The sequence below is a fragment of the Sturnira hondurensis genome, unplaced genomic scaffold (assembly GCF_014824575.4).
Source record: "Sturnira hondurensis isolate 20B ecotype Veracruz unplaced genomic scaffold, ASM1482457v3 Scaffold0022017, whole genome shotgun sequence".
Lineage (NCBI taxonomy): Eukaryota > Metazoa > Chordata > Mammalia > Chiroptera > Phyllostomidae > Sturnira > Sturnira hondurensis.
The window spans coordinates 9,577,620-9,721,798 of record NW_028094648.1 but is presented as its reverse complement, the minus strand read 5'-3'; the positions used below and the strand labels follow the sequence as shown (position 1 = coordinate 9,721,798).

The 144,179-nt window shown below is 37.1% G+C and overlaps 1 protein-coding gene across 1 annotated transcript; it reads right to left on the bottom strand.

Annotated features, from left to right (window-relative positions):
- Positions 1-41,691: 41,691 nt before the first annotated feature.
- Positions 41,692-108,186, bottom strand: GABRA4 (gamma-aminobutyric acid type A receptor subunit alpha4). Its single transcript, XM_037034228.1, has 9 exons — positions 108,003-108,186; positions 107,515-107,633; positions 92,975-93,042; positions 91,784-92,004; positions 91,541-91,623; positions 88,835-88,978; positions 86,930-87,082; positions 80,424-80,683; positions 41,692-42,323 (listed from the first exon to the last, which is right to left on the bottom strand). Exons 1-9 carry the CDS (start codon positions 108,086-108,088, stop codon positions 41,790-41,792), a joined length of 1,668 nt encoding a protein of 555 aa, XP_036890123.1. The 5' UTR covers positions 108,089-108,186; the 3' UTR covers positions 41,692-41,789.
- Positions 108,187-144,179: the final 35,993 nt, after the last annotated feature.

Genomic DNA, 144,179 nt, shown 5'->3' with positions numbered 1-144,179 from the left:
ATTTATAGGGTTTAAACACTAAAGTATTTAGGGATAATAGGAAATCAAACCAGTAACTTACAAATGGTGGAGGAGAAAATCATTATTTGTACTGGGCTTCCAATTATTCTGTAAGTTTGGTGTTCTGTGAGCAAATTATTAACAATCAATACTTTGAGTCCTTACTAACCAGAAGAGTCATAACATTTTCAAAAAAATAAATAAAACACTACCATAAAAATGTACATATTTTTAACTGTTCACATTCCATTATATTTCTTCCCAGGTTTTGATTCTAAACATATGTATGTGATTTTTAATAGTTTATTTTTATTGCACTTTTTCAAGTACCATTTATCTCCCTTTATACCCACTTCCACCGTAAAAATACACATTCTTGATGTAAAAAGAATTAGAAAAGGTGGAGCACTTCACAAAGCTGGGCCAGCAACCAGACGCAACTTTTAACAGCAATTCCACTCCTACTATATAGAAAAATGCTCTTTCTCTTTCTAGTGTTATGGGCACTATTAATCAAGACAAGTTCTGAAAAATGATTGGTACAAATAACTGAAAGCCATACAGAAAAAAATTTATTGAAAGTCCCAAAATAGTAGATGCAAAAAGATCTCTTTGACAACCAAAGCTCTCTTCTTTTAAACTTTGTATGAGAGTTTGGATAAGATCGCTTATCCCAAATTTCATGCACAGTTTAAAAGAAGAGAGCTTTGGTTGTCAATCTTATCCTGAATCTCTTTAAAAGAAAGAATATAGCCCTGACCAGTGCACCTCAGTTGGTTGGAGCATCATCCTGTAAATGAAAGGTTGCAGGTTTGATTCCCCACCAGGGCACATACCTGTGTTGCAGGTTCAATCCCCTGTCCAGGTGCGAGGGCCTGTGTGCAACACCTCCCCAACCCAGTCCCAAGCTTAGGATACTCAGGTCTGGGCTCACATAGGAGGCAAGCAATCGATGCTTCTCTCTCACATAGAAGTTTCTATCTCTCCCTTCCTGTCGCTTTAAAAGCAATGAAAAAAAATGTCCTTGGGTGATGAAAATAGGAAAGAAGGAAGGAAGGAAATATATATCTGATAAATTACCCTAAACCATAAACCATTTTAATGGGTCCAATTGAACCTGGGCTATAATTAAACTTTTAACTAGGAAACTTTTACAGTATCTCAAAAAGAGTCCTAACAAAGACAGTGCCTGGGGCTACTACTTCCTCTGTTTTTACAGTACAGTTTGAACAAAATATCTTGTGAGCTTAGCTTTTTGTAGTGTAACATGAAGATTTGCAAAGGCCCAAAAGATATTAGGTAGAGCCTCAAATAAAGCAACCCTTGGCATGCCATTTGATATAGCAGCCTGCAGATTAGGATGAGAATCAAATAGTAAATCTTGGTCATTTTCTTAAATAGTATTATAGCCATGGGTCTTAACACTACTTCTGTCTTCAACCATCATTATTAGTTTATCTGTACTATTCTTCATTACTGTGATGAATTTTGCAACAAGAAAGAGACATTTCATAAGCAGAATATTGATTAAGTGGGCTCTTGGGTAACTTATTTTGAAGCGTATAATTTTATATAAAATAAGGTAAGGTTCCTCTTATTTTCGATAAGCACTGAAAAAATAAAATTTCTAACCTTAAACTTCTGATTAAAAAATCAATATGCATTATATTTTCGTCCTCAAGGTTGAATCCTCAGTAAAGCCAGTACCAATCCTGAGTATAATTAAATCAACATCACATCTGCATTAAATTTTTTAATTCTAGAAAAAGTGTTTAACCATTTGAAGAACATTACTAACTGCTTTAAACTTCTTTAACAACTTCAGTCATTTATTTTCTCCATGCTTACTAAAAATTATTTCATAGATTTGATTTTGGTATATATCTAGGTCATTTAATTTAATTTTAAAATAATCTCTCTGATTTGGTCCTTTCAAAATCTGTTATCTTTACATATTATTTGTGTGCTGATTTTTGTCTCTAATATTAATTCTTATTTATTAACTGATACAGTATTAAACATCTAATTACATTGCCTTCAATTTTTAAATTATTTTCTGTGTCTGCCTTAGTTTTTTTGAGCTGTTACAACAGAACAACATTATCTGAGTGGCTTGTAAGCCACAAATATTTATTTCTCCCTGTTCTGAAAGCTGGTAGTCCCTGGGCGGGGTGGCAGCATAACGGGGTGAGGGATGTCTTCTGGAGTGCAGACTTGCTGTAGCCTTATATGGTGGAAGGGGCTAGAATCTCTGGATTCTCTTTCATAAAAGGATCAATCTTATTCATAAAGGCCCCACCCCCAAATACCTTCACATCATCATTAGGATTTCAACAAATGGATTTGGAAGGGACACAAACATCAAGACAGTTAAATGTGCTTTCAGAAGGAACTTTCCTGCATTATCTCTTTTCCTTTCCCTATTTCACCCTGGAACTGGATCATCACAACTAGTATGGAGTTTTCTTACCCTTGCCTTTACTCTGTGAGTACCTAAAGTAAAGAATGACAATTTCAGTGTTACACAGTAAAAATCAGTAAAGCTGGATGTGCGTCTTCATTTTGTGTAACTTAATATTAGATAAATGATATAATGTCTTGTCCTTAATTGTTGCCATGTATTGATATTCCCATCTCAGTAACTGAGAAATATGAAGCTTCAAAAAGGTTCAATAACTGGCCCAAGGTCAGACAGGTAATAAAAAGAGTCATGATTCAAAACTATATCTGCCTATCCTAAATATGTATGTTCATGTTTTATAATTTTCTGTTCTGTAATGACATCCTTAATCCTTTTGCTTAATAGAATGTTCTAATTCTAGTTATCTCAATTTTCAAAGTGATAAAATACATTCTGTTTAGCTATGCCTCATGATGGACCTTAGATATCAGGATAAATATAAAGATGAATATGACACAACCATTTCCTTCAAGAAATTTACTGTCTAGAATAAAAACTGCAAAATTGGGCTTGATAATACAGGAAAGAGATTGTGCTCCCCTACCTCCCTTTATCTCAGCATTGAATTCTTCCACTGTAGGTGGACCATGCAATATATACGAACAGGGGATATATTGTTAGAAAAATCTGGTTTCGGGTCACATGCTGTCATCATTGGTCTGGTCACAGAAACATAGCACAAAAAGGCTACCTAAATGAGGCTTTTTCAAAATTGGGCTTCCAAGTCAAGAGATTTCTTTTTCATATTGGAATAAATGTATTAAATCCACCACTAGAAACTTCGCCATTCAGACATCTCAGTGTCTACAAGCCATGATGAGATGGAATTTTCAGAGAACTGGAATGAAAGGTAAGGATTCAGGGACAAAAGAAGACTGATTCATTCTCTAGAAAGAGAATCTACAATTGTCCCAGTGGCCACAGAGAAATCGTCAAAACCAACTGCAAGTGACCCGAGGGATATAACTAGTGTCAGTTGTAGGGACAAGCTTAAAAACTACTCTGCCTTAAAAATGACTGATGTGTCACATTCTTTGTTAAAATATGTATTATAAAAAATCACTGCAGAACTATAGGAATAAAAAATTCATAGAGACTATCAACATATTTATTTTCACAACATAATAATTATTAGTCCTTGATGGTCAATATATAATTATACTCATTATAATTATTCACATAATTGCATACCTTGATGAGCATAAGCTCAGAAATTCAGTTTATTTTAAAAGGATCCAATGCAGAATGTAAGTTTAGTTACTGTAAAGGAGTGCTGATTTATAAATAAAAATGTTACGACAGAAACTAAGACAAAAATGAAATAAAACAGCAAAAAAAATTAACTAAAGTTACTTCTCAAACTGGAACAGGCAGTATCCCAGAATCTATTTTCAGCTCTTTGGAAAATAAATAGGTGAAACCAAAAGTTCAATATGAGGAAATCCCTTTTCACAGATTTAAGGAACACTCGATTGAAGAAAAAAGAAAACCCCTATGTGTACATAAAGGAGTCCACCTACTGGACAGTACTGCAAATTGGTGCTGAAAAAATTATCACAAACATGTGTTTTATACTCTAGGCAAAATTCTTCTGTGCAACTAGAAATTTAATAGGCTTTAAAAAATCACTTAGCATTACAATCCTAACAACAGGCAGGAACCATGAAGTCTTTTTAAGAGTGTTTCAAATCTAGGACTAAGTACGAATCAAACCTAATGAAAAAAAGAAGGAAGAAAAGGAACGAGTAGGAAAATTAACCCCATGTTCATTTTTCCCCTTAGAACAATTTTAGGAAAGTAATTAATTTTAACATTTTCCATAGAAAAATATTATGTACTCATTATTTAAGGGTATCAGAAAAAAGTAACACAGTAACTTGAGAAGCAAGACTTCATTCTAGTCTTAGCCAATTAGACATCAATGACAAAAGAGAAAAAGGACAAGACCACTTATATCCTTCATCTGCATACAACCTGCTACCCTACTACCCAGGGCTCAGAGGTTTCATCTAAGATCATGTGCACAAAACTACTTTACAAATATCCCATACAGATATAAGACAATCAAGTCTTATCTGGTAATCATAAGGAGCAGGCTAGCAGTCTTCTCCCCTGTCTCTTCCCTATTCACCTCACCCTAGCAGAGTTAATCTCTGCCCCTGCAAGCAGTTTAGAGAATAAAAACAAAGGCAGGACTTGGCCCAATGCAGAGCTTTCTTTGCCACCCCCTGGACTCGGCTCACTTGTATTTGGAGCTATCAATCAGGTCCAAACCAGTAGGCTGCCAACTCCTGCTGATGGCACTGATGCCCAAAACGGAGGGCCTGCTTGCTGTGCTGACATCACTCTAATGACTCAAACACCTGGAAAACAACATTTCACAGTGATGATCAGAGGTTCCCTGATCAGAGATAACTCACACGCTGCATACTGTGCATTAGCAGTTCCGGAGTAGCAAAGCGGTGTTCCACCAAAGCTTAGTGCTTTCCCCTGAGACAAAGACTTTGGTATCGTAGAGAGAAGGCATTCAAGTAACAGACCGAATTCCACTAAGAATTCAATGCATTTTTCTGGGATTACGGGAAATAAACCATACTTAAATCCTGGTCTATTTCCAGCTTGTTAATACTAATTTAAGGATATAGGTAATTAAAAAAATAGATTTGTTTCAAATCACAAAAGTAATACATTGCAACTCAAGTAACAGTGATGGAGAGGTTACTGTATTTCTAAAGATGACAGACAACTACTTTCTTCTTGAATGATTATACTGAAATGTTATTATTTTCCCTTATTTATACTTCCTCTAATTCCTACTGCTATCTCTTCCGCTAATTCCTCTGTAGCAGGAAGTTAGGACAGGCATGATGAGCAGAGTAGGAAAGAAGAGGCAAGGCAAGGAAGGTCACCAGGGCAGAAAGCCCCAGGTGACTAGCAAAGGACAAATGTAGGGTGGGGCCTTGCCCCCAGGGTGACCTTTCCTCCCCTAGCATATGTCTGGTCACAGGGTTTAGATCCCCTGACCTTTCATATTGCTGGTGATGCTGTTCAGATCTTTTCTTGACCTTTCTTCCCCTAGCATGCTGCTAGTTTTATGGCAGACCCCCTTAGAGAAGAAACAATGGGGCCCAAAAAGAGCTTCAAAGGGCTCGTGTACAAGCCCATGAACCACCCACCACTCCCTTAAGAATTAAGCCCTCAAGACAATGAGGTTCTGACCCACACCAAATAATCTCAGGAACAAAGCCTTGGGTCTGCTGACCAAAGAGACAGTGTTTTGGTCAAACTAGAGAGAACATCTAGGCCTCAGTTGTGTTTCAGCTCCAGCCCAGAAAAAGCAGCAAAACCAGACATAGCAATGTCATGGATGGTATAAGGACCAGATGCAATGACTAATGACTTCCTCCCCTAGTGCCCACCAATCAGTAGAGACCACAACCCTGGAAGGACACACCTGGAAAAGCTGATGACTACTCTACTGAGGTCCTCCCCTGGAACCTCTCCTAAGATCCCCACCTTTAGAAAGAGGATAAAAGACCCTCAGGATGGAGGACCCAGTGCAGCACTCTCTGTAAAGCATACCAGTGCCCCCCCCGCCCCTTTTTCCCCTCCTCTTTCCCTCAGGTGTGTATATCCTTGCCTTTCTTTTCCCTAAGCTCCAAGGGCCCCTCTTTTGCCTCTGTAATTATTTCCTGAGCACATGCCCCAGCTGGCTCACTTCCTCCACTGCTCACTTCTTCGACCTTTGTGATTTGCTAACATAAACTCTTGCTGGTATTTAAATCTTGGCTCTGAATTCTTTCTTGGCCAGAACTCAAATACTGAAGTTGCTGAACCAAGGTCTAACATCTGGTGCAATTTTGCCACCAACTTCCCCACCAAAACCAAAAAGCAAGCACCAAAAGATAATCTTTAAGGTAAAGGTAAGAAAAGATGTATCTGTACTTTCTGGTATGCCTACAATGATCATGTATTAATTAATCAAACAAACCCAGGGAGTAAGATCCATCTGGGAGAACTAGTTTAACCACTCATAAAAGTTTCCCCATGTCCATTACCTGCTCTGCTTATTTTCTGCATTCTCTCTGGCTGGGATTTGACATTCTTCTTCGTGGGATCTGGCCTTAGACCTGGAAGCGACCTGCTACCTGCTCCCTGGATTTAGATCCCACCACTAACAGTCTTAGCCATAGACTCCGTCCCCATATCCATTAAGCTTGGCACAACAGTACTACTTCGCTTCTTCAAGTCAGGGATAATTCTCACAATTTAACTCTCGTTTTCAAAGACTGAATTCTGTTTTCCAATGTTACTCTGGTGTGTCAGAGCAGGCTTCTCTTCTCCTAGAGAAACTACATAGGTATGACAAAACGCTCAAATGGACATCCAAGCACATGGTAGTAGTAACAAAGAAAGACTGGAGCTTAATTTCATGTAAAAGGATGCCTTTCAAGGAGCAGTTCACAACGAGGGCTACAAGTCATATCCCCTTATCTTTTATATTAAGGATATTTAAGACAGGAATAAAGGGGCTCTGAACACAAGTAGTGCTCAATAAATATTATTGACTTACCCAAATTCTGTAAACACACACACAAAACAAGAAATACATCAAAATGTTAACAATGTTTAATTCTGAGGACTGGAAATTTGAATAATCACTTTTCTGCTTTTTTCTACTAAGGTTTTTTCCATTATTTCCTCATTAATCTAGTCTGTGTTACTTTTATTATGAAAGAAAAAATGATTTGTACAAACAAATAAATGCCAGAAGCTTGAATGCTAAGAATTTCACCTAAGCACCAAAACCTCTAACCCACAGCCCACCGAGCTCCCCTCCAGAAATAATGGATCTAGCTGAAGGCAGTAGGACAGCAGACTTAAGCCCAATGAGACCTGAAATGAGTCCTGAAGCTTCATGTTACTCTGTGTGTCTGAGTAAAAAGTAGCCTAAGTCTAGGCCTTCCTTAGCATAACACATATGTTTTCATAATCACAAGGATTTGGTTTCTGTTCTAGTACAGATTAGCTACTAAAGGCTGTGTCTGACAACTGGCTGAGAGCTGAAGTGTATTTGACTACGAGTATACTCCCTTTACCTATCCCAACAAAAAGGATGCTGCTCTAAAGCAAATGGGACCCCTAGAACATTAATGATGCCTCAGTCATTCATTTCCTAGATATTCATTCAATGGGCTATCTTAGACTCTGGATACACAGAACAAAGTCAGACCACCCTGCTTGCCACAGGGTTCTTGCATTCTGGGAGATGGAGGCAATAAACGAAGGTATAAAGAAAAATAAAGCAGGGGCACTGTTACCTTGAGTAGTAGAGGCAGTGCAATTTTCTCTGACAACCTGACTTAAACAGAGACTAAATGAGGAAAAAGAGCAAACTACGTGGACCTCTGGATGAAAATCATTCTGAACAGAAGGAACGGCAAGTGCAAAGACTCTGAGGTAGAGTCTTCCCAGCAGTAAGTAGCAGAGCAGCTGGAGAATAGTGAGTAAAGATAAAAACTAGTTAGTCTGGGGTCAGATAATGTCAGGCCTCTGGGTCATATAAGGTTTTTTGATTTTACGAGTGTAACAGAAAATCATTAAAGGGTTTCTATTCAGAGAGTAGCAGCATATTTACATGTTAAATGGCTTTTTCAGGCCATCGGTGAATGAATATAAGTAAATGGAGATGAGAGCAGACACAGGGGGTAGAAGGATACAGTAAGAGTCTAGGCTAGGGGTGATGATGGGTTGGGTGAAAGGGGCAACAATGAGATGAAGAGAGGTTGTAAGATTCCAAATAAATTTCAGAAGTCTAGAACCAGCAGTTTTCCTGATGTGAGATATGAAATGAAGATGACATTAGGGGCAATGCCCAAGTTTCTGAGCTCAACAACTGGATGTCACCATTTATTTGAAAGGGAAAACTATGGGAAAGACAGATTTGGTTGACAAAAATCTAGAATTCAAGTTTGGATATGTTAGGTTTAGGCAGACAATTAGATATAGATCTCAAGTTCAGGAGAAATAATCAGGCCAAATACAGAACCTGGGGGGTCTTCAGAATAAGGATGGTAATTAAAAGGTCACCAAGGGATTTTTAGAATGTATGTAAAGGTTCAGGAACAGAGTCCTGGGGATACTTTGATTGTAAGGTCAGAATGAGGAAGAGGATCCAACAGATAGGACTGAAAGGGAACAGCAATGACACAGGAGAAGTTGAGAAGAAACATGTCCCAAAGACAAATGAACAAAGTATCTAAAAGAATGAACTGTGAATAACACACCTATGTAAAGTTTCCTGGTCTTATCTCTGACGTTGAAGTCCTAGAACAAAGAACAAAGTTTGTTCTAGAACAAAGTCCTAGAACATCATCTTCCATTAAATTTAAGTTTTGTCCATCACTTTGAATTCTATGTAGCAGACTGGTGGATACTATACCATCCCATTGTGGGTTAATTTGTTTAGCCCCGAGCCCACTCTTTCTTCTTTCCCTTCTCCTTCTGCTTGTGTCACCAGGGAATGACATTAGATTCAGCACCAGCTGAGGAGACCACAGATTTTTCAGGGTAACATATCCTGAAAGCCAAGCTGGATTGTGAGCACTGGGAAACCAAATTAAATTGCAGGTGTATTATTCTAATGCAGTGAAGGGAAATGCAGTTCAGATGGAAGTAGGCTTCTTTTGTTCCTGCTCTGTGCAATAGATCTCTTATGTATTTGTTTATTTCCTTACTCTTTCACCCTATTCAGTTAAATTTATTTTTAGCTATTGTTGGGCATCCTTTAAGAGAGGCAAATACTAAGGACTATAATGAACACATCCAAAGGTTCCAAAAAATTGCTTACTTAACACATCAATGTCAATACCTTTCCTCCCAAGAAAGTCAAGGACTCCCTCTTGCTAGCTCTGTAGTATAAACTAAAAATGAAAAAAAAAGTAATGTCCCACAAGTTGTCAAATGTCACTGATATTTTCAACAATGTTAGTGGGATAAGGTTCTCAGAAATGTCACAGGAGTTAATATATAAGTAGACACTGTAAAGTACATTTCTAAAACCACTGGCGTGTACCTTTGTTTATTATCCGTGATGGAATTTTCAATACATCTTATAGGAAGTGTTTACCAGTTAGGCCATCATACAAGAACTGAAGCACCCAAGTGTTAACATAGGTAGCTAGATATTAATAAATAAGGGAGCAAAGAGAGTAAGACATTATTAAGCATAACAACTAGGGAATATAATCCTGCTTCATTAGGAAGTTAAAGCTTCACATACTCAGGGGATCACAGGAGGAAGAGGAGAAGAAATTCTTTTTTTAAAATTTTTATTTATTTATCTTTAGAGGGGAAGGGAAGGAGAGAAGTATCAATGTATGGTTGCCTCTCATGAGTCCCCTGCTGGGAACTGGCCTGCAACCCAGGCATGTGCCCTCACTGGGAATCGAACCTCAATCCTTTGGTTCACAGGCCCATGTTCAATCCACTGACCTACACCAGCCAGGGCCTGAGAAGAAATTCTTATGTTGGGCATACACCCAGTAGAAGTCAAAATGGCACAGGCAGAGATGCTTCTACAGTAAGGCATGCATAATAGAAGCCAAGATGGCTACCATAAAGGCCTATTTTTCTAGCCTGAAAAAGGATCAGATTAGACAAGGGGCACAGAACCCCCAGATCTATAAAATAGATTGGTTAGGGAGAGGATCTAGTGAAAGCTTGGGAAGTTGATTGGTTAGTTTGAAGAGGGCCTGGTCTATCCCAAGTCTGAGATAATACAACCCAAGTTTAACAAAAAGGCTCTCTCACTCAGTAACAATCCCTTGTCCTGTTCACTCGCATGTTTTCTCCATAGTTCCTATGTGGTCCTAGCAGCCACCTGAGGCCCGCAGAAGACCACTTGGGTCTAAGAACAATGTCGCCCAAAAAAACACTGCCAGAAAGAGTAAGAAAAGCAGATTGGGACAGAAAAATGGGCTGGACCAATGGAACAAAAAGTCTGGACACTGACCCTATTCCTGGGCCTGATGAAGACAAGACTGGACTTTTTCTGTTGTGAGACAGACAGAGATAAAACACCGGGAACACGGGGCAGCTTTCTAGTTCTACCCAAATAAATCTTACAAGTAGAACCACATCCTCCCACATGTGGGTCTCTTGAAATGCTTTCCTTGTGACTCTGTGAAAGAACCCCATTTCCACCAGTAAGACGAGGACATTCATTCCTTGCACAGGAATTACTTTGGGACCTGCTATCCGTTTATATGGTACGCAGAGCTTAGAGCACATGTCGAGGTGATTTACTCAGTGGTGCTTGACTCTTTCACCCCAAAATCTTTGCCTTCTTCCGCATATGAACTTTTATTGTTAAAAAATCAACTCATTACAAGGGAGAAAATCAAAGTAGCCTCTATATCTTTGGAAAAATAGGACAAGAACAGGTCATTGTTATCCCCAGACCACTAACTATTTTTATGTTTTGTTGTTTGTTGTTGCAGAAATAATCTTTTAAGTTTAAATGAGGATAGATAATGCCAATTAAAATATTTTGGTGGGATTTTGTTGTATTTATACTTTTTAATATGTAATTTTAAATATTCATTGCCTTATCTACATTTATACACATAGACTTTTTAAAATTAGAGACCCCAAAATGTTATGAGCTTCAGGCTGCACCAAACCCACATCTTTCTGAGATAAAATCACAGCACTGGGGAAAAAAAATGATTAAAACTGGGCTTAAAACTAGGGCTATTTGGTCTCAAAGAGTTCTTTCTACAGTACTATCACCATTTTAATCAATCAAATCTCAGTGTGAGTGAATTCTACCTCCTCTTGAGAATAAGTAACTTGGAAGGAAGACAAGGATCTATGAGGCTTCTGGAGAAGAGGATATTATAAGGCACACAAAAAGGAGGTTAGAGATACTAAAGATAAACTATTCCTACTTCATGATTTGCCTAATCCTGTGCCACTGGTCTCCTGTTATAGGGCTGGCTATAAAAAATTATTTATTGAGTCTACATGAATATGAACTCTTATTTTGTCCTTACTCTTGCATTTCTATAAACTGACTACGATTTCACAATCAGCCTGCCCATGAGAGTATCCAACCGGGAAAAAATATCTGTAATATGTTCTTTGTTTGTGGAAATCTCTACTCAGAGGTACCAACCTACTTTTATTTTTAGATGCCTTGTACTACTGCGGTGACTGTGCTACTGGTAAACATACTCAGTGACAACTTCATGACTTGCATACCCAATAAATGCAGTAAATAATTAAACCTATTATTAAGCATGCTAATTACTAAGTCTACAGAATTGTTTGATAAAACAATTACACAAGTAATGTAAAAAGGTTACAACAGGCAGGTACGCAGGCTAATCACACTTGAGATTTGATCATTTTTCCGAAAGACTCACAGTTGCTTTGCTACTAAAGCTAGTGGGAAAAACTTCCTCAGGGGACTGTTCCCCTGGTTCATTTTGTACTGTGCAACTGCCACTAACAAAAAAATGGACTGAAAACCCAAGGTTCTATAATAGGAATAAACCTCAACACACCTAATATGTTCTGAGCAACTGAATTATTTATTTTTTGCCCATAGCAAGCAACAGGCAGCTTTTGTTTTTATTAATTCAGCTCAGCTGATATGAGTAGACAGAACTGAAAGAGGAGAATGTACTTTATCATCTGTAGACAAATTTCAATTTTCTCTTTCAAGTATAGTTGAATGTATTCTCTTTGCACCCCAAAGACAGAAGATCTTGATTACTGTTGCAGAAATAGTCTTGGCCTTTGTGTGAAGAAGATAGGGAAAATAAATAGTCTCTCTGGATGACATGTCAGCTTGTGAAATTACAAACAAGATATATTCTTGGAGGTAGGGAAATTAAATTAAGGTAAAATGGTAGAACCATTAAAATGACAATTGAAGGCCTATTTTGTAGGCTATGGCTGGCTTCCCAATTGTCCTTTGTCCTTAGCCTCACCCCAGGGGCACAGACAACAGAACCAGAAACAAACAAGGTCAAGACAGGGGCAACTGTCTGGAAACACAGGTCACTCTGGCTGCGGGCCCTGTCATGTACTGCCAGCTCTTTTGTAAAATTAAGGTTCCAATTCCCTTCTCCCCTTCGCCTCCAACCACTCTTGCTTCAGTGGGGTGTCCAATCTTTTGGTGTCTCTGGGCCACACGGGATAAAGAGTTGTCTTGGGTCACACATTAGATACACAAACACTAATGAAAACTAACACGCAAAACAAAAGGTTTTAAGTAAATTTACGATTTTGTGTTGGGCCACAGTTTGGACATATGTTTAGACAAAAAAAGATCTGATAATTCTTCAGCTTTCTTCTCAGTTTTACCAATCTAAAAAAAGATCAATCCAACACCAGTTCAGTTGGAGTCTTTCTTTCTGTTAACAGGAGTTTGCTAAACATTCACCCCCTTGAGTATTAGGAAAAGTTATTTTTCTGTCACTTGTACTTCATCCCCATTCAAAGGACAAATATCACCCAAGCTTCAGTTAAGACACCAAGTAGTAATCTGCCCCCAGTTTAGGAAGCAGCCCATTCACTGTTGCCCTTTGTCACGCGTTCTGTTTTCTCGGGAACCCTCAACATAGCCCTGCTGGCTGCCGCTCTCCCAGCACCACCCACAGGCTATCCCTCCTCTTCCTCCACTGCTCAGTTTAAACAGCTCACTCAGCTCACTCACTCACCTGATAAATCATTTTGCAATAATAGGTGACAGTAGTTTAATGTGCAAATTTACATTAAAAAAGAGTTCAAGCCTCCCATTTCACAACCCACTCCACTTGGGTACTAAACCATACCCAAACCGTAAGATCAGTGAAGATTTCCCAGGCCTCTTTTTCTTATACCACACATCAAAATCTGACACAGCTGACCACATGCAGTGTAAGCCCTGATAGCTGTGTTTTCTCTCTTTTTTAATGCAAGTGCCTGATCTACGCTCCGATTGACAAGGCATCCACTTCAAAGATGGCTATCTGGAGTAAACACAGTACATCCCACAGAACTACATAAAGAGCTAGGACCACACCTCGGCTTCTTTTGTGTTAAAGATATTGATTTAGATAACTGACATTTGGGCTACTTACTTCCTCTCCAAGCTTTAAATGCCCATTCTTAAGTTTTAAATTCACCAACAGAGTAAGTCCTCAAAACCTTAGGCCCCCATGCTTGACCCCAATAAAGGCGGAACCCCAGGCTTAAAGGGAGAACCTCTCATCTCAACCCCAAGAACAAGGGGTGAAGAAGGGGCCCTCACTTTCTCTCTGTCGATTCAACAATCACGTAACTCCCTGAACTACTCAGGCAAAAATTAGGTTGAAAGGCCAGACATATTTTGAAAATGGATCTTATAAATAAAACGAAACATCAGAAGTGGGGAGGAAGTGTTCTATAATCCCTTACCTACAATATTCTCCAGGATTCTCTTCTATTAAACCACTGGGCTTAATTATTAAGCTTCAGCAGCTCAGAGAGGGGCGTGGCTTCCCTTTCCCCCAGAAATGAATCATTAGCGGCAGTCTATCATGAATTTCCTGCTCCCCCCTTTCCGTCCCTCTCCTGCCTATAACTTTCGTTATCTCTGGGACTATTTTAGGAATTCTAATTTTTCAGCCCAGAATCATCCAAAGTACGTCAAAAATCACATTAATTTAAAAATTTTGTTATCATTCTGTATCTAAAGTCGAAAATTTATTTCCAATTCTACTTTTATGCCAAATTATGAGCACATATTATCTAGCATTTCTATCAGAGGTCCTGTAATAAATCAAACAGCTTAAATCCTAATAATAAAATGTTAATATTCTAGAGATATGCCAAACTTGAAAATAACTTCCTTAAAGTTTTAAATTCCACCCCAAAATTAAAGTCCAAATATTAAATCACCATTAAAGTCCAACTACAAAAGAAAACACATTTGGATTCAGAGCAATTAAAATCTGTAGCTAAATTCTCATGCTCTTGTGTGCTGCAGCTCAAAGACCTTAAAATCAGACTGTTTAAGTGAAAGTCCAAAACTCATCCTAATGAATTTCTTCTTTTACTTGCTCTCTGTCAAAGGCATTCTCAATGCCTGGGATGGGGATAGTCCCTTTGTAGATGCAAAAATTATATAATGTCAAAGACAACTTTTTACTAACTACATTTTAAAGAATCTAAAAAATATGGAAAAAGATAAAGAGTTGAATCTATATCATAATCCATGACATTAATAAACTAAAAAAATGGTTTAAATGTAAAAAGGAAAGAAAAAGGAAACCATGAGAAATGCATTTTGCCTACCGATGGTATCAATTCAATGCCAATGGGAAACACCAATTTGGACCAGGAACCCTTCTTAGTTGGTATTTTCCTTCTCAGGGTCAACACTTTACAAACTTGGAGTGAGAAAGACATTTCTAACTATGATTCAAACCCCCTAAAAGAAAATGCAGTGCTGAATCTAGAGAACAAAATAAATAAAACTGAAACAGATTCATAGACACACAGAACAGACTGATGGTTAACTGAGGAGAGAGCTGGTTGGGGAACTCAGTAAAAAGTTGAAGGGATTAAGCAGTACAATTTGGAAGTTACAAAATAGTCATGGGAACGTAAAGTACAGCATAGGAAATATAGTCAATAAAATTACAATACTCATGTATGGGGCCAGCCAGTTGGGTATGGAAAATACGACAGAGAATACTTTGTAAAGTACATGATTACCTAACTGCAATGCTGTACACCTGAAACTAATACATAACAAGATGAATGGAAACTAAAACTAAAAAAGAAAATTAAAAAAAGAAAATACAATACTGATATATTTTACTACATTAAAAAGTAAGCACAAAAAAATAAATGACTAGGGGAAAATATCTGAAACTAACATCACAGGCAAAAGGTCTATCTCCCTCTGAAAAGAGCAGCTACATATTGAACAGAAATAAATCTCTAAAATCACCCTATAAAATGGCAAAGAACATGAACACCAATTTACAAAAAAAGAAATTCAGCCCTGGCTGTTGTAGCTCAGTGGACTGAGCACGGGCCTGTGAAGCAGAAGGTCACCAGTTCGATTCTCAGTCAGGGCACATGCCTGGGTTGCAGGCCAGGTCCCTGGTAGGGGACACATGACAGACAACCACACATTGATGTTTCTCTCCCTCTCTTTCTCCTTCCCATCCCCTCTCTCCAAAAATAAATAAAATAAAATATTTTTTAAAAAGAAATTCAAATAGCCCTTATACAAATGAAAAATATTCATCTCATTCACATATTATTAAATAATAAAACAAAATAAAACAACACAACAATAACATCTACCCATGAGATTGGCAGAAATCTAAACATTCCATAATACTCTGTGGATGAGGCTATGATGAAGCAGAAATCTCATGTTGTAAGAAAAAATGCAAAATGGTAAAAGATGTATGGAATTTGGCAGTGTATGAACAATACCACAGGGATTTATCTTTTGATGCAATTCAACTTCTAAAAATTTATACTACAGATATACCTGTTAAAAATGACAAGTATGTAAGTTTACTCTTTACCACACTATTTGTAATTGCAAAAGAATGGAAATTGCTCGACTGACCATCAACAGGGGACTGTTTAAATAAACTTTGATACATTTACATAACAAAATACTAATACTGTGCAGTTGTAAACAAGAATGAGAAGCTCTCTACATGCCAATGTGGGCATATTTCCAGAAAACGTGGTTAAGTAAAAACAAACAACAACAACAACAAAAACAAGGTGAAGAACAGTGTACAATGTGCTTTCTTTTCTGGAGGAATGGAAAAAATTAAGAATATATATTCATATTTGCATACATCTGTATTTAAGGAAACAATACACGAGGCATACATAGTATATAGGACCTACTAAATTACCAGTCATCTGACTGCCTGGGTCTTTCTCTGTCACTTAAAATTATTTGATCTCTGTGATCCTATCTATAAAATGGGAATTGTATGAATTCTTACCTCATAGGGTTGACACATGAAATAAATGAGAATATCTGCAAAGTACATTGGATAGTACTAGACACTTAATAAGTATTATGCAAGCATTCATTAAACAATGAAATAAGTAAAACTTGTATGGGATAGAACAAGAAGCAAGACTTGTCAATGTATACTTTTTAAATACCATTTTAGTTTTTAACTATTTCTAAGTTTTGGATGTGTGGTTCAAAAACAATAGCAAATGCGAATATACACTTAAAAAACTGGCCCACACCCATGAAATTTAAATCCAAGTCATTCCCAAAACCTAGAATGATTACCACTTTCGGTCAGGTTTTCCTAGCCAAAGCCCCTCCAAGCTTGCCTTTGGTTACAGCCCAGGGCACGCAGACTTCCTCCACAGGCTTGAGTGTCTGACTGTATGAAAACAGCCAGGTTCACGTGCGCACAACCGTCCGAAGCTGCAGCTGCAACAGCGCACTAGGGCTGGCGACACGTGGTCAATGCTTAGTCTGATACTGTCCAAGTTTGACACCTCCCACTTTAGCCCCGCCAAAACCGTATCAGAAATTTTACTCCACAAACCCTCGACCGCACAGAATTCCTCTACTTTTAGTTTTCTCTTTAGTCCCACGCTGTTTTAGATGTTGGGAAGGGAGGAGGATCTGATAGTTAACGTCACTCTATTTCTCTGAGAAATAAAAAAAAAAGTAAAGCAGCAGTAAAAGAAAATATTTACTCGTAACTGCTGGAGATGTCGAAGGCTGTGGCTTATAAATTACAGAGCCCCAGAATCAGACTTACCAACAACGTCACCAACAGAATCCAACGGAAGATGGCGCAGGGGTAAACCCGGTCAACTTCACGGCCTGGAAGGACGGGCTAAAAGGGGCACTTCCGGTGGGCAGCTCTCCTTAACGAAGGGGCGGGCCGTACAAGCCAACGTTCTCTCCAAATTGACCAATCGGGTAACTCATGGCCACTTCCGTTGGAAGAGGTAAGAGAAGCATTAAGGGTTATTGTTCTTATATATGTTCTTTTTCCTTCCCATAGTGAAAGAAACTGCAACCAAAAAATAGGTGTTCCCACTCCTCAACGTATTGAATAGTATCTTTTGTTGGGATCTTTCCCTTCCATTTTGCAGCATCCATTTTTCAAGTTCACTGACTGTTTCTCTTAGTTGCATCTTCATCCCAGTTGGACACAGGGAACTTTGAGGTTGGCTGTACCTGCAAGATGAGCTGCAAGTCTCTCATAGTGTATAAGACCGCTACTAAAAATGCCAGATTGCTAATTATGCTAACCATATTAAGAGAATATTTCCCAAATTAGGACCCCTGAAAGCAAAAGGGGCCAATACAATTAATTAAAATTATGAAAATGTTTGAGACGCTATATTGGTGAATTTATAGAAAGTGCAATTCAAAATTTATTTTGTTAAGTTGTCTCTAAAAATAACTATATTCAAGCAAAAACTTTAAAAAATGTTTTTAAACATTAAAAGTAACATAGAATGAAAAATTTTGGCATATGCTAATGTATTTCAAATAGTGTTTCCAGCTTTAATTGTCTGTAATACTAGAAGAATTTTTCCAGTATAGAAAAATAATAATAGAAGAGTTTTTCTGAAGAATGCATTTTAAATATGGTATTATTATTTTTAGTCTTTTTTTAAACTGCCTTTTTGTATTCTCAGATATCCACATTTGATGATTGATATCTGGGAAATTAAACACCTCAATTTAACCTTCGCTGTAGATAATAATGTTTTAAATTATGAATATAAGCTTGAGCAAATTATACTAAAGACAAAATATCATTCTCATTTTTCAAATATGTATATTTTGCAGCCCAAGTATTTTCCTAAGTACCATCTTCTTGTCTCTCTTCAGAGCACAGATCTTCAGCAAGCACTTGTATGAAACAAACTTCCTAACGAGTTTTCCATTTTTTTATGATTCTTTTGAAAGTTTTGACAAACTTGAAGCACTTTACACATTCAAAGCACTTTAAATTTCATTTTATTTCTCTAAGAATGGGAATTTATTCAGTTATAACAGGAGTTCCATCAAAAGAGTCTTCATATATGTTAATATGTTCCAAGGTACAATTACAGAATTTCAAAATGCAATCTTATACATCATTCAAAATCCAGTTGAATTTCTTTAAATAATTCCTGATTTTGGAGGGGTCTCTTTGAATGTTTTCCACTATCACAAGGTTTTATTTCAATTACAGCAATCTGCAAAATCTTTAAAATATGAATTTTATTTGCACAACAGTTTTTGAATTGTATTAAAAAGTTCAATTGATTTTTCACACAGTGCAATAACATTTTATACATTTTATTTATAAAAAGTGCAGTATCTTTGTAACATTTTAAATTTGTCTTCAAAATATTTTCAAAGAATCAAATATTTGTAAAATCCGATTGAGGAGCAACAAAGAGAGGAAACACATTCTATCATTATATTGAGGATTTTCTGGGTACTCGTTTTCTAGTTTTATCACCAACAATGTCATAGTTTTGTTACCGACGTCGGTCCAGCTGCCTGCCACAATGAAAGCCAGACTCGTGACCCAGGTACTGATGGAACAGGAAAGCAGTTTTATTCAAGTGGAGCAGTTTTATTTTCTTCTGATGCGGAGGCACATCAGACGATGGGGGGACTCTGGTCTGAAAGCCCATTTTAACATCTTCGTGCAGGCAGTGTGTTTTATACAGAGAAAGAAGGAAAGCAGAACAAAGAGATCGGGGGAGGGGATTGAAAAGCTCTCTATATGCAGACGAGCACAGGCATTCTGAGAAGGATCTCGAAACTGGTCAAGCAATGGTCTGGTGCGCAGCACCCTGGTTTTAAGGTTGAAGGTCAGCAAATCTCACAAAGCTGAAGGTCTAAGTCTGTATCTTTTGAAGTTAGTTCCTGGGATTCTTATATAAACATGCTGTTTACCTACAAGCTACATATTGGTCAGTCAGCATTTATAGAAACATCAAAAAAGAATGGTGGGGTGGGTTACAATTTCCCACTGTTACAGTTTTAGTCATCAAATTTTTACACATAACAATATTTGTAAATTTTGACCACTGGGGCTTATATGTCAATTATACTTTGGGTGCATTTAGGAATTATGTTTACACCATCGTTAGTACCAAAGAGCTAGTTATTTCAAAGATTTCTCAATAATAATTTTTTATTTTTTTACCATGTTCTTGTACTCTGCCCAATAAATATTTACACCATACTGAGAGTAATTTTATTTTAAATATAATCCTTTAACACAATATAAAATAACGTCCACAATATGTCACAAAGTTTACTTTTGGAGAATGAGTTTTTAAGTTTTGATTTGATTTCATAAATGGAAAAGAAAAAATTGATAGGGCTATAGAAGTAACTGAGGAATGTGGGGAAATGGACGGTGCACAAACAGGATTTTAAGATGTGTTCATTGACATTATCTGTGCACACCTCCTGGTGTTTCCAATGTCCAGGTAAATAAATTAATTCACTTGAGAATTGATGTTTGATTGCTGTGCTATGTGTCTGTGACTGTCACACTGTAATTGTATTATTTCAATAGGATGACAATATAGTATAACCAATGGAATTTAGGAGAAAACTTCAAAAGTAGTATGTCTTGATCAAGAAATTTTTCAAGTCTAAAATAACTATTTACCATAGCTATAGTAGCACTTACAAATGTGTTTAATCTATGACACTTACTAGGACTCACTGCCTACAGCCTGACCAGGCATGTGATTTTATGACAGGCTCTACTTCAAGCTTCCCAGTAAACTTTTTTATTAGCTTTTAAATGGATAGTTTTCAGGTTATTTGACAGAACTGACAATTCCATCAATTTAGATCATATGAACTGCTTGTTTACATAGATGGCCTAAATTTCTAAATCTGCCCCTCAAAACTAATTTAAAATTTTACTTGTTTCAAAATGCCACATAAGTGGCTCAGTTGCCAGCCCACCATTAGGTCTGAAGTCAGTAAGCTAAATAAAAGAACATTCAAGGGGATGGTATAATAGCAGAAGGATATAATATCTTCAACGTCACAATCCCAAAACTCAGAGTCCTTGAACTAAATTGTGCTGCTATTTTTAGCTAAGGCTGAAGAAGTCACTCTGTCCTGGTAATTCTTTTTCCTGGAACCTGAATGGCCTCTAATTTTTACACCCTGCTGGGGGAAGTACGAGACCTATTTTTTTTCAGTCTTGTTTCATATGTTATAAATGTAAAGATATGCATCCTGTATGGATTTTATTGAAGGAAACATGATTCTTCCTCTATAACCTCTTTTCTAGGTTGGTGTCATGGGTCAAAGGGAAATAATAGCTTTGGTTATTTGTCATAAGCTGAAGTTCTGTACCAATTATGAACCTAAATACTCAAAGACCATTTTATGTTTAATATATCAATGTGAAGAGTCCAGGGAGAACATATCTAAATTCTACAGAGGTTTTGTTTGTTTGTTTTGTTGGTTTTTTCAGTGAATGTCAGCATTCATTAAATAGGCTACTGAATAATATTAATGTATATGACAGATGGAAGAGGGTTACAATTCACTGGCAATCCTCCAAGGCCTGTGACTTCTTTCCTTGCACCTGAGAGGACTCTGTAACTACTCTTAGCTGTAGAATATGGCATGAGTGTCATATTGGTGCCAGTTTGTAAAATGGGCCTTAATTGGCTTGCTGTTTCCACTTCCTGTCTCTTAGAATGCTTGCTCTGGGGAAAGCTAGCTGCCCTGTAAGAAATCTGATTCATGAGATTGCCGTGCTCCAAGAAAGCCCAAGGTAGCCACATAAAGGGAGAAACGTTCAAACAGCCACCATGGTTGTAGCCCTCCCAGTACAGGCATCAGGGCTGTGAGTGGAAACACACTGCAGTGACTCCATCATCACCTGGCATGACTGTACCTGTGTGAGCGACTCCCAGGGAGAACCACGCAGGGGAGCCAACAGGACTACGAAAAAGAGTAAACTGTTGTAAGTCACGAACTTTTGGGCAAGTTTGTTAAACAGCAATAGGTAAATGGATAGCAGACAGTATTTACTGAGCACTTACTTTGTGCCAGGTACTTTTCAAAATATATTCACATGAATCAACTTATTTAAACATCAAAACCACTCCTGAGATAAGTAATTATCCTTACATGACTGATGAGAAAACTGAGCAGCGGCAAGATTTAATAGTATGCTTAACATCACACACTATTAAGTGAAACAGGAATCTAGAGTTCTAAGCTGACCTATCTCCAGGCAGTGAGTGAAGCACCATAATGCCACCTTACATATCTCAGTTTATAGTACGCCATTTACCCCATATAGTACCCCAATGTTGCGCCTGATTGCCTGACTAATAACTTATGCCAACATTCATTAAACTCATCAAAAATATTTTCAGCTTCATTATATCAAATGGTATATAAAGTCTGATAACAGTATAAAGATAAAATTTGAAAGTAAAATTAATACCATTGATATAAAAATAAATCTATATCATGAACATTTAATTACTTATACAGTGCAAGCCATTCTTCTTCCTTCAAAAGAGAAAAACAAAGAAATACTATCTCTTGAATAAGAGCCACTTGTATATCATTTTTTATCCATACACTATTGCCAGCATGTATGAGGTAGTCTTAAGAGTAGCATTGAAAGTAAAATACAATACTAGATCATAGGTAGTCAGTTTTTGAAGTGTTTCTAGCCAGGAGTGGTAAGACATTCCCAACTGCATGTTAATACAATAGATACAACAAATCAATTCTTAAATTAAAAGTGTTATTTTTCCTTTCACATATCTTGTATCCTCAGTATATTTCTGAAATCAGTTTTTATTTCACACCATTCTATCTATCTTTACATTATTCTTACAGGACAATGTAAAAAGCAATTTATATTCCAAAGAAGTCATTTCTTGCCAATTAACTAGGAGAAATGGATGATTTAGTTCATTTTGTTTTACAGCCTCAAACCAAACAATACAATATGAAATAAGCAACAATTTACTGTGTCCAGAGCAGTATGATACTAAGCATCTATGTGTGTGTGCAAATGAGTCAGAAATAAGAATAAAGACAAGTTTAAATCACATCATATTATATTAAGTAAAAAAGACTCTTCTCATGTTGCCCTCTTCATTATCTAAACTTGTTTGCTGTGTCTCAAAGTTAACTTTTAATTGTATAAGTTTTGAAAATTGATAGAAATAGTGGAGTGGTATCTCTGCCTTGAAGAATACCAAATGACCTCACCTTAACAGGAACCTAATCAACAAAACAAACAAACAAGCAAAATATATCAAAGACACTAATATAGAGAACAGGCTGACAGTGACCAGAAAGGAGAGGGGAGGGCATTTCAGGGAAAAGGGGAAGGGTTTGCAGTAACAAGTATAAAAGACACCTGGACAAAAACAAGGCAGTGGGGGGGAATGGGAGGGAGGTAGGGAGGGCTGGGGCGGGGGCTGGGATGGGAGTAAAAGGCAGAAAACTGTACAACAATTAAAAGGGAAAAAAAGAAAAAAAGAATTTCATTTCATTCTATTCCTGGCCAACTTTAAAAAATGTTGTGGAACATTTCCCAAAACACTCATCACAATTTTTCTCACCCATTTACATTCTTGATACTATCTTTTTCTTTCTGCTTGCACAATAGGAAGGAGTTGGGTACATGTTAGCATGCTATAAGCAATGCACTAATATACTATTACTAAAATAAGATTTTCATAGAACAACAATGGAATATCAATGTCCTACTGCTGAAACCAGTGGAACTGAACCAATTCTATCCTACAATTACTTATCAGAACATTTATTTCAAAACAATTTGTATTGTCAGAATAAGATACATTTTGTAATTCAAAGTTTGAATATTTTCAGAAATCATAAATTTATTTGAATGCTTAAATGACAAAAATTCTCAGGATGGGTATAAAGAGAAGAGGAGTTTTCAACTGTGATAAGAGTATGAAGTTGATCCTTCTAGTTTTCTATGTATATTTTCTTATTAAGTGGCAAGTAAGGAAAGGCAGTCAAAAACAAAAAAGTTGTATTATTATTCAAAAATATACAATTTTACAACATATTGGAAATATATACATCTGAATCTCCCTCTAATTGCTATCAAGTAAATGTCAGAATTATTATCATAGATCCATGGTTTAGTTGAGAGCATTAAACATGGTTGCTTTATTCATAGTACACAATTGTATGAAATTGTATGAAGTTATTTGTTTTGTCATCTCTTAAATAATTAAGTGTTTTTTTAAATCAAATCACATAACTAAAGTGAAAGATACTACATGAAAATGGCAATGGAGTAGGACAGAGAGACTCCAGTTCTCGTACCCCTGAGAGAAAATCCAGCAGATCTACTGAGGAACAGCGCAATCAATTCCCCAACCAACAATTCCCCAGCATTTATGAAAATAAGAGACCAGAGATAGTGACGGACCAGACAGCTACAAGTCAGTGGGGTCTCAGGGACATGAGTAAGGACGGCGGCCAGGCCGGGGCATAACGGCCCTAAGCCATGGCTGCTACAGTGGTCGGGGCCCAGAGGCTTCGTCTGCGCCCAGCAACAGGGGTGTCTGCCACAGAGGACTCATCAGGAGCCCGGCACCTGTGAGTAAAGACAAAAGCAGCAGCAGCAGGGCCAGCTGCCCTCGGCCAGCCCGTAACACCTCGGAGCCGCTGCATTAGGGGTGTAGAGGCTTCCGTCTGAGGCCAGTGCTGCGGAGGACTCATAGGGAGCCCAGCACCCAGTGGAGCCTTGGGCTGGCGGCAGGGTCCTTGGAACAGAGCTGGCTCTGTCCCTCCCCATCTAGGCAGGGCTGCATGGCAGAGACCTGTCTGCCTAGGTTTGCAGGGGGGGTGGCAAGGACAGGGGGCCGTGTTCAGTTGCGATCTCTGTGGTCACCAGCCTACCAGCCCTCCAGCCCAAGAAATTTGAGAGGAGCATTGTCCTAACCAGTCAGGTTGGGGATTGGGCTGGGCTGAGAGGCAGGCTTTCTGGAGAAGTTTTTACTGGAAAATGGACTGAGGTGTTCTCCTGTGAAGGCAGCACTTGCTTCTCACCCAGCCACAGGACTGGGAAGGACCAGTACCAGATCCCGTGGGACCCAGGCAGCCTGTTGGGTGGGTGGGTGCCCGCACCCCAGTCTGGTAGCCTGGCTGGCATGTGGGAGTGGGCCTGGGCCTACAACCCAGCCCACAGAGAAGTCCTGCTGAAACCAGAAAAACCAGATTGGACAGTTTGAAACCAACAAGGGAGGGGTTTTTTTGTGTGTGGTTTTTTTTTAAGTTTTTTTTTAGCTATTTTTTTCAGTAATCGTATATTTTTTAATTTTATTGTTGCTGTATCTTTCAGTACTTTGTTCCTCTCCTTTCTTTTTTCCTGTTTTAGTCCTTCTTCCTTTCATTCCAAACTTATTGCTTTTTCCTCACTTTTCCTGCCCTTTTTGTGTGTGTGTTTGTTTCTTTATTTGTTTGTTGCTTTCTATACCACTGTAAATACTTCACAACACATCTCTTGGGTCTTAGCCCACTTTATAGGTTCCTGAATTCTATTACTGTAGTGATTAACTCCACTTGCTCACATGCTACCCCTATTTACTCTTCTTTACTCTCACCTTACCTCAAAATCTGACCACCCGCACCCTCACTGCTTTCTAGATACAACTCACAAGCCTTCCCTCCCCAACAAGAGACTTATCTTTGGTCTATCCTTTCTTAAAAGTGGCAAATTGGGTTGAAGATTACAGTTAACATTATATAGAGCCTAAAGATCTTCTATCTCTTCTCTATCGGCTGTGACTGTAAATATCATAAAATACTCTTCTGCTGTCATAAACCATTTTGCCTCCCCCTCCAACTGATCACACACACACAAAGAAAGGAGTAGGTAGAAGTGGAGAACATCAAGATACCTGCAGGAAACTGCACCACTGAATTTCACAGGTATTCTACCACAGAAGTTCACACTATAAACCCAGGGAGTCAGAACAGATCAATGTAAGAAGCTGAAGCTAACAAGAAGAGTCTCATAAACAATGGGAAGACAAAGAAACAATGCCCAAATGAAAGAAAAGGTGGAAGTCTCAGAAATAATGTTAGATGAAAGAGAGGCAAGTCAGCTATCAGATATTGAATTCAAAGCACTAGTTATCAGGAAATTCAAAGAGCTCACAATGAGCTACCAGAAACTAGAGGGGAGCTACCATGAGCTCTCCGCAAACTATATCAACATGAAAAAGGAAATAGAAACTATCACCAAAGGACAAGAGGAAATGAAGAATACAATTTCGGAACTGAAGAACACAGTAGAAGGAATGAAAAGCAGGATCGATGAGGCAGAAGATCGGATCAGTGAGTTGGAGGACACAGTAGAAAGAATCTCCCAGAAAGAGCAAGAAAGGGAAAAGAGGCTCAAAAAGAATGAAGATGGGCTAAGAGAAATGCAAGATAATATGAAACGTAATAATATCCGAATAATAGGAATACCAGAAGGAGAAGAAGAAGAACAAGGGATAGAAAACCTATTTGAAAGAGTAATGATGGAAAATTTTCCTAATTTGATGAGAGAAAAAGTTACACGAATCCAGGAATCACAGAGAGTCCCATTCAAGAGGAACCCAAAGAGGCCCACTTCAAGACACATCATCATTAAAATGGCAAAATTTCAAGACAAAGAGAGAATCCTAAAGGCAGCAAGGGAGAAAAAGGAAGTAACATACAAGGGAGCCCCAATAAGGTTAGCTACTGACTTCTCAATGGAAACACTCCAAGCAAGAAGAGAATGGCAAGAAATATTTCAAGTAATGAGAACCAGAGGCCTACAACCAAGGCTACTTTACCCAGCAAGGCTCTCAATCAAGATAGAAGGCCAAATAAAGAGCTTCCAAGACAAAAGAAGTCTAAAAGAATATGCCTCCACCAAACCAGCTCTACAAGAAATACTAAAAGGGCTGCTTTAAGGAAAGGAAGGAAAAGAGAGAGACAGAGAGGAACTGTGGTACAAAAATGGCAATGAATAAGTCCCTATCAATAATAACCTTGAATGTAAATGGATTAAATGCTCCAATCAAAAGACATAGAATAGCTGAATGGATAAGAAAGCATGACCCACACATATGCTGCCTACAGGAGACCCACCTCAGGACAAAAGACCATCACAGACTAAAAGTGAAAGGCTGGAAACAAATTTTCCAAGCAAATGGACAAGAAAAAAAAGCCGGGGTAGCAATTCTAATATCAGACAAAATAGACTTCAAAAAAAGGGCCATAAAGAGAGACCCAGAAGGTCACTTCATATTGCTCAAGGGAAGAATCCAGCACGAAGACATTAACATCATAAATATATATGCACCCAACATAGGAGCACCCAAATATATAAGAAAAATCCTAGAAGACTTCAAGAAAGATATTGACAGCAACACAATTATAGTAGGGGATTTTAACACCCCACTGTCAAAAATGGACAGATCTTCCAAACAAAATATCAACAAAGATATAGCAGCATTAAATGAAACTCTAGAAGAAATGGACTTGACTGATATATATAGAGCGCTTCATCCCAAAGAAGCTAAATACACATTCTTTTCAAATGCACATGGAACATTTTCAAAGATAGACCACATGATAGGACACAAAATGAGCCTCAACAAATTCAAGAAAATTGAAATCATACCAAGCATTTTCTCTGACCACAAGGGACTGAAATTAGAAACCAACCCCAAAGGAAAAAACCCAAAACACCCAAAATCATGGAGACTGAATGGTATGCTATTAAACAACGAATGGGTCAAGATTGAAATTAGGGAAGAAATCAAAAAGTTTCTGGAAACAAATGAAAATGAACTCACAACAACCCAAAACTTATGGGACACGGCCAAGGCAGTCCTGAGAGGGAAGTTCATAGCAATACAGGCTTACCTAAAGAAAATAGAAACATTTCAAACAAACAACCTAACCCGACGCCTGCAAGAACTCGAAGAACAACAACAAAGACAGCCCAGAGCAAGTACAAGGAAGGAAATAACCAAGATCAGAGCAGAATTAAATGACATAGAGACCAAAAGCACAATTATAAGGATCAATGAATCCAAGAGTTGGTTTTTTGAAAAGATAAACAAAATAGACAAGCCTTTAAGTAGGCTCATTAAGAAAAGAAGAGAGAGGACACAAATAAACACAATCAGAAATGAAAGAGGAGAGATTACAACTGATACCACAGAAATAGAAGGGATTGTAAGGAATTACTATGAAGAACTGTATGCCAAGAAATTTGAAAACCTAGGTGAAATGGACAAATTTCTAGAAAAATATAATCTTCCAAAACTCAATGAAGAAGAAGTAGAAAGCCTGAACAGACCAATAACAGCAAATGAAATTGAAGCAGTAATCAAAAAACTCCCATCACACAAAAGCCCCGGACCAGATGGTTTCACAGGAGAATTCTACAAAGCGTTTAAGGAAGAGCTAACCCCTATTCTTCACAGACTATTCCAAAAAATCCAAAATGATGGGAAACTCCCAAACTCTTTTTATGAAGCGAGCATTATCCTAATTCCAAAACCAGAGAGAGACACAACAAAGAAAGAAAATTACAGGCCAATATCACTGATGAACATAGATGCTAAAATCCTCAACAAAATATTGGCAAATCGCATCCAACAATACATCAAAAAGATCATACACCATGACCAAGTGGGATTCATCCCAGGGATGCAAGGATGGTTCAATATCCGCAAATCAGTAAATGTAATACACCACATAAACAAAAGCAAGGACAAAAACCACATGGTCATATCAATAGACGCGGAAAAAGCTTTTGATAAGGTACAACACCCATTTATGATAAAGGTACTCAGCAAAGTGGGAATAGAGGGAGCATTCCTCAATATAATAAAGGCCATATATGAAAGACCTACAGCCAACATCATACTGAATGGGCAAAAACTGAAAGCTTTTCCACTAAGATCAGGAACAAGACAAGGTTGTCCACTTTCACCACTTCTATTTAATATAGTATTGGAAGTTCTAGCCACAGCAATCAGACAAGAAAAGGAAATAAAAGGCATCCAAATCGGAAAGGAGGAAACAAAACTGTCACTGTTTGCAGATGACATGATAGTGTACATGGAAAATCCTATAGACTCTACCAAAAAACTGCTGGAACTAATAAATGAATTTGGCAAAACAGCGGGATACAAAGTCAATATCCAGAAATCAAAGGCATTTCTGTATACTAACAATGAATCAGCAGAAGCAGAAATCAAGAAAAAAATCCCATTCGATATAGCAAAAAGAAAAATAAAATATCTGGGAATAAATCTAACCAAGGAGGTTAAAGACCTGTATGCAGAAAATTACACAACACTGAAGACAGAAATCAAGGAAGACACAAACAAATGGAGACGTATACCGTGTTCATGGATTGGAAGAATTAACATCATCAAAATGTCCATACTACCCAAAGCAATTTACAGATTCAATGCAATACCTATTAAAGTACCAATGGCATATTTCACAGACATAGAACAAACACTTCAAAAATTTATATGGAACCATAAAAGACCCCGAATAGCAGCTGCAATGTTAAGAAAGAAGAACAAAGTAGGAGGGATCACAATACCTGATATCAAACTGTATTACAAGGCCACTGTAATCAAAACAGCCTGGTACTGGCATAAAAACAGGCACATAGACCAATGGAACAGAATAGAGAACCCAGAAATAAACCCAACTCTCTACAGTCAATTAATATTCGACAAAGGGGGCAGTATCATAAAATGGGGTAAAGATAGCCTCTTCAACAAATGGTGTTGGGAGAACTGGACAGCTACATGCAAAAAAATGAAACTCGAGCACCAACTTACATCATACACCAAAATAAATTCAAGGTGGATAAAAGACTTAAATATAAGCCATGACACCATTAAAGTCCTAGAGGAGAACATTGGCAGGAAAATCTCAGATATTTCACGCAGCAACATTTTTACTGATATGTCCCCTAGAGCAAGGACTATAAAGGAAAGAATAAACAAATGGGATCTCATCAAAATAAAAAGCTTCTGCGCAGCTAAAGAAAACAGCATTAAAATAAAAAGACAACCAACTGTATGGGAAAACATATTTGCCAATGATACCTCAGACAAAGGTTTAATCTCCAAAATATACAAAGAACTCACACGACTTCACTCTAAGAAGACAACTAACCCAATTAAAAAATGGGGAAAGGACTTGAACAGACACTTCTGCAAGGAGGACATACAGAGGATCCAGAGACACATGAAAAGATGCTCAATATCACTAGCTATCAGAGAGATGCAAATTAAAACTACAATGAGATACCACTTTACACCGGTGAGAATGGCTATCATAAACAAAGCAATAAACAACAATTGTTGGAGAGGGTGTGGGGAAAAGGGGACTCTGGTCCACTGTTGGTGGGATTGCAGTCTGGTACAACCATTATGAAAAACAGTATGGAATTTTATCAGAAAACTAAAATTGGACCTGCCTTTTGACCCAGCAATTCCACTGCTAGGATTGTATCCTAAGAACCCTAAAACACCAATCCCAAAGAACATATGCACCCCAACGTTCATAGCAGCACGATTTACAATAGCCAAGAGTTGGAAGCAACCTAGGTCCCTGTCAGTAAATGAATGGATCAAAAAACTATGGTACCTATACACAATGGAATTCTACGCCGCAGAAAGAAAGAAGGAGCTCCTACCTTTTGCAACAACGTGATGGAACTGGAAAGCATTATGCTGAGTGAAATAAGCCAGGTGTTGAAGGACAAATACCATATGATCTCACCTTTAACAGGAAGCTAAACAACAAAAGAAACAAGCAAGCAAAATATAACCAAAGACACTGAAATAGAGAACAGGCTGACAGTGACCAGAGGGAAGAGGGGAGGGAATTTCAGGGGAAATAGGGGAGGAATTTAGAGGAACATATATAAAGGATACATGGACAACAACTGAGAAGGGTGGAAATGGGAGGGACGGGGGAGCACAGGGGTGGGAGGGGATGGGAGTAATAGACAGAAAACTGTACTTGAGAAATAATTAAATAAAAAAAGAAAGATACTGGCATGCTGCTCTTTTTGGCAATCAACTCACTTTAAATTATGTAATAAACTAAACCTACAAATTGCCAACTACTATGCTAGGATCTTCAGTTTATCATCAGACAGTGAACATATTGCTTTTAATCTTCTTAAATTCACAAAATAAAACTGTGAATTTGTGATCAGGGAGCATAGTCTATTGTAAAATATAGTCATTTTACAAATAAAAGATATGTTACCAAATAGTCATAATTTCATATGAAAGATACAAGAGAGATGTCAGAACCATGGGAAAATGCCTTGAATTAATTTGACTAAGGAGAATCAGATACAGTATCAGTGAATGAAGAGATAGGCGCTGTAATTTATAGGAAGTCATCAACAATACAAGAGTAGGAAAAAGGCAATTGAGGCAAAGGATTAGCTTGAAAAGTCTCCAAGGTAAGGTCATGCACATTATGTTTGCATTTCATGTCATCTCGGGTGACTAGATCATAACAGATGGAAGGAGGGCACGAAGGTGACATTAGAGTTGGGTTATTCTGGGCCATGAATGTCGTGGTAAAGAATTCATATTATATCCCAAAGGTGATAGAGATCCAATAGAGATTCTAAGGCATGTGTGAAATGAAGAGAAATATTCTGACATCAGCATGTAGAATGGGCAGGGCAGGAGAGATGAGACCAAGGAGCCAGAAACTAGGCCACCACTTGAGCAGAAATGCAAGGAGTAATTGTGTAAAGGAAAGTGGATTACATATCACTCAATCCGTACAATGAATGCCAGCATTTTAAATCTGTTCTTTGGAGAATGTATTTGAATAATGCAGTTAGCACAGTCTCTACAGGGCATTTTCAATTCTATCTATGGTTTATTCTTAGAGTGGCCAGAAGGTTTTAGTTTATTCACAATGCAACCTTTTTCAAAATAAGAGCAATTGCTTTTCCCCCTCACATTTGCTTTTGTTCTAAAAGAAACATTAAACCTAGTTTTTCTTATGAGTAAAGAATATATTGCTCTCATTCATCAAGGAATATTCTATACTATATGATGCATCGGTTAGAGAATTATGCACTTGAATATACACAAAAATAGAATGATGGCCTTACCCTTTTCATTTTGCATGCAGAAGAGAAAGCAATTTTGTTCTCTTCTCTCCATGGCACTGGGAGGAACACTATAAACTGTGGAGGGGCGGAGTTTTAACACTGTACTACATTTTATTTAAGGAGAGAGTAGGCAAAATGCAAGAAATTGAAGTCAAGGAAGAAATAAAAATGTTAGAATGTTGAAGTAACATGCCAATTGAGATATCGCCCTCTGTTAATAGTACCCATGTATCAATCTGCTTAGTTTTCAACTAATGAATGAACATGGGGCATCTTGACAGTAATGGTATTCTATAATCAGATACATGGGCCTTACTTTATAAATGATGCCACTGATTAGCATTTATCTTAATGCTAATGATGCAGATTCATGAATCTGTTTGCCTAGAATGCCAAGTTGATGAATGTTACTGAAGGGTTTTCAAATGAGAACCAATGTTAAAAATCCAAACCAATGTTAAATGGATGACATTATTTTATATTCTCCAGAAGAAAATGAGGATAGAATTTAAGGACTCACATGATGGATGTATATTTGACATCAAATAAACATATGAGAATATAATAGCAAGAATTTTATGTAATTTTTCTTATGGGAGAGATTAATTTTCAGAATTCACAGAGGATGATAGTACAGACCAGGTACCATTGCAAACAAGTTCACAGTTACTGAACTGCCCCAGGGTCTGTTTTCATAACCAAGCAGCCAGCATTGAGCTTCTGCTTCCAATTAGTGAGAAAAAAAATCTTTAACTATTATACCCCCAAAATAACCTATGTAGAAATTATTCACAGATTAAAACAAATGAATCTAGTATAATCAATTGTTGAAATCCACTTTGAAACATCATAATACCCCTACATATTCCATTAACTTACTCAATATTTTTCCTACCTCTCTATTTAAGCTTATATTTGAGAATAGTTTTGTTCATTTGATTTTGATGTCCACTTTCTTCCACCCGAGCTGTACTTCTCTAGTATCAACATTGAAAATAGAAGGCGGGGCTTTCTAATTTAGTTCAGTTAGAAACAGGTTCTTGAGGTGATGAGAACTTCAGAAAAATTTAAAGGCATCTCACAAATCACTACACAATAAAAGGTGTGTGTATTTTAAATATTAAAATGTTAACAGAATTGTTCTCACTAGAACAGGAAATTGGCTTGGTCAGCTTGGGCTGCTATAAGAGAATACCACAGATTTGTGCATGAACAACAGAAATTTATGTCTCACGGTTCTGGAGGCTGGAAGTCCGAGATCGTGGTGTGAGCATGGTTGGGTGCCAGGTTGTGGACTGTTAACTTCTCATTGTACCTTCATGTGACACAAAGTAGATAGAAGAAGCAATCTCTTAAAACTCTTAGAAGAGCTTTAACCCTGCATGACCTCATTCTAACTATCTCCCAAAAGCCCCATCACCTAATACCATCACATGGGGAGATAGGGTTTCAAAACGTTCATATTGGGAGAACACTGACTTTCAGCCCATAGCAAGAATTATATGTAACTGAACAAATACAATTAAATAGGGAGAGCAGCTAATAATATGCCATAAAAGGGAACAAAATAATACTACATACACTATGTATTTTATTAGTATGTGTTCATATAGGAATGTGTGTGTGTGTGAGTGCATGTTGTGGAAAATCTGTGGGCAACTTTCTTTCTGTCAGGTACTTTCTCTTTTAAATCAAAAGCCTGAATTTTTCTCCAGCAAACAGTTGTTTCAGAACAAGGAGGAGTACATTCAACATTTTTCATGGTATATTATAATTTTTTTTAAAAACCTCATTAAAGATCATCAGAGTGTTCAAAGTGCTTCATTTCTCAAAATAATTATAACTAACATTCTGAGCTATATATTAAAAGGCATAAGCTTACATATTTTTATAAGTTAGCCTCATTCACTTTCTCAGAAATTTACTTTGTCTTCCAGGTTAGGATTAAATTATAGATTGCTATACTGCATTAATTTTGACTCAGAAAAAATATATATATATTTCATACCCCTTCGTTTAGTCAAAACCACATAGTTAAAGGTTTTAATTGTGCCACATCAGATAGCATGGCTTTTATAACTTTTCTTCATCCATGTCACCCACAAAGATTTTTTCTGACCATGAAAACTTGGCAAAACTATGGTCTAGATGACATTGGTCATTCAAGGAATTAAAGGTAAGCGAAAAGTAGGAGTGCTTGTGAGAGGGGCGGGGTTTCAAAAGTAAACTCTGTGACCAATTTAAAGAAAGGATACATATAAATGGAAAAAAAGGTTCGTAAACAAAAAATATTCCAAAGGCATTTGTTTATTGTTTTAAATTTAAATAGAAAAAAATGCATTAAATGCAATGCTTGTATTTTATGATTCCAGAGTTTAGCTCCAACACATCTTAAAATATATAAATATCTATGAACAATTTTTATATAAATTTAAATCCTTATTTTTAAATACTCATTCTCCAGTGGAAAATTGAAAACTGAATTATTCTACAGTTCTATGTTCAGATATATATTTTGTTTTAAGAAGCAAAGAAAGTTTATTACCATGTATAATAAGTCTAGCTTTGAGAAACGAGAGAAGTTTGCTTAAAGAGACACATTAGAAAATCATTTCCTGAAGAATTATTTTAAAATATTAAATGAGCATTTGATAATATTTATCTTTTGAAAACAAATTTACACAAACAAATTATAATGGCTGTTCTTCTCACTATAATATACCATGGTAATACTCTTCCTACACAGAATACAATCATCAATTTCAGAGGGTTAAATGTCATTTCTGTAAGTTCAAGGAGTGTGTACTTTGTAAAAACAAAACAAAAAGAAAATAAAAACAAAAAAAACAACATTGTATTTCTATAAAATCAAAACACTTGTATCATTTACCAACTTTTTAACTGTTTTAAATGCCACACTTTATTATTTTTATTGAGCAAGAATAATGAGTTCTAAACATAACAAATTCAGTTTTCATGTTACAAAAATATGCATTATTATATTTCTCTACTTTCATAATCAGGAATACATTCAATTGTACAATTATTCAAAAAATTAAGTTATTTATAGGGCAGACAGATACCCTTTTATTTCTCAGTATGCACAACACTGCAAATGAAAAACCAAACAGAATACTTTCTTTTTATTTCTTCCTCAGTTCTCAACATTTTTGCCATAAAATTGTTCAGGAAATTTTATTATTGAAGGCAAACCAGTTGAAAATTCAACCTCCTATTTACTATTTACTATGACCATTCAATGTCTTAAAGCATATTGCATATGACTTTTCATGAAAACCAGATTTGGATTTAATTTACACTGAAACTCCCTTAAAATCATAAAACCTGAAAATAATTTGTATGTATCTTTAAGAATGAAAGCTCTGAATTATTATACATTTGAACAAGAAACTATACGTAATCAACAAAATGACAATAAACATGTTCCACTACATTAGTGAACAACTGCAAAGATGAAAATACAGACTATTATTCACAAATACAAAAGGCTGAAAAGAATATGTCAGTCAAAGGCTAACTAGAACAATGTTTATGATTTTATTATGATAGTTTGTTTTCTTCCCTCCAAAGGGAAGTATTTCCTATTGACTGTGTCATCACAGCTTTAATATTTGATTGCAATGGTGCCTGGCATATGCAAAGGAAAGCCATGTATGGTGGTCAATAAAAGATATCAGTGAATGATAGTCTGGTCAACCCCTGCTCTAAATGAAATAAAAATAGCAGGTGGTGATTTAGTTTATAATGATGAAATAAAAGCATGTATAGCTGATTCGACTTCTATGAAACCCCTCTAACAATAACATAATGAAAACTTGGGGAAAACAAAGCGAAAATCGTAACTAATGAACAACAAATTATGATAGTTTTCAAATAGGGAACGATTTGCAGTAATAGGAAAGAAGAACTTGGCTGGCACGTATCTTGTATAGGATACGTAAGTCAGTAAGTGTGATGGTCCTGAAATGTCCCTCAAAGGCTGTTTGAAGCCATGAGATGGACCATAAATAGTCAAGAGAAGAACAAGATCTGTCTTTGTAGAATTCCAGTTATATGAAGTCTGTCCAGAAGGTATCCAGCCATGTAACATGAAAAAGAGATATTTACTGAAGGAGATACAAGATACAAGAAACACTGTGTACAGTAGGACAATGATGCTTCAGTCCCCTTCAAAGTAGGCACCTTGGGACCTCACACAGTTCTCCCAATCACTACCAACAGCCCTGCTGTATTTTCCTGAATCTCATCGGTGGTCTGAAATGTCTACCCTTCCAAGGTGATTTTAGTTCTGGAAAAAGCCAGCAGTTGCAGGGCACCAAATCTGGGCCATAGGGAGAGTCACCTGAGTGATTTAATGTTCCACAAAAGAATTCTTCAAGAGACATGAAGAGTGAGTGGGCACCCATACATCACACCCAATAAAGGCACCCATATTAATCTCTGTAAATATTTAACCCAGTCTGTCAATCTAATCTGATTTTTCTCCCAAAACTAGAGTTTACATGTTAAAACTTTCTTTTCTAAGTATTTTTTACTAGAATCAACAGATTTAGCCCCTCTGTAAACCTAACAAGTAGCCTGACCTTGAAGCCCCGTTAAACTGACAAAAACCAGATGGTCAGCTTAAGGCCACTGACCTAAAGATCCCTACCGGGACCAGCAAAGACACGGGCTGCCTCCAAAACCCCCGCCTCATCTCTTCATTCTGCTTTCCCTTTCTTCCCTTCCCATGAAAACCTCTGCCTGCACTATTTAGGGTGTTCAGTTGTGACCATGGTTTAGAATCTGCCAGCTGGTGATCAGAGTTATGTGTTCTATAACAAATCAAAGTCAACGCTGTCCTTCACCTCTGGCAGAGTTTTTATTGCAGTTGTGAGGAATGCTCACGCCAGCAGCAAAACTGTAGATGTCTGACTGAAGCAAATTGAGAGATAACAGAACAAAAGGAGCAATACCTGAACTAGAACCAAACAACTCCCCTCCCAGCCCCCTCCCCTTACTCCTGTTTCCCTCTCTCAAGAGAAACTGCATGCCTGCACGCCCCATGGGAAGTTTTCCTGGCCCAAATTCCCACCAACTCCCTCTAAGAATAATGGCTGGCTTATCCAGAGATGTGAAGGTGGCTTTCTGAGGACAGGAGTCCTCTCCCACCTCTTCTGAAAATGCTGGCGCTCCAATAAATCGCCCCCTTGTGTCCAACGCTTGTCTCACGGGTTTGGCTTTCCTGGAGACAGGCAGCCAAACCCAGGTTCAGTTTCAATAGCATGTTGATTTTTATGATCTGTTAAGATTTTCAATAAATTGCCACTAATCGGGGATCAAACTCAATCTTTTTTTAGTCATTTACACAAAACTCTCTCTAATCTGGCCCCAGCAGTTCCTTCCAGCATTAGCAACTCTCATTACCCTGGATTCACTTTCCTGCTTCTCCCCCAGACCCTGAACTATCTGTAGTAAGAGTTGTCCTTGAAGCTCCAAATCTGGATCTCTTTCCATGCTTCAGATGGTGCCTAAATGGGTTTCGTTGTTTGTGGGAGCAGGCGGAGGGGACAGAACTCCAAAGGATTCCACAAAGCTCACTTCGGTAGTATCTCTGTGAAGCCTTTCTGCCATCGCTCTTTTGTCCTCTCCATCAATGAAGCTATAAAATTACGTAATTTTTTCTACCCTCTATATCAGTGCCATGCTGAGTAATATTAGACCTTGATGCAAAAGAAAACATTATTAATACTGATCTCGTCCTTATTTAAAATTGGGGTGTTTGGTTTATTGTGGATGTTTGCATAAATTTCAATTTTTTAAATATTCTTTCAAAATGTTATTTATCTTGCTTATTGAGTTTTTGGTGCCTTAAATATTTTGGTGTCTGAGGTTAGTGCTCATTCATATCACCCTACTCTCAGCTCTATGCCATTCTGCTGTATCCCTTACTATACTCCATAGTTATCTGCTACACATCTATCATCACAACCAGACTGTGACCACCTACAAGGAAATAGAACGGTTTGGTGTCCTTTGCACATCTAAAAATCAGCATGGTGCCCAACATGAACCAGGAACCCATCTAGTAAAGATGAATAAAAACCAAACAACAAAAAGAATCAAAGTTCTTCAGTCTTTAAGAAATAAAATCTTCCACAAGGAAGAAAATATCTATCTAAGTGGAGAAATGTTATTTCTTTTAAGAAAACCTTAATTTGAGGCAAGCCATGAGCTAAAAGTAATTAAGCAATATCACTAAAATCAGGTTTACCCCCATAAATATCTGTTTGTGGCACAAAGTATCAAGTATATCTGTTTCATATGCTTGTATTTAGGCTACATGAGAACCAGAGAATATTGAAATGGGAAGAAATCTTAGGTATTTTTTCATCTCCCTTTCCCGTTACATAACAAATGAAGCCTAGAGAGTTTAGATGTCTTGTCTGAAACCACACTAGCGTAGATAAGGTGTCAGAACTGGAAGTCAGGTCACTCATTTCTCCGCCTGGTCTTTTCCCTTAGAGGGTGTTTACAGCATTCGGAAGGCAGCACTGGGAAGTAGGGATGTTTCTCTAGGTCAGACAGAATGACCAATTCATGGATAGAATAAATGACAATTATTTTATGTATTGCTTGAAACACAGTCACTGCTAAAGTGGGGTGAAGGAAAAATGAGCCTTTAAACTCTTTCCAGCCCTGTGCTCTTTCTTATTTTTGTCACCAAATTTTCTCTGATTCATTTCCTTCTGTAAGAGAGGGTGACTATGCTCTACCTACTCTAATTTAAGACGGGTGAGGTCTAATTTAATATACACATTATTCAGATACTCTGTATATGCACAAATGCAAGTTACTTTTAACTGTGGATTAATCATGTAAATATATTATTATACCTAGTCATGCCTGGAGGACATCAGAAGTAATGACATAGCAGTTACTGTCCCACTTGCAGTTGGAAGCTAGAATATAGAACTTGGTACTGAATAAAACAATTCTTTTTTTTTTAAGATTTTATTTATTTACTTTTAGAGGGGAAGGAAGGAGAGACGGAGAGAAATATCAATGTATGGTTGCCTCTCATGAGTCCCCTGCTGGGAACAGGCCTGCAACCAAGGCATGTGCCCTGACTGGGAATCGAACCGCAATCGTGTGGTTCGCAGGCCCGCGCTCAATCCACTGAGCTACACCAGCCAGGGCTGAATGAAACAATTCTGAATTATGTATTTTAAAAAATAGAGACATGCAAAGGTAGTCTTCTCAGCCAGAATCCTTCACAAATTGCCAGGACTTTGGGCTCTCATAACTCTAATAGAGATTTTCCAATGGTGAAAAGTGGCAGGTCCATCACAAGTGTTACAATTAATGTAGCTCTGAGTTATTAGAAAGATAGAAATGATGATCAAAATAAAACAGAATTCAGCCTTGAATTAATTTGATGGAATTCATTGGGGGGAAAATAAACTATGTATTATTATTATTATTATTATTATTACGTGCAAATAAAATAATTCCTTTTTCTACTAATGATTAGAATTTCTGGTCAACTCCTTCAAATTAACAATTAAGAATCCATGGCTAGCCCAGGCTAGTGTGGCTCAGTAGATTGAGTACCAGCCTGTAAACCAAAGGGTTGCTGGTTCTATTCCCTGTCAGGGTACATGCCTGGGTTGTGAGCCAAGTCCCCTGTAGTGGGCATGCAAGAAGCAACCACACTTTGATGTTTTTCTTTCTCTCTTTCTCCCTTCCTTCCTCTCTCTAAGAATAAATAAATAAATAAATAAATAAATAAATAAATAAAATCTTAAAAAATAAAAGAATCTTTGGTTAATTTTGTCCTTTCTCTTTATTTGGTCACTTAATTTATTTAAAATTGCCTTCATGTACAAAAGTAAGAAAAATACTATGAGTTCATTTGTATCTCTGGTCTACAAATCCAAAATCATTTCTTTTTATCCCTTCAACATCTGTGAAATTTATAAGAGAAGAATTTATTTTTAAAAGTAGAACACAATGAAATACTTCTGAAAAACTGGCCAATAAATAAGCAAGGAGTATATTCCTCATCAAAGAAATAAGGTCATTTCATTAGAGCAAAGAACAATTATAACTTCCAAATTTCAATCATTGTTCTCAAGGCTAGAAATCTATTCACATTCATGAGATAATGTTTGATAAGCTTCTTGTGCAAATATTATTTATTAAATACATACACTTATACAAATTTTACTGGGCCTCATTTTACAGATATTGATGTGTAAATGAGGGATTTGGATTGGGTGATTTTGAAAGCATAGTTCAGCCCTAAAACTGTTGGTTTTTCTAGGAATTACCCGAAGCGATGACCAGGAAGGAATTCTCAGATATGACTCACAGTATATGGCATTTAAACATATTACAGGTATCAAACAAAACCACTCCAATAATTCAATAACTGAAAAACTAATGCCAATCAATACAATTTCCTTTCTAAAAAATAAGAGCTCCTGTTTGCCACGTGGCCATTTTTTCTCAAAATTTTCCCCCAAACTTCCAGAACACATTCATTCACAAAACCCAGGTGAGAGAATCATAAAAGAAAAATCTGGAAGCGATACAACAAAAAAATAAACCTAGATTTAGCAGCATAAGGGAGCTGCCTGAAATTCAATTAACATGTTGTGTCTCCCTACTGAAAAAGAAAAGTTAGTACATGAAAATCTTGATTAACTGCATAACAGAGTTAGCAGCATCCAACCCCTTGGCTATGTTTCTTTTTCTGTACTCCATTCCTTTGCTGCTGCTTTTTTATTTCTGAAAAGCTCACCTCGGTTATGAAACTGCAAAGCTATCCCCCACATAAATGTGAAACCACCCAGGAATACAGAATTATGAACACAAAACCTCCCCAGAAGTTTAGCATTTCACTAGCTAATACATTTCACCAGATCTGTGTTGGGGAAAGCATTTAAAAAGGCTTCGTATTGAGTTCCTAACTCTGATGATTCTGTGATTCTGCTCACATTTCAGACAGGTAATCTATAAGTTCTTACAGCGCCTAGAATTCTACTTTCAGGCACAAAGTGCTTTTCACTTACAGAAAAATTGATACCACATTTTCATTATATGTTGATGTTAATCGTTGAAGTTGTACTAATGATACTTATCTCAAAAGTGGCTATATGAACAATATACCTCTTATCTCTATCTGTATAGGAGACAAATGTTTTGAATATGTTTACAAATTCTAAATAATTTTTCTCCATTAAAGAATGCAGTGGCTTCTGCTAGTTTATATTCATTAGCATGCACTGACTGTTCTATCGAAGTAATATTGCAGGTAATGCTGAAGGAGCTTTCCTAGAGAGACGATGTCTAGCTTAGTGTCTGGGACACAGTAGGCTCTGAATAAACATATGTTGAAAGAACACATAACCGAATGAACTACTATCAAAATAATTCATACAAAGAGTTTAACTTTGGCTCAAAGCACAAATTTTCAAGTCAACTGTTAAGTCCTGTTTGGCCATCATAAGACAGGGAACATATTTTCCCTGGTCTCTATATTTCTTTTCAATGAAGCAGAGGTTTCACTCCATTGGTCAGCATTTGTTTTCTTCCAGTTTCCTTTTTAAAATATTTCATTTAACAGGGAAAGTCCTTCATGTGCAGATACTAGGTCAGAGGATCTCCAAAGGTCACTAGATATAATATCTGCTAACAATTCTGATTAAAGGCAATGCCACTGGGAAACTTAGGGTGGTTGGTTGATATTCATAGTGTATATTTGAAAATGTCATAGTTTGTTTTCAAATTTCAGTGCATAAATATGCACCACATATTTCTAATAGCCCTATTTCTCTTGTCTCAACTTTCCAAGATGGTCTGTATTCTGTCTAATTTGAATGCGGAATTGATTCTATTTAAATCATTTTCTGAAATGAAAATTGGCTCATTTTCTCTTCACTGAGGAATTAATTAACTCTCCCAATAACTCGCTTGAATTTTTTAAATGGAAAAATTACATAGCATTTTTATTTTAGTAAAGAATAATTGTTTATCTTTAAAAACATTTAAAAAGACATTCTGCATTAAGTTCATCATATTTTAGGAAACTACTATAGCAAAAAAAATTACATCAGACTTTCTGATTTCTCCATAGTGTCCTTAGATAAATAAACAACCCAATATACCATGTTAAATGCCCCAAATGTTACTGGAAAGAGGATGCGAGCATATTTGTCTATTTTACTTGTGCCAGATCCAGAAGGTGGTGGAGCAGAGGGAGGAGTGGGGGCTGACAACTTCCCAGAAGCCCCTAGGGTATTAACCGTGGTCTTAATTCGCTCCAGTCTTGATCCAAACACATGATGGGTAAAAGCAGATCCAACTGAAGCTTGCCGGGGCACATACCCAGTTCTACTAGGAGTAGAAAAAGAGGCAGAGGGAAGTGCTCTTGCAGCAGATATAGTTTCAGCTGCATTTGCATGGCTGAACGGGTTTGGACTGGAAGCTAAGTAAGACTGCGATGTGGCTTCAGAAGATCCTTGGACAACCACGGAAGATCTGTTCAAATGGTTTCCTACCTCAGTTTTGATGCCAATGTCAGATTCAGAGTGAACCAAGGCATTTGTTCTTTTCCTCATGTTCAGATTGGCATTTGTGTTCTGCAAAGGCATAATAAAAATTACATTGGTATGTCATTTTATGGAGATGTATACAAAATTTAAATGTATCAAACAATTAAAATGAGTTGCATCCATAAAAGTAAACATTTATTAATATGCTATAATAGCTCGTCTTGATGTAAAAGCTTACGTAAAAGAAAGTGCATCTATTTGAAATGCTGAATCAAAATTTTTTTATTTCAAAATGCTATTCATTCTTACAAGTAATTAGAACTTAAATCTATTAAAAGAAAATTAGGCTTTTAGGAGTATAAACTACAGTTACACTTTATTTTAAAGGTTCATGATGATAACAGTACAGTTCAGTTTTATCAGAAATAGTATTCTGTGATATGTTGTAAACACTTCAGTGAGCTTTGTATATTTTTGCTTTATAAACAGGAAGAATCTCATCTATTTTTGTGTGTAAATTAACGATAATAACAACCATTCTTATGTGCATGACATCCCTTAAAAAAGCCCAAATCTTTCATTTCCAGATCCCTGGAATTTATTTACACAATCTTATATAGATAATTATATACATTATTATAAATCTAGAAATTCTCATGCATTTTAGATGTTTACCACAATAGTGAAACAACAAAATAGGTTGTAAATAAAATGCTGTCCTAGACATATAAACAGCATCACTATATTATTGTATGAATATGCGAGTTCAAATTATTTACCTATAAAAATGTTTAACTTAATATGGATTTCAGTATTTTCCATCAAATTATGTTATGTGTAGAACAAGACTACATCAAAGGCAGATGCATGAAAAATATTAAAATTAATTCTCCTTGTTTCTTGACAGGCACAATAAACAACTGTATGGCCAACTATAGATTGTCCACACTAACGAAAGAAAGCAAATGCTCAAATGATTCTCCAAATAGTCATGTCTGTCCTTAGATAATAGTTTGATTTTTTTTCTTGGCAAAATTTCTGCTTTGTAATCATGCTCATCCTAAGTCAAATTAAGGGTATATAGTATTTACTTTCTATGCCTTCTCCACCTATCATTTTATGAAATAAATGATGGGGCAGGAGATGCAGAAGTTGAGAGAGGGAGGGAGAAGAACATAAGTACGTGATTATAAGAAGGCAGCCTCCAAGAAAGTTCACAGATGATATTCATGCAATTGAGTGTTCACAGAGAAATATTTATTGTACAAATATAATCTTTTCTCAATACCACACTCATCAAGCAGGTTGAAATTGTTCAAGCCATATGTATGTTTGTGAATTATGACTTCAAGTTTTCTGAGAAAGAAAATAGCCTCACCAAAATGAGAGGGTCTGAGAGGTTTACAGAGTGTTCTTTCTGTCAGCCTGCAGGGTCGTTCTAAGTAGGTGGTAGTTGAGCTCATGAGCAATTGTAGTCTAACATATGGCACCTAATTTAAGTGGAGACAATTTAAACCAAAATCGACATCAACCTAAGAGTTAGATTGCCATTATTTACCCTGAATTTTACTCTACAAAGCACATGTAAACATCATTTAATTAATCTGCAGGGTTTCAGTCCTTTTTACAAGAAAAGGAGAATCATTAATTGATTACCATTAACTCTAAAATGTAACACACATGGTGAAGAATACAAAGACGTTAAGGTATATTCACAACATCTAAAAAAATCTTACACTGTCATTGGTAACATAAAATGAATACCCACACACGATACAATAAAAATATAACAACTAGACTGAGAAAAGAAGGGAAAAGAGTGGAATTGCACAAGCCTGAGAAAAATACATATTTTAAACTATGATCAGATATTCGCATACTGCTTTTTCCCACCAAACGTTAGGTCATCCATAGTCTTTAGAAATCCTTCTTTTTTCCTAAGCGTAAATTCTAAGAATCAGAGACTTCCATTTCTGACCGAAATGGAGCAACAGGGACTGAATTTACTCTCCTGCATGAAATGACTAAGAAAACCAGACAAAATATATATTTAAAACCCTATTTTTGAAAATCCTGGTTATTAGACAACATAGTACCAGAATCACTGACAGACTCCTGAAATCAAAGTGGCTAGAGTTCACAAGGAAAAGTAACAGAGAAATATATGCCAAAACATAAATAAATACAGAGCTCCAAAAATTTGAAGATTCCATCGAATATTTTACTAAGTACAGATCAGATAGTAAGTGTGGGGTAACTACTGAAGGCTTCCAAAAGAACCACCTGGAAGGATTAGAAGCAGTATCTGGCATACACAAAGCCAGGGATAGTGTATGTTTCTACCAGCCAGATTGGAAAATCTCCACATTCACATAGCATTTTCTAGAGTACTTAGAAGCGCTTTGCAAAGTAAAGCTGATCTATTTCTGCCTAGTGAATCTTAAAAGTTGAATAAAAATGGCACCAATTCATCCTTCCTCTCCACATTCACGCCCCTTTTTATACGAGTTTCCCCTTCTTTCCCATCAGGAGCTGGAGCTTATTTCCCTACAGGCTTCCTTATGACTTTCTTTGGCCAACAGTATGTGGTAGAACTTATGGTCTGCCATGTCTGAGTCTTAGTCTTACAAGTCCTTGCTTGCTTTCACTCTCAGAACACTGCCACCAACACTAGAACAAATTAGTGTTAGGCTAGGCTGATGGAGAAATCTTTTGGAGCAGAATAAGTTATCCTAGTGAGGCTGTCCTGAAGCCAATAGGTAGCTGACCACTAGATGGGTGAGTTTGTCGCAACTGAAAGACAATGAACTCCCCGGCCAAGCCTAACTAAGATCAACAGTGAATTCTAATTCACTCATAGGGTTGAAAGCAAAAATAAATGATTATATTCCACTTCTTAAGTTTTGTAATTGTTTGTTATCCAGCATCTTTGTTCCACTAGATAACATATCTAGACCAATTAAATCAAGGGTCCTAAAGGAAGTATTCCCAAACCTCCTGTGAGAAGTTCCCCAGACATTCAGGGATAATTAAGAAGGCTGGCATGCCAAGAATTCATTGAAGACCATTAGGGGGCCCCATTGCCTAACTCCACACGCTAGTTAAAGAACTGTGATATTTTGCCCTTCTCAATTCCAGTCTTAAAGAATAACAATATTTTAAAACACAGAAAGTTTTTAGTGATAAACTTATTCCAGTTCCTCATTTACAGAAGAGAAAAATATGAGCAGAAAGGTCATGACTGACTGGAAGTTAAACATTGTTAACATAGAGTATTCTGCCATGTTGTACAGGTTCTTCATGCATAAACGTGGAGGAGTCATTAAAGAACTTAATAAACTAATCCTATCCATATGAGTCACTCAAGTGTTTATAATAGTCAATTATATTGTAAAAATTATTCAAGAATTAGAAGTCAGAAATAAGTACAGCAGGTTTAATCAATGAAGCATCATTATTATAATGAAGCATTATTTAACAAGTCTATGCAAGGATTATTAAGTCTAGGAGAATTTACTTGACATTGACTTTGCTACATAATATTGGATTTGAGCCCTAACACTGTGAAGTTACCAAGTTATCTATTAACTTGTAGGTTATTGTCCAGTATAAAAGACCACCAAAAGTTATGATTTTGTTGTCCTGTAGGATTTTAAACACTTCTGTACTTAACCTAGAGATCTCATTCTGATATTCCCTTTTTTGAAAAGTTACTTTTAGCTATTAGAAAGGTTTTAAACCAGTTTTACCATTTAAGTGGTTCCCTAATTAATGAATGAGTTGAACAAAACTTTTGACTTACATCCATTTCATACTCATATGTCAGGTTTTTGAAGATTTGATCATTTTATTCTGACAACATCTACAATTAGACAAATTATAAATATCAAATAAATGTAAGAATAGACTTAAAGAAAATGCCTGGAGAGAAAAGTAATCCCAAATAAAAAGGGACAGGATCAGTCCATGGTGAATGAGGAAAAAAAAGAATCAATGAAGGAAGAGGGTAAAAATGGAGGGAGCAGTGGGGAGATCCAAGATAGTGGAGAGGAGTAAGTAGATGCTGCTCTAATCTCCTCCCAGGACCAATCTGGAATTACAACTAAATTATACAGAAAGCATCCCAAGTAACCAACTGAACATTAGCTGGAGGGGAGCCTTATAACCAAGGGCATACAGAAGAAACCACTTCCCCACAACATGACTGATTGGCAGGGAGTGTGGAGAAGCAAGAGGGCTGGCTGGGCTCCCACAGGTGGCAGCTGAAGATCAGGAGGGGTATTTTAGCAGCCAGGAGGTTCCCCTGAGAAGTGTTCAGTCTAAACCATAAGCTGGGTTCCCCAGCCTACGGCACCAGAGCCGGAAGGGAACCCAGATAACATCCGCCTGTGAAAATCAACAGGAATTTTCTCTGCCAGAGAGAGACAGTGGGAGGCACACGGAGCCTTTTAAAGAGCCAGTGTACAAAATTTTCTTTGCAGCCACTTATTCTGGGCTCTGGAAGAGCAGGGGCAGAGTGGACCAGAGACACTGGAGGAGAGTCTGGGTTTGGCGGCTCCTGGGAGAGAACTGAAGGAAGGGTTGACAGGATCTCTGTTAAGTCATTCCCCATACAGAGTGAGGGCCATCTTTCTCAGGTGGTCACTCCCCTCCAAGGGGCATCAGCTTGAGGAAAAGTAAGAGCTCTACATCCAGGAATTACTCTGCCCCAGCCTGCAGTGCTTAAGCCAGACTGCAAATTACTGCTTCTTTATATTAACAGCTGATCAGTCCAATGGCTGATTAGTTTAACAGCTAAAGCAGAAAATAAAAAGAAGCAGCCAATATAAGAAGACAAAAAGACAAAACCCAAATGAAAGAACAAGAGAATTCTCCAGAAGAAAAACTAGATGAAATGGAAACAAGCAATTAATCAGATAGAGAGTGTAGAGTAATGATGATAAGGATACTCAAAAGCATGAGAGAAGACATAGAAACCATAAGAAAAGACCAGTCAGAAATAAAGAATGCAGTACCTGAAATTAATAATGCTCTTGAAGGAATAAACAGTAGGTGAGATGAAGTAACTAACTAACACCTCTGCTTCTCAAACTATTTCGTAAAATTCAAAAGGAGGGCTCCCAAACTCATTGCATTAAGCCAGAATTGTCTTAATTCCAAAACCAGATAAAGATACCACAAAGAAACAAAATTATAGGCCAATAGCTCTGATGAACATAGATGCTAAAATCCTCAACAAAATATTAGCAAACTGAATATAGCAATACATCAAAAAGATCATACACCATGATCAAGATAGATTCATCCCAAGGATGCAAGGTTGGTACAACATTTGCAAATCAATTAATGTGATTCACCACAAATCGCAAATCAAAATCATAAAACAAAATGAGGGATAAAAACCACATGATCATCTTAATAGATTCAGAAAAAGCATTTGATAAAATCCAGTACCCGCTTACAATCAAAACTCTCAGCAAAGTATGAATACATGGATCAAACCTAAACATAATGAAGGACATATATGACAAACCCACCACCAGCATCATACTCAATGGGCAAAAAATACCAACACTGCCCTTAATATCAGGAACAAGACAGGGATGTCCTCTTTCACGTCTCTTATTTAACATAGTATTGGAAGTCCTAGCCACAGGGATCAGACAAGAAGAAAAAATAAAAGGCGTCCAAATTGGAAATGAAGTAGTAAAACTGTCTTTAGTCACAGATGACATGATTCTGTACATAGAGAATCCCAAAGATTCCACCAAGAAACTACTATAAATCAATTCAGCAATGTAGCAGGATACAAAATTAACATCCAGAAAACATTTGCATTTTTACACGCCAATGACAAACTAACAGAAATGGTAATAAAAAAATTCCATTCACATTACTTCAAAAAAAATAAAATACCAAGGATAAACTTGACCAAGGATGTAAAAGACCTGTACTCAGAAAATTATAAGAAACTGAAGAAACAAATTGAAGAAGATGCAAATAAGTGGAAGCACATACTGTGTTCATGGATAGGAAGAATTAACATCATTAAAATATCCATACTATCCAAAGCAATCTACAGATTTAATGAAATTCCTATCAAGAGTCCAATGATATATTTCACAGAACAAGAACAAATATTTCAAAAATTTATATGGAACCACAAAAGGCCTCACACAGCAACAGTGATCTTGAGAAAGAACAAAGTTGGAGGTGTCATGCTACCTAATGTCGAATTGTACTATAAGGCCATAATAATCAAAATAGCATAGTACTGGCATAAACACAGACACATGGATCAATGGAATAGAATAGGGAACCCAGAAATAAACCCACAACTTTATGGTCAATTACTATTTGACAGAGGAAGTAAACACATACACTGGGCTAAAGATAATTTATTCAATAAATGGTGTTGGGAAAATTGGACAGATACATGCCGAAAAAAATGAAACTAGACCACCTTCTTACACCACAAACAAGAATAAATTCAAAATGGACTGAAGACTTAAATCTTAGACCTGAAATCATAGAAATCCTAGAAGGAAACATAAGCAGCAAAATCTTGGACATTGCTTGTACAAATTTTTTAATCTGATATATCTCCCTAGGCAAGGGAAACAGAAGAAAAAATAAACAAATGGGACTTCATCAAACTAAAAAAAAAATTTTGCACAGCAAAGGAAATCATCCACAAAATAAAAGGACAACCGACAGAATGGGAGAACATATTTGCTAATACATCTGATAAGGGTTAATATCCAAATTTTATGAAATACTTACAAAACTCGACAGTGAAAAAACAAACAGCCCAATTAAAAAATGACCAAAACACCTGAATAGAAACTTCTCCAAAGAGGACATACAGATAGATGGCCAATAGACAGGCATATGAAAAGATGCTCAATGTCACTAATCATCAGAGAAATGGAAATTAAAACCACAGTGAGATATCATCCCACACTTGTCAAAGTAGTTATCATCGAGAAATTAACAAACAACACGTGCTGGCAAGAATTCAGAGAAAGGGAAACACTTTTGTATTGTTGGTGGGAATGCAGACTGGTGCAGCCACTATGGAAAGCAGTATGGAGATACCTCAAAAAATTAAAAATGCATCTGCCTTTTGTCCCAGCAATCCTGCTTCTGAGAATATATCAGAAGGAACCCAAAACACTAATTTGAAAGAACAAATTAACACCCCTGTGTTCATTGCATCATTGTTTACAATCTCCAATATATGAAAGCAGCCTAAGTGTCCATCAATTATTGAGTGAATGAAACAACTACAGGACATTTACACAATAGAATACTACTTGGCCATAAAAAAGAAGAAAAGTTTATCCTCTGCAACAATATGAATGGGCCTGGAGAACATCACACTAAGTAAAATAAGCCAGTCAGAGAAAGACAAATGCCATATGATTTCACTCATATGTGGAATATAATAAACAACCAGCCAACAATGAGAATGGGACCAGGATCGAAGATGGAGAGCAGGAGGATAGCTAGCGGTGGAGGGAGGGTAGGGAGTGGGGGATTACGCAAAAAGGAAAAAGAACTCATGGACATGGACAACAGTGTGGTGCTTGCTGAGGGGACAAGAGTATTAGGTGACTAAAAGGTAATGTAAAAAAAGCAAAAACATTTTTTTCAAAATGAAAGTAGAGGGAACAGTATGAAGTATGTCACTGGGATTACCAACTGAAAACAAAGATCAAATCTTCTTATTTCCAATTTAAAATAACCAGCAAACTTTTACAGCATAAAGGCTATCTTTTTAATCATTGTACGGTAATAAGCACAGCAGGCACCTAGTTCATTTTTAAATAAATTAAAATAAAATGGATATAGTACAGAATCAAGATTTTTTAAATGTATTTTATTGATTATGCTATTATAGTTGTCTCATTTCCCTCCTTCATTCCCTTCCGCCCTGTACACCCCCTCCCACCCACATTCCCACCCTTTAGTTCATCTCCATGTATCTTAAGTTCTGTATCATTTACATTTCCCATACTATTCTTGCCCTCCCCCTATCTATTTTCTACCTACCATCTATGCTACTTATTCCCTGTACCTTTTCCCCTTCTCTCCTCCCACTCCCCTGTTGCTAACCCTCCATGTGATCTCCATTTTTGTGGTTTTGTTCCTGTTCTAGTTGTTTGTTTAGTTTGCTTTTGTTTTAGGTGTGGTTGTTAATAACTGTGAGATTGCTCTCCTTTCACTGTTCATATTTTTTATCTTCTTTTTCTTAGTTAAGTCCCTTTGACTTTTCATATAATACAGGCTTGGTGATGATGAACTCCTTTAACTTGACCTTATCTGAGAAGCACTTAATCTGTCCTTCCATTCTAAATGAAAGCTTTGCTAGATAGAGTAATCTTGGCTGTAGGTCTTTGGATTTCATGACTTGGAATACTTCTTTCCAGACCCTTCTTGCCTGCAGGTCTCTTTTGAGAAATCATCTGATGGGAACTCCTTTGTAGGTAACTGTCTCCTTATCTGTTGCTGCTTCTAGGATTCTCTCCTTCATTTTTATCTTGGATAATGTAATTATGATGTGCCTTGGTGTGTTCTTCCTTGGGTCCAACTTCTTTGGGACTCTATGAGCTTCCTGGATATTCTGGAAGTCTATTTCCTTTGCCAGATTGGGGAAATTCTCCTTTATTATTTGTTCAAATAAGTTTTCCTTTGTTGCTCTTCCTCTTCCCCTTCTGGTACCCCTATGATTCGGATGTTGGGACATTTAGAGATGTCCTGGAGGTTCCTAAGCCTCTCCTCATTTTTTCGAATTCTTGCTTCTTCATTCTTTTCTGTTTGTTTCTGGTTGTTTCTTTCTTCCTTCTGGTCCATTCCATTGCTTTGAGTCCCAGTTTTCTTCCCATCACTATTGGTTTCCTGTGCATTTTGCTTCATTTCACTTAGTTTAGCCTTCACTTTTTCATCTAATTTGCGACCAAATTCAACCAATTCTGTGAGCATCCTGATCACCAGTGCTTTGAACTGTGCATCTGAGAGGTTGTATTTGCTCTGGAGCTTTGATCTGTTCTTCTGTTCCAGCCATTCTTTATTTTATCTTGCCTGTTACATACCGAAGGGCAGAGCCTTAGGTGTTCACCAGGGCGGGACAACCCAGTCTCTGGGTTGTGACGTTGTTTGTGCGGGAGGGGTCTGAGAGGGAACAGTGGTGCTAACTCTGCTCTCTGTCAGACCTCAGTCCCTTCCCCTGCTTCCCTCAAGCAAACTGGGGCCCTTCTGGTGCTGGTTCCCGGGTGGGTGGGCTTGTGTACGTTCTAGGACCCCGTGGGTTTCTTCAACAAACTCTCCTGTGAGGCTGGGAGTCTCTCACGACACCTCAACCCTCACAGGTGTTTTCAATCAGTGTTTTGAGGCGTTATTTCCTGGTGCTAGGACCCTGGTTTGCAGAGTGTGTCTCGCTTCCCAGCTATATGCAAGTGAATGTGGGACCGCCACCCAATCAGCCAGTTACCTCGTGCACAGTGCCTCGCTTCACACTTGCTCCCTCCCTGGATCTGCCACCCCAAGCCCAGGGTCTACCAACTGCTGCCTGGATGCCCAGGGTTTGCCCGCTGCCATTTTGTGTGCCCCGGTGTCCTGTGTGCCCAGTGTCACCACTTCTTGGGCCGAGACTTCTCTCTGCCCAGCCAGCCGCCCAACTCTGCCCCGCCTACTCGTCTGGATGAATGTGTCTATTTCAGCTCCTTGGCTGTCCAACTTCCATACCGTTTAATTTTCTGTCAGTTCTGGCTATTATTTTTATTCTAAACTTTTGTTGTCCTTATTTTGATTGTGCAAGGAGGCACAGTGTGTCTACCTCCTCCTCCATCTTGGCCAAAAGACGTCAAGATTTTTTTTAAATTAAGGAAATTAAAGAGGAAATGTAAAAAAATACTCTCAAGGAGACTAAATGGTAATGGAAAAATACAATGAAAAGTAAAGAATAAAAACTAAAAATAAAAAACTTTCTATTTGACTTCCAGATTGCTATTTCTTTGTTTATGGGACAGATTTCTAGACTATTGTAGATAGTGTCTAGGGCACGAAATTTAACTTGACTCAATCCCAGTGTAACTAAGAGTACCTACAAAGTTTCTCAACACTCTACATAGCATAACTTATAAAAAAGAAAAGGAGAATTACACTGATTTGAGGCCTAAATCTTTGCTCTTTGCCACGCAACCAAATGATACTCCAGTTATTTTGCATCTATGTCGGAAGGTCTACTATGTAAAGAATCTATCATTTTCCATGGTGACAAACCACAAAAGGATTAAGATATCTGCTGACCTTCCCTGGCTGGTGTACCTCAGCAGATTGAGCGCAGGCCTACAAACCACAGGAGCACGGTTCAATTCCCAGTCAGGGCACATGCCTGGGTTGCAGGCCATTTCCCAGCAGAGGACACACAGAGGCAACCATACATTGATATTTCTCTCCCTCTCTCCTTCCCTTCCCCTCTAAAGAGAAATAAAATCTTTAAAAAAAAAAGAAATCTGCTGACCTATCTGGCAAAGGACTCACAAGGAATAATATTCCCACAGCCTTTGAGTTTTGAAACAACTAACACATCAGTGCAAGTGATGTTATATTTCATGCAGCACACAGAGATGCCCCATCAATATTCCGCAGACACGCAGTGGTGACAAACAAGAAGAGTACCTCAGCCTCAGCCTCATTTGAATTTTAAAAAATTATTTAGTTTGAAATCATTTTGTCATTAGTCACAATAGCCTGAAGCAAGGAAACTGGTGGGATAGAGATGCGAGGTGGCAGATTCAAACAGTACCAACAAATTAAAGCAGCAACAGGCAAACAGGAGCAAGTCCAAGCAATTCATCAATTATGACTGTGATCTGACACAATTTCTAAAGGAGTATTATCAACTGCAAAAAAGAAAATTCATCTACACTTATTATTCAAGCCGCAACTAGATAGAGTGACTAACACAAGTTTGTAGAACACAAGCTACATTCATATTGCTCAGTTGAGAAGGTAATGAAGTTTAATAAAACGTAATTTAACTCTTCTAAATTAAAAACAAACAAGGCTAATAATGAACAGGTTTATCTTCTAGAATATCAATGAGTCACATACAAAAAAAACCCAATAATGTAAAGACATTTATTCAAGGCCATTTTGACAGGGCTTCCGGGGTTAGCCACACATCTTATTCGATGAGGAAATAAACAAGGCGCTGCAGCTGAAACCAGACCCCAAAGTAATAATTTACTGAGGACTGTCAGTAGTGTTTAAAAAGATAGAAGTAAAAAACACCCTCTTCAAAAAAATGCTAAATATTTCATAAATTGTTACCAAGGGACTCTATCATACATTAAACAACAAAATGCAATAATGAAAACTCTGATTTCCCTATTTCTTGTATTCCATGTCCTCCCAATGTTAGCTTCTAATTCAATGTTTGTATTTCCAGAAGCTATAGAAATATCACTTTCACTATCAGGCACTGAAGAAATTTACGTCTTCGATTTGGAATTACCAGAGAACAAAGTCTTAAAGAGTTCATTCATTTCCTACTTACATATTTAGAAGTTGAAATGTAAAATATTAGGATTTCTTGAAGATACGGGATTTTGTGGTTAATTATCTTACAGGGATTTCTTTGGTAAGTGCTTTGTATATTAAATATGTGTCTCTAGTAAAAGATATCTCTTTGTCAGAGACTTCACTAGTCCGAACTGAAGTTCTAAGTTCGATCAAATGGACTTGACCTGAGTGCTACCTGGATTTACACTCACCATTCCTGCCAGTATAACCCTGGAGAGCGGAGAGGGCAAAGGACACGCCACTCACTTTCTCCAAATGCAAACACTAAGCTGGATGGTTCTTTCCTTGCTTCATTTTGAAAAACAGCACCATAGTTATTCTAAGCATTTATAGGAATAAATACTTGGGGTTAGTGAAAAACTCAGTCTCAGGCTGTCTGTGCAGGAAACCATACTCATTATTTATGCTACTGCTAGAGGTCATGGTTCAGAAATTGCAAAACATCGGCTAAACGGTTAGGATTATGGGTCCCCAAATTGGACAGACTCAAATACCAAATTTGCTATTTATCAGCCATGACATATCTGGAAAGTGTTTAACCTCTTAAAACCTTAAAGTCCTTGCTAAAATAGAAGTAAAAATGAATAAAGATAATCATGTACAAGCTGAATGTACAAGCTGAATGCAATGTCCAGCACATAGTAGGCATCAAATAAATATTATATGGAAATAATCCAGCAGAGGACAAATAATAAGATTAAGGCCCCAAAAGGAAAATGTGTATCACTCATAAATCACTACAGGAATAAAATTTTAGAAGTCGTTTTTTATATATCTATTAAAATATGGGCTTCAGTCCAAATAATAATAAAAGGAGAGAACCACTGAAACCAAAGACAGTCGGTGGTGAAATCAACCACAGTAAGGATATTAATGGCTGAAAAGAGAAATAATTATTAGTAAACACAAAATGCAAATATTTGAGGAAATACAAAATGCAATAGCAAAATCAAAATGCATACCGGACATGGTAAAGGTAGCGATTAACACTAGAGCAACTCCTATGACTTAAAGTGTCAGACAAACATAAAACACTCTTCTATGAAAAAAGCAGCAAAAGTAGAATCAGCAACAACAGTTAACTTTTACTGAGTGGTTCTTCTGTACCTGCCACCAGCCAATGGGCTTTCAGCCAGAGTGCCGCCACACTCACACGCCCTGCTCCATGGAGGGAAAATAAGAGCCATAGTGTCTCAATGTCCAAACACCATGGGGGTTATATAAGAAGGGCATTTTGTTTGTTATTATATCAGATTACCAGTCAGTCTCTGTGACTTTTCCAGCTGTCCGTGAAGTCTAGGGACTGGCAATCAGGGAAACAACAAAGACCGGAAGAACCGTTGTCATCCAAGGCACGAGATGGTGTTCACTCCTCGCTATGTTATGGAAAGACATACCTAGAATATTGGCTCACGGTTAGAAATTCGGCAAACCCAGTCTGGCTGACACACTTTCTAAATATATTGGCATGTTAAAGGGATGGTGTATGTGAAGATGTTTGTCTGGCATTATGGTGTCAACTCTTCTTTCATCTCTTATCTCAAGTACAGTAATCAAAATTACTTCCTTCCACATACAAATTGAAAGCAGAAAATGAGGCAATGAAGGGGATCAAACTGGGGATAGTAGAAAGCAACAAATGTCAAAAAAGACAAAAAAAACTGAAATATTCACAGGTTTTAATCACTGCAATACACTGAATTGTGTACCTTAAAAATTCGTATGTTGGAGTCCTGATGCCTCCTACCCCCATGTGACTGTATTGAAGATAGGATCTTCAAGGAAGTGATTAAGGTTAAATGAGGATGTCATAAAGATGGAGCCCTGATTAGAAAGAACTGGTATATTCACGAAAGCGGAATACATCAGAGAGCACTTCTCTGTGTCATGTGGGGACACAGCAAGAAGGCAACCATCTGCAAGCCAGGAAAAGAGCCCTCACCAGAGTCCAAACCTGTTACAACTTTATGAAAACTTGAGCTGGAAGTTACTAACCTCTGAAACAGCAAGAAAACTAATTTTGTCTCTTTAAGCCATCCAATCTATGTTATTTTGTTATGGCAGCCTCCGCAAACTTAGACAATAGTCTAACTTGAGTAGAAATAAATTTAGAAGACGTATTTTAAAATAGTGTTATATTAACTAACCTTTTCATAGGGAAAAAGGAAACAAAACCTAAACAAACTTGCAACTTTCTCTTTTCAGATATTTTCTCGCTGTTTCTAGTCTGCTCTGTTCGCTCTTCCCCACTGAGGGACTACATTTTTCTGATAACCAAAGCCTAGGTAGAGTCAAGATAAAAGACAGACAGAAACTGAGATGCTTTGAGCAAGAATTAAGCATTGATTTATTTATAATATTTTTAGTTGTCTTTGATCAATGAAAATGCTTTTATACCCACTAGGAGCATCTACAGCCTCCGCCCAAATTGCCTCGATATAACAACCTTCCAGGATCCCTCGAGTTACTCAGTTTCTCTGCACATTCCAGCTTGGACTTAGCTCCAGATCCTTCTTTAACTACCCAATATCATGCCCTAAATATTTTTGCCTCCCTTCAGATTTTGACTTTATGTGTACCTTGTGTATGTTAAAGTGTGAATGTGTGTATATGTGTTATGGATTTCAGAGCACGTATTTATTTAAATGTTAGAGAAATGTAATTAATACAACATAACTTTTCACACTTTATATTAAAAATATTTTTAATTCTTAAGAGTAGAGTTAATATATATGCAGATCTCTGATAAAACATTGTAAAAGGAATCTTACTAGGGTTTTAAATTCCTAATTTGGGTGCTTAAATAAATTCATTTTCTTAAAGCATCCGCATTGTATGAAAATGAGTTTTTCAATTTCAAAACATTGCAAAACTTACATTTAAACTTAGCAAACTCTTGTACAATGTTTTTCTTCTTAATGGAGACTTGATGTGATGTGATCATAAGGAAATTATGCTATGATAAATAGTTATCCAGAAAAACTTAGATCCACGCCAACATTATAGGAGGCTGGCACAGCAAGTGATCTGAGTCACAATTTTATCTGCATCAGCAAAGGCAACAGGGGTACTGTGTAAAAAGCAATAATTTATCAAAACCAGATCCTCAGTATATTTCCGCTGGGGAGAAGATTTCACAGTCCAAGCATTATCAGCCACAATCCCTTGTAAAATCTTAGCTATGCAACAGAAGGGAATTTTTGATGAGCCAAGAACCTCACATAAAGCAGTCTGAGCTACTTTGGAATATTGGCCAATGATTGCCTACTGAATCAAAACATTTATAATACATTTATCAAAATCTTTAATAGATGTACTTTTAGAGGAAAAAAGCTGAAGTCCTATGTTTTACCTCTTGTTGGAATAGAAGGTCCACAATTAAACTTACAGCCCATGAAGGACTTACTGAAGACATTGATTCCCCCCACTAAATCATTCATTCGCAAGTATGTCCTGAGTGTTCAACCTGTAAACTTATTTTGCTGGGCATGGGGAGTACAGAGATGAAACACAGTTCTTGAAATTTCTTGCAGGAATTATAAAAGTTATAATAATCAATAAGTGCTATAAAGCAAAGTTAGAGAAATTAAAGAGTGCATTACCTAGCCTGATGACTAGGAAAGCCTGTTTGTGGAAGCGACCTGTGATTTGCAACTATTAGAGACAGGCAGCTAAGTCTTAAGCAGGTGAAAGAACTGCGAGGAAAGAGAAGCACCTGGTGGTAGTGGGCATCGTTTTCAAAGATTTCTCTTAGTGGCATAAAGATAAGGAAGGCCAATAATCTGTGTCAGTTAAAATTTGAGATCTCTTTAGGATGTTCTAAATCGGCCTTTTCTCATCTCACTCTTATTTTCTTTTGAAATAGGTGGTTAAGTCAATGCTCTACATTTAGGGACTACCACAATATAGTTAATGTCAGATACTAGCACTTGCCAGGCAGAAATCTTGAGTCTGTCTCTACAATTTATTGAACACTTACCGTAGACCAACCACTACACTAAATGGTTTCCACAAATAGCCTCACATGATTTTTGCAACAACCAAGGAGATATTATCGATACTCTAATTTTTCCCATGAGGACATTGAAGGCTGCAAAAGTTGGGTATCTCTCCAAAGGCCAGATAATTACAATGAATTAGCATCATGACTTGAATCCCAAATCCACACTTTAACCACTTCAGGAGGCTGTTTGCAACAGCAAATGCTACATGTGTTAAAGGGACTGAAAGAACGCAGAAAAGCATGTACCTGAAAAATATACGTAACAACCCAAACCAAGTAAGTGACATTTACAAACATTTTGATTTTTCAGAATAAAATCAAATTTGGATTTGATTTATTAAGTTTCTATTATAACCTAAAAACTGTATTATTCTTTCAGTCACAATATCTCATATGTACACATGAAAAAGCCTTCTGATTAATCCTCCCTTTCCAGTATAAGTGAAAATTGCTCTAGAGTTTTTCTAGATTGTTCCTGCTCCAATTAATTTTAATAGTCTTCCTATTCTGGGGGATGCTTGGTTGTCCTATGTGCTTACAGCTATTAGTTTGTTTCCTAACTATGCTCTACATTCAGGTATAAATGAATATTTACAAATAAGCCTACATTAGATCATTTATTCTACAGAAATTTTTATTTTAGTAAGAAATACAATCCAGCTGAGCAAACTTCTTTGATTAAAGAAACCTATTCAAGTTGTTTTAAAAATGAATCAACATCACCAGTCAAAATCAGAATTTTTTATATGATAAAAAATATTTTGTGATGTTCTTCTGTTAGAGGGAAACTGTGCCCCAACTTTCTTTTATAAATTTTCCCTTAAGTTTGAATATAATCCTTCAAAGATGTTTAAAAATTGACTATTCAAGTAGATGCTAAACCTGAAACATTTTCCCCTAGTGTATAGGACTGTGCAACTTCAACTTTAATTGTAACCCAGGAAAAGTATCAACATTAAACACTTGCCTTTGTTTTTGACTTGAGAATGATTCTTAAACATGTAACCGTCTACAAATAATTAATGTTAATGAATTCCAACAATGCATGTGCCAAATTATACATAATGTAAATCTATGTACACATGTGCATACAGCAGAAGAAGACTCATGAAGCCACATTGGGTCTGATATTTTCAATCAATCCCCTTCTCCACTCTTTACAAATGGAAGCACAGTCAATTGGTATAAAGCCTACGTTGAATTGTCCTGTTTAAACAATTCATTACAAATCTACTCAATCTACAGTAAAACAGCACATAAAGTCAGCAGAACAAATTGATATTCTACCATGACACGGGTTGGTGGCTCTTATAGTGTCAAAGAGACAAGTCTCCAGAGAGCTGAAGCCACTTTGGTCTCTCTCCAGGAAGTAATTTGACTTGTCCTGAGGACTAGTACCTTGTTTTCAGATGTACTTCCCAGTGGGTATTATCAAAACCATTCAACATTTAACAAGGCTCTCACGCTGAAACGGCTGTTCGTCCAAAGTGAAGATGTTAAAACTTTATTTGAGCCTAGATAATCTGACTGGAGCAAGAAAATAAGGTATGAGACTAATTTGCATGTTGTACCACTTTAAAACAAGAAAGCCAATTTTGCACTTGAGTGAAGGCAGATTGCAATTTTAGCATGAATTGAACCAGTAGCTGAGTTGCAATTTATGGCAAGTGGCTCATGAGCACATTAATGTACATCACCAAGATAACTGCTTCAGCCAAGCAGACCAGAAACTGGGAGACACAAATATCCGCTTAGAAACGAGGGAAATGTGCCATCTATACAAATCTTGAAACCCAAAGCTACCAAATACCTACCTTCATTATTATGCTTATATATCAGTATATTAGTAGTTAAAACATGAAATCAGAACCATAGGTTCTGAAACCATATTGATTCAAGATTTTGACTCTGCTAAATACTAGCTATGAGACTTTGAGGAAATTATTTAGCCTCGCTGTGCTTCAGATGTCTCTCGGGTAAAACGAGGACGATACTAATAACTACTTCTCAGAGTTATTTATGGAGTCGTGTCTGTAAAGTATGTGACAGACTACCTAGAATACAGTAAGTAATCCATAGTTGTTATATATTATTATATTGTTGTCATTTCATATTCTAAGACAGATATGTAGATAAGTCCCGGTGAGGTAAAATGTTGCTATATAAGTTCCCATACATTCTATAATCAGATATTCAATGTATTTTTCAATAAAAACAAATGTTAAAGGAATACTGTAACTGTCCATCTCAGAAAATGTTGGAAATATATGGGAACCCTGCATTTTTTGCTTTGTTCAAAATTCATCTCCTTTTCCATTCCTAGGAGAAGACAGTCCACTCCATTTCCTGGAGCAATGCTAAGCACTAAATAAAAACTAATTTGCCCAGATCTGCCAGTTGAGAAAGAGATAATCAAGGGCCCCGATTTAAAACCTTTCCTTCTGGGCTGATAGATGCTCAAAGACAGGAATAAAACCAGTAATCCAATAGATACTGTTCTACGTAAGTATATTAGCAATTAGTATATTAGTATAATATATGTAAGTATATTAGCAATTTAAAAAATGTTTGCATTGCCTCAACATATTATGTACTTAAATTTCTATCAGTTTATAAAGAAGCAAATGGAAATATCATCTCTACTAATTCCTTGAACTTTGACCCCTTCCAGTTGCTACCCTCTAACACTGTAAATGTGGGGGGAAATTGTCTATGCTTACGCTTCCCACTTTTCATTTGTCATTTATTCTTCAACCCATTGTTCTTTTATTTCCCCTCCCATCTTTCCCTTAAAACTCTTTGTGGATTATTACAATAGGCTCTTTTTAAAAATCTGATTTACATACAGTCATAGCATAATCTACCACTATTGATTATTTCTTTCTTTTGTAAAGTGTTCTCCACAAGTTCCACAATCTAGTACTGTTCACCTCATCCTTCTCAGTCTCCGGTGTGGGATGCTTCTCCTCTACCTAACCTTACCTGTTGTCTTTCCATTGGGTTCAACTCTTACACATCTCAATTTTCTCTGTCTTCACATAAACAAACCATCCAGTGGCTTGAATTACCATCTTTACTTCAATATCACAAACTCAATGTTCACTTCCCCAATTTTTCTCCAACCTGGAGACCCATATGTCTATCTGGACATCATTCAGACGTAGTAGAGGGACACCAAACTTTTACTTTGTTCCATCGCCCATCCACCCATTTATTTATTGAATTATTCAACAAATATGTTTTAAGGGCCTGTTTGTATGTCAGGCACCAATCTTAGTTCTGATGATACAAAAGTGGGGAAAAGCCCCAAACGTCTACCCTTATGACACAGTCTTGCCCCTATTCAAAGTCTAATTTATGTACAAATATATTGATATATTTGTACATAAAATGAAATGGTATCTATATCCAAATAGATATATCCCTCGCGCTGTATTTTAGATCTTAGTTAGACACCAGCACGCTAACCTACTACCTTTCCAAGCCACACAACTCCAGCAATTCTTCCTTCCTTCTTCCTTACTCTTTTCCACTACCCTCAGTACTTTCCGAATTGACCTATTTTTCTATCTATTGCCCCCACAGTGGGAGAGTTCTGAGGCACGTTCCACACATGCCCTGGGAGTCCCTGGCATATGAGCACACTGTGGCAAATCTGCTGATTGACCCATTTATTGGATTTTCTCCCTTTCCAACCCACTTCCCTTACAATTCTTCTTGGGATCACCTCAAATATAAATTGCTTGAACACAAATCCTCGCAACAGTGTCAGCTTTGGAGGAAAGCCAATGAAAACACCTGGATTCCAGCCTTGATGTCTTCACTTATTTCTGCAAGTGTGAGCTCTACCGTCTTGCTAAGTCTTTGCACATTCTCTTCCCACTGCCTTCTTTCTTCCATCGCCTCTGTCTCCCTTTCATGTTCTCTAAGATAGTACTGAGTCCCTACTTCCCCTGTGAAGTGTAACCTGGCATCACTACCACCCTCATCAGAATCCCTGCATCAGAGACTACACCACCACCCCCAACAGAGACTCTAATCCAGATTGTTATATCTTCATGCAGCTTCTTAGGCTTTTTCCTAGCTCAGCATGTAGCACACTGTGTATGTGCCCCTCCAGATTACCCATTTCTGCAGGGCTACCATAGAGTCTTCCTGTTTTCCTTCCCTTGATGACTAGCACAGCACTAAGAAGTATTCAGTAAAAATAAGTCAAATGAATAAGTAATAAATAAATGATGAGTAAACTGTATTGAAATAAATCAACACCAAAATCATCCTCTCCTGTACACTCAAAAAAGCAAAAAACAAGCCTCACACAATGTGTCTCAGGAGGTAAGTAGTTTGGCAAAGCTACATAGCCAAAAGCAGCACTTTTAAATCCACTTGCAAACCAAATGACAGTCATTTGTTCTACCCAGATTATACTTCCTGGGCCACTACAGTAGTTAATGGACTGTTTAATGAGTCAATCCTGGAATATTAACTGATAACCAGAATTAAATGCTTCTCTTCTCCTATTTCATACATCTGCCTGTTTAAAGGTATGAGTAAGTTTTTTTGAAAGCACCTAAAAAATAAAGGTACGACTGAATGATTGCTGCTAAGCAGAAGAGAGTCACCTCCTGGACCGACGTCCCCCTTTCCCTGTCCTCTGCTTGCTGCACAGGACAAGCATAAGGCCCATGGGCACCAACCTGCCTCCCCAGGAACAAAGTGATGAGAACCGTGAGCTTCTCCTTCTTCACATGCCTAAAAACACATAGTCTGTGGCTGAAATAGCTTGTTTAACAAGGGCTGGATTTTTCCTCTCAATCATAGTTCTAAAGCTATCAGTTATTGAAAAGCTGATTTTCAAAGCACACACTAGAACAGCTTTCTGTACAGCTGCAATGCTATTTAAATCTCCCATGAATATATCCACAAACCCAAGAAAATTCTAAGCTGAAATATGTCTCTTAGAAAGGACATAGTATAATAAGGCCTTATGGGGGAAATTCAGGGAAGTGAAATCTGGCCATTAACTATAATACAAAATTATAACATCAGGCATATGGCTTCTATTCCCCCGTGCTAAAGAACACCTGAAATCGCTATGTGGAAGATGGGACTGCAGGCTCTTTTGTGAGATTCTGACAGACCTTAGTAGTCTGCTTGGAGTCATTCTTTAATAGACATCAGAAATGTGGATAAATGCTACACCTTCTGCTGTGATGAGGTTGGAAGCAGATGTAGAATAAATACTAAAGACAATGCTTTGGAGAAACAGATGCATGGAAGACACAGACCATCCTTGGCAAGAACTAACTCTTTACCCCAGCTTCTGCTCCACAAAAATCTCAAGTCCGATCTGTAGCACTACTGTGGAAGAATTCCCAGGAGCCCCACTCGTGATCTTGGCAACACTGATGTCACGCTTTAAACTCACGCAACCAGCCGTATCATTCTCCTGCTGTGATCAAGCAGTCTCTTTGCAACTGTTGAGGTGCCTCTGTAGCATTTTATAATGCTGAAACTTCTTTGAATTTCATCAAAGTGAAAACTTTTAGACTCTAAGCTGCTACATTGCAATCTGAGTTTCCTTCATTTAAGACATTCAGTTTCATCAAATTACCTACCAAATGAAATTATATTGAGCATGAATCACTATTATAAATATTTCAGAGCCATTCACTTGGAGGCTATGGATGAAAACAACTTGACCACACTTAAGAATGTTCACTGAAATCATTGACCAATGAAAAGCCATGATGAGAATCGTTCTGCGCCCCATCAAGTATTGTGTAGCCATGTGGTTCATTTCTACTATCTCTTAGCTCCCAATATAATTGGCTTTCCAGGCTGGGGCTAAATGAATGCTTGCTAGATTACTGATTCACTCCAGATAAAAAAATGCCATGGTATCCTATGGGTATGATAATTGTAAGATAGAAGGCAAAGGGGTTTCACAGCCTCCAAACCTATCACAATGCCTGGCAGAAATTACATGCTCGACAGATATTTGTTGAATGAATAAATAAATGAATATGCATAAATTGGTATCCTATTATTTATGAAAAACGTACCCAAACACCTATACATTGAAAATTCCACACGCCCATCTTGAGTCATCATTTGACCACAAAGCATGAATAAAAAGCTCAGCAGGGCCAAAGAAATATGGGCTCTAGTCCATATTCTAAAGCACGGTGCAATTAATAGATGAAAATGTAATGCCATTTTGAGTTCTAGTTGTGCTGTGGAAGGCTGCTGGTCCCTCGGTTTTAAAATACTTCCCCAGCTTACTAAAATTAGAACCCTCTTTCTCACGCTGTTCTTTCCTTTGTTTCCATAGGAAACAGTGACTTCCAGGCATCCGAGATGACACAACATAGATTGCCAAATTAAATGCCACGCTGCAGTTGCCAAGGAGATAATGTATGTCATTCCTACAAATAACACGTTGTTCATGCCTTCATTTCCTTTATCTAGCTTTTTAAGATTTTCTTTGCCTGAACAGAATTCAGATAATGTTCACTGCGAAATGATGGAAACATTGCTTTTTTTAAAAGTGTTTACCCCATTTCCCAAAGCACTTGATCTCATCACACACGCTGTCTGTGGAAGGTCTGAGCATATTTTATGCCGATTTTGGAACCAGTGATTCAGCAGTTTTCACTGGGGAAAAAAATGCATCCTGATTTCTGTCTGCTTGCGTTCTAAGTAAAGGTCCAATTAAGTCCACACCTGGCACTAACATATTCCAGTTTAAAATGGCCCACCATGAAAGCAGCTGCACTCGGTTGGATTTACATAGGAAGGAATGGAGTAAACAAGCAAAAAATGAAAGATAAATGGAAGGAAGGAAGGAAGGGAGGGAGGGAGAGAGGGAGGGAGGGTAACATATATATTGAGCACCTACAGTATGCTAGATGAAACACCTGTAAAATAAAGAGAATTCAAGAAATTTAAGGTCCTGACTGACATCATTCAACTGGCAAGAGTTCGAGTAAGTATTTCAACTCGAATATGACTGATTTAAAAGCATGTGCTTTCCAGGTGTCCAGTGCTGCAAAACAAACCACCCTATAATGACCATGGCTTTAAGTAACAACAATCATTTTAACATTATCTTTTGTGAGTTAGGAGATTAACTGAACTCAGCCAGGTGGCTTCCATTCAGGGTTTCTCATGTAATTTCAGGTAGAGTGGCTGAGACCGCAGTCACCTAGAAAGTGTCCTCATTCCCATGCCTGGCAGTTGATTCTGGGGCTGTCAGCTGGAACATCTTCCCCGTAGTCTCTCCATGGGACATGGACTTCCTTACAGTACAAGTGCTGGGTCCAGGAAAGGGGACCCAAGGGGACACAGCACCAACTTCACTGTGGTCACAAGTCCGGTCCAATTCAAAGGTGAAGGAACATAGTCTCCACCTCACATCGTAAAAAATGCATGCGATGGCCAGTGGGGCAAGGGTGGTCTTACTCCAGCCATCTTCGAAGTTGTTTTCTAGTACAACACATTTTTGGCAATATCCAATAACACCTCAAACGGCCTGAAATTCAGGTTTCCCGAGCTCTAGTTGTCTGCTTGGTGGAGTAATTAGGAAGGAAACAGTTAAAATGATCAGTCTAAAAAGAGGAATGGAATAATTCTTAATGTCAGCTTGATGAATTGTAGAAAACTGAACATGGAAATTAAATTTTGTAATGAGCTTCAGATTAAATTTGGTGTGCATTGTCAATTTCCAAAGCATTCAGATATCATGACCAGCAGCACTAAAACTGCATTGTGGCATATCCATATATGTTACACTACATAATATAATCAAAAATTGCTCTTATCTAATTCAGCTTTTTGGTTCTTTGAGTATCTAGATAAATGGGAGTTGCCCACATTAATTCCAGGTACACCTGGTCAGCACGGGGCATGCACGTGTGGAAACTGTAACGCCAAATGAACGGCTGTTACAAGAGGTAGCACAGGCCACTGGGAGCTATGTTCTTTTCATCTTAATCTATCACCTACACTCAATATATCAGAAGGCTTCTGGCTAATATCTTCATTTTCTCAGCACTCTTTAAAATTGCTCTGATACTGAACCTAGTTAGTCCAGGACCATGAACCCATCCAGCTAATCTGAAAGAGCCATAAGACCTCCAACGGACACTTAATTTGTACTTTAACCATTAAAAGAATCACATTTGTTTAGCCATCAAAAATATATCAAACTGTTATTATAAAGAAAGAAAAACTCAGCCAGAAATTGGGGTAGTACTGACATGAAGAAAGAACACCATGAAGTAAATGCAATAATCAGATTGTCGAAAGCTTTCAAACCAGAGAAGAACATTGCGGTGAGGTAGGGAAAAAGCAGCAATGAATTGGGTCTCATTGCTTGCATTGCTGAGAGTGCATGATTGTGCTCACTCTACTGTGAGCACATGAGTGCATGATTGTGCTCACTCTACTGTGCTGGCAGATTGGCTGGAATAAACATATATAATGCTCATATTTAATGCAGCTATTTAGGAGGTGAACAGCTCTCTAATGAATCAGGCTGTGCTACATGGTATTATCAAGCAGAGTACCATGATCCCCAACAACAGAGGTGGTCTATCCACTGTTAGAATATAACAACTGGATTTGTACCTCTCTCTCACCCACACAAGTCCAGTATCCACTCTCATTCAGGCCAACATATACAATGACACTTTAGGATAGCCTCAATTAGTGCTTCACAAAAAACCCCTAAGAACCACATTGCTTAGGAAACGCACAAAGCAGATGCCAGCAAGTGACCTGAAAGAAAGGACATCTTGTTCAGTATTTCTCCTTGCTTTCATACTTCTGATATCGCCCCACATGTTCCAGCTCCAATTTTTACATCTTTCTGTACCTTGGTTTGTTTTTTCTTTAAAAATTAGAAAGACAGGCTGATAACAAAATTCCTGAGAGCAAAGCAGCAGTATGTTTGTCTCACATTATAGAATGATAGTCTCAACCCTGCACAAACACTGCAGCATGAGGACTTAAGAGCCTTTTTTCTTCTCTGTTTTCTTTAATTTTATGTGTCTTGGAACATTGACACCTTATAACACTATAATTTCGAATACTGAGTAGCTAATCACTTTTAATGGCTACAGAATGACTGGAGAGTAACCAGGAAATTAATTATAGCCAATAATTATCTCAAATTGTCTCAGGAGATTCTGAAACCCCCTATTGATTGCAATTTTAACCTTTAACGCTATTATAGTATACCTATTACCATCATATATATCTACATTATTATTTGGAAACATTTAATTTAAATCCTTTAGCAAAGTTCTAATGCTAGAATACTGATTTTTAATATTTGCTTCATCATCAGGGAAACTATCTAGTCTATTGGTCAAGACATGACACTTTTGTTCAGAACAAATGACACACTGGGAGAGTGGGCATAACCTCAGGTAGTTACAGTCAAACAAGGAAAAAGTCAGTCTATTCATTATACATTAATGGAAAAAATTAATTTCCACTTTGCTAGGCATTTGAAGATGACAGAAAAATATGCATGTTTCACTGAAAAGGTAATTTTTAAATCTTTCCATGTTCTATCTCAATGATACTTCAATACACTGCTTTAACATATACATAGTGATGAATTTGATAAAATAGATTTGGCCTTGTGCAAGGGGTATTACCTATCTCAAAGGCACAAAACGGATGACTTACAGAGTTTCGAAAAGTAAATGTAACTCACAAAAAAAACACCATGGAAAAATAAGTAAAAGAGAACTTAAATATTGACTGCCAGTAATAGAGAGAATTTTTTTAATTAACAAAAAATACAACAGGATTCATCTTATAAAACCTCATTCTATTTTAATGAATTGCTCAGGGACACTAATATAACTTTCTGTCAGCAGATCAAGTCCCCATTGAATACAATCTATTTCGGTCCAGAAAATGTATTTTTGTTCTGTGGATAATAGGTAACCTCCTTGGTGCCATTTTTAGATCAGCCCGTTAGCAAATATTAAGCAGAAAGCATGTTAACATTTTCCGGCATCAGCTAAGGCTTTAGCAAAGTGGCTTTCTCGCTGGCAGAAGTAGCAATAGCGAGCTGGGCACAGGGGAGAGTGCCTGTTGAAACTCTGCCTCTGCGCAAGCCTCAACAGCTTCAAGTCAAAATAAAATAAACTAACAAAACAATTCTACTCAGAGCATTGGGATGCCCTCAGAGGATGTGCCCGCATCAGCCCCAGGCATACAAATACAGCGCCAAGGCTTTGACATTCTCTGCATTAACCTAAACCTTTGTCTTAAAAACAACTGACTAATGAATTTTAGAATGATAGTCATCAGTATAATTACTAGGACAATTTCTTATTAGCTACCTGTTTGCTATAAAAAAAAGGCAATTGTAAGTAAAATCTAGGCCTCATGTTTAGTGCAAAAGATGATTTTCGGCCTTTTTCAAAACCAGTTTAGACCAGCAAAAATGGTGTTTTCATTATGGCTCAACTGAATAAGACTGGGCTTTTCTCTAAACAAACAAAGGCTCATTTCTTCATAGAAGGAGAAGCTGGTGAAGGTCAAGTGCCCAGCCCATGCTTTTTACTCATCGTGGCTGCCACATTTTTTTGGTTCAGAATCTGCTCTCACAATACAACTGTCCAGTTACTGTGGCTCTTTGCTTCTTGTTTACTTTCCAGGAAGCACCTTTCAAGCTCCAAGGAGGCTTCCTTTTCTCTTCTTAAAATCAGGACGCCCTTCATCAGAGCTTCTGCATTCAAACCAGCTCTCAGGAGGGTATCAATTAGATCCTTATCTTCCCCCATAGAAAACCACAGGACATTTGCTTGTGTTCCGGGGATGCCTGAACAGCAAAGTTGAGCATGACTCTCACTTCCCTTGGAGTAGCCCCTCTGCCTCAGGGGAAAGAGATAACCCAAACAACAAAAATACTATTAAATATTAAGAATCCAAGGCGTAGCCAGTGAAAGAACTGGGATAGTAGTTGCTTCATGTGGGAAATCCCAAAGAAGCCAGGTGGCTTTGGGTCAAGAACAAAAGTCACACAAATTTCCTTTAGGAACTCCACAACTCTGCATGGACCTCAAAAAGTGAAAAAGCAATGCTGAAATGGGTTTATGAGAGTTTTCCCTGTTATTGTTATCATTTAGGGTTTCTTTTTCTAATTAATAACATGTAGCAGAGACCACATTGCCTTCATTTATTCTTTCATTCAGTCACTCAGTCATCAGACTGGGTGGGTGTTTACTCGGCACAGGGTTCTGTGATAAGCCTTAAACTTTGTATTCTTCAAAATGTTTTTTTAGATATACCCAATATACTAATCCCAGATGTTCAGAAGTGCTTATAATTGGTTATGCTAGACACAGCAGTAAATCATATCGTATAAGAAGAGTTGTCCTTCTGTTTTTTGGATACAGAATCCTTGTCACCTTCTGTCAAGTTCTCTGAAAATGTCAATTTTCAAGTGTCAGAGACCTGGCCAAACAGAAAGTGAAGATGTGCTAAATGGTGGGACCTTCATTCCTCTCCATCTCCCCTGTTTCTCTAACATTTTCATCAGATAGTATTTCACTTTCAGAGGACCCCTTGGTACTCACATTGGGCCGATTGGGCTTTGGAAAACATTCTGGGGGGTCAAAAAGCAGTGGTGCTCACAGAGAAACTAAACCCCACCCTCATCCTTGCACCCCATTCCCTTTTCTGAATCCCCTTAAAACAGCCTTTTCTCTGACTATGGAACCCACAAATGTTTTCAATTACCCAAACAAAAAGTAAGTGAAAATAACTCAAAAAGTCTGTTTTAGCCAACCTACCCCAAATAGAGAGAAAGAATTTGAGAGGAAAGGGAAATTCACTGGACTATGTTGTTGAGGAATAATGAAACTTGAGAAAATGAAATGCCACACTAGTCATCTATAATAAGATATAAGAATGATAAGAATTGAAATCAAAGTTCAAGAGAGAGCAATTGAAGGAGACAGAACAAAATTCTACGGAATAATTACATAAGAGAAGTGTGAAAACACGCGATCACTAAGAAGGGCAGCAAAGGCGACCTTTGGAAAGAATAGGCTTGATTATTCAAGCAAAGAAACCAGGTAGGGTAAGAAGCTTGTGGAATAGCAAACACTAGAAAAATATTAAGAACAACATATCACGCCATACAATCTGAGTGGAAAGTGTCTTCTTCTTAAATTGACCAAAATACATATGAAGTTGCTTCTACCGAAGACATTTTACACTTAATATTCTCTAATTCATTTAAGTAAAATAAATAATGCCCAAACGGATGTGTCTTGAAACTTTGCAATCATCTGAGGCTGAGTGAAAAGCTATAGATTTAGTGATGTATATGATGTTGTGGAAAAATTAGTCCCCTTAAAATAGCAAAATGGACATAGGCAGCTTAGCCAAATAAACCATACGGGATGAGTAATCTTACTCAGTAACTTAAGAAAAAGAACTTGCTGGAAATGTAGCTAAACACTGAGAAAATTTGTTTCAAGGGGCTGTATATTTTTGAAGATGATCGAAACTTTTTTTTCACTCTAAAAATAGTGCTGGGCATTCACACTGCTAACATTTTTTTTGGAGGAAAAAAAATACCAAATGAATAAAAAGTTGAAACACCATGAAAAATTTGATAATAAAATTTCCCAGGGGAAATGTATGGTTCCTACGTGTATTGCTTTCCTAAGCGGTTGCACTTCTATTTCAGTCGTATGACAAACGCAATCAATCAGTAGGTGTTTCTTGAGCATCTGCTAGGTTCTTAGCAATTTTGTGCCAGATTTGCTAGTGAAGTAATGGAGTACACACAGAAGCAACAAAAATTCCAACCAAACAATAATAGCTTATTAATTATAGGGCAATTCTAGAATGATTCTCAAGCTAACCATAAATATCACAAACCAACTAATGAAATTTACAGTAATGAGCTGGCTCATTTCCTTCCTACTCCCCTTTATCTGCCAACCATCAACAAAGGATAGCTCATGGGCAGGCTGAATTCTCCCACAGGCGCCCTCTGAAGTTTAGCATGTGTCTTTACAAATCCCTTAGGCCCTACAGAACATCCGCTCCCCTTGTTTATATGACACATGACATCATACAAATTTGTTTAGGACAGAAACTATCTCTTGAACTTCATTAAAATTTCCCCCACAATCTTCAAAACATTCTTCTGAATATATGTTGCAAATAAATAATATAAATTTAACATATTGATGCATATAGGATTGGTTATTGCAAACCAACCAATAAAAGTAATACTTTGAATGTTTTTTAAATGTGTAACATGTCAAAATTGGGGGGGGGGAAACTATGGGTTGGTCTACAGTTTGTTGAAATTGTTGCACTAAATCAATTGGTAATTTTTATCCTTGACAAAAATCCATAACTATTTTGAGCAAAGTTGGAGGTAAGGAGAGGGTGACTAATTGCCTGTGGCTTTGGCTTCTGTGCAAACTGAACTACCGACTAAGGGATACAGCTTGGTTATAAGTGGGATGAAGTGTCAAAGCATAGCTTTCATTTCCCTCAATATAAATATATCAACACAATTTTCAGAAAAATAGGATTGGGGTGGGTAGTAAGCATGCAGCAACAAGCACGGTGAGGTGTAAGCCGTGTGGTAGTAGGTTATAACTGAGGGGCTGCAATCTCTGGTGGTTGAAAACTAGACTTAAGAGCCAGACTACCTGGGTTTAACTCTTGGGTCAGTTACTTAGCAGCTCTATGATTTTGGACAAACCACTTCTGTAAAGTAGGATGAAAATAGAACAGGATTGCAATGACAGTTATATGAGTTAATACATGTGAAGTGTTTAAAATACTATCTGCAACGAGGTGGCACAGTTATCAGTTGATATTTTTATCACTGTCGAACAGTATGGAATTTTGCTGAACAGGTGAACATAAAATAACCCGAATATTCATTTTGCTCTAACTCAGTGAGCCCAAAAAGAACCATCCTCTCTCTAATGATTTTCACTAAATTAAGTACATGTTAAAGAGCATAAAGCAAACTGGCAGTAGTTATAAGGATGCGTGAGTTTGTGATGACATAGATTTTCAAATTAGAAGGGAATTCAGTTATAATCTTGCCTAATTTCATCATGTAAGTGATAGAGAAATAAAAACCCAAATAATTGGTCATACGATCAAAGCTACACTGGGTAACTGAAAGTAGAGATGGAATCCTTTTGTGCTTGCTTGGTTTCTCTAGACAAGAAGCAGCACCATGCATCTCAAAGTGTCCAAAACACTTTACCAAGACTCATCTTTGTCAACCATAAACTTAAGTACATAACAACATAATAATTCATCCCAAGTTGTGTGTGTACATATATATGTACACACACATCTATGCACACGTATATAATAACTCATACGTATATGTATGTAAAGCAACTACATATTTATATATATATACATGCATATATATATATGGCATCTGGTAGCACTCAATAAATAACGATGATGATGGTGATGACAGCAATATGCTACCTATCCAAATTCTATGTATTACATAAACACTTCATAGCTTATTCTTTTGCCATGATATTTGTAAACCAATAATACATGAAAATAAATGAACAAATTTACTAATAACCTGTAGGTACTCCATACTTACACACTCACAGGCACACGTACTGTACACTGTATTATACTAGGTTCACAGGATGCTTTACTTCTTCCTTCAACACTAGCTAATATGTCTGGCCTTCCTAATGTAGCGTTAAAATCATGGCATTTCCCTTCTGGATGAGGAAATAGCTTAAATTTTCAATTACAATGCTAATGTTGGCATTTTTCTTCCCATGTGATGTTATTACCAATAATTACCACAATATGCAGAATAGTGTTTTAATAAGCTACTAAAATTTATTGCTTCTCCTCCCTTTGTCAGCTCAAATGGTATCCCTTAATTTGTCATTTTTTCCATTTAAAGACTGATTTGAAATCTCAACTCTTTCTGATGTAATTTATCATTACTCTCTCTACCTCTCCTTCACAGTGTTTTGCACATATATTATTATTTAATTGTTTGAAATTAATTATATAATATCTACCTCCCTACTCTCTTCGGATCTACAAAAAAAGTGAGCACAGTATTCCCAGTGTGCTGACACTTAATAGATATTCTATAAATATGTAATTGAATATACAGATTGGTATTTCAACAGGCAGGTCTAAGGTAGCAGTGAAGAGTTGACTATAAATTTACATTACTATAAGCATTGTTGACTTATTGTAAAACCAAGACCCTGGCCACACTTCTATATGCTAAATGTAGCCACCCACAAGATTAATAGTTTCTCTCCTTCCTAAAACTAAGTTCCTAGATCTTTGTCCAGAATCCACAGTGCTATGTACAGTGACTGGTCCACTGTAGTTGCTTGGTAAGCTTGTTAAATGACTAAGATTTGTTCACACACATTAGCAACATGACATTTTCTCATGAATCAACACATGACACATAAAAAACTATCAGATAAAATACGTAGCTGGAGATAAAACACAATCCTGATATTCTTAACACTTAAGTCATACAGTTTAATAATTGTACAATTAAGCAATTACTCATTGCCTGAAAAAGCATTAGTATCTACAGAACATTCTGTACTGAAACACATATGGGTTTGGGAAGGTACAATTTATATAAGACTTAAGGAATGTCATTAAACTACTGTCACAAACACACCTTAATGTCAAATAAATTGACAGTACTGCTTCATGTCCTTTTTCAAATTGCCAAGAAAAGAGAGTTTAAACTAAGTTATGAACAAATAATTACAAATGGAAAAATGAAAGTTTTTCCATGCTAGCTTAAACTACTTAAAAACCAGCATTTCTAAGAGCAGCTTTGAGAATGATTGAAATAAAAATCTGTAACTGGCTTAGTGAAATAGAGTAAAGTTTATATACTATCAACCACTGAGAAGTCGTTGTATTTAATAGTGATCTCACACACAGCCATTGATATCTGTGCAAATGATGTGACCAAAATGACCACAGGACGGACAACTACGCTTTCCTCACAATGCACAGGTGCACTTGGAGATTTACCTAGGCCTTTTGTTTTGCTTTCATTTGCTTTCAAAGCACCCTCCTCCATTCCCTCTTGCTCTCCACCAGCTTAACCGCTGACAAGTGTGTCTCAGAATGCTAAGAACAATTATCTGCGGCCCTATAGGCTCAGTGACCCGGCTCTAGCTCGCTACCGAACGTCTGCCTGGTGTTCACATTTATCCACCAAGGAGTTGGCCAAAAAGATTCATTTTTTCCCATAAGATGGCTCTAGTAGTCTTAGCTGTCCTTAACTTCATTCAGAACAATTTTGTTAGATTGTATTGGGACAGCTGTCATATCAGCATGCATTTAAAAAAATCAAAATTAGTGAATTTTTGTATAGCCATTTTAATATTGAAGGTGGAAGAAAATATGCAACATTTTTGGCATATCGTGTTTTATTATTTCAAGAAAAGTAAAAATACAACTGAAACACAAAAGAAAAAAGATTTGTGCACTGTATGGAGAAGGTGCTATGACTGACTGAAGGTGTCAAAAGCGGTTTGCAGTTTTGTGCTGGGAGTTTCTCACTGTATGACACTCCATGGTTGGGTAGACCATTTGAAATTCATAGCTCTCAAATTGAGACATTAATTGAGAACAACAATGTTATACCACACAGGAGATAGCTGACATACTCAAATATCCTAATCAATAAAGTATTGGTGAAAATGAAAAATGTGTCTTTAATTTTACAGAAAAAACTAAATGGCAATTTTGGCCAGCTCGATACATAAAGGACAGATATTTTTGGAAATGGGTGATAAATATTTTGGTTTTTAGAGGCACCACACTTGCTCTTGTCCAATTTCTACAGCTGGTGCATTATAATCCATCATTAAACAACTGTATCTATTAAATATTATTACTATGTGCTATATGAGAAAACGGAATGATCTAGCTAGGTAAATATAGCAATCACATATGAAACAGTTCAAGCAGAATACTTCAGGATATGATAAATCATAAAATCTATAATGTATACTTTAAATGTTGAAGATGCTGAAAGAAATAAAGAATAATAATACTCATAGCTATTATTTACACAGTACTAAGCATTGTGCCCTTACTCTATACACATGAGGTAATTTAATTCACACTGCAAGCTTTCCCGGTCCCCGGTGTGTCGATGTGGGTCCTCGAGACCTCGCCCCTGAGGACAGATCAGTCAGGATGAGCCACACATGGACAATAAGGCTAGAGTCTGATTTTGAAGGATGGCTGGTAAAAAAGGAGGTCCTCCTGAGTGCTCTTGCACTGTGGAATTCAAAGTGTGCCTGGAATTATACATTCCCTTTTTATACTGCCTTTTTCTTAAAAACTTCCAGCCGAGCAAATAACTCATTCTAGAAATATGGTCACTTTACAATTGAAAAGTTCGTGAAGAATAGTTACAGGGGAAAAAATAGACAAAAAAATAGGTAGATGGGGAACAAAAGGGAAGCAGTGGAGAAGTATGCACCTGTAGTTTAAAAATAGTTATCATTATCTTGGGGTAGGAGAAATGTCCTACTATGGAAATTTCTACCCGTCTAAATTTGAACCAGTTAGCTGCTTCGTTAAGTGTGTTTCATTCCTTTCTCTATCCCAGTGCAGGGTGCCATCACCATTCATCTCAACCTCCCTTTCCCTCACCCCAAATTTCTAACCAGTTGTTAGGCCAAAGGCTTAAAATACAGGGTTTGCAGGCTCAACCGTTCATTTGCCAGACAGATGACCTTTGGCAGACTACTTGATCACTACTCATTAATATTCTCACTAGTTAAAACATGGATAAAAATAGAACATATATGTTTTAAGAATTAGATGTTATATATAGATATAATCTGTAAAAGTTATTATCACTGGTACATATAAAGCATTCAGAGTATTGCGCTATTGTTATTTATTCATAGAAAGATTAACAAAAGACTGTGTTAGGCTAGGTTATGTATATTAACATCTTCATAGACATATCATAAATTAAATACTAAACAGTACACTTTCAGAAGACAAGCTCTGAAGTCAGACACAGTTGAATTAATTTAAATATTGAGTTAACCATTTCTTTAATACATCACTGAGCCACTGTAAGCCTCAGTTTCCTCATCTGTAAAATAGCCCTTGTGAGTTCAAAATTATGCAATACATTAAAACATATACAGTACCTAACACATTTTAAGAGCTCAAGTGATGTTAATTATTATATCATAGTGTTTTTCTCAAGATACAGTATGGATATATTAGTGCATACTTTCTGACTGAACAAGGTCCATAGAATATATTGTATTCTCAAGTGACCTATTTTTTTAGAATGATTTTTTTTAGATTCTATTTATTTATCTTTAGAGGGGAAGGGAAGGAGAGAGAAGGAGAGAAACATCAATGTGTGGTTGCCTCTCATGTGTCCCCCACTGGGAACTGGCCTGCAACCCAGGCATGTGCCCTGACTGGGGATTGAACTGCGATCATGTGGTTTGCAGGCCTGCGCTCAATCCACTGAGCTATGCCAGCCAGGGCTCAAGTGACTTTTTAAAACATGATTTCTTTTGTACTTGAACAAGAATTAAATTTAAAAAAAGAAATATTTGTCCTGTATTTTATAGTTGCTTAGTTTTCAAAACATTCTATTAGTCCAAATCACCCTCATCAGTGAAACAGTATTCACTCTAAGAACTAGTAAGGATATGGAAGAATGGACCACAAGAATGGACCTCAACTCAACAGTGAAAGGATAGAGTCAAAGGCAGAATCAAAGTAATGCGGAGCCAGAACAGCTGCTTTTGCCTCCTGAGATGCTCAAAGACATACTCAAGCTGCCCATCGCTGCTTTAGATTCTGCCAATGAGCCTTCTTCCCAATTTTCCAAGAATAACAATGGTGGCTATAAACCTCTACCAGGCCATTAACAGTCTACAGGTCACATGGAGTAACAATGAACTAAACCACTATTGAGCTTAACCAAAGCACTAACAAATTACCAAATGTCATGTAGACTGTGGAGGCAATTCCAAAAGAGGAGTTTAAAGACATGTTAAGCAAAAGCAACATCATTCGAACCAGTCAATAGCCATACAAGTTAGAACACATATTTGAATAAGCCCATGTCACCTATCTGATTAGAATCTCTACTAAAACTCCAAACCTGTGAGATTCTTAGGACATTTCTTTCCAGTAACATGTTTTAAAATGTTTCTCTTAACACACTCTTTCCCCTTCTTGTTTCCTTCTCCTTCTTTTTCTTTTTTTTCTTACTCCCTCAATTTTAATATGTCTTCAACCTTCAATTTGATATTGAAGCCATACAATGCCAACTGACACTCCAAAGCCAGCCATGTTCTGGAAGCAGCCTGGAGTCAGGGGGATGGTTAGGCCAACCCATTAATCACTGTCTTTAGGACACTGACACTGTTCAAGTAAACTGCTGTGGAGATCTAAGTTATCACACATACACAGTCCCACTGGTAGAGGACATAAAGCATATGATGTATATTTTGACATTTATCATAAAATTTCTTTCCAACCCTTAAATGCTATGACCCTATGGCCTTTGCAAACAAACTGCATCTTCTCGATCTTGATTACACCATTTGCATGCAGAACTGGGCCCATGCTGCCAACAGGAGTTACTGAACCAAAGTACACTTAGACTGTTGGATGTGCTCATCTGAGCATTTACCAGCAATGCCGATTGCTATGGTCAATAGGATTATCCACAGAACATACGTGCATAAGCGCATAGCCCACAGACACAGACAACACTGCGGTGAATGCCTGTAAGGGGCTGGGTGCAGGGGGACAAAGGGGGGGAATTGGGGGATATCTGTAATATGCTCAACAATTTTAAAAGAAAGAGATATCAAGGAGTAAATAAAATAACATTGGTTTCATTCTCACCTTTGGAAATTCTGCAGAATAGTTTTATTTTGATTAAGTAGTCCTTTTAAGTATTTATAATATTCCAGTGTAACAATAGTGCAAGGAATGTCATCACTTTGCAAAAATGAAAAGGAAAACTACAGCAATTCATTATAAATAGAAATTATATATATTAAATTGTATATTATTTTACATATAAACAGAAATTATATATAGTCTCTACATCCAGAATCTTTGGATGTCAGCAATCCTGGGTCTGGAGAGAATTAATAAACTATACGGGAAATTCAGTTTAATTTATAATTTCAACATTACTAGAAAATCATAAGCAAAAAGATGTTGTTTTAAACCTTAAAGTTAACCACTAGCAATATAAAATGATGACATATAGCTTCCAAAGTACATGAGCAACAAAAGAATAAGAAAAAAATTGCACCCTGGCTGGTGTAGCTCAGTGGATTGAGCGTGGGCCTGCGACTCAGACGATCGCGGTTCGATTCTCAGTCAGGGCACATGCCTGGGTTGCAGGCCAGTTCCCTGCAGGCCAACTCCCAGCAGGGGATGCATGAAAGGCAACCATACATTAATGTTTCTCTCCCTCTCTCCTTCCCTTCCCCTCTAAAGATAAATAAATAAAATCTTAAAAAAAAAGAAAAAGATTGCAATAAAAAGTATTATAAAACCTAATATTAAGAAATTATATTTTAATATACTGTATTATAATCAGACCAAATAGAATTAAAGGGAAAAGGCATAATATGGGGCAAAAAATTTATTTTATAATTAAATGCATACACTGATATGGAAATAGAGCAGTTACGAATCTTTATATGTTGAGTATCATAGTATCAAAGTGTATAAAACAAAAAAGTTAAAATCTCACATAATCATATTATTAGTAGGAGGATTTTTAAATATTTTTTTGGTATTTGAAAGATTTTAAAAAATAAGAGGTGGCTGATTAAGAGGGAGAAATAATAGTATTTTAAGTAAGTTGATTTCATAACTAAAAACCAACTCTTTCACACAGCCATCAAACACTTCCAAGCTATCAGCACACTCAGAGTGTAACAAAAATGTCAATAACATCCAAATCTGATGGTTGACATTTCCAAACTAAAAATAAACACTGGAGCTAAATAAGCAAACAAAATCCCACTGGGAAACTTCAATATTTCATTCCCAATAGTTCTTAGCCTATAGAGAAAAACCAGAAACATAATTGCAGAATATTTACCAAATAACTATGATAATATCATATATCAAAAGATGCATTGTGATTGAACAATGATAAAAAATAAAAACAAACTGTAATTGAACAATTGTTTTTAAAGTTATGAGTATGGTCAAAGCTATATGCAAAGAAATCTCATTGTAATAAAAGAAAACTTTATTATTAAATAACAAGTGAAAATAAGAATGAAACTCAAGAAGCAGGGAAAAGAGTAACAGAATTAGCCTGCAGAAAGGTGGAATTAAAACAAATTATGAATAATTAATTAGGAAACAGAAACAGTAAATAAATAGCATATCCAGGAGTTAATATTTTTAAAAGAGAAACAGTAAAAGAATTTTTCTACCAAGTTTTTCCAACTAAAAATAGAATACAAAATCCATTCTAATAATTTTGAAAATCTCAATAAAGTGAGTTACTATAGAGAAAAATGCAAGCTGCCCAAACTTACTCAATGGGAGAGCAGTAATTTCCCTACCTGCTCACATGCCACTCCAGGAGAACCACCGCCCCAGGCTTTGTAGGAGCAGAGTTATAAACTTGGAACCCAAACAGTGAATCCCTGCCAGGATGAACTCCAAACCTGATTTGTTAAACTGTCACCTTCTCTTGGTGGCCTTACTCTCCCTGACCACTGCGTAATCCCCTCCTGCTCACACTGCTCCAGCCCTTCCCTTAGCACGGTCATAGCCCTGATACAAAGGAACACACCAAGGGCTTTAGTACTTGTCTTTTTGAAAATCACCTGCCTCCCTTTCTCTATCCTACGTACTTAAATGTAAGCTCCAAAGTGTAGGACATTCTGTTGTGGGTGGGAGGGTATACAGACTTGATTCTCAGGCCATGAACAGGGTCTGGCACATCATTGGTTTTAAATGTGTATTTGTTAAATGAATGGGGGGAGGAATAAATGAGTAAGTAAGGTAATTAGTTATGACCTATAGAAAATAAATGGATAATTTATACACATTTCCATTTGGGCACATACAAACAAAAGAAGTTTCAGACTACCATTTTTGGCAACTACAGTAAAACTGTGTGTAAGTGACCACAGACACTTCGCTGATTCAAGAAAGAAGCAGAAGCTGAATGAGTGAGGAGAAAAGAGCACAGAATATCCAAGGAGGACACAGGGGGGGAGGGGAGGCCTTCCTGTTTGCTTTCTTATTTTCATTATGACCATGTTATTTTTGTACAACTGAAATCCGTAAGAAACAGGTGACTTTAATTTTTTTAATCACAGAATCATTTATGTGTCCAATGTAAACTACAGTAAGCTTAAACTTATAATTACCTTTTCACATTTTCCTGGATTTTTACATGACTTACGAACTGCCATTTTCAAGTTCTCCTTTTTTCACTTGGCCATGTAAACTTGACCAAAATATTCAAATTCTAATCTGAAGAAGATTAAGTCAAATACCTGCAGAGGCGCTTCAGGGTGCTTTTCTTTCGGCACTGGACCAGCTGGCATTTCCTGGAGAGCTTTTGATTTCTTCTTCTTGGCTTTTTCCATTTGAACATTGGTAAAATAATTGACAGCAGCAAACTCGATAAGGGCAGAAAATACAAAAGCAAAGCAGACGGCTATGAACCAATCCATGGCAGTAGCATAGGACACTTTAGGCAGAGAATGCCGTGCACTGATGCTCAGTGTGGTCATGGTGAGGACTGTGGTTATTCCTTCAAAGCAAAAGAGCAAAGAGACGAAATACTTTACCATTACTTCTATGCAAAAATGAACAAACAAACAAATCTCGGGATTTGGTTGTGGTGGTTGGGGTAACAGACTTTAATTCAAACTAAATCATCTTTGATGGAGGATTCTAATCCCAGTGGTACAGTGGAATTTGTATGGACTTTTCCACGGTGACTTGGATTAAGTTAGGAAAACTCACTGGGCTTCATTTGCTATCTTCCTGTTGGGTTTGCCATAATGATTGAAAGTACGTAAGGCACCTAGCATATATTGTATCTGAGCCAACATACCCGAGCGACTCAACACACACACACCTTACAGGAAGTGCTACTCATTGAAGTACTGATTCTCAACAAGAGTGGGAAGTTGGAAGCATGAAAAATCGAAGCATCAGAATTCCTGTGGTAGACATGGCCCGCCTGCTATTGAGCATCACTACCAATAAAAGCATAAGTTGTAGACACTTACAATCTTTAACCAAATATTACCTATTGAATTAAAATAATTTACTAGTTGTGAAACACCTTAGTTTATGTAAAACAATAAAGGTATACTCCTAGAAAAATAGATTTCTGGAACAATTTGGTTTAAAAAATGTTAGACATATATTAACCATCGATATATGGTTGGGAGGAAAATATTTACAACAAGAATAGAGGTGTTTTTCTTCCATTAATAGGCTTCTGAAATACATCACCTCCAAGAAAGCCTTTTGCTCAGCCTGGAAAAGGGTGAGTTCCCATCCTCAATGGAAAAATTCCAGTTGCCCTTGGAACTCTAGAGAAATGAAGTATTAAAGATGTCTATTTTTGTCTATCTTTATATCTCATCCATGTTATCTAGTTAATCTTGGACATTTCTGTGGGAATTTACTCTTTTTATTTGAACACATTCTATATAATGCCCATGCTTGCTCCTTAATTGTTTGGGGATGATGGTGATGACAACAATAATGATAACTAAAGCATCTAAACTATGTGTTCCACTCCATGGCTATCCTTCGCTGAAATCCAAACTGCATATGTTAAACCGACAAGATTAGCAGCCTGGTGCAACAATAAAGAGATAATATTTTGATTTAGGTAGGAATCGTATTGTCTTCTCAACTCAGCAGCGTAGTCTGCTTTACATTTCCTAATTGTTCCATGCACACAAGCTTTGTTTCCATAACTTTATTAGGCATAGCTTCTTGGAGAGCAAAAGTGTCAAACATTGCTTCAGGATTTACCATGATATATTACATAGTGCCAGGCACATGATAAATGCGCAGTAAATAAAAACTCATTTTTTTCAGCTCCTCACCAATCCATTTTCTCTCCAGTCCCTTTTGGATTGTCCGTGTTTAGAACATGAAAAATTAGAGCAACTGTGCAAGTGTATGAGCTATAGATCTTAACACGTTATAAACTATACAATGAATGAAACTGGAGAATTTGGTTGTATTCCCCTTTAAAAATATTCTGTGGTATTTTTAGCATTGTTAGTATAAAATAGATTTTAAAAATGTTTATTTGATGAAACATATAGATACATAAATCTCTATGAAAATGCAATATTATGAATTTATTGGACTTTGTTTCAGAAAAAGAGCTTACAAAGGTAAGGCTTCCTTTTAAAATCTCAGAAAAAAAAATGACACCATTCCCATATTAGCTAGAAGATGTACTGAATAAGCACTAAATTCATTTTGAAAAATTTTAGCTACAAAGTTTGAAGATAAATCGGTTTTTTTCTTATTCTTAATACATTAAGTTTAATGGCCTATTAAGTATTCAAAAATATTTGACAACTTTCTTAGGTATATTTACTCTAATAATGTAGATATTGTACTGAAAGTACTTGGAAGTACATTTTGAAGAGTGCAGTTTAAATAAAGAATACTAACAAGAACGCAAAAAATTCTACCAAGACCATAATACTATAACAACAAAACAAAAAATAAAAACACAAAAACCGTATATAAGAAACTCTGAAATGTTGCTTTGCACATTTTATTTCTTTTGTAACAGAACAGTTTATCCTGAGGACCAAAAATAGTATTCTTCATCTCCTCCTGCTATCATATGGTTAGTCCTCATTACCTTATTAATTCAAGTAAGCAGAATACCGAGCTATGAATCCAAAAATTACTTTCTGTTAAGGGGTAGATCACCAAGGGTTGGGTCACCAAGTTTATGAAGATGTTCAGTGATGCATCAATGCAAAAAAAAAGTTGACTATGTGGCCACTTTCTATTCTCTTTTATTTTGAATCAATGAACTTGATTTTAAAGTTTGTAGAGTTTGTAAAGTTTATAGTTCATATTTTATGATTGTTGGCAAAATTGAGAAAATAACTGAGATAAACAATTGACTAAGTGTTTGAAGCGCCCATCCCTTTAGACATGAAAAAGTTCTCTCTGCCTGGATTCAAATTTAAAGAACTCCTAGTGTGACAGGGATGTGCTTATTCTACCTGGTTTAGGTGGGCATTTGGTCAACTAAATACCAACGGAATAACAAACAGAAGCCAACCCTTCAGATAAGAAGCCGTGGATTCCCCGCTGCATCTAGAAAGACAGTGCATCTGTTTAAATGGCTTAGCTGGCACTTACCCTTGAGCACATTTCAATAATCATAGAATATTTTTGACACATTCAAGTATCAATGCCAGTTTCTGTTTTTAGAATGCTGAATATGCACCATATTGGTTGGCCCAGGAGCTTGGAGAGGACATGTAAGAGTACGTTAATGCTAGACACAAGTGTAAAATTCTTGCTGCCCCTCCTAGAAAAATGAACTAAGAATGATTTAGATATGCCAGTTGGCATTTACTCAGATTTAATGTTTTACTATACTAGAATAATTAGAAAACTCCAAGGTATACAACTTTGGATATAGAAGGCCCTTGGAGNCCCGCTGCATCTAGAAAGACAGTGCATCTGTTTAAATGGCTTAGCTGGCACTTACCCTTGAGCACATTTCAATAATCATAGAATATTTTTGACACATTCAAGTATCAATGCCAGTTTCTGTTTTTAGAATGCTGAATATGCACCATATTGGTTGGCCCAGGAGCTTGGAGAGGACATGTAAGAGTACGTTAATGCTAGACACAAGTGTAAAATTCTTGCTGCCCCTCCTAGAAAAACGAACTAAGAATGATTTAGATATGCCAGTTGGCATTTACTCAGATTTAATGTTTTACTATACTAGAATAATTAGAAAACTCCGAGGTATACAACTTTGGCTATAGAAGGCCCTTGGAGAGAATTTAGCTTGCTCTGGTTTTCATATTTAAATTGACTTTTTTTAAAGTTTTTCTTTTGCATAATCTCTAGTGTATACCTGACCCAGTAAATTTTCTTCTTGAATAAAGAGGAAAACAAGAATGAGGGAAGATAAATACCAGCACAAAATTAATTTTTTACCTAACTTTCACATGAAATAGATCGCTAATGCCCCTCAAATACTTAAAACTTAACTTTCTTAGGAAAATATCACCTAGAGCCTCATTAAACAGTCTAATTATTACCACTTTGACATATCTTAGTTTTGGGAAGACTTAATTATTGGGCATAATTTACCTGATCAATCAAAATCAATGTGTCTTGGCACATGAACACAAGACAGAGGCAAATGTCACATTTTGAATTGAAAAAGCTACCCACAAACTATCCTCAGTGCATATCCACACACACATACTCAGCAGCTCTGAAATTTCTCACAAGCCCCCGTATCTTCATAGGAAGGTCAAATGTCACAGGAGAAATGGCAAAATTCCCAAAGTTAGAAAGAAATTGTCTTGGATCCATCACTGTTAAGTACGTAACTTTGTGTAAGTTTCTTAATCTATTTGAGTCATTTTCCTGATTCATAAATATTATTAACACCTACCTCACTGAGTTATTGTAAAGATGAAATAAGATGACCACTATCAGAATATGATAAATCTTACAATCATTATTAATAGTATTACCAGCATCCTTTATATATATTGATGAATGTTCTTACAGTGTCTTCTCTGAATAGGAAATGTGTTGTAAGTACAGCAATAATCAAGGTGATCCCTCCCCGCAGCAACTGGTCATTTCTACTGTTGGGAGTATGTTAGACCACACAGTGGCTACCAGTTTGTAGCCAACCAAGAAAGCATTCAAATCTTATCAAGCAGTGACAAAACACAGAGAACATTCACATTATAGCATCAAATAGTAATTCTCAAATGAAGATAAATAATAGTCACTGTGTGGTAGGCAATGTTCTGAGTGTACTTTATCCAAATTAACTCAATCCACATGGCAACCCTGAGGATTTATTTCATCCTGTGTTAAAACATGAGGAAACGAGCAGAAGTAATGCATTGAAGGTTCACAGCTAATAAGTGGTAGACCTTGGGGTTAGAGCCTAGACTGCCTGGCTCCAGAGTCGGCCCTAAGACACTACCACCTCTTCAACAGAGGCACGAATAATGGGTCAGTATCTTCTGTTCTAGAAGTTCTTTAGGGCCATAGAAAAATGAAAATAATATGTATACAAGTGATTTTATTTTTACTTTTTAATGACTATAGTTCCTGAAATGTTCATATTATTTGTAGAGCCACTAGGGGACTTTGATCTGGTGCTCAGCCTCATCAGGTACTTCCTGTCCAGTCGGGCCACTTCTGAACATAAGGTGTAAAAACGTTAGGGTGAGCACTAAATGAGGTAAATGCGATAACTTATCCCAGTGCTTATTGTTTAAAGAGAAAACACTAGAACAATATTTTCTTTAAAAACAATAAAAAATCAAGGAAATCAAGTCAGAACAAGATTAACCACCCCTACGTATGGAAGGTATGGGAGAGTCATTAACATGGTCTAAGCGTGCCCAGTGAGAGGCCGGCACTAGATCTAAATTCCCACTAGTCTGTGAAGAAGAGATCCATCTTCACGATTTTATGAATAAAGAAAATAAGTAACCTATTCAAGTCTTAAATCCCAACCTATTGTAGCCCAAAACTTAGTTTTGTTGTTTTCTCTCTTTCACACCTATTTTTCACAGTTAAAATTTATTCAATGTCTATAATGTGCTGTTATTCTTTAACTGAACCCTCACAACTCTGTGAAGTAGTTTACGCCACTACACATGCTCACCGCCTTCCTAAGGTCATATCCTGCCCTCCCCGGAGCTGACCCTTCTGTGCATTTCTCCAGTAGAATTTCAATACCTTTTCTAAGATAAAAAGTATGTGTGTATTGGGGGCTGTCCATGGAAAGTATCCCCTCATTCAAGTCCACTGAAGACACCGAGATAACATTTTTATCAGTTCTCTAACAGGATGGGGAGGTGGGATGAGAAGATCCCACCACCCTTCCTATTCCTTATTACAAGCAGCCCTTCTGCTCTTTGTGAGAAGGGCTATTGCACTTTGGCTCTGATCTTGCCAAGTAGAACAAGCAGGGGAAGATTGATAGGGATCTCTTGTGAGAACTGCACCTCCATTCCAGAGAAATTCTGATTGCTTTCCTTCGCATACCACTACTGAATGATTTTGCTACTCACAATCAACAGGAAAAAATGGAGAAATATATTCAAGCAAATAAATAGCATGACTAACTTTATTTAAAAGCCCAACTGATATGTAAAAGACTTATTTAACAGCTATAAAAAGTTAAAACTTGTGTGTTCCGGACTTCTTGTAGTTTAGACTATATAAAAAGCCACTGTAAAAATAAAAAAAATATTGCATTCAGGAAAAATGTAGATAGAACATAACAATGCGCTAATAAGCTAAGCATAGAATACATTCCAACTCCATGCATTTAAACCTTTTGTTCTTGTTCATTAAAAAGCAAATGATTCTTGGCTTTCATATTCATTTAGCCGTGAATTTTATTTGTTTTATTTTAAGTTCCCAGTGTATTTTATTTTAATAACAACATATAAACTTCAATTCAGTTACACAGCATTAGGCTAGGAGCCCAAGACCACCACCAATCATGAAATCGTATCTAGATCCACACCTGGTCTTTACAGGCCTGGTCTCAGGAAGAGGAAACTGAGCCAGAAGAAGGAATGAATTGCCCATAACCCCTCAAGCCTTACTTGGCTTGATGAAAAAATGAAAGCTTATACGATTCTTTACTCAGCATAGCCTGATATATTACCGTTTAATATTTTCTTAGGAATGATATCTGAGAGCTATTCCCATGAAATCACAAGCAAAATGTAATGTGAACAAAAATACCCAAGAAATGAATTGCAATTACCAAATACAGTCCTAGCTGGAACTGATTCCTTATTTATCCAGAAGGAAACTTGCGAAAGAATCACTGTCATAATACATGGAATGTACGTCTGAATCATAAAATAACCCATCTTCCGTCTGAGGTGGAAGTAAACTGTCATAACAATATATTCACCTACGAATAAAACATGATGAAAATGTGTTACTGGTTCTGCAGCCAGTTACTCAATGGCTTCATATTCATATTTCAGGCCAAAAAAAGCATTCCAGGCAAAGAAAGGATCTGTTGTACACGGCAAACCAACATGGAGAAATATGTTCTACACAGTTATTAAGCAATTTAAGAAAGTAAGTTATAACTTTTAAAAAATTATCAACAGTGCTCCTTATTTTAAAGGGCTAGCTAGCAATGTGGAAGAAATTAGCCTTCATGTTCAGCATCTTTTGAGAGAAAATTTAATCTAACTTTTACTAAAAATCGGTGGAAATGGATATATACACACACATAAAGCTTAAATGTTTTAAAAAATTGAAATACACAGATATACATTATATATACACATATGCTGCTTTTCTGACTTAGCTTTAGGAAAGAGCTGCATTTCTAAATGTCATTTATATAAAGGAAAAATAAAAAGAGACATATACAACATACAGCCATATACAGGGTCCAGCAGAAATAAGGCCTGCTTGAATGTGGTTGGGAGGGTAATAATATGGGTATAATAATTTATAGTTTTAATTTGAGCATTTCACCCAAAATATCATATGGTGTGCTTGAGTGTGATATTGATATGTTATAGAATTGCATGCTTATAATTTTGTAATGAAAAGGGGCATTATTTGTGCTGGACCCTGTGTAATATCCCCAAATTCAACAATGTTTTATTTGCACTTAGATAAAAATCTAAAAAACTAATAAGAAAAACAAACCATAAGACTTCTGGTAGTATGTTGTTAAATATGTTTAATGCGAAATCTAAAGATTTCACAAAGTAACTCTCCTAAGAGAGTGACTTAGGAGTCAGTAGCCTCATTCTCGGACTATGCAGCCTGAGATCCAGAAGTTTCAGCTCCCATTTGTTTTCCATCTCACCTGCAGGCTAATAATTGAGTGTTTTCAAAAACTACTTTTTTTCTAGCAATGAAAGAAATACTTTCAGAACAAACAATAATCAGCCAACTTTTCCCATTAAAGAGGGTAAAAATTAAATCCTATAATTCTTTCCATTCACATTTTAAAATCAAATGTAGACTAAGAATTATCAATGATAATCATCCATCCACCCATGTGACAGCTTTAACATTTACCCTTAATGTATTTTATAACTAAGTTTATATTTTACTTCTACTTTTGTGAAGCAAGATTTAAAAAAAAAAAAGATTTGGGGAAAGCACCACAGAAAGAAGAAAAGCTAGTGTCCAAAAATCACTGGTCAGACTTCCTGTCTCAGAATTCTGTTGAAAATAAATTTAATAAAATTGATTACTGATTTTTTCCTGAAGAAAACCAACTCACATCTAAGTAATTGAGAACTTATTTTAATCTAAGATTATAATTATAAATTTAAAAATTCTGAACTGTGGTTTATGCGTTGCTTCTACTTCTGAAATCTCTCTGTTGTCCCTTGAAAGCGTTACCAGCAACGGCCAGCTCTTCGGCGTCTCTGGGCCGCATTGGAAGAAGAGTTGTCTTGAGCCACACATTAATTACATTGTGACACGTAATCACACACACAAAAATCTCATGACGTTTTAAGTAAAGCTATGATTTTGTGTGGGGCTGCTTTCATAGCCATCCTGAGCCGCATGCGGCCCACAGGCCACAGGTTGGACACCCCTGCTAGATTTGGCCATGAAAAAGCTAGGGCAAAACTCCATTGCTAATGTTAAGCCACATGCTGACTTTAATCATTACACATCTCACCCGTAATGGACTTGATGGTTTCGCTTGATACAGTTTGCCCGATCAAGTCATACTGGACTAAGCTGGAGGACTCCTTCGGAACTTCCACTGATTTCTCAGGACCCTTTGTCCAGGTATAAATCATCTCACTCTTCGGGTAAGCATCTGAATAAGAACAAAGGCTGTGGTTAGAGTCAGCGCTCCTTTGTCATCAGCACTGAGAGATGGGCAACACTTAAGAATATTACACTTGTTCAAGAAAGACGGAATAAATGAAAACAGTTATTGTGATTTATTTCAACATGTTTACGATTTAGAACACTGAAGAGACTAAATAAACAGCCTTGCATGCTTCTTGTTTTTAAGCCAAAAAATTGGAGAGACTAAAGCCACTAAAATGCTATACCTACATCCATGCACATGAATATGTTTCCATATGATAAGCAGTTGAAAATCGGAAATAATAATCCCCCCCAAAGGCAGTCAAACTACCACTTATTTCCATGCCAACTCACTTCCAGGGCTTCAACAATATTAACTTCAATTCTAATTCAGCTCTGCTGAATAGAAACATATGAAATGCTGCCTATAATACCACAACAACAACAACAAAAATAAGTTCTACTGTTGGGAAAGTTCAGCAGGAGTCGCCTACTCCAGCCTCTGCCTCCGGGCAATACCCATGCTGTTTGGGAATGGTGTTGTGGTGACCACTGGCTATGCTGTGAGTAAAGCTCTCCAGGGAATATAATCACACAACCAGATCCGCTACCTTTGATCCCTTGCAATCAGGACGTTTTCCCTTCCATCTTGAGCCATCCCTCCCAGCAACAATTTAAGCCCATTTTCTATTGTTCCATGTCCAATGCAAGTGGAGAGCAGCTGCTCGCTTACCAGTCTACCCAGAACAGAGAGCTTGGCTCACACACAAGTAAGTTCAAAAGAATCGAGGTAAGTCGTGTACTACCCTCCACGAGCCGCCCTAAAATGGCTGGAGCACAGTAGTTCCTCGGTGGAACTGTTTAATCCTACAAAAGGAGTTGATACCTACGGAAACTATTTTCACAGATGACTTAGCAAAACAAACTACGAGGCTTGTGTTGCAATTCAGCAGTGCAGCATACAGGTACATGTGACCACTGATCGCCGGAAGTATATTCATGCTTAAATCGTATCTTTAAAGTTCCCAAATTCTACATTCCTGCCCATGATATTTTAAGTTAGGTGGCCTTCCCTGGCCTAGCCTACCTTGCTAGAATAATCTTTTTCTTAATAATTCAATATTTGAAGACGGGGGGTGGGAGTGGGTGAAATGAGTAAAGGTGATAAAATATGATCCCCTCATTTTAATTCCCAGCCCCTAAACATCAACTGGCAAGGAGTAATTTCTTTATTTGAGCATGTCCTTACTGAGCACGAACTGTTTTCAAGTCACTCTGAAGAGTGCTTCCTATAAGGACGGGGGATGGAAGTGGGGGTAGGGGGGCAAATTAGTGGGAAAGATAAAACCCTAGATAAGGACTATCTGGGTGAAATCTAAATGAGGATAACACAAATGCATTTTAATTCTGGCCCCAGAGAGATCACCTTTCTCTCTATGCATTTTCTGTTTTTAATCTTCTCTCAGTAAGTCACCAGTCAGGGAGCAAGTGACTGCCTTTAGCTTCAAGTTAGTCCATGAATACTGTGCTTACCAGAGGTTATATATAAAAAGAATGCTGACTGCTGATTCCCATTAAGTTAAGCAGTGAGCAATGATAACAGCAGGCAAGTTTCACAATCAGCGCAACTAAGAGTCTGAAGCGATAGTAAAAACCAGCATCTATTTTTGGCAGATTCTGATTAAATCAAGTATTTGAGGCAGACATTAGAAGAGGCCATCAAATTGTGCTGCCATGTCAGAGAAGGGTGTTTAGGGAAAAGGAATTCCATATTCTCTCTTACAAATTCATTTCACCCCCTTGGCTTCACCCCCACAGTACATACCAAATCCATCTCTCTCAGCTTCTGCTCTAGTGTTATCAGGGTCTAAGCCACCACCATCTTTGTACTAAATCAACAGCCTCCAACTTTTCTCAAATTCTGTTCCGGCCTCTCTACAATCCATTCTCCATAGAAGAGCTGGTACGAACCTGGGACATGTCAGTCACATAAGGCCATATCCCTTATTTAAACCTTTCGAAGGCACTCGGTTGCTTGGTTCTGTCTACAAATCAGACCACACATCTACTATGCTTTTGTCATGCTTCAGCCACTTTGAAACTAACAATGCTGCTTATATTATTCGGATCTATGCTATGTCAAGAAGCCCTGAATCTTCTTTGGCCTTTTTTTTCAACTCTGCCATAAAGGACTCTGCTTGTGACAGAACAAAACAAAATGAGCAAAGTTATTTATTACTTGCTATGTTACACCACCTGCCAAGAAGCTCAGAGTTCCCCAAACTCCACCACTGATGATTAACCTATTATTTATTAGTCAATCAGTCTACCTAGGCTACCTGTAGAAGTAAGGTGTTGTGGGTTTTTTTGGTGGCGGGGAAAGAATTGTTTTTACTTTTTTATTTAAATATAGTAGATAACAAACAGTCTCCTAAAAGGCATATTTTGGACAGTTGTTGTCATGGACCAAAAGTTAAATGTTAGATTAAGGAAAATCATGCAAATACATAATTATCAGCTTACATGAGATCATCATTAATTCTAACAACATTTTATTGTAACTTACAACTCCCAAATTTCAAAGGGCATGCATGACCATCCATGGGAAAATCCACCAATCTCATGGGACACTCCGCACTTATGGTGAGTCTATGATGGAAAAATACAATTGGAATCAACTCTTTGTCTGAAAATAAAACTATAGATCCCAAAATGAAGAAAAAGAAGAAGGAAGGAGGACAAATAGGCAGGCAGGGAGGGACAGGGGGAGGGAAAAAAAGATAAAAAGGGAAAAAGGAAAAACGACTACCTCATTGTGTACAAAATAGTGCCATTTCTCATAATTCTAAAAAGTTTATTTGGGGCTGTCATATTGTGTGAGACAGATTTCTTCCCATTCCTGAAGAAAGTGTCAGGGGTCCATACTTTTGTTACCATCATGTTATTCAATCTCAAAATTTCAATGGGCCCGTCGTATTTTAGTCTTTTGTCGATCCATGTCTGTCGGAAGAACACATCCATCGTGTACTCCTAGGGAAATTAGTTCATGACACGATCAAATCACAGATGACTATCCATAACTGTGCAAAAAGTACATTCAATGCTAGCCTCTTTCCCACTCATGAAACAGACTGCCCGAATTAAAACTAAATTAATGGGAGCAGAAATTTTCTTAAATCAATGAAACAAAAGTATTCTCAGCAATGAAAGCATGTAATATCCATCTTGATACCTTAATCTTCCACACTTATTAGATAAATTACCATACACATTAATCATTCAAAAATAACAACTATAATTTAATAAAACTGCCAGCACCAGGTAATTACAGTTGTACTTTACTTTAGACCTGGTAACAAAATTAGTTAATGTGTAACAAGTATCATTACATAACAAATCATAAATTTGTAAGCATGTCTTTAAGACAAAGTAAAACATGAAAAAGAAATTTTATACTCATAACATTTATGAAATGGGTTTGACTCCGCAAGGGAAAAAATGAAGTGGGCTATTGGACCTTGAAATGAAACATATTTAATATTAGAGAACACAACTGAATGGATGAATTTATCCTGACTAGAGTTTGGTGTTCTGGGTCCTTTACACATGAGAGAAAGCAAGGCAGAGGAGCGGTAGATGGGGTTGGGGCATGAGCAACTGAGCCAACGTGGAACATTATATATACAATTAGTACTATAATATAAAGGGTCATACCAAAATTAATAACAGGTACTAACTTTATTCTCTTCAATAATTTTCTAAGGAAAAAAACACTACATGTGAGGTTGTATCATGGAGACTAGTACCAAAAAAAAACCTCCAACGTTAAAGCTAAAATGCAAATTCAATGTCTTACTTCTCATAAACCTCTGATTCTAATTTGGCTGTTGACTTTCTAGCTCTAACTTTGTGTGACTCAGCAAAAGTACACACTAATTGCCTTCTTTTCTGCTTCTTTCTTTAAACCTCAAAAAGGACATTAAATTTTCCAGCGACCTACCATTTCAACATCAGAAACAGGTCCAAAGCTGGTGACGTATATGTCAGTTTTTACTTCTGTAACCGGACCTAACAGGTATGAAGTAAATAAGTGTGAAAAAGTAATTGCCAATCTGACAGGTAACATGGATTTTGATAATTCAAGTGTAAATACAGACATGATATTTCATATTTTTACAAGCATCTTAATTTTTCAGTGAGATAATGCATCTCTACAAAAAATGTAGACAAAAGAACAACAAAACCAGAAAGCAGTGTTTACTTACGAGCAAACAAAACAAAACAAAAAAAATAACCAATTACTTACCAGGAAATTGTGTCTCCAAAGATACATCACCCCCAGGCACTGTCAAGACAGACAGTGCAGAGAACAAAAGCTTTAGACTTTGTGATTTTTTTATAGCCCATCATCCCATTGGCCTTTTAGTTCAGAAGTGAGCTTTTAAAGAGAAGGAACTAAGTCATAAGGAAAGGAGGAAAAAAAACATAATGGCTGTAAGAAAGGCATCTTTGGACAGCTGAGAACACTGGTGAATAACTTAGGCACAGAAATGATTCGTGTCACCTTTAACAATAGACAGGCCATCCGCTGGTGACTGGGATCAGAGACAAGCTCTCCTATAAATCAGATCTATCTATGCTCTGCCACCTAAAAGCTGTGGGATCTTGAGCAAGTTACTTAACCCCTCAATCGCAGCAACCATACTTATAAAGCAAGATCGTTGATAGGAATCAAATGAAACTGCTCATATGAGACTGCACACAGACAGTCTTTCATGGAAGTATTATATTAAATAGTGGCTTCTCATTGCTTTTGATAATGGCTACTACTACAATTCCTCCCAAGACTTAAATAAGATTGCCCCTTCAATAAGGAACAAATATATGGGTGTGTTTGGCCTCATGGCAATGACCAGACACAGATTTTAGACAAAGGAAAATTTGCACAATCTGGATTTAGCACGATGTTTAAAATCGGGAATTCTGGAATTCAACTTTGGCTCTAAAACTTTAAAAAAATATGTTATTTATTTATCCTTAGAGAGGAAGGGAAGGAGAGAAGGAGAGAAATATCAATGTATGGTTGCCTCTGGTGAGTCCCCTGCTGAGAACTGGCCTGCAACCTAGGCATGTGCCCTGACTGGGAATCGAACAGCAATCGTGTGGTTAGCAGGCCCACGCTCAATCCACTGAGCTATACCAGCCAGGGCAGCTCTAAAACTTTTTTAATTGTTTAAACTTGACCAAGTCATATATCCTCATAGGTAAATTCTTTAATGAGTATTAACTGAAATAATATATGTAAATCCCTTGTCTCAGTCGCTAGGACATAATGTGCTCAGTAATAATAGCAGTTATTAGCATATATAATATAGCTTTTTATTACAAATAAAGATAAAAATTTTTGCCCTCTTGAACATCATTTCCTTAAACGGTGGTTTATAATACCGTATCGCCGGGGGCTACACTCCATACTAGAAAAGAATAACATCTGCTATCAAGATGAACTACTCACTCTCTCTGGATACTGGTTGGGCAAACGGACTTATGCCAAAAAAGACAAAGAGAAGTTGGTATAGCTTAATGCCCTAGGTCTGAAGTTATCCTCATGAAAATAAATCAGAATATTTCTCTCCCTTTAGGATGAAGACTGAGCTACAGGAAAGAAAAATACTTTGAAAGAAAACAAGAAAATTATTTCTTGAATAAGTATCCTAAGGAAAATATGTCCTTAGGGAGTAAAGTCAGAGAAAAAACATAGATCAGGCTGATCTGTCATGAGTTTACATTTTTAAAAAATAGCATCTTTGAAAAACAGAGAAAGCATGAGAAGTTAATTGAATTTTTATGGAATGAGCAATGTGGAACAGCAAAAATAGAGTAGTAATAACGTATTAGAGGCAAACTCTCCCAAGCATAGATAAATAATCCAAGAAGCAGGTGATGTGTGTTGAACCTTGGAAGATGGAGATTTTACTCAAAGTGGTTCAAGGGTGGAAGTAATCATTCTGCTAGTTTCTTAAGAACAATTACTAATGTATTAAAAACACTGTTTCACGGTCTGAGTTGGGAGAAGGAGAGATAAGTTACTTAGAACAATTAAAGTTGAGTATGTCCAGACACTTGGACTGTCTGACAAGATTCTTGAAAAATCCAAAATTACTTTGAAGATTGATTTAGGGGAGAGGTTCTTGAACTCTACTGGATCAGAGTCACCTGGTTGCCTTGCGAAAACATAGATTGTGTACCCCCACCCCAGACTTGCTGATCACATAGGTCCATGATGGGGCCTGACTATTTGCCTGTCTCATAGGTTCCTAGGCGATGATGTTAATTTTACTCTAGTTTACAGAGGGTGTGCATTTGTTTTTTAGAATAATATTTACCAAACTGGGCCCTGTATCATAATATGAATACCACAGGTGTTGTATGGGGGTGGGGAAAGCGTAGGAGAGGGAGGAATTAAGCCAATGATATTTTTCCTTACAAATTTACTTCAAGGTGTGTGGGTTAACACTAATTCTTCTTGCAGTACAATGATTCCATTTGTGTTAAAAATTTCAACCTTGGTATTTGTGACATTATTAAGTATTTGCTTTATATGACCTTCAAAATCTTCGAGGTTGAGTGAAACTCTAAAATTGTATGATTGGTAAAGTGATTTCATTCACATGTTCACTCAATAAGCATTCATTGAGTGAGCACTTGCGGTGTGCCAAGTTCCATGCGAGGCCCTGGTGCTAACTGTGGTAAAGGAGACTCCTGAGTTCCCTGCCTCGTGGCATTAACGTGATATTGCAGGAGTCAGAGTACAGTAAAGAAATAAATTAAATGGAAGAATACTGCCATCCGAAAGGGAACAGAGGGGGCTGGTAATTGCGTGAGAGACTGGGAAAGCCACTCTGGATTTTTTAGCCACTCTTCCAAGCAGTGATTTTTAAACTGAGACCTGGGGGATGAGCATACACCATTGAAAGAGCTGAAATAATTACATTCCAGGCACAGAAAACTTCAGGGGAAAATCTCAGAGGCAGAAAATATCTAGTGTGTTCAAGGACCAGAAAAAGGCCAGCAGAGTTGGAGTAAAGCAAGTCAAGAGAATGAAAAGAAATGAAAGCTACGTGGAACAAAAACTAGAGAGAGTGGACAGAGACTCACCCCACATTCTGAAAGTGGCATCTTTTAAGCACCATGTTTATCATATATGTTATAGTGACAGATGTTAAAAGTACCTGGAAAAAAACTTGTAGACATGGCAGTGACAGCTGGGAGACACACAAAGAGGTTGTCATGGGTAGAATCATGGTCCTCCCAAATTTGTACATCGCAGTCCTAACCCCTAGTATCTCCGAAAGTGACCATATTTGGAGTTAGGGTTTTTAAAAACAGAATTAAATTAAAATGAAGTCACTAGGGTGGGCTTCAATGTAATGTGAGTTGTGTCCTTATAAGAAGAGGAGATTAGGACACGGGAACGTACAGAAGAAAGGCCATGCAAAGGTGGGGAAAAGATGCCATCTATAAGCAGAAGACAGAGGACTTACAAGAAACCAAACCTGCTGACACCTTGATTTGGGGCACGGAGCTTGCAGAATTGAAACAAATAAACATGCTGTTGTTTAAGCTACCCAGTCTGTGGTTCTTAGTTATGGCAGCCTGAGCAAATGGATACAGAGGTTAATCGTTGTCCCTGGGTTGTTTCCCCAAGTTTTTTTCTCTCTCACATTTAGCATAACTCTGCCCCTGCATATGGGTTGTGATACAAAGCGAGACTCATATCCCCTAATCATCAAGGGTTTGAGTTAGGAAATTGTATGATCTGAATTATATTTTTCACAAAATCACCCTGGAAGTTATATGGACAACATATTTCAAGGAGTCAAGAATATGAGAAAGGGCCCTGGCTGGTGTAGCTCAGTGGACTGAGCACGGGCCTGCAAACCAGAGGATCGTGGTTCGATTCCCAGTCAGGGCACATGCCTGGGTTGCAGGTCAGTTCCCAGCAGAGGACCCACGAGAGGCAACCATACATTGATATTTCTCTTCCTCTCTCCTTACCTTCCCCCTCTAAAGAGAAAATTTAAATAAAATTTAAAAAGAGAAATGATAAAAATTTTTAAAAAGAATATGAAAAAGGCTCTTAGAAGAGGACATCACACTGGCGCAGTTGAGAAATGACAGTAACCTGGAATAGGGATGGAGCCGACAGGATGGAGGATAGACAGATCAAGGGGTATATTTTGTGTAGAACTGCTCACTGTGAATGGGTTTTCTCCAAAGAGCAAAAAAGAGGTATAATAATTCTGTTTATTGAAGGCCTACAAGCTCTTCCCATATGCTTCTTCATTTAATCTTCTCAACACCAAAGTCAACATTATCATGAGAATTTTACAGATATGGAAACTGAGCTAAAAGAAAGTAAATATTCTATGCCAGAGTCAGAATATAACCCCCTTGTATTGATCTCCAAAGTATGTTCTAGCTTTGCTACCTCAATTATATCATTAAATAATAAATTAGTAATTAATTATGCATATAATTTTATATCTAGTATAATAACATGCCACACCTCCATTTCCTGTTTTGTTCATCCATAGTTTCTGAACTGTGTTCCTGCAGCCCTTTCTATTCCTTTGCTCTTATTATTATTACAGTCTGCTCGAGCCTGTCTTTCTCCTGTTAACAGCAAAGACAAAACTTTAATCCTCTTGAAGTTCCCAACTGTCATAGTGTTTTGCACATACTAGATAGTGAATAGCTCTGTGTTTGATTGCATTCCCAGTATCATCCCAGTAGTGATTTCAAAACCTCCCCAAAGGAAAAATTACTGAGATTCATTTGTTACATAGGCTAAGCTAAAAACATTTCCCGATAAAAGCAGAAACTGCATCTTATTTATATTTATATCCACCCTCAGAACATACCCCAGGCCTGAAATGTAATAGGTTTCCAATAAATCAGTTCTCGATAAATAATGGTTGCTATGCAATTAAGAAAAATTCTTAGAGACACTTGCTCCAACACTACTGTTTAGGATGTTTAAATCAACCTTACTAAGAGCATAATTACATAGAAACCAGATAATTCTGAGCTTGGAAGGACAAGTTTAGGACAAGTGCATATAAAACCATGCTCTGATCATTTTACATACATTCATATAACACCAAAGATGTGTTATACTTTAAAATTCTATGTCTTTGGTAATAGGGAAATGTTTTTTTAATATCAAAATATGATGGGTAGTTTTTAAGGCAACCGAAGTGATCTTTAACAGTCTTTGAAAGAGCCCAAACTACCAAGATCAATTTCAGGGTAATACTCTTATTTTATTATGGATCTAACTTGCTTGGAAAGTAGGAAGGCAATTAACAATGTATCAGATAATTTTCCACTGTTAACTACTTTAGCTGCACAGACCTGGTCAAAGGATATCACTATATAATTTCCTTTCCAATAACACTGTCCAATTTGCTGTCACAGCAGGAGAAAGACTTAAGCTTTTTGGCTGCTGTTGAACCTAGTCAGTCAATGCTTGTTCTCCACATTGCCTCCCCAGGTGTGCACGTGACGAGACATCAGTCGTTTTTCAGCACCTAAATCTATGTAGCCAGCTTCCTCTTACAAAACACTATTGATTGCTCTCCAAAAACCAGGAAACTTAAACTACTTAAGAACTATAGCAGCAGTAACAAGAAATCTTAAGCAAAATTGTTTTTTAAAATCTCTAACTTCATCATTTATAAAATATAGAAATACTAGCCTTCATGCTTATTAAACAAATAACAGATAGCCATTGATATCACCAAAAAAAGCAGAAAACTATAGAGTTTTACTTAGATGATATTACAGATTAGTGTTTCCTATACCCTGTGATCCTTCTAACAGTCCCAGTCAAATTTTTCAAATAAAGAAATTTAATAAACATGAAAAATTAAAAAGCACTAAAATATGGGCAAAAGATGAGGTGCAATTCACAGAAAGAAAAATTTTATAGGCAATAAAGATTTATTTGAAAAGCTGTTCAACCACACTAGAAATTAGAAAAATTGAAATCATTTCAAAATAAAATACCATTTTCAGAATCCTATGGCAAATAGATAGTAGATAGATAGATATGAAGGATTTGTGGATCCTGAATCTCATATTCACTGTAAATGGGAGTTTGAATTTGTAAAACTATCACAGAAAACAGTTTGGCATTATCTCATCAAGTTGAACTCCCACTTACACTAAGATCCAGAAAAATCCATTCCTGGATATATATGCAAAAGAAACTCTTGCACATTTAAAGCAGAAAATTCGAGCCAGAACATTCACATCACTACAGTCTCAGAAACAAGCGAAATGTCTGCTGCCAATAGAGCAAATGAATAAACTGGTTCCTATGCAAGGGGACCGTCACGCAGCAGTCAGAATGAATGATCGAGGGCAACAGGCAACAACGAGAATGACTCTCAGCCATACACAGCGAAGTGGAAAAAGCATCAATGAATGATGTATCATATTCAAAACAATTAATTTTTAAATTAAAATTTATTTTTCAAAACCTAAAGTTGAGGTCAAACAGTATTCAGAGAAAACCTATGAATACATTTGAAAAGGACTCAGGATGTTGGTTACTTGAGGTGGGTGCAACAGAGAAATAGAATGAGGGAAACCATGTACCAGAGTAAAAGTCCTTTCCGAGGTTGTGCTATTTGGTGATCTCACTGATGTGTTTATTACATAATGAGAAATGAAGGAACGAATAGATGAGTGAATAAAATAGGGTTATGTGTGAACCAATCATGAGAATGTGTCGTGAACCAATGAGTATTAATACAAAATGCAATTCTGTGCACTAAGGGTCTTTTTAAAATAAATTTTAAATGCCTGGAGAATGATAAAAATGTAAACTGATGTATTTTTTCATCTAAAGGAAAACTAATCCAGTGAAATGTTATCTAAATATCCACCCCATTACTAATATGTAGATTTTACAGTGCCCATTTCACAAATGCCAAAAGCATTTTGCCTCTTCTTTCCCTAAAGAAAACACAAATATAAAATAGTATTACTATATCTTTCCTGATAAACTGAGAGCATAAGAAAGTAAATTCATGTTCTGGGTCCTACAGTCTCTGTTCTACCCAAGGTGATCATTGTTCCAATTATCCCTTCCCTCCAATCTGATATTAAATTAGCCTTTAACTGATTATTCCCATAGTATACAAACCTATTTACAATATTTCCAATCTTAATATAAAGTCAACCTTCTCTCTTTCCCTTCACTTTCAGTTGAAAACATCTGAAATAAAAACAAAACCCAAATCAAAACATTGTACACATTGCCTCTAACTCTTCCCTTCCCGTTGACTCCATCGTCCATTGTAACCTGGTTTTCATGCTCAGCACCCACTAAAATCCTTTTTTGCCAGTATTGTGAGTTTTTCCCTATCAACATCTTTGTTCCCACAAACTTTAAAAAAAAATCTTATTTCTCCCATGTAAAAAAAAAAGCTCTTTTGATTTTACTTTTCCTTCCATTTATCATCCAGTTTCTTTGCTCTGCTGTACAAATGCTCAGGCAACAAACTTCCATTCCCTCTTGAACCCCCTCAGAACTCATACCCATCAAGCACCACCACAGCTGCTCTTGTCCAAATCACTAATGTTACAGACATTGCTAAATCTCGTGCGCAATTCTAGGTTATCTTTCTTGATGTGTTCAAAGCATAAGATGTCATTGATTAATTCTGTCTCCCTTTTGAAAAAAAATTAACATCCGGTATACACACGCTCTCTGAGGTTTTCTTCCTACCTCAAACATGGCTCCTTCCTAGTTTTCCTGGGACAGAGATGCCTCCTCCATTTTCCCACCTTTTAACTTTGGAGATTTCAGAGCTCAAATATCTGTAAATCCTTCCCACCCTCCTTAATTCCTTGCTAATCCCTTTAGTCTTGTGGCTTTAAATTCCATATATACTGACCTATTCATCATCCCTGCCTTCCAGGCTCATTGCCACTTAATATCTAGTAGGGATCTCAACTTCCACATATCCACATGCAAACTATTCACCCACACCCCTGGTCTGCTTCTGCCACATTCTTCGCAACTTCATTTTTCTAGGTTTTCAAGTCAAAAACTTTGGAGTCAGATTCGACACCTCCCTTTTTCTCACCTCCCACATTCTAGTTGACATCAGTAGACTAGGACTTTAGTTTCTGATATATAACCAGAAACCAACCATTTCTTACAACCTTACACATTTCTCTGCCATCAACTTGGTCAAAATGTTCGTCATCTCTTGCCTAGTTTATTGTGACAGGCTCACTGCATTTGCCCTTGACCCTGACTGTTCTAAATACAGCAACCAAGGTGAGCCTTTAAAAATTAGCCTTGGGTCTTCCCTCTGCTGAAATCCCTCTCATCACGACATGACTCTGAGTCAAAGCAAAGTTCTTACCAGCCTGCAGAGCTTTCCACCACCACATCCTTACACCACACAGATCCCTTCCCACTCCTGAGCCCCGTTAAGGTTCGCTGCATCAGCACTGGCTTCTACACTTACTGTGACTGCACTGAGAGTCTCTTCTAACCAATAACACTACACCCAAATGTGGCTTACATGCTTACCTACTTAGGATCATTGTTCAAATATCACCTTCTCATTCGAAGTCTTCCCTAACTACCCTATTTAAAACTGCAAACCCCTCTCCTGCTTTATATTCTATATTTTATTTCTGCTTCTTAGTTTCTAAAATGCCAGCTCATGAGAGCAGGAAATTGCATCTCCTTTGCTCACTAATGTATCCCCAGTGCTATTCTAGAACAATGCCTAGTACATATTATAAGATTAATGAATATTTGATGAAAACGTAATTAAATGAAATATCTCCATGCAGCCAGGCCTAAGCCTACTTAATATCATAGAAGAATTTGAGAGGTGTATCATCCATCCTTCTTAATATATCCCATTCACTTGAATTCTGCAACTTCATATTCTCCTAGTACCTATATCACCTGCTACTCTTTCTATCTCCTTGATAATTCTACACACATTTTCTGCCTTTCCTGGACTGTTAATGTTCCTCAAGGCTTGGCCCTGGGCTTTTTTCTCTGCTCTTTTCTACATTCTTATCTAGATATCTATTTGCACAGCATTATATGCTGATGACTCTTTTCTATATACCCAGAGAAACCTCTCCTCTGGTATCTACATAACTAACACAACCACTAGGGATGTTACACATGTATCCTAAACTTAACATGTACAAATACAAACTCTGATTTTATCCCCATACTTGCTGCTCCTCCCATGGCTCTAGGTTAAAATAGCACCACTCTCTGCCCAGTTTCTCAAAATAAAAGTTCAGGCATTATTTTTGGTTTCTCCCTTTTCTTTACCAGCCACACACAATCCATACCAATTCTTGTGTCAGTCCAAAATATACCTCACTTTTATCCACTTATAACACATTTACTACATCTACCACCTTATTCAAGCCGCCATTAACGTAATGGAGAGAGCCAACAAAGAGCCTCATTGGTCTCCTTGCTTCCAATATCACCTCACCTCTTTATCTAAGCCATTCTCTATTCGTTAGCCAGAAGGGCCACACTACAATCTGAGAAAGGCATACCATGTCATTCCCTCCACCTAAAAAACTCCTATGGCTTCCAAAACTTCCTATGGCTTTAGTTCTTCACTAAAAGAACAATCTAAGCTCCTTTACAGGATCCTCAAAGGCCTTACCTGGTCTGGCCTCTGCTTCCCACCCCAAAAGCTAGTCCTGTGAGTTGCTTCCCCTACTTTCTGGTGAAGGCACGATGAACTCCCTTCACTGTCTAAATCACACTAATCTATTAACTGCCTTAGGATCTTGGCGCTTTTGTCTCTTTGTTTGTTTTTTCTACGTGAGAACAGCTTTTGCCTATCCTTTTCATGTCCGGTACCTTTAGGTCTCAACTTAAAATACTTCCTTGACTACAGCATCTGAAAGAAATCCTTCACCCTATTTATTCTGTGTGTTAACCTGCTATTGAATTGTCCCACAGCACTACCTCTATTTTGCTCTTTCTTTCTTTGTTATTTGTGTCCCTCTACACTGCTCAGATATTAGCTTCACCAAGGCTTATGTCTGATTCAAAATAATATCTTCACAACCTAACATTGCTCCTGACACATAGTAGTCTCTAAATATCTACTGGTCAACAAATGACTGAATGAGTGAATGAATGAATGACTATGACAAGTCAGAAGAGAATGAAGCTGTACTTTTTTGTTGCCCTGTGGATATGGGGTTTTTTTTCTGTCTCTCTGCATATTTTAAATATATCCTCTGTTGATATTTAATTAATAGAGCTAACATAGGACACATTAATTTTTAGGTTGGGTTATAGATCATTTGAAAACATTGTAAGGTTATTCTCATTTGTATGGAAAACTTATTCCAAATTTACCTAAGTGTACACACTTTTCCATGATGGCTTTCCCACTTTATAATGTTATTAAAGCTTTAAAATGAAAGTTCTCATTTTGCTCCTTTGGGGGAAAATGTAGTTTTGGTTATTTTAATGACCTACTTACCTAGTAACAAGAAAAAATGTTAATGAAAATTTGACTCTTCGCAAACAGAAGGATGGAAGAAAGCCTTAGAATAGGATGTAGCAACATTAGCAGCAGGACCAAGGGTTTACAGACTGAGATGTGAGTTGTGGTCTTATCGTTTACTAGTTCAAGGGTCCTTGGACAATTCATGGGACATTTTCTCTGCCTCCTTTCTAACAGAAATGATGCCTGCCCTGCTTATTTCTTCAGTTTGTTGTAACAAACTTATTAGACATCAGATGTGAAAATATTTTCAAAACTTCAGAAGACTCTGCGAATGTGAAATCCCGCTATGCTAGTGAGCAGCCTTGCAAAATCGACCCTAAGGCATCACTCCCATGTCAGAGAAGCTGTGCAAGGCGATCTAAGACAATCATCTACAGGGGAAGCATGTGCCAAATCACTGCATCAAAAGACCGAGGTGAACCCAATGTTGTGTAACCCTTCAGTAAATGGAAAATGGGAAAGGACTGGCTTCCTGCACTATTTCCTGGCCGCCAGTGCCCCAGCTATGCTCCCTTCAGAAGGCCTGTAACGGCGTTGAAAGTGGGTAAGAGCACAGGGGGAATACTTCTCTGGCTCCTTTGTGGAAGGGTTTACTGGTGTGCCACTTCTAAGCAGGTAGAAGCTACTTCAGGATGCTAGCAGACTGATCTGTCAAAGGCTGAAAGAACTTCGCCCCTTCAGAAGTCCCAATCTAGCTTTTCACACCATGCCTCCTTCCTTCTCTTCTCACCTTTCCCCCTTTTTTTCTCCAATTGGAGAATGTGGGAAACAAGGGAGAGGAGATCCTGGAGGGATGAAAAGAAGAGAACCGTTTCAGTTCCTTTTAGTTCCCCCATTGCAAGCTGTGCTGCTGAGTTAAAAATATGTAATTTAGTTTCTAAATCTATTTCAACCCCTGCCTGGCCTACTGAGCAATCACAAACCATCCAATTCCAATTCAGATCTTTGCTTTTAGCTTTACTTTAAATGGAACATAGCTAAGTTGTATAAACAGATATAAAGTAAATGCTCCACAAAGAGTGAAAGTCGGATTAAAGGAACCAGGAAGTGAATCCATATTTTTAGCACACTGGTCAAAACCTGAATTGTTTTCATTTTATTTTAAAAATGCCAAGCTTTCTGCAAAGCATGAAATGTCAGAGAAGGAAGGGATCAAACTTGTGGCATCCAACAGTCCATGCTAAGAATACATTATCTTATTATTTTCAGTGAATTGTATTTCATTTACAACATCCTGTAAGCAGATCACACATTTTCTGCAGGTGAGAATTACTATTCCTTTCTCACATTTGGAATACTATGCATGTACAGAGGATGACCCACTTCTAAAAAAATGAATCACACTTACCACAAATATTAATGAGCAGAGCCAAAAAGCTGTGCTATAGTAAATTTTTACTGATTAATCAACTGCTAACATGTGAAGCAAGGTGAGTTCAACTTCTTCCCTTAAAGATATAAAAGTACCTCCAGGTGGTAAAGCAGATCACTTGGCAGTGACATGTAAGATGACTAGCAACACCTTTGAGACATTTCAGCAGTACTGCTCCTAACCAACATCCAGTAATGGCTTACAGATTGATTTCACTCCTTTTATTGTCTGTGCAATACTATGGGAGAGGATAGTTGGTAAGAAGGATCCATTTACAGTGGATCCCTTCTTCCTTTTGCACACCTTATATCATAACCAACTGGGCAGATATTATTTTAGCTCTCAACATTTCATGATAAAACCATATAGTTTCCATTAGAAATTTTCACTTTTATTTATGTTCAGATACATTGGTTATTGAATGAATATTTTAAAAATACATAATTTCATACCCGTTACTTTTTTCTTTACTTAAATAAGTTTAAAATCTTTATGAGCAGATAAATCCTCTTTTATTGACATGATATAAATGGGATCACATCACGTGACACATTCTCCACAAAATTAGTTTTGATCTAAAGTGATCATTTCCCAGTCACTTAGGAAAGATTGTGCATTGACACGTGATTCACTTTCCTCAGAAAGCCTCTTTCCACATTTGCATAAAGCCAATGGGGGGGTGCTGAGCATCCTACCCCAGGAGAGGCGATGTGAAAAGAACCAGGAGAATCTTTCATCCTTTATCACTGACAACACACAAAGATTGAATTAATACTCTCAATGGCTCCCCATAACCTTCTCAAAAAAATCCAGGGAAGAGTGGTTTGGATCTGAAGACCTGGCCTGATTCCAGCCTATTGCTTTTCATGTGCTGGGTCCCTGAATACGTCTCTTTCCCTTTCCAGTCCTCAGTGTCTTTGTTAAAAGAGAACAAAACTTAGACTCCAAAGAACCATCCAGTTCTACTTTACTCTATTTTTTCTTCAACAGATTTTGTAACCCGGGACTACACTCCTTCTAAATCATGTCTAATTCTGTCCTATGTCTCAGAAATGTTCTGCTCTCTTTTACATTCTCCATTTTCCTATCATCATATCTCCTACACATCCTCAGTAGGAAGCTTACATTTCTCCATGCTTGTAATACATATTATGTGATACCCATCTGATATCCTCCCAATGTGCCTGGGCTTGTCTTTGAAATATGCAACCTGAACTGGGTTCACATCCTGCCCATGCGACTTACTGTGAACTTGGACCACTTACTTAATTCCCCAGACCTCAATCTCCTCATCTGTAAATTGGGGATAGTGATAGCTTTCTCTCAAGGATGTTGTGAGGGTTGAACAGTAACGCCTACAAAATTCCGATATATGTGGAAATTTAAATAAATACATATAAGACTAGTTGCCATTGTTTACTAGAATATAAAAGCTCCTTGGAGACAAACCCTATATCTTCAACTCATTTCCTGAGAGATAGCAAGCTCAGTATAATGGAAAAAACAGGGACTCGCCTGTCACAAAACCAGGGCCCACACTTCCGGGGGAGTCACTTGCCTTCTCTGAGGTTACAAATTGTTACTTGAGATTTCTTTGAACCTAGTGCCTAGCACAATGCCTGCCATTATGTAAGCAAAGGGAATATGAATATAAAAAGAGCAGTGGTACTGTTATGGAGTCACTTCTAGCAGACCTTTTATAAATGCAGAATCCCTCACAAGTAACACCTGCTTGACTGTGGTGGGTAGGGTAATAATATGGGTGTAAAGATTTATAGTTTTAATTTGCACATTTTACCTAAAATGTCATTTGGTGAGCTTGAGTACAATATTGTTATGTTACAGAATTACATGCTTATAATCTTTTAGTAAAACACTTTTTAATTAAAAAAGGGGGTGTTTATTTGTGTTGGACCCTGTATTTATTGAAGGAAGAAACACTTCTGACTGCAAAGTCTTAGGAAGGAAGCAACTGTCCCCTCCCCAAATAAATTAAAAATTCATTCCACTTTAGGAGAGAAGAGGAAAGGACTGGGTTCTCTAGCAGAGCAGGCAGCTTTGTGCCCCAGATTCCTGCCCTAGGTAGAACAAGGCCGAGGATTTGGCTGGGGGACTGACACCACGTGACAGAAAAGGAACATCGCTCAGCTGTTTCAAATGCAGCCTCTTCTGAGTGAAATGGCCAGGTTAAGGGAAACCCCATTCTCAGGGCACAAGAAAGGTAGCAGGGCAGCTGAGCCCCGAGTTTCCATTTTTGACGGTTCCCTTCCAACCTCCCCCACCCAGCAGTCAAGTACCGGGAGGTAATTAATGTGGGGGAGAGGCGAAGCTTCTGAGGGGGCAGGGACCTGGGAAAGTGTGGTTGGGGGCGGTCTTCTGTCAGAGGTCTAATCCGAAGAGAGGAGGGAGGGAGGGGTAAAAAGAGGGTGGGATGGAAAGGGGGAGAAAGAGAGAGACTGATTTTTCATTTTACACGCGAGGCATACCTAGTGATATTCCCACAGACAGACAGACAGGCAGACCGAGAGAGGGACAGACAGGACACACTTCAGCGTTTGAAATCGTTCATACCCCCAAATCCAGGACGCAGCCTGTTGTCATAACCATCGAGTAAACTGTCCAGGATGCGGGTAAAATTTTCCGGGCATAATTTATCCTCATTTTGGTTCTGTCCTGGGGATTCGTTTAAACTGCAAATGAAAAAAAAAAAAAAAAGCCAAGGGAAAGGGATTATTTTAAGAACCAGAGAACAGGTGGAAACATTGTCTTCTAGGGAAAGAGTCGCTTGCCCCAAGCCGAGGGATGCAGAGCTGAGGGATGAGGGAGAGAAAGGGTCAGGAAAGACCACCCGGTGCACACAAACCCCAACATCCAAGCTCTCTTGCACCCTTCGGCTCTCCGTGTTTACGTGGTCACCGAAAAGCCTGGCTCTGGCCCCTGACCTTACAGAAAAGACAGGAGGGTCCGGTTTGCCCTGGGAGGGGTGGGCGGCCAAAGGGGGCCAGGAGCGGGCCACTTCTCCACCATCCCCTTGCCCCCCAGGACCCCAGAGAACTCACCAAGCCTCCAGGCACAGGATGTGCAGGAGGGCGAAACTGACCCCGAAGGACGTCGCGATCGCGGGTACCTTCTTGGCAGAAACCATCTTTGCAACATGCCATACTTTAAGCCTGATCAGTTTTCCAGGGTCTCCAGATGCCCTGAGCAGGGTGTCAGGCGAGGGCAGAGGCTCTCCACTGCGTGCGCACACGCGCTCACACTAGCCCGCGCTCAGCCAGCCTGAGCTGCGGTGGGCGCGTGTGTGCACGCGGGCCAGGGGGAGGCGGAACCTGCCTTTCCTCGCCCCCTCCTTTCCTCGCTGAGCTCCCAATGTGGATGGAGAGCTTTGTATACAGCTCAACACCCTTTCGTGCCTGCACCCTGAAGCTCCCGGGGTTGAGAGCGGTGTGCTTGCAACGAAAAGCTGAGCAAGTTCTTCCCGACCTTTTAACTCTGGGTAGCAAGATCAGGGTCTCCCGCCCCTCCTCGGGGCCGCGGCGCCCCCACCCCAAGCGCGTCCCGACCCACAGCACTGCTTAGCTTTCACTTCTGCCTCTAGGTGCCCCTCCCTCCCGCTGGGATTTGGATCCAACCAATGAAGCCCCTCCCTCCTAAGGTTTTTCGAGGACCTGTTTGCGCCCCTTTCCATAGCTGGAGGCGGAGAAAGGGCGGAATGACAGGGATAGCGAGGCGAGGGGGTGGGAGACCGTGGTAGGGAGAAGGGATTAAGTCTGGACAGACAGCAACCTTTGAAACTCTCCTCTTTCGCTGGAGGCGAGAAAAACAAGATTCTTCCTGATTAAAGGGGTTGCAACTCACTAGGAGGACTCGCAAACTGTTAGGAAGTGGACGCGGTTCCCAAGCTGTTGCGGTGAAAACACCGAATTTCTTTATTATACCCACCCCCACCTGGCAAAGACAGGACCTCCGCTGGGCTACTCCACCCTCTCCTGAAAAGAAGGGAAGAAAGAGTTGGGGCAAAATCACCACGTCTGCTCAATCACTTTTACTTTTTGTGACACTCAACAGACAGAATTGAATTCCAGAGGTTTACTGCTTGGGGTGGAGGGATGGCTGGAGAGAGAGGAGAGATCACGAAAAACAAAATGCTGAGAAAGAGAAGGAGAGAAGAGAGGCAGGGAGGGAGGGGAAAAGAAAGAGTACGCTTATAAAGGTGTTAAATTTATTCCTGTAACTTTTCTTTAAAATTAACACAAGTCTTTGGTTGCTTTTTCCATAGCATTTGAATTGGGTCCATGTACACTACTCCCAAAGATCATTATGTTAAGCTAGCCGCATTTTATAAATTTATCATAAAGATTTATATCTGATTTGATGGGAATGCAAATAATACAGATCGCCCTACTCCTAAAATGTTAGGATGGACACTTCAGAGTCCACAATGACTATGAAATTCCTTGAAAATGAACACAAAATGTTGTGTGGGGGGGAGTGTGCATATTTGTATGTGTGGTACTGTTCACAGCTTTCATTAGAGTTTCAAAGGCCACGGACAACTATAGTAGAGAATAAAGTTAATAAAAAAGATGACACATACAGCCCTGGCCAGTGTGGCTGGGTTCGAGTGCCATCCCATATATCAAAATGTTGAGGGTTCAATTCCTCGTAGGAATCCATGCCTGGGTTGCAGCTGACGTCCCAGTTAGGGTGTGAGCAAGAGGTAACCAATCAATGTTTCTCTCCCTTCCTTTCTCCCTCCCTTCACTTCTCTCTAAAATCCAAAAGCATATCTTTGAGTGAATATTTTTAAAAATACATAGAAAAGCAAACCAGTGAATAAACATTTGTGACCAATGTGTGATGTCTCTATCCCATTTGATAACCTTCTCCATTGTCAGTTTCTATACATTATTATGTTGACCTTGAGTCTCCTTTGAGGGTATTCATTATCAATTTATCAAATGACCAAATAGCTTGGCCCACAAAAATTTTGTGTGGTAATAAAATGAATAATTTTAAAGCATTCAACCTGTTCTTTCTTTTCCTTATTTTTTTCTGGTAAATATGGAACCAATTTTAACCATTTGAAAAGGGTTATGAAGTCCCCTGGCTGGTGTGGCTCAGTGGAGCGAGCACTGGCCTACAAACCAAAGCATTGCCAGTTCAATTCCCAGTCAGGGCACAAGCCTGGGTTATAGGCCAGGTCGCCGGTGGGGGACACATGAGAGGCAACCAGACACTGATGTTTCTCTCCTCTTTATCTCTCCCTTACTCTCGCTCTAAAAATAAGTAAATAAAATCTTTTTTAAAAAGAAAAGGGTAATAATGTGAATTACCGCTTCAAAATCTGGAAGTTTGTGTATATCGACCATTTTGAAGCATCTTGCTTTCAAAAACATCAAGGCTATCAATTGTTTTTAGGTTAATGCATTTCCTTGTCTCCTATATTTAAAATAAGGAAGAAGAATATCTTCTATGTTCTCTAGTCATGCCGTTTCTTATTGGTTTTAAAACAATGCTTGTACTGAAATTTTACCTGTATGCTGGCCTGTTATTATTGTCTGGTCATAGATGTTTATATTCATTCTTAAGGCATCTCAAAACTGTGTCTGTTGTATTAATGGCTGCTACATTAAAATAGTAATCCAGGGTACCCTAACAGAGTCTATTCAAATAACTATTTCATGATATCAGTTGATGCTGCCTCCAAAATAAGTAATTATTTTTATTTGACATATAGTTAATTCAGATTTAGTTGTGTCAGTGTACTTATTTGAAAGATAACAAAGTTTTGGCAATGTTTGTATTTTATTTGAATAATTTCTATGCATAAAATTTGGAAATTCTAATATTATAGCATTTTTAATCATTAATTAAACAGTTTTACAATTCTCCATGGTCAAGTTAAATATTGAAAAAGTACATATGTACTTAATACTCTCCAAAAATCCTTCATTAATTTAAATTATAATAAAAAATATTATCTCTCTAGTATCAGCTTTTCTTTCATTTGAAAGTCTTATGTTTTATAATAAGTAGAAAAAATATATTTTAAGGGCCTGGAATCCATGTAATTAAATCTAATAAATACTTTGTAGACTCATTTGCAAGTGGCTAATAGTGTATGAAGTGGTATTTTATTTTTTAGATCTTGAATTCTGGAATGAGTTCTCAAAGTAATTTTACAAGAATTATTTTATAGCTGATTCCAAAGAAAGCCATAGTTCATGTGAATGTGTATGGAGAATGTTCTATAAACTTTAAGTAGAATATTAAATATTAGAAGGAACATTTCCTTACTCATATTTGTATACACATATGTGTATTTTCAAAGTTTGGGGGGAAAAATACTATTATCAAGTAATAGATTTTTTTAAGCACCTGATAGTAATGATTAGGAAGGTCAATTTATACATTACCAATAGTGCCCCTAATTAAACATATTGTTAAATATGTTTAATTTGTTGCCAAGTCCCTACTTTGTGATAAATGTCTTTTATCTTTATTTTTTTTAGCCTAAACAACAGAAGTCGCTTTTATTACATTTCTGGAGAATAAAAGCCAAAGATCCAGGCTCTATAGGGCTGTTTTTCTGAGGCCTCCCTCCACGTTTTGTTGATGGCCATCTCACTACTGGTAGATGGTCTCTGTCTAATGTATGCATGCACATCTGTGCTCAAACTTCCCGTTCTTATGAGAACATCAGTCACATTGAGTTAAGACCCACCCTAAAGATTTTATTTTAGTCAATTATCTTTCTAAAGCCCTAATTTCCAGACAGAGTCAGACCCTGAGGCACTGGGGGCTAAGCCTCCAGAATATAAATTTGGTAGGGGAGACATAATTCAGCCTATAACACTGCTAATCTTCCTTCACCGACACAGGAAATAAAATGAAAATAAAATACACGTAATGAGTTTGTAAGTTCATTAAGCCATAAAGGCATATTTGATACCATTATATCAATAATAATAAGGATGATGATGATTATAGTAATATCAATTATCCTTTATTCATAGTTAGTATCATTTAAATGTTCAGAAAAAATCCCATTTGTAGTTAGATAGTAATTCCCAAACTTTATAGATAGAGAAATTGAAGCTTGAAAATGTTACATGATTTGTTCATAGTTATAGGACCAGAAAATGGGTAGGTCAAGATTTTATTCAATTTCTCTTGAAAATTACTTTGGTGAATTTTTTTGTTATTATTTTTCTAGTTTTTTAATTTGATACATGTATATAGTATGAAATGATTAGCACAATAAGGTTAGTTAACACATCCACCACATTACCTGTTTACCTTTATTTGTGTGTATTCTGTGAACATTTAAGATCCACTATCTCAGCAAATTTCAAGAGTACAACAGTATTGTAAACTCTGGCCACCCTGTTGTATTTTAGATTCCAGAACTTATTCACCTTATAATTAAAAATTTGTACCCTTTAATGAACATATTCTATCCACACCCTCGGCCCCTGGCAACCACCAATTACTCTGTTTCTATAAGTTTAGCTTTTTTAGATTACACATATTAGTGAGATCATGCAGTATTTGTTTTTCTCTGACTGTGTTATGTCTTGTTTCAAGAATGATATGGAACTAATATCACAAATTTGGAAAGTCATTTGGCAAAATATTAATGTTAATTATGATCATATCCTATGATAAAGCCCTCTCATGTCTGTTTCATAAGCTGCAGAAACTCCCAAACACATTCATAAGGAGGCACCTAAAAACAGTATATTGGTTGTAATAGTGGAAAATTAGAAACAAATCTGAAGTCCATTAACAGGGAAATGGATACATTATTTTGTATTATAAATGGAGTACTATAAATCAGTAAATCTAAAGAAATTGGGTATATGTATCAGTACGTTACCTGTCAGGAATATAATGTAAATAAAATGAAAGTGGTAGAATAATACATCAGTGACATATTAGCTGTATAAAATTTAAAACATGAAAAATAATGTACATTGTTTATTGGTATATCCATAGTAATTCAAAAGCTGCATGAAAAATTAACACCAAATTAAAGATAATGGGTATCTGGGAAGAGGAAGAACGAAATAGAATAAGGAACATTGGTTACTACAGCTTTCCATGTGATGCTTTATTTCATTCAAAAAATCTGAGGCAAACATGACAAAATGTTATATCTTGACAAACCTGGAATAGGGACTTGGGTTTTCATCATATTACTTTTTTGTATTATTTGTATTATTCTGACCATTTATTGCTGTATTTAACAAAGCACTGCAAAAGGAGTTAGCTTAAAACAATAATTTATGATCAGTACTTACATTTGAACCAGGTTCATGTGATGGTTCTCCCTGGAGATTCCTCACCTCGTGTAGTTAGATGGTGGTTAGAGGCGCAGTTATCTATGAAGGTTTGACTGAACCAACCATTGGAAGTAGCTTATTGCTTCACATGACTGGCATCTCAGCTGGGATAACAGGAACAGCTGGAGAGATGGCTGAGTCAGTCTCTCAGTATCTCTTTCTCTCTTTCTCTCCTTACTTAGTTACCTTGGATTTCCTCACAACACAATGGCCTTAGGATAGTCTGACTTTTTATATGGCAGCTTACTTCCCCAAAGCAAGCATTTTAAGAGTTCAGCTGAAGCCTTAAGAACAAACCTTGAAAGTCATAGAGTGACACCATTACTGTATTTTACTGGTCAAATTTACTTACAGGATCCAATTAGATCTTTGCAGAGAAGATGCACAAAGATATGACTACTGGGAGACATGGTTCATCAGGTGACCATCTTTGAAGACTATCTGTCAGATCTTCCAAACAAAATATCAACAAAGATATTGTGGCATTGAACAACGCCCTAGATGAAATGTACCTAACTGATATATAGAGAGCCCTTCATCCCAAAGAAGCTAAATACACATTCTTTTCAAATGCACATGGAACATTGTCAAAGATAGACCACATGATGGAACACAAAACAAGCCTCAACAAATTCAAGAAAATAGAAATCATATCAAGGATTTTCTCTGGCCACAAGGTACCGAAACTAGAAACCAACCCCAAGGAAAAAAACCCAAGCACTCAAAATCATAGAGATTGAATAGCATGCTATTAGACAATGAATGGGTCACAGTGAAGGCAGTGCTGAGAGAGAAGTTCATAGTGATACAGGTCTATCAAAAAAAATTAGAAACATTTCAAACAAACAACCTAACCCTACACCTACAAGAACTCCAGGAACTACAACAAAGACAGCCCAGAGCAAGTAGAAGGAAGGAAATAACCAAGATCAGAGCAGAATTAAATGACATAGAGACCAAAAGCACAATTTTAAAGATCATTGAATTCAGGAGCTGGTTCTTTGAAAACATAAACAAAATCAACAAGCCTTTAAGTAGGCTCATCAAGAAAAAAAGAGAGAAGACTCAAATAAACACAATCAGAAATGAAAGAATGTTGCAGACCGCTCTGCCTGGTTCTAGGAATTGTATCTCGAACCCTTGTGACGAAGGTCGAGGGATGACCTCTGGGATTCAAACCACAGGAGACAAAGCCTATCTCTGGTAGCAAATGCTGCTTCCGTTTCCTCTCTCTGCCCTCAAAGCTTGGTCGGAAGTCAATGACAGGTAAGACCCCTCACAGCGGGGGGTCAACCTAAGCCAGATTCGATCACTTGGGAGGCCTTCATGGAAGGACTCAGGGGGCTGCAACAAAGAGGGAGTAATGGACTCTCGCCCTCCGACTTTGACATAGCTCGAGTCCTCATGTTCTCTGGGAGAAGCACTTCCTGGCTCTAATCCCCTTAAGCCTGTTGGGGAGGGGTGCAGGTCCTTGCCTTGCTAGAGCATGTCCTGGGGAAAAATCTGGCATCACAAAGACTTCCTGATAAACCTGTGAAATCTGCTCTGCTAAGAGTGCATTTATTCATATGTTAAGGGTTCGAGCAGGAAACCCTAAAACTCTGACTCATACTAAGCCCTCAGATTTCTTTGAAATGTTATCTACTGTTTGATACTTGCTGCCCTGTATTCCTGTGTATTAGAACCCAATAAAAGGCCCTGGAGAAGGGGGCTCGAGGCCTTTTCCCCTCGGAGAAACTGGCTGCTGCTGGCCTTTTCCCCCTGAGAAACTGGCCACTGGTCACGGCCTTTTTCCTCTGGGAAAATGGCCACTTCTCTTCCCCAAACAGATCACATCATGTCTTGATTACTCTCATCCATGGTGACTGGGGGGACTTGCGAGGAAAGTCGTCTCCACAAAACAAGAGAGATTACAACTGACACCACAGAAATACAAAGGATTATAAGAAATTACTATGAAGAACTGTATGCCAAGACATTTGAAAACCTAAGTGAAATGGACAAATATCTAGAAAAATATAATCTTCCAAAACTCAATGAAGAAGAAGCAGAAAGCCTGAACAGACCAATAACAGCAGATGAAATTGAAGCAGTAATCAAAAAACTCTAAAAAAAAACACTAAAGCCCTGGACTGGGTGGTTTCACAGGGGAATTCTACAAAGCATTTAAGAAAGAGTTAACCCCTACCCTTCACAAAATATTAAAAAATATTCAAAATGATGAAAGACTCCCAAACTCTTTTTATGAAGCCAGCATCATCCTAATCCCAAAACCATATAAAGACCCAACGAAGAAAGAAAACTTCAGGCCAACATCGCTGATGAACACAGATGCTAAAATCCTCAACAAAATATTGGCAAACTGCATCCAATAATACACTAAAAAGATCATACACCATGACCAAGTGCGATTCATCCCAGGGATGCAAGAATAGTATGATATTCACAAATCAATAAATGTAATACCTCAGCCCTGGCTGGTGTAGCTCAGTGGATTGAGCATGGGTCTGTGAACCAAAGAGTCCTGGTTTGATTCCTGGTCAGGGCACATGCCTGGGCTGCAGGCCAGGTCCCCAGTAGGGGGCATGCAAGAAGCAACCACACATTGGTATTTCTCTCCCTTTTCCCTCTCTTCCCCATCCTCTAAAAATAAATTTAAAAATCTATAAAAAATATAATACCTCGCATAAACAAAAGCAAAGACAAAAGTCACATGATCATATCAATAGATGCAGGGAATGCATTTGATAAGGTACAGCACCCATTTATGATAAAAAAAACATTTAGCAAACTGGGAATAGAGGGAACATCCTTCAACATAATAAAAGCCATATATGAGAGACCTACAGCCAGCATCATACTCAATGGGCAAAAAATAAATCTTTTCCACTAAGATCAAGAACAAGACGAGGTTGTCCACTTTCACCACATCTATTCAACATAGTATTGCAAATTTAGCCACAGCAATCAGACAAGAAAAGGAAATAAAAGGCACTGAAATTGGAAAGGAGGAAACAAAACTATCACTGTTTGCAGATGACACAATATTGCACATAGAAAATCTGTTTGCAGATGACACAATATTGTACATAGAAAATCCTATAGATTCAGCCAAAAACTGCTTGACCTAATAAATGAATTTTGCAAAGACACAAACAAATGGAAATATATACTGTGTTCATGGATTGGAAGAATTAACATAATCAAAATGTCCACACTACCCAAAGCAATTTACAGATTCAATGCAATACCTATTAAAGTACCAATGGCATATTTCACAGACATAGAACAAACACTTCAAAAATGTATATGGAACCACAAACAACCCCAAATAGCTGCTGCAATTTTGAGAAAGAAGAGCAAAGTAGAAGGGATCACAATACCTCATACCAAACTGTATTACAAAGCCACAGTAATCAAAGCAGCCTGGTACTGGCATCAAAGCAGGCACATAGGCCAATGGAACAGAACAGAGAGCCCAGAAATAAACCCAAGTCTTTATGGTCAACTAATATTCGACAAAGGGGGCAGTAACATAAAATGGAGTGAAAAATAGTCTCTTCAACAAATGGTGTTGGGAGAACTGGACAGCTACATGCAAAAAAATGAAACTTGAGCACCAACTTATGCTATACACAAAAATAAGTTTAAGGTGGCTAAAAGATTTAAATGTAAGTCATGACACCATTAAAATCCTAGAGGAGAACATAGGCAGGAAATTCTCGGATATTTCATGCAGCAACATTTTCACTGATATGTCCCCTAGAGCAAGGGACATAAAGGAAAGAATAAACAAATGGAATCTCATCAAAATAAAAAGCTTCTGCACGGCTAAAGAAAACAATATTAAACTAAAAAGAGAACCAACCATATGGGAAAACATATTTGCCAATGATACCTCAGACAAGGGTTTAATCTCAAAAATATATAAAGAACTCACACAACTCCACTCTAAGAAGGCAAACAAGCCAATTAAAAAATGGGCAAAGGACTTGAGCAGACACTTCTCCAAGGAGGACACACAGAGGATCCAGAGACACATGAAAAGATGCTCAGTATCAGTAGCTATCAGAGAGATGAAAATTAAAACCACAATGAGATACTTCACACCAGTCAGAATGGCCATCATAAACAGAGCAACAAACAACAAGTGTTGGAGAGGCTGCAGAGAAAAGGGAACCCTAGTGCACTGTTGGTGGGATTGCAGACTAGTGCAGCCACTGTGGAACACAGTATGGGATTTCCTCAAAAAAACTAAAGATGGAATTGCGTTTTGACCCAGCAATTTCACTGCTGGAATTGTATCCTAAGAATCCTAAAACACCAATCCAAAAGAACATATGCACCCCAATGTTCTTCGCAGCATAATTTACAATAGTCAAGTGCTGAAAGCAACCTAAGTGCTCATCAGTAAATGAATGGAAAAAAACTATGGTACATTTAGACAATGGAATTCTATGCAGCAGAAAGAAAGAAGGAGCTCCTACCCTTTGCAACATCATGGATGGAACTGGAAAGTATGATGCTAAGTGAAATAAGTCAGGCAGTGAAAGACAAATACCATCTGATCTCACCCCTAACAGGAACCTAACCTAAACAAGTAAGCAAAATATAACCAAACACGCTGAAATAGAGAACAGGCAGCCAGTGACCAGAGGGGACAGGAGAGGGAATTTCAGGGGAAAAGGGGAAGGGTTTGCAGGAACAAGTATGAAGGACACATGGACAAAAACAAGGGGTGGTGGAAACAGGAGAGAGGTAAGAAGGGCTGGGGTGTGGGCTGGGATGGGAGTAAAAGGCAGAAAACTGTACTTGAACAACAATTAAAATAAAATTTAAAAATGGAGACTATCTGTCCTATATGCTTTTTATATGCCTGAAATATTTCACAGAAAATTTAAAGAACATTTTATAAAAGTGGTGTGATGATTAATTTCATGTGTCAACTTGGTTTGGCCACATTACCCAGATATTTGGTCGAACATTATTCTAAATGTTTCTGTTAATGTATTTTTTAGATGAGGTTAACATTTAAATCCAAAGACTTTGAATAATATAAATTATTCTCCATAATGTGGGTGGGCTCATTTAACTAGGCCTTAATAGAAAAAAGACTGACATCCCCACAGGAAGAGGAAATTCTTCCAGTTTGCCTGCCGCTTTCAGACTTGAACTGGAGCTCTTCCCTGGGTTGCCCGCATGCTGAGCTGCCCTAGAGAGCAGATCCTGGACATGCCAGCCTCCATGAATTTGGGAGCCCATTCCTTAAGATACATAAATCAATCAACCAATCTCTCTCTGTCTCTGTCTCTATCTCTATCTCTATCTCTATCTCTATCTCTATCTCTATCTCTATCTCTCCCTGTCTTTCCCTTATTCCATTGGTTCAGCTTCTTGGGAGGACCCTAATCTAGCACAAGTGGCATGGGAATACAAGACTAAATGTTTATTGAATCTTTTGGATACAAGTATATTTTAATCACTATGTCATTCAACAAGTTACTTTTTTCTCTTGCCTTTCAAATGCCAATAAATTGTTCCTAAAAAAGTGGTATGAAATTATTATAGAATTTTGAAATTTACCTTCCAGCAACTTAATGTTGTTGCTTTTAAGATGAGGAGTTCTTTGTGACAGAGGTAAGGATTCATAATATGTGAACATTTATAAATGTTGAGATACATGAGGCATAATTTTGGTTCTAAATTAATCACTATATTTTAATTTTGTCTTTTTTTAATCTTTTAATCAGCCAACTAATACTTGCTCATTAAGGACTTTTGAAGATAACAAAGCACTAGCAAAAATGAAATGAATTATATACAGTAAAATTATTTCAATAAAACTATGTTAGACTCTTTTTTAAAAAAAAGGGGGACACAGAATGCTAAACCTTTAAAGAAATATCACCATTTTATTTATAAGCCTTGGGAAAAATAATAGTGAGTAAACATATTAGTCAATTAAATAAGCCCAAGAAGCAAAGATGGGAAATGTATTGTATATGTTATGCAACTTTACTGTATATATTTTCATTTTATCATTTTTTACCAGTCATATTGAAATTCCTACTTCAAATATGTACATTAACAGAAGAAAACCAAATTAGCCTATAAAATGTATTTATTTTCACAAGTCAGTCTAGGTACATATATTTGGTTCTTCTAATCATTTATGTAACAAAACATTTAAAGGAAAGCATAGTGACAGGTATTTATATAACTTTTTCAGTATTTTAAAATTATCAGTACAGATTCCCAGATCAGATTCACACAAAATAAATAATCAAACTATTGCAGATGTACCCTGGCCTGCCCTCAGACCCACACAGCATTTGCAACTCAGTGCTCCTGTGAAGTCTCGACATGGCCCCTCGGCGACGAACTTGGTCCTCAGAAGATTACAGAGCCAGATTGCTCTTCATTACCATCTGGTGGCACTGCATGGAGTGGCATTAACCGTAACTTTAAAGGAAAGTTAAAGAAAGTGAATGTCATACTTAAGAGCAGAGGGAATAACCTCATTGTTGTTGATGAATATTAAAAGTGCATGAGATGAAAATAAAAACCAAAGAAGAATTTGGGACTGCCCTTAAAATTAAAAAGTGCACTATATAAACTTCCTTATCAGGAACAATTTACAATGGACAAAAGTTGAATGTCTAATAAACATGATTTCTGAATAGTATGAATTCCAAATCATAATTGCTTGTTTTATAAGAAAAAATGCAATTCTTTTTTATTTGAGTCATAAATTAGATGCCACCGTTTTTCTGGATTTATTAAATCATTTATTAAATCCATGTATTTCATTTGCCAAGGAAGTTTGCGAAAGAAATACCATTTTTAATTTTATCTACCTGGTAAGCACTTACATATCCTTAAAATGTTAGCTTAAATGGTGCCTTGCTTGTGAAGTCTATCTGTGCCCTCTGGCCAAAGGTTCTACTGTCTATGTCCCCAGACATTGTTGCATTTCTCTGGATCATTCGCCTAGTAGTTTCTTTCTTTTTAAAAATATTTTAAAATTATTTTTATTGTTCTTCAAGTACAGTTGTCTACAATTTCCCTCCACCACCCCAGCCATCCCCACCTCCCTCCCTTGATCCCACCTGCCTCCTTGGTTTTGTCCATGTGTCCTTTATAGTTGCTCCTGAAAACCCTCCCCCCCCATTATCCTCTCCCACCTCCCCTCTGGTTACTGTCAGTCTGTTCTTAATTTCAGTTATAGTCTGAGTTTCGAAAGGGTGGGATAGTGTCATATTCATTCTGATAAGTATTTAATATTTATTTCTATAAGAAATGAATTCAGGAGGATCAGTGTTATTTAGGAAATTGCTTTAAATTTCCTGAAAGCAAAGGAAACTCTCACATTTCAGGCTTACCGGATAGTGAAACAAAAACAGAGCTAGGTTTGGGAGAAAGTGACTGTCCATAGTGAGCTTTCCAATATCCCACTCCCATCACAGATCTGCAAAGGCACGACGGAGCCAAAGCAATCGCCTACTTCCATCACATAATTTTAAGTGTGAGACAGGCTCAGAAAGGATATGTGGCCCTGGCTGGTGTAGCTCAGTGGATTGAGCGCGGGCCTGCGAACCAGATGATCGGGGTTCGATTCCCAGTCAGGGCACATGCTTGGATTGCAGGCCAGTTTCCGGCAGGGGCCAGTTCCCTGCAGGGGTGCATGAGAAGCAACCAAACATTGATGTTTCCTTCCTCTCTACTTCCTTTCCCCTCTGAAGATAAATAAATAATAAAATATTTAAAAAAAAAAAGAAAGGATATGTGACTTTCCCAAGTTTCTACCACTAATAACTACCAGAATCAGATTTGAATCCCTGTCTTCTGACACTTTATCAGAGAGATTTTCATTTTGCTGATTTAATCCCTGACTTCTCTTAGGAGAAAATGTAGTTTTAAGAAATTGGACTTTGAGTCTAAAAATCAGATGCTCTTTCAGAGATCTGAATTCTAAACTTGATCCATAACACAACCTACATATATTTACGAGCAAGTTAGGAAATCATTAATTATATTACAGAATAATATGAGAGTATATTTACATTTTTAAGAGCTTGCGTTTTGTGCCAGTAGTTCTAGGATCTACCTTCAGGAGACGAGTCATATGTGCCAAGATTGTGAGCACAGTGAGGAACAAGACATTCGCCATTTTTTAAAGTTTTGTTTCCTGTTTTTAAAAAAGGTGTTATCTTCCCTGAGGACATGCTTATTGACTTTTTTAGAAAGAGGGGAAGGGAAGGAGAAAGAGAGGGAGAGAAACATCTATGTCAGAGAGAAACATCGATCAGTTACGCACCCTAACTGGGCACCAAATCTGCAAAAAATATCTGCACCAAACCCTGGCATATGTCCTGATGGGGAATCGAACTTGTGACCTTTCGGTGTATAGGATGATGCTCCAGGACACTGAGACATGCCAGCCAAGGCACTAACTTTATTTCTTGATTACAGTTTGCATTTAGCATTATTCTGTATTAGTTTTGAGTATATAATCATATACTTCACAAAACGTTACCTCCAATATTTCAAGTACATAATTATTACAATATTGTTGACTACATTTTGTAACTACCAATCTGTACTTCTTAGTCTCTTCACCTCTTTCATCCAGCCTCACATCCCCCATCCCTCTGGCATCCATCAGTCTGTTCTCTATATCTTTAAGTCTGTTTCTATTTTGTTTGTTCATTTATTTTACTCTTTAAATTTCACATATAAGTAAAATCATGTAGTATTTGTTTTCCTTTGACCACCTTATTTTGCTTAGCATGAGACTCTCCAGGTTCATCCATGCTGTCTCAAATGGTAAGATTTTATCCTTTTTATTTTATGGCCAAGTAGCATTTTGTTGTGTAAATGTACTACTAGTTTTTTATCCATTTTTCTAGTGATGGGCACTTGGACTGCTTCCAGATCTTACCTATTGTAAGTAACACTGCAATGAACATAAGGGTGTGTGTATTCTTTTGAATTCGTGTTTTGGTTTCTTTAAATATGTATCCAGAAGTTGAATCACTGGATGGTAAAAAATAAATCCATTTTTTTCAGTTTTTTGAGGAATCTCCACACTGTTTTCCACAATGGCTGCACCAATCTGCATTCCCACCACAAGTGTACTAGGGTTCCCTTTTCTCCATATCCTCATCATTTATTGTTTGTTGATTTACAATGATAGTCATTCTAACAGGTGTGAGGTGATATCTCATTGTTTTTAGTTTGCATTTCTCTGATTAGTGATGGTGAGCATATTTTCATGTGTTTTTGACCATATATATGTCCTCTTCGGAAAAGAATAATATATTCAGATCCTCTGCCCACTTTTTAATTGGGTTGTTTGGGTTTTTTGGTGTTGATTTGTCTAAGTTCTTTACAAATTTCGGATATTAATCCCTTATCAGATGTTATCATTGACAAATATCTTCATAGATTCAGTAAGTTGTCATTTCATTTTTTGTTGATGATTTGTTTGCTGTGAAAAGACATTTTGAATTTTTGTAGATACATTTGTTTATTCTTTCTTTTGTTTCTCTTGCCTGCAGAGATATGCCAAAATAAATATTGCTAAGAGAAATGCCAGAGATTTTTACTGCCTGTGTTTTCTTCTAGGAGTTTTATGATTTTGAGTTATACATTTAAGTCTTTAATCTATTTTGAGTTTATTATTGTATGTGGTGCAAGAAGGTGGTCTAGTTTCATTTTTTACATGTGTCAGTCCAATTGCCTGCAATACCATTTATTGAATAAACTGTCTTTACCTCAGTGTGTATTCTTGCCTTCTTTGTCATAGATTAATTGACTAAATATGTGTAGATTTCTTTCTGGGCTCTCTATTTTGTTCTATTGACAGATACATCTGTTTTTATGATAGTACCATAATGTTCTGATTACTATGGCTTTGTAATGTTGTTTACATTAGGGGGTATGATACCTCCAACTTTTTCTTTCAAGATCATTGTCACCTATCGAGATCTGTGTCTTCATAAAAATTTTTGGATTATTTTTTCTATTTTTCTGAGAAACACAATTGGTATTTTGATAGGAATTATATTGAACCTAGAGATTATTTTGTGTAATATGGACATTTTAATGACATTAATTCTTTCTGTCAATGATCACAAGATATGTTTTCACTTATTTGTATTTTCAGTTTAGTTCTTCAATGCTGCAATTTTCCAAGTATGAGTCTTTTACATCTGCCATTACATTTATTCCTAGATAACTTTTTTTGCAATTGTAAATGGGATGGTTTTATTTCTCTCTCTGATAGTTTGTGATTGGTTTATAGAAATACAACTAATTGCTAAAAATTTATTTTGTATACTGCTACTTTATTGAATTCATTTATCAGTTCTAATAGTTTCTTGGTGGAATCTTTGGAGTTATCTATGTATAGTATCATGTCATCTGCTACAAATTAGAGTTTAATTTCCTTTCCAATTTGGATGGCTTTTATTCCTCTTTTTATCTGATTGCTATGGCTAGGACTTCTAGTATAATGTTGATTAAGAATGGTGAAAGTGGGCAACCCTGTCTTGTTCCTGACCTTAAAGGAAACGTTTTTATTTTTTGCCTCTGAGTATAATACTGGTTGTAGGTTTGACATATGTGGCCTTTATTTGGTTGAAGTGTGTTCCCCCTATCCCCACTTTGCTGAGAGTTTTTATCATAAATAGGTGCTGGATTTTGTCAAATGCTATTGCTCTTCTTTGTGTTTATATTGTGTACCACATCGATTAATTTGAGGCTATTTTACTATCCTTGCAATCCCAGAAAAAAAATCTCCCTTGATCATGGTGTATGTTTTATGAGAATGTGTTGCTGAATTTCGTTTGCTAGTGTTCTGCTGGAGATTTTTGCATCTATGTTCATCAGGGATATTGGGCTATAAATTTTTTCCTTTATGGTATCTATCTGGTTTCAGAATTAGAGTAATGCCTGCCTTGTAAAATGAGCTTGTGAGTGTTCCCTCCTGTTGAATTTTTTGGAATAGTTTGAGAAAGATAGGTATTTCTTTTTAGAATGTTTAGTAAAGTTCATCCATAAAGCCAATGGGTCCAGGACTTTTATTTGTTGGGAGACTTTTTATTACTGCTTCAATTTCATTTGTTGTAATGGGTCTGTTCTAGCATTCTGTTTCATTTTGATTCAGTCATGGAAAATTTTAAGTTTCTAGGAATTTATCCATCTCTTCCAGATTGTCCAACTTGTTGGCATATAATTGTTCATAGTATTTTCTTTCATCCTTTGTATTCCTGTGGTGTCAGTTGTTATTTTTCCTCTTTCATTTCTGATTTTATTTACTTGGATCTTCTCTCTTTGTTCTTGATGAGGCTGGTTAAGTGTTTATTAATCTTCTGTATCTTTTCAAAGAATCAGCCTTTGGTTTCATTGATCATTTTTATCATTTTTTAGACTTTATTTTTTAATTTCCACTCATATTTATCATATTGTCTCTTCTGCTCACTTTGGAACATGTTTATTGTTGTTGTTTTTTTTTAAGTTCCTTTAGGAGTAAGATTAGGTTGGGTATTTGAGATTTCTTTTTTTGTTTGTTTCTTTGAATTTCCCTCTTAGCACTGCTTTGACTGTATCATATAAATTTTGGTTTGTTGTGGTCTCATTTTTTTTGTTTCAAGTTATCTTTTTTTCTTGATCTCACCGGTAACCCATTCACATGTTATTCAGCCTCCATGAATTTTTGTATTTTTCAGTATAAAATACAAAACATTCTTTAATCACATATAAAAACATTAGATGTGATTTCTAGATTTATACCATTGTATTTTGAGAATATGACTGCAGTGATTTCATTCTTCTTACTGACAAGTGGTCTATCCTGGAAAACGTTCCATGTGCACTTGAAAGAATGTATATTCTGCTGTTTGGGGGTGAAATGCTCTGAAAATATCAATTCTATCTAGTCTAGTGTGTCATTTAAGGCTGCTATTTTCCTGTTGGTTTTCTGTCTGGGAGATCTATCCATTGAGGACATCATTATTAACACTTTTGAGAAAAAGGACAAACTCGCTGATATAATTTCTAGCATCTTTGGTTATTAGAGGATATACTTTAGGAGGTATTTGAGATGCTCCAAACACACCTTGCTTTTAAATGCTGACTTTACCTATGTGTAATGCCAAGCGCATGTGATATCACTATAAAAACAGATGACACCGTCTCTTGAAACGCGTCAATAAGATACGTTGATTAAGATCCTGAACCAGTTATCTTATCTGAACATGTCTGATGCCACATCGTCCACTTTTTTTTTTTCAGATTTAGAGACTGTACTTCTGAGAGGAAAATATTTTGGCATTTGTAGGCTCAACATTTATAGTTTCCATAGTTTGGGCATTTCCCACAGGTGGCTGGCTTGTAGTAAATTAGAATTTCTGCTAAGGCCTATGTGCGAATAGTGGGTGAGGAGCCAAGGAGCAGGCACAGTCAGTCATCTAGCAAGAGAAAGCTAAACCAAAGGCAGGTCTGACTGAGGCCAAACATAACCTGGCTTGTGGTTCCCAGGGAGAACATCCCACATGCAGAAACACTACTGAGGTGATTAAAAGGAAAAAAGTGGGTTTTGGTAGAGAAGCAACCATCTAATAAGTTTTTAAATTTCATCAATTGCTGAAAATGTAGCAAACTTGCCAGTCGAGCACAGTATCTGAAAAGGACTTGATGCTAAAAGGAATAGGAATTCAAGAGGAAGGAGTGAAGCATTGCAACATTTCAATATTCATAAATTCTCGTGGAGCAGAGGCTTAGCAGTGGCCTGTCTTACCTTATAATCAGCTTCTAAAAGCTTTCTGAAGAAACAAGAACTAAAAATGCCCCTATTGTTTTTTTGGTTTTTTTTTTTCAGTTACTGGAACTGTTACTTAACCCTTTGTAAGTTCTCTAAAATTGGGCAACAATGGCTCTGACGTTACTACCAAATCTCTTTACAGAATCTGAAAGATGGCGAGCTGCACAATATGAAACTTCATTAAATAATGTCTTCATTGTGTTTGCCCTCTACTCCCAGTCAATCACAGCCAACTTTCAGCGTTTTAACCCTGTTCTGTGAACATAAAAGTTCTCTTCTTTCCCTCTGTATTCCTCTCTTCTTTCTCTCTCCTTTTTTTCCTTCTTTTCAAAAAAATATTCACTTGAAACTTGGAGGTACTTAATTTAGGGAGATGTTTGATATTTTGTTCTTCCAAGACATCTAATAAAGAAGAAATAATTTCTTTTTCCCCTTGTTTCCCATAATTTAACTGTTTTTATGACTTATTTTGAAGTTCTTTGATTATGGAACCTCTCCAAATCAGTTGTTTCCAACAGAATTATGAGGAACAGTATGTTTTCACCTCCCCCCTTTCCATATCAAATTAGGATCTTAATTTTAGGTTGAAATTGGGTTTCAGGAATCTTATGAGACCTACTGCTCACAAACAGACAGACAGATATTTTATTATATAGTACTAAAAGAGTCTGGCTCTTGGGAAAGATATTTAATGCATTATATTATTTCATTATTCCAGAGCATATGTTCTCTCAAAATTTGTAGTAACAAAAAATTTAAAAATATAAAAAATATACTATAATAATCATAAAAATAGAACTCTTTTACTTTTGTGGATCTGATAGCATCTATTACATCTCTACTTTGTCTTACTTCATGAATGCAAAATCACTCCAAAATCAAATTGTTTCACTTACTTTTGATTAAAATGACCTTAATTATGATCAAGTATGTATCTTGTAGGCAAACCATTTCTTTTTTTAAAGATTTTATTTATTTATCTTTAGAGGGGAAGGGAAGGAAAGAGGGAGAGAAATATCAATGTATGGTTGCCTCTCATGAGTCCCCTGCTGGGAACAGGCCTGCAACCCAGGCATGTGCCCTGACTGGGAATCGAACCATGATCCTTTGTTCCGCAGGCCTGTGCTCAATCCACTGAGCTACACAGGGCTAGGCAAACCATTTCTAAATAAGGAATTATAGAGGCCAAGCATTGAAAAGCACTATATGTGAATTCAGCATAAGATTCTATAACTAACATATCCTTTTCAATTTATTTGACTTTGCTTGTAACACAAAATTCCACCATGTGTGAACTCAAGCAGAAGCATAGAATAAGTGGGACATATAGTCAATGTAATAAGATGATGTATTTAAACCAAATATTCTTATAGCTGCATCAAATATAAAAGCAAATGTAATGGGGTGAGAAAAATAAATTTCAAGACAGAAAACTGTACTTGAAAAATAATTAAATAAAATTTTTTAAAAATCTGAAAAAAGCAAATGTAACAATTAAAAGATTAAGATTGCCAGGTGAAATAATAAAATAAAGCTCAAGTATATGTCACTTTAAAGAGAGTAACTTTCAATGTAAAGATACAGAATTTTAAGGAAAAGTACTCCACATGTTATCACTATATTAATGTCAAATAAAGTAAATTTTATGTGCAAGGAGCATTATTTGAGACAAAGGTGAATGTTGCATATCAGAATGATGTCAATCCTTCGGAATAATACATTGATTCTGAATTTGTTTATACCTCAACTCATAGCTTTAAAGACATAGACAAAATGGAATTTTCTAATCATCCTGGGGGATTTTAACATCTCTTAAAAACTAATGGAACAGACAGACAAAATACATAGTAAGTATATGTATTAGTGATTTTAATAGTACTGTTAACAAACTGGACCTTGTTGACATAGGAGAAAGCCGTACTTAACAACCGCGGGTATATATCGTGTCAAGGGGCGTGCAGCATTACTCCACGTTAGCCACATGCTGAGGTATAAAGCAAATCAAAACAAATGTCAGGGGATTGAAATCATACCAAATGTGTTCTTTGACCATGGTGAAGTTAAGCTAGAAGTCGAAAGCAAATAGATAACCATAAAATCCTTCTAGAGAATGGAGAACTGTTGAGGGAGATGAAACAAGAAGTCAGAGAAATGGGTGGGATCTGGGAGATAGGGAGCCTTAAATTACTAAGGTGTTTGTATCTTAACAGAATTAGGAGAGCATTAAGGATACATCTCGGGGATGAAATAATCAAGTTTGTGTTTTAAAATGGTCATTCTGGCTGTTGCTGTGGTCATTGGTGGGGTGAGGGAAGTGAGACTGGAGAAGTATAACTTGGCGTGACTCGAGTCTGAAGACAGGGGCCCGTTAGGGAATTCTCATAGGGGAGCATGATTTCCTGAACTAGAACAGTGGCAGTAGGTGTAAAAAAATGGAAGGATTAGAGAAATATTTAGATGGCAACATAGGCACTGTTTTCATTTGTTAGCAAGAAATGACTCCCAGGTTTTTGTCTTGGTAAAATGCTGGGTTGTGGTGCCATCTGCTTATATAGTACGGAACAGAGGAGGCGTGAAGGTAGGAAACTGGAGATGAAGACTATAGGACATCCAAGGAGATCCTGTAGCCATTCAGTTCTAAACAGAGTTCTAAATCTGAAATGTACATTTGAGATTTTTAATGGTAATAAAACCATGTGAACAGATGAGAGTGTACAAAGAAAAAAGAATAGGAAATGTATGTTAGAATCTAAAGAATAGCGCCTTTAAACTTTTGGTATTGACTATCATTTGGGAAAAATAAAAATTGTATTTTCTTACACCTGGAGTTTTTTAAATACCACAATTATAATATCTTTACCCTACAGTTTTATTTATGTAATTTTAGGAAATAGCATCTAAAATTAATGCACTTAACACTATTAATCAACACCATCTATAAGCTTACCATATCTATGTTTAAAACAGTATCAATTTTAACTGAAGAAGGAAAAATAGACCTTGAGAGTTAATGAGTTCAATTATACAGACCATGGTTAAGGCAACTGATGAGAGGCATATGACATGGGTGGCCCTGAGGGTCCAGATGGCAACAGAGGTCATATACCATTAAGCATACCAATTCGTATAATTGTAGATGGCTTCCCATGGTGCTTTGGAATCTGATTGTAAAAGTGGAGGTTAATTAGTTGACGTGATGTAAGTTGGAGGGCTTGAGGGCTGGTCTTTTGGAAAAGGACAAATAGAAGGGACATTGTGTATTGTCCAGAGAATGGCTGCCATAGTGTACAATTGGTGGTCTCTAGGCTGGAGGTAAAACAAAAGAACAAGAAGAGGTGATAGTTCCCATTTGGTAAGCAATGGTAGGTTTTCATCCAAATTTAGTACATTTAGAAAAATGAATATGTGTACTTTGAAAGCTTTCTTTTAAAGACTTTGCCAAGCTGTTCTCAAAACAAGGAATTTGGATGAGCTGCCCAGGCACTTGCGGATAAACTAAGAATTCCTCATCTGCCACAGCTGACATTTAAACCAGGTTTCTGCTCACTTGTGGAAAAAGGTGGCTGTTCTGTCCCAGATCCTCAGCCATTGTTAGCTTTGGTGCATATTCGAGGAAGTTTTCTCAATGAGTGGTACAGAGTGTCTTGACCTCCCTTTGATAAGTAACATTTCAATGCAGCACAAACTACATCGTCTCTTCCATAAACCCCACAAGTATCAAGTTCCCGTCCCTGTCCCTGACATAATGGCTACCACAGAAATGAATTCTTTCTGGCCTCTCACACGAGGCACTAGAAGAAAAGGAGTACTTAGATCTGGAAGTATCAATGAGGTCAAAATCTCTCATTGAAGGAACATCAGAGGCAAGATCCATTTTTAAGAATTTCCATCAGAACATCGTGGGACTAGACTTCAACTTACCCCTGCAAATTATATTATTCTGAACTCTGAACTTGCTCTTCTATTCTTCCTTATCTCCCAAGACGCAGTCTCACTGGTAGCTTACGCTTCAGCCTCAATCCTGTTGTTATTCCCTTTGCCCAGGGAGTGAAATCCATCCATACATAGCTTTCGAATTTCTGGGTTACAGTTTCTATTCTTAATAAATTTTCCTGGTACAACTCTCTGTATATAAGCTTAGATATTTGACTGCTTATTGCTCTTTATCCTCGTAAGGAGATGCCCTAGTCAACTGTCTGAATGCACTATTCTTGATGTTAGATTTACTACGATGCTTGGTATCAATCTTCACTGGGATACATTTGTGGTTTACACTTCCTGATATTCTTGTCCTTCAGCCAGCATCTGGATTTCTTTCCTATCATGTGTGTCCCAAAGCCTACTGTGTCTCCAAGGCTCTGCTACCTCACTGCTGCTGACTGGGCTATTCTTACCGTTCCCACTTGACCCCATCTGCCTCACATCTGAGTATACCCTGTTGTTTGCAAACTGCATCAGCAATGGAGTCCATGTCTGAGGTGTGAAGACTCTCAAGTCAGCTCACTCACAGTCAGCTGAATAATATGGCTCAATGCTAAGACACTGAACAGTAGGCATTGGAAACAAAGTATTTGCTTCCATTTTTTTAATGTTTAAGATGCAACCAGATGATCATATTAACAGCGCAATATTCTAAAATAAAATACAACCCCAAAACTCCAGAACTTTTCATAGGCTATTAGAGCATAAACAACTTTAAAAATTATCTAAATCAATTCCCTGTCTCCTACTCCGGTGTTCCTTTAATGATCGCATAGCAATTACTATGTTGCATACTAATGAAAGCAATATGGTAAGCAATGCAGAGTTCATTTTATTTTGTTAGTGCAAGTAAACATGATCAATTAAAATGTTGGCTCATTTCCCTGACACCTTTTATTGTTGTGAAATTATCATTCCATTACCATATTATACTTATAATGTAGCAAAATTCCAGTATCTTCCTCCCCAAAGCTTGAATTTTATTGGCTCTGACCTAATCCCGGCCTCCCCAATTTTAGCTGTTTCTTTTGGGGAACATTTCTTCACTGCTCTGGGCTTCATTTTCATTATTTACAAAATAACGACAATGATAGTGCCTGTCTTATAGAATTGCTAACAAGGATTAAATGTGTTAATACACGTGAAACAATTCCAAGAGTGCCTGGAACATAGTGAGCACTAACAAAGTGTTAGCTACATTAAAAACTAACACATTCAATTTTTAAACCTGGCACTTTTTTTATTATTAACTCATTCCCACTAATGGAGAAAAAGTCTTTCTACAGCTAGAGGTAAAAAGCTTAAAAGTGTTAAAATATAAGGGAGTTAAAACTTTGGTGTGAGCAAGTTTCAATGTGAAAATGAGGGTGTTAGACAATTTGCAGTTTCCATGGTGGGTGGAGTTCCAAGGTCAAGGTACCTAAAGCATTAAAGGAAGTGCAGCTGAGTAGGGTAAGTCAGCAAAAAGAGGATGCTGATGTCCGAGAGACAAACTTTAAAGACTTTGCAGTTTGTTGGAAAAGGTCATGGAGAGGACGTGACTATTGGCTAAGCTTCTGAGCTGGATCCTGGAATTGGGAGACTCCTCACCCCCTCCCCTGTCCTTGGAGTGCACCCCGAACCCCCCATCCCCACCCAAGGAGCTGTTTCAAAGACATAGACTTGGAAGAATAAGCTGGTGTTGAGACTGGCTGGATTGAATACGTGACTGGACCCAGTTAAGCCTCTCTATAAATTTACAAGATTCTGGCTGACATGGGTGGAAATACACCAGTAGTTACTCCAATGGCAACTGACAAGAAGGAGCCACTATGCTAATCAACCCAATTTTGTCGTTGAGAGTCTCGTGTTATTGCTGCTCCTCGAATGAACTCCACTGTGTGATCAGGGTACGTCGGTCTTTCCCGCTTGACTGCAGACACGCACGGAGCTTGCAACTGTGATCCCGCTCCAGGTTGAGGGGGCTGCACTAGGCATTAAGCCCAGCTGTGAACTTTCTGGGAAGCCTGTGCTAAAATAACTGGCAGCAAGATGGATGTGTGGCTGAGCCAAGGACTTCTACATTTTGTGCCGCTTGGCTGGGGCTACAAACCAGATGCAGGAACGGATGGATAAGAGGAAGGTCCTAAATGGGGCCAAATGGTCATTCTTGATGGGAAAGTGCAGAACATACCAGACAGGAGTCAGACTGTTCCCAGGGAGCTCCGTCTGTGGGTGCACATACCTGATCTCCATGGTGAGTGTGAGCCAATGACTTGGGGAGGGGCTTGTGGATATGACTAATCCATGCCTCACTTTGTATTTTTAAAACTGGTCCAGCTCTGGGGCAGCTCATACAGTTACAGTCTCTAAGTGAAATCCATTTCTCCAGAAACGAAAGAAAAACTTCCCCTTTTCAAGTTTCACTATTTGTACTTAAATCCAATTTTACGTGTTTGAGAAATATGCCTAAATTTTCTCCCCAGCTATTGATGATTTACGAACTTTTATCTAAAGATCTCCCAATCATTAGTGTTGATTTTTATGTCTCAACATACAGGTAAAAAAACAGAGAATGATATAACAAACATCCAGAAGCTTTATTAAACCCCAACATGTGTCAAAATTGATTCAGAATTTATTTAATAGAAACCAAATATTACAGATATTATTGAAACTTTCTGAGTATTCTACCACAACTATCCTTCCATCTCTAAAAATTACTATCATATTGAATTTGGTCACTTTTTCCCATGCATACTTTTGTGTTATTATTATTGCATATGTATTCAAAATAAATGGCATTATTTATTATGCTTTTAACACCTAATATACAGTATCATGCAGTTTTTTAAGTTAACATTATGTTTTAGAGATTACTTGTTTTTATACAGTCATGGTAATTAACCCTAGCTTCTAAAACAAACGCCAGACAGCAAAAGAAGATCGATGTTTATTTCTCCTTCCAAGTAGGAGGTCCAAGGGAGTGTGCCACTTAAAATCTGCAACAGAGTCCATCCAGATAATGAACCTGAACTTCTTTTACCCCAAGGCTCCTCTTAGACCCCTGTCCTTCTAGCCTCACTGAAGTCGTGAGAAAGAGGGAAAGGATGCATTAGATATTTAACCGTCTTGGCCAAAAAAGCAACTCCTAATATCTCTCTTGACATTCTACGGCTTGGAACATGTCACATAGTCACCCTAACCGCAAGGGAGTTTCTGAGATGCAAAAACAGCACCAAATGGCTTCAGAGCATTAATTACAAAGTGGTGCCATTAATTGTCTGCTTTAATTCGTAGAGCTGCGTCTGCTGCTTTATCAGTGTACTACATAAGCAACGGGTAGACATGAACTAGTTTTACAATACGTTAACTCTCTGATTAATAAGAAAATACAGCCCTGGCTGGTGTAGCTCAGTGGATTGAGCGCGGGCCTCCGAACCAGAGAATCGCGGTTCGATTCCCAGTCAGGGCACATGCCTGGGTTGCAGGCCAGTTCCCTGCAGGCCAACTCCCAGCAGGGGACGCACGAAAGGCAACCATACATTGATGTTTCTCTCCCTCTCTCCTTCCCTTCTAAAGATAAATAAATAAATAAAATCTTAAAAAAGAAAATACAGTGAGGTTTCTTTTCATTCATACACCCTTTGTATATCTTTAATCCATTCATTTATTAAATATGTGATTTTTATATCTGACAATGTACCATATTTTTGCTAGATATTATTCCAAGAGGAGGGCCCAACCAAGCAGGGAAAATGTATTTAACTAACTATAGAACTATGGGGAAAATGTTCAAATAGAGGTTTGACCAAAGGTTGCTGCAGCTGAAATATTAGTGATGACTCCATCTTGACTTGCCCGAGAATGGGGTGGGCAGAGAAGCACTGTAGAGACAGAATCCAGCATGAAGGCTTGCTTCTGTTTCTACAGAAAAATGGAGCAGTTCAGTACTAGATATCAAGCAACATAATGAGAGAGAGGTTCAATGAAGGAAAAACAATAGAAATAATATAAGTAAGACACAGGGTCATGGTTTCTTATGTCCTCAGGAACAAAATGTGTACTAGGCGCAAAAGCTAAGAGTTCTTTAAAAATACTTCATTCGTTGCCATGTAAAAATTTATGTTCTCAGATGCTGAATGAAAAGTCTATTATATTTATTATTTTTCTTTCCCATCATTAAAAATGTTCTAGCTCTTTCAAATGATTTAATAGAAAATTTTGGAAAGCCATAATCATAGAGTTGATTAGTAAAGTGATACAGCGGCATTTTAGTGAATTATAAATTTGTTTAATAATTTTCTGAATAAAAGAGGGATAATCAATGCCAGAAATGTTCTTTTCTGTCCTCTAGGTGTCAGGATTTTGATTATGCAGACAATTTCATGAACACAGTGATATTCCTTGGTTGAAATGAGAGTAGAATCAGTTTTTGAGCTAGGTGCTAAAGTGACTGACATGTTTCATTAGGAAATTTAACTTTTAATAAACATCATGGACTGTTTGAAAAGAAGAGATTGAGAATAATGGAGTTGATACTTCTTTTTTGACTGGTGAGAGGGATGATGATTTATTTATAATGAGAGATATTTGGAGTTAATTGACCTAAATTGGTATGAACTAGATGTGAGACCTTCTGCACATGATATAGTTTCTATTTACCTCACTGTTTCTCACCTTAAAATGAGAGCATTGGGTTGGACTGTTACATTTCCTCCTGATGTTAACATTCAATACATCTAAAGGAGTGTTTGGCAATGCGGTTTTGATACGACGTGACTGTCAGAAAAAAAGTATGACAACTCTGGCAATGATGTGACATTATATACATCTTCAGCAACACTTTCCTAAGTACAGATGATGCTTTGCTGATGGTGGCATTATTCACACATTTACTTAAGCTTCTCAGAAAATTAAAAATGAACATTTTCTTAACTGAATACTATGTACAGTATAACTTCAGAGAAATAGTGAGAAAATATCAGATAGACTTCTGCGAGAACCTCACTCTTGGCAACTATTGTAGGAAGCCACCTAAGGGCTGACCTCAAAGAAATTAATAATGGAAAGAAATAAGAATATATAAAATAAGAAAGTATAACTATAAACAATAAAAAAGCTTCAAAACTTAATGATATATTTCTCATATCCACTCACACGCATGTACACACAGGCTCCTGTTTGAGCACTACATCTGCAGAACATTGCCATGATACTTAATTTCTTGGTGGCTTGCTGGCCTCCTCATCATTGTGTCACGAATAGCACCATGAATCAAAATGGTTCGCGCTGTTGTGAAAGATGTTGTTTGGCACTACTTTGGAACCCACAAATTGTGCTTATTCATCCACAGGTTGCTAAAGAAAGATTCGACATTAGGATAACTGGTTATTCTCTCTTGGAATTTAAATAATTAATTTGTTAATTTCAAATTTCAATTATTGACTTCTCTCTTTCAAAGCTGAATTGCTTACCACTTTCCCTGTTGTTCACTCATGTTTTTATTTTGGTTTTTTTCCATTAGAAATATGTTACCTTTTCCTCTTTAACAAAGAATTAGTTTTGTCTAATAAATTGTTGAATTTGTTGTGTTTCTAGTTCCTAGATATGAAATAAATGCCAAAACAAAATAGTGTAATAATATGAGAGATCTAAAATTTTAGAATATGCCCTGGCTGGTGTGGCTCAGTGGATTGAGCGACGGCCTGTGAACCAAGGGGTCACTAGTTTGATTCCCAGTCAGGACACATGCCTAGGTCATGGGCCAGGTCTCCACTAGGGGGCGCGCAAGAAGCAACCACATATTGATGTTTCTCTCCCTCCCTTTCTCCCTTCCCCTCTGTCTAAAAATAAATAAATAAATAAAATTTAAATATAATACATTTTTAGAATATATTTTCTTCATTTTTGGCTCTTTACTGATAATTTATAAAATTTGTATACATTCCAACTTTTAAAAAGTAAAATTCATTTTCTCTGAAAATAAACTTTCAAAACCGTCCATTCTAACATTGGTTTAGTTAAGAAAAATTAATGAGATTGAACCAAAATAATTTGTAACTGAAGCTCCAGTCCTCAAAATTCATTAATTTGGGGGGAAAAAAATAAGGCACTTCTTACCTAACAGAAGATTCATTGTCTCCTCATATTGGTTGATCCATCAGCAATATTTGATACTGTTGATCATTTCCTTTTCCTTAATGTACTTTCTACACAGTTTCTCAGGACATCTCATTCTCCTGGTTTTCTTCCTACCTGCTGTTTGTTCTTGGTCTCTTTTTCTCGTTCCTTTCTGTACACTTCAAGCTCAAAAATGTTGGCAATATTACGAGATTCATGGCATTAAATACCCTATTAGCTTGCTAGGGCTGCCATAACAAAATGCCACAGACCGGGTGGCTTAAACAACAGAAATACATTTCTCTCAGCTCTGGAGGTTGGATGTCCAAGATCAAGGGGTCAGTCTCCAGAACTGTGAGAAATTAAGGTCCTGAGGTCTCTGTCCTTGGCTTGTAGATGGCCCTGGTCCTGCTGTATATTCACAGGGTTTTTCTCTGTGTCCCCGTGCTCAAAGTGTCTTTTCCTTTTTCATAAGGACACCAGTTATATTGAATTATGGTTCTATACATATAATGTCATTTAACTTTAACTACCTCTTTAAAGGGACTGTCTCCAAATACAGTCACGCTGAGGGCAGAGCTTCAACATGTGAATTTGGGGGAACACACAATTAAATCTGTAACAAATCATCTGCATGTGGATGACTTTTAATTCTTTGTCTCCAGCCAAGACCCCTTTCTTGAAATGGAGTTATCCACATGGGTCCAATCTGCATGACCAAAACTGACTGATATAACGCAAACCCCCTTTTCTATCTGACTGTTTCTCCACATCCTCACCCTCTCAGACAATGGCAACCCTTCCATCTGCTCAACTCAGAGACTTTACAGTCATCCTCAATTTCTCTTTCCCTCGAGCCCCACATGCAATCTGTCAGAAAGCCCTGTTAACTCTTGCTTCAGAATATACCCAGAAAATGACCACGTCTCATCACCTTTACTATTCCTGTCATTTCCCACCTGGATGAGGACAAAACGCCTTCCACCTTTACCCTCCAGCAGCTTGTATTCTACAGCAGCTACAGTGATTCTCTCCACATCAAGTCCTTGCACTGGTTTTTCATCTTACTCAAAATAAATCCTGTAACTCTCTAACCCACCTCCCGTTGTGTGCTGTCTCTCCCTCTGCTCTAGCATTGCCGGCCTCCTTAAACATACCAGACACATTCTCACTTCAGTATCTATGCCATTACTGTTCTCATTGGCAGTGTTCTCCCTCAGAGATCCACATGGCTCACTCCATCACTGCCCATAACCTTTGATTCAAATGTCACCTTTTCAATGAGTTCTTCCCTGATCACTGCATCTTAATGTTTTAACAAACACATTCCTCCCCAGATTTCTATTTCCATTGTCTAGTTTCCAGTTTATTTCTCCTACCCCAGTCAATATACAGTATGCTGTACATATTTACCTTGCTTATGGTCCATCTCCTTTACTACATCATGGAATACAAACTCCACGATGACAAGAATGCATTTTTATCAGTTCTGTTCCCAGCTGTATACTCAGTACTTAGAGTGGTGCTTGGTATTAGACATTCAACAAATGTTGCTGAATTTATGTATACAGTTACTCAGTAATTCAAAAAATATTTGCTGGTCTATCTACTTTGTGCCAGACACAATTATAGATAAGAGGTATGCATTGGTGAGTTAAAGGAAAAGTTTCTTTTCCTTATAAAGCTTCAATTTAGTGGTTTTACTGTAAGAATGCATGAAATAATAAGCAAGACAGAAATCTCAGCCACAGAAAATGCTGAACCACTTGGAATCACACGTATCACGAAGTGGAAATAGACATGGAAGTCACTCATGGAAGCCCTCGACGACCTCCCTTTTTTTGGCTCTTCTCCAGGTATGGAGATCTTTAATCATCTGTGGTCTTCACCCAAGGGTTTCACCCTGTCATTACTCAGCCACTATCTGTCACTTCAGTCTTCAGGGGGAATTCTCCGTTACCTGTTCCCCAGCATTTGGATGTCTCACTCTCCAGGCTCCGCGTTGTCCCCACCACAGGAGCACAGTGATTAATAATACCAGCTTCAGGTTTTGACTTTGTGAACAGGAGTCTCTGCTCTGTCCCATTAAGCTGTGTGACTGATAAGAAGTTGCCTTTTCCGTATGTCGTTCTTTTGAACAAAAGCTGAAAAGTGAACACGATATTGCCAAAGTTTAGAAGTGTTATATGTAAGGGGCCAAGTAGATAAAGACTTAAAACAGCACTTAGCACATAGTAAGCACTAACTACCCTTTACTTTTTGTTTTTTCATTCATGGTTTCTGCTTAAGAATTATGGCTTACTCAAAATGTATGCTGCTTTCTGCTGTATTGTAACCCATTTCACTTCATGGCACAGGCTGCAATTCATAAATATTTAATTTCTGGATGTTTTGCCTATGGTTTCAGAATAATTTCTTAACAATCACTTTCAGTTTCACTGAATTTAACATGAAATTAGAAAAGAATTTTTTTTCTCCAATTTTTTTATTTAATTATTTTTCAAGTACAGTTTTCTGTCTATTACTCCCATCCCATCCCACCCCCATTTTCCCCCCTCCCTCCCATTTCCACCCTTCTCAGTTGTCCATGTATCCTTTATATAGTTTCCTCTAAATCTCTCCCTTATTTCCCCTGAAATTCCCTCCCCTCTCCCCTCTGGTCACTGTCAGCCTGTTCGAAATTAGAAAAGAATTTGTTTTACTGGCTGATGTTGCTTGTCACTTCATTTTGTGTCTTAATTCCTTCTTTCTTGCACTAATGTTTTGTTTTGCTGTAGTAATCTTTAGGTAATTCTGAAAGGATCTGTGGGGGCAAATCTTTTGCAGTACTTTTATGTCTAAAAATAATTTTATATTGCCGAAACAACCGAATGCTAGCTTGCAAGAGTATAGAATTTACACTTCAAAGTAATTTTCACTCAGAATTTTAAAAACATTGCTTCATTGATGTTTCTGGTGCATAAGCTAATAAACTTGTGTTTGTGCTTCCCTCATTAAAAAAAGAATTTCTGGTACTAAACTTGCTGTACAATGACAAGTTGTTCTATTTTCTATGTGGATAACATAATTTCTTTTTCTCTAGAGAAATTTGGATTTTTTTTCTTCATCCAAGGATGGATGAAGAAAACAGATAGTGGAAATTCTTCTTGACTCTGGAAATTCACCAGAATATAACTAATTAATATTGTATAACATTCAATGAGTTTGTTCAATCCAAAAACTAATAATTTTGGTCATTTCTGGGACATTAGTATCTCTTTTATTATTTGCTCTCCTCTTTTCTTTAGTTTTTTCTTATGAAACTTCTGGACCTCTTTTCAATGACTCTTTACTTTGTCCTTTGAAATGCAATCTTGATAATTACTTCATTATATCATCTGCCTTGCTAATAACATTTTCACTTGTGTCATTCAATGCATCTATCAAATTTTCTTTTAAAAATTTTATTCATTGTATTTCAATTTCCCAGAACCCCAGGTTTTACTTTTTGTCATTACTTTTGAACTTCATTTTTGCCTAAGAACTTATTCTTTTTATAGGGTATTCTGTATATGAAATCTTTCCCAAGTTATTATACTTGCTTTAAAGTAGTCTTGCTTTCCATGAGAATTTAATTTTCTGCTTGTGGAATTTATATCTTTTTCTTCATGATATTGATTTTTCTTAAAGATTAGTTACCTTTGAATATATATATACATATATATATACACAGAGGTATTTATATTTATTATTATTTTTAAAGATTTTATTTATTTATCTTTAGAGGGGAAGGGAAGGAGAGAGGGAGAGAATATCAATGTATGGTTGCCTTTCATGGGTCCCCTGCCAGGAACTGGCCTGCAACCCAGGCATGTGCCCTGACTGGGAATCGAACCTCGATCCTCTGTTTCACAGGCCCGCGCTCAACCCACTGAGCTACACCAGCCAGGGCTTATATTTATATTTAATAACATTTTACTTCTTAAACCCAAATTAAAATTGTTCTATGCTATGGTTGTTACCTTTCTGATTCTGAAAGAGAAGGAACCCTGTAACTTGTAAATATTCCACCCCATATTTATTCAGCTTTAATGTACAGAAGTGACTTTATGAGTGAAGAAAATATTTGTTGCTTAAAGTGTTGGATGATTTAGTTTTTATTTCCAGGAAGAAAAGCATTTTTACGGATTGAATTTCTTACTTAGAAATTATTAATTTTTTAAATTAATGAATTGCACTGGCACTACATCATTTCAGTTTCAGGTTTTCCAAAATGTTCTTCAAATTCCTCTTAAAATAATTGGAAGCATTTCAGTGACAATGAAATAAAAATGATATGTTGATAACATTTTGATCTCCACTTAGTAATGGTGAGTATGTATTTAATACAGGGCTGAAAACGGGAAAAAGTCTCATTTTCCAACAAAATCTACTACTTTCTTTTCCTAGTCTGGTTCTTCTTTAGCTGAAAGTTGGGACGTATTCTTTTCTTCGTCTGCCTTCCTTCCTACCCTCCCGTCATCCCCCACAACTCCATGCCACCGTGGACGTGATTCTACTCAGTTCTCCCTGAAACACTACTGTTTTCTTCATCGCCATCGGCTGTAGAACTCAAAGCCTTTTCCTGTGTTTTCCACCCACCCCGACTCCTCTAAGTTCTTAGTCCTGTCAAGTTCAAGCTCTGGAAGAAAGTGTCAACTCTTTTGAGATGCCTTCCTTGACACTCCAGAGTGAAATGAGAAGTTCCCATTTCTAGCCTATTTTGCATTGTAAACTGGTTATTCGGATGTGTTTATTCTGTTAGTTAATTTTACCTTTCATTGCTGTGTAATTCCAAACATATTTTTGAATAAAAGTTTGAACCCTGATCTCCTGGCAATTTGTAACACTTTTATTATCCAGTTAATCTCCAGACACTAAAAATTTAGTTTATGAAACAAGTAAGATGAAAAATACTGATATAAATAATATCTACTAAAAACTAATGGTAAAATCTCTACACATTGCAATTTTTAAAATGACAGTCCAAAGCAACATCTCACTGGTAACAGCCTTAATAGCCACTCTCCTTGATTTTCTCCTTCCCACAGCACCACATTGGTTGGTCAGAGGTCACAATGCTACTGACACTTCCAGTTTGAAGAGTGACCCTTTATAAGTATCTGCTTTGGGGGCATAGGTCTGTTGTGCTTAAAAAAGAAAATGTCTAATTCTAGCTTGCTCTAAAAATGTAAATAGCTCATAATACAGAATAAGTCCAAAATGCATTTAATTACATAGAAGAATTTGCAAAAATCATGCAAACACCTCAAGAGAAGTTTAAAAAACTGTTTTATTATGGCAAAAATTTTCCATAATCATGTACTGCTAAAGAGTATAGGCTGTTATTAGACTATATGAATTTGAATTCTGTCTCTATCATTTAATTTTTGACCCTGGATAATTAATTAACTTTGTTTCACAGTTACTTCATCAGTAAAACAGAACTAATTATAAAGTCACACTTTACAAGGTATTATAAGCACTAAATATATAAAGTGTTTTAAAAAAGTATTGGTGAAAAACAAGTTTTAAAATGTTTATTATTCTTACTAATATAATATTAGGACTTTTAATAAAAGCAATAACTTGAAATCTCTCTCTTAATAAGGCAGAGTATGTAATTTAAAATAAGAAATTATATATTTGTCTAGATAGAACCCTCCTTAAACAAGAAAAGGATACCCTTGTAATCAGTTAAATAGTGGAAATAATAGAATTAATAAAACTGGTAATTTAAGAAGTAATTTGAAAGAAGTATAAATACATAAAAATAATAAAATATGAATTCATTTAATATAATTTACAAAAATATCACAGCATAGTGCTTAACAGGTAAAAATACACTTGGCATGACACATGTTTTAACCGTAACAGTTCACATTATAATATACGAATTAGAAGAGCTAAAAAATACCAAGTAATAAAAGACATTTTTTGTGTTAACAGCAAAAAATCTGTTAAATATCTGACTTTTATATAGCTGGAAACATATTTTTTTCAACTAATATAATACACCCACGGAGATTAAATTCATACACAGAAAATTAAGTGAGACCATTTTCATTGACACAGATAATAATGCTATTTAAGTTAATTAATAAATTTACTATAATAACAAAGTTTTATAAGATTTTGTCATCAATAAATTAATACAGTACTTAGTCTATAAGTTAAAGTGTGAAGGCATATAAATGTTTTAAAAGGTAATAATGGGTGGGTACTTTGCCAGAATTCAAGCTGTATTAATAGTGATTATGATAAAAATTGTTATAGCATGTTATATGAAAGTTTGTACTTCAATCAGTTATAAAGTGAATAAGTTGTTGGGGTCCAATGAACAGCACGATGATTATAGTTAATAATATTTTATTACATACTCAAATTATGCTAAGAGAGTAGATCTTAAGTGTTCTCATTACAAACACGCAAATGCTCACTATGTGTAAGGTGATGGACATGTTAATTAACTCGATCATAGTAAACATTTCACAATGTACATGTATATTGAATTATCACATGCATTATATATTTGATATGTTTTATTTTTAATTGTGTATTATATATTACATATTGCACATTATATATATAAATAATATTAGGTTAAATCAGAAAATCCCATCAATCAGAAAATGCAAATTCCATAGATGGATTCAGAAAATAGTATGTTGTGGCCCTGGCTGGTGTAGCTCAGTGGATTGAGCACAGGCCTGCGAACCAGATGATCGTGGTTCAATTCCCAGTCAGGGCATATGCCTGGGTTGCAGGCCAGTTCCCAGCAGGGGACTCACAAGAGGCAACCATACATTGATATTTCTCTCCTTCTCTCCTTTCCTTTCCCTCTGGAGATAAATAAATAAAATCTTTAATAAAAAAAAGAAAATAGTATGTTGTATGGCTATTTATATTAAAAATAGTTCTTAAGGTAGATTGTGGTAATAAATATTGTCCCCAAAGTGTTCGAAATTGTGTTTCTCCACATCATGATGACACTTGCTGTTAAACTATTTAAAACAGCAAACTAATGTATTATGTATCCATATTAATATATTTTTGTGCATGTAGTCAGGTAAAGATTCACTTTTTTGTCCTTAGTAGATGAATTGTCCCCATAGCTTTTATCCAGTAGCTTACCTTTTCCCACTCTCCTTAGAGGCAAGAAATATTTTTAGGCTTTTTATTTGGGTTTACTGTTTTCCCTCTCTCTACATGAATTTCGTGGACTGAACACACATAGCTCCCATTTCTATAATATCTATAGTTCACTAGGTCTTCATATCTCAAAGGCAAATGTTCCAGATCCTCCCCCTTTGGTGTTCTTCTTCAAAAGTTTCTTCTCTTGTCCTTTTTGTGGCTGTTGTTCTCCATTCTTGCATTTGAGTTTTAGAATTGGTTTCTTAAAATCCACTACAAATATGGGAATTTTCATTCATATTGATTAGATTTCTTAGAGTGGATAAAAGCCACACCTTTATAGCCATTGAGTCTTCCCAGTTTCAAATATGGAACATTTTCCATTTATTTAGACCTTCTTTTTGTGCATCCAGGATGTTATATACATTCTTTTTAAAGCCGTCACACATGTCTTTTTAAAGGTATCTTGGATCTGTTACAGCTTTTTCTGTCATTATTGTAATGAAATAAGTTTTCCTATTATGTTTTCTTATTGGGCCTACTGTGCAGAGTAATACTGCTAACATGTATGTAAATGTTGTTTGATCTCGAGTCCAGCAAGCTGGCTTAACTCTCATTATTATTCTTGTATGTTTGCAGATACGTTTGGGTTTTCTTTCAAGACACACTTCCTTTCCCATTTTTCTATCTCCCCCCGATATTTAATTGTCTCATTGCAACATTGTACTTCTGGTATAATGTTGAATATTCATATTTTAATGAAAATGCTCCTTTATCAAAGTTACTTAATTTTGAAGTATATAGTTTAAAAATAGCTTTATAATTAT

Excerpts from the sequence above, each read along its gene's own strand:
- GABRA4 (XM_037034228.1), bottom strand. The coding sequence starts at position 108,088 with ATGGTTTCTGCCAAGAAGGTACCCGCGATCGCGACGTCCTTCGGGGTC. Across the intron at positions 87,083-88,834 it reads AACCATCAAGTCCATTACGG|GTGAATATATTGTTATGACA; the intron begins GTGAGATGTGTA and ends TTTTATTCGTAG. Across the intron at positions 42,324-80,423 it reads ACCCTGAAGCGCCTCTGCAG|AACACAAATGCCAATCTGAA; the intron begins GTATTTGACTTA and ends ATGCCTTTGCAG.